The sequence below is a fragment of the Mustelus asterias genome, chromosome 15, assembly GCF_964213995.1.
Source record: "Mustelus asterias chromosome 15, sMusAst1.hap1.1, whole genome shotgun sequence".
NCBI classification, from domain to species: domain Eukaryota; kingdom Metazoa; phylum Chordata; class Chondrichthyes; order Carcharhiniformes; family Triakidae; genus Mustelus; species Mustelus asterias.
Window position 1 is genome coordinate 23,725,431 of NC_135815.1, and position 121,896 is coordinate 23,847,326.

General features: G+C 41.2%; 2 protein-coding genes across 4 annotated transcripts in view; both read right to left on the bottom strand.

The window, feature by feature from the left end:
- The window catches only part of LOC144504904 (stonin-1-like), an 83,952-nt gene extending 56,185 nt beyond the window's left edge, over positions 1 to 27,767 (bottom strand). The window contains exons 1-4 of the mRNA XM_078230653.1: positions 27,363 to 27,767; positions 26,926 to 27,000; positions 13,850 to 15,662; positions 11,861 to 12,063 (exon numbers count right to left, since the gene is read on the bottom strand). Of these exons, the coding sequence (XP_078086779.1) occupies positions 11,861 to 12,063; positions 13,850 to 15,587 (1,941 nt within the window). The 5' untranslated portion in view covers positions 15,588 to 15,662; positions 26,926 to 27,000; positions 27,363 to 27,767. The remainder of the gene's footprint in view (positions 1 to 11,860; positions 12,064 to 13,849; positions 15,663 to 26,925; positions 27,001 to 27,362) is intronic.
- A 17,759-nt stretch (positions 27,768 to 45,526) lies between these two features.
- Positions 45,527 to 121,463, bottom strand: ppp1r21 (protein phosphatase 1, regulatory subunit 21). Of its 3 annotated transcripts, none has more exons than XM_078229650.1 (22): positions 120,809 to 121,463; positions 116,705 to 116,773; positions 113,947 to 114,093; positions 104,434 to 104,538; positions 94,115 to 94,279; positions 90,693 to 90,751; positions 90,501 to 90,595; positions 87,833 to 87,885; positions 81,983 to 82,132; positions 77,224 to 77,325; positions 77,038 to 77,126; positions 74,603 to 74,739; positions 73,224 to 73,316; positions 67,706 to 67,833; positions 66,105 to 66,257; positions 64,892 to 64,984; positions 59,453 to 59,707; positions 58,553 to 58,588; positions 58,116 to 58,232; positions 56,328 to 56,426; positions 48,523 to 48,651; positions 45,527 to 46,334 (listed from the first exon to the last, which is right to left on the bottom strand). In XM_078229650.1, the coding sequence occupies exons 1-22, from the start codon at positions 120,860 to 120,862 to the stop codon at positions 46,305 to 46,307; spliced, it is 2,358 nt and encodes a 785-aa protein (XP_078085776.1). In that variant the 5' UTR covers positions 120,863 to 121,463; the 3' UTR covers positions 45,527 to 46,304. The 3 variants fall into 3 exon arrangements, with proteins under 3 accessions (XP_078085776.1, XP_078085777.1, XP_078085778.1); XM_078229651.1 differs by having other exon boundaries at positions 45,529 to 46,334; positions 104,434 to 104,535; XM_078229652.1 differs by lacking the exons at positions 113,947 to 114,093; positions 116,705 to 116,773; positions 120,809 to 121,463 and adding an exon at positions 95,724 to 95,779 and having other exon boundaries at positions 45,529 to 46,334; positions 104,434 to 104,464.
- Between the last annotated feature and the right edge of the window lie 433 nt (positions 121,464 to 121,896).

Below are 121,896 nucleotides of genomic sequence, written 5' to 3' on the forward strand. Positions count from 1 at the left end.
TGGATTCCTCCATTGACAAACTGGTGACTGTCTCAGCAGATTATAGAAGCAATCATGGGTACACATTCCATTGCCCTGTCACTATGCTCAGGGGCCCAGAGCCCAGGCAATGGGGAGACATGGAGCTTGGAGTCACATCCAGCTCCTGGTCCCTTACAGGAGGGCCAAACAAATCGCATGGTGGAGAATGGGCAGCAGCTGATGCCACTTGGGGTAACCACGGGCTCTCCAGATGGGGCAGCCTTTTCTCCACCCCTCTGGCATTGGCACAGATACCTTTGAGTGCCACAGCGACTGACGGGCTTCCTGTCATAGTGCAGGAGACTCCCACCACACAGGAGCCCTCACAGTCTCAGGTGACCAGAGGACAGCGATCAGTCATTGCAAAGGTGCTTGAGAGCGAGCTTTATTCTTCCACTTTGTTGACAATAACACACATCAAAACCCCTCTGGATATGAGTGAATTCAGTCCAAACTCATGATTTCATCGTGTCATGTCCCAGAGGTCAGCTATGGAAGTGGGAAACAAACACTTTTGAGAAAGGTCATTTAGAAATGGCAATTTAATGCATATCATAATGCATGTGAAGCAGCAAAAATATTTTACTTGGTGTTGAAATTTAATTCAAAAAAGCGAAGCATGCATTTCCAAAGCTCACCCAAATCTGCCAAGGGGAATATATAATTATTTCACGTTATTTTGTCAAATAGGAGAGTTAGGTATAAGTTTACTTTTATACATTTTAAACTTTTAAAAAATCAAATCATAAATGATTCAGTCATATCGCATTATGAATACCGAGGACTTAGAATAATGAATAAACAGCATTATTCTATGGTTGTATTAGACTATGTCATATTCACTTTTGTGGTATACTGTACTGTATATACATGTAACAATTGTGCAACAATCTACACAGCACTACTCAATGTAAACCGATCCCCTTGAAAAGCAGGAGAAATTCGACACCTTAATGCAACTATACATATCTATGTGTATTCTGCAAGGGCATGAATCAATTTTATTTCTTCCTTCCTCTGTTTTTCCCAGCACCTAATTATCTGTACATTTACCACTGGCTGGAGGCCAGCTATGTTCGACAAGATCCCGCCCAGCATGTTTCCAGTGCGGGGGGAGGGGATACATAAGTAGGACAGGTGCCCACCACACCATCTTCCCATCCGCCCCCATAACACATTGGCTGCTCTTTGTGTACACCCCCACTCCCAAAATCAAAATTGTTGCTTCTTCCTAACCCCCTTCCTAGCCAGGACCGCAGACTGGCCAACTTTATCACAGAACCCCCACAGTGCACAAGGAGGCCATTCAATCCATCAAGCCTGCACTGACAACAATTCCACCCACACCCTATCCCTGTAACCCCACGTATTTACCCTGCACACTAAGGGGAAATTTAACATGGCCAATCAACCTAACCTGCACATCTTTGGAGTGTGGGAGAAAACCGGAGCACCCAGAGAAACCCCACGCAAACATGGGGAAGGGGGTGGCAACGTATGAACTCCACACACACACACAGTCACCCAAGGCCGGAATCAAACCTGGGTCCCTGGCACTGTGAGGCAGCGGTGTTAACCACTGTGCCGCCTTTTTAGTGAGCCCTGGGCATTTTCCATCTTCCTTGCTGCAGTCCCAGCAGCAGCCATTGATGCCCATGGCACTGGCAGGACAGATGGAGCCACCGGCCAATTGGATTGCCAGGCAGTGCCAGAGAGCTGGACTTACTCCCCAGTGAGGGACAGAAACCTCACACTAACCTTGTTAAACCCGCCTGCAGCACATCATGGCTGCTGGGCAGGCCAGTGTGGAGCAAGCTGACTCAATATCAAGTTTATTTCCAGGGATGGCGGACATTAAATCCTCCCCCCCCCCCCCCCCCCCCACCACCACCACCACCCAGACCCCCACATAATCTACCATTCCCATGGTATCATGCACACTCTAACAGCAGCACCTCAAATTATTTGAGGAATGTTACGAGTTAAATGCGCACCACATCATGAAAGATGTTCATTGAGCTGTGTGTGTTGGTAAGCAAATAGCAAAACACAATGTCAGTCACATTGAATTACATCATTTTCATGTGATGTGCCACTTGCATCTGGATGATAGAATCTCAATCTTCTCAATCACAGAGCACAAAAGGTCTGATGAGCACGGTGGCACAGTGGTTAGCACTGCTGCCTCAGAGCACCAGGGACCTGGGTTCAATTCCCAGCTTGGGAATTGTCTGTGTGGGTTTTCTTGGGGTGCTCCGGTTTCCTCCCACAGTCCAGAGATATGCTGGTTAGGTGGATTGGCCATGATAAATTGCCCCTTTGTGTCAGGGGGAATACTAGGATGAATGCATGGGGTTGTGGGGATAGGGCGTGGGTGGAATTGCGGTCGGTGCACTCGATGGGCCAAATGGCCTCCTTCTGCACTGCAAGATTCTATGATATCTATGCAAGATCTTCTTCAAACACTAATTCCTTAAGAATGCCCTTTCTGTAAATTTAGTTAAATCCACATGGTGACATTCAAATTCAGAAAGTTTGCCTTTGCAAATCTCATAAGAAATAAAAGATTTGCATTTGGAAATAATTTTGTATTGTATCTGTACAAGGTCTCTGAATCGGTGACCTCGGGATTGACTCCACAATAGGTTTCGGATCTTTCTGGTTTTTGGAGAAAAAAAACAGAACATTCATTCAATTAATTGGAGACACATGAAATCAAATGAATAAGTTTCTTTTTATTAAAGTAAAGTTAGAAAAAGAAATACATTGTAGTGAAGAATTAATGTTTGAAAAAAATCCCCGGTCGGGTGGGGTCAAGGATTGCTTCGACTCCTTGCAGCGTGGGAAAAGACCAGCACGCAAAGCCAATAACTAGTCTTGTGCACCAATGCAGCACACCTAGCAAAATTGTCCCATTAGTTATTTTACTCATTTAGTAAAAATGTACAGTTTTTGGAAAACTCTGTTTTTTGCATAGCCGGGTTAGAGACACTGCATCTGCACTGTATTGTCTTACAATGATCCAAGGATTAAAAAAAATAAAGTTTGTCCAGGTTACTCATTTGAATTTCTATTCACCTTTTAAAACAAGTGGGGCAGGATTCTCTGGCTGCGCACACCCAAAGATCGAAAATACCCACCCGAGCTCAATGGTCCTTTAAATGGCCCATCGAATTTTCTGTCTCGCCCGCTACAATTCCCACAGTGGGCAAGATGGGAGACTTTCGGCCATGATGTTTCTTGTGTACGTCCTTGTATTAATCAAGGTGAGTCACCTTAGTGCTGGGCACCTGGGGCTGGATTTTGGCATCTGAAACTGGTAGGTTGAGTCAGGAAATATCCTAAGACCTGCCTCAGTAAGAAATACCCCAATACATGTGATTTTCGCTCTGCAAACGGCATTCAGTCAGATCCGGTGAGCCAAAAGGGGTCAGCCGCCATGGGGGCAGTGAGTGCTGAGGCAGAAATAGTTTAATTCTAAGGCAATTTATCACTTAGGATTTGGGGAAATATTCATTTTTATTAGAAGTACTACCAGTATTCAAATTGAAGACAATTAAAAGGCTCATCTCGGTTCTCTGGAACTGTCTCCCAGTTGTTTTGGAAGTTGCTAGGCCCTCTAGTCCTCACCCCCCATGGACCCTCATTCTATGTCACCTCCATAGCCGCTCACTCAGTTTCCACCATGAGTTGACCTCAGGAACCATGTGGTAATGAAAAGAATAATCTTTTCGCTATCCAATACAGTTCTCCCTCTGACAAACTTGATAGTGGAAAAAAACTTGCATTTATAGAACCTGTTTAAAGATCTTAAATCTCCTCAAGTAGTTATTCCCTTTTAAAAACAAACAAAACTCCTATTTGGACCCCACATCAAAGACAGTTAATTATTTAATAGATTGTTTAAACTATCAAAGTGTGAACTCAGAATCTAGCTCTCAGTATCAATATCAAGAACTCAGATTTGGTACAGCACAGTTACATATTCAAGCTTCCCATTATAGCACTCATTACACCTCCTGACGGGACGAAGGTGGGGGTTGGGGAGAGGTGCAAATCTATTGCTGGGTCTAGGTATATACAGTGCAAATAACAAAATCATTACCTAATAGTGTGTACTATTTGCATCATACAATGTTGCTGACTTTGTGAATATTTAAACATTTATTGAAACTATCGTTGTTTTTATTCTCCCCACAATTCTATAGTACTTGTTTTCAATTGAACAAAGGTCAGTTTTGAATATAGAGATTTGCATCATGACACAAGGCACTAGTGAAGAATGAAATTAGCTTACATTGCAATTGATTGATGATTAAGAGCAGTTATTAGTATTCTGCTCCAAAAAATAGGAATATTGATCAAATAAAGCATTTTTTGCAGTAATAGTTTAATTCTAAAGCAAATGATCACTTGGGATTTGGGAAATATTAATTTTTATTTGAAGTGCTACCAGTATTCAAACCGAACACAAATTCTTGGTGGACAGTACATCTATAGAATTGACCCATAATCTTAAATGTTATAAAGAAATATAGCTGTACACTTACTAATGTCTCTTAGCCCTTGCTTAATGCTTAAAACTGCTGGCTGGAATCAGTCTGGGAGCAAAGGTTTTAAGTAGAGCTCCATCTCCTGTAACACATTCCACGATACTAATTCACAATATCACAAAAGGGAAAGCTTGAAGCAAAGTACCTCTTCCCAGGCTCTTAACAGGACAACAAGAAGTAACTGGCAGATGCCACTAAGTGCATAGGAATCTATCTCCCTTCATGAAAGGGTACCCTTTTCTAAGGTTTAACATCATGGGCTGGATTTTACAGTGGCAATCCCGTCCACATATGATCGGCTGCCTCTCGGCAATTTAATGATGAGAACAATGTTAATTGCTTTAAGGCAAGACTTTCTCCCCTATCTCAGGAGGAAGTACCACTTTAGAGAGCTGCCGGCCATTCAGATGGCCAAAAGCTCTATGGCCCAAACAATGCCAGGCATGAGTGCCACTGCTGAGTCTTCAGGCAGTCCTTAGAAAGAGGAGCCCAGACTTAAGCCAGAGTCAGGCTAGCAGGCCCTGGCAAGGGAAGTGAGAGACATGAGGGGCCAGGTTTGAGAAGCGAGGTGGGGAGGCTAAAGAATGACAGTGTGGGAGGATGTCCCTCCTATAGGCACAGAGGACCCACTTTTAAGGAAAACGACCCCAGCTTCTCTAGTCTTCCACACAACTGAAGTCCTTCATTACTGGGACTATTCCAGTAAACCTCCTCGCCACCCTCACTAAAACCTTCATATCCACTCTAAAACGTGATACCCAGAACTGGATATAACACTCTAACTTGGGCTAACCAATGATTTATAAAGGTTTAGCGTAATTTTCTTGCTCTCGTACTCTGTCTCCATTTGTTTTTCAACAGCCATCTCAACTTGTCCTACCATCTTCAAAGTTTTGTGTATGTACGTCCATAGGTTTGTCTGTTCCTGCATCCCCATTAAAAGTGTAGATTTAGTTTATATTCTTCTTGTCAATCCTATCAAAATACATCACTTCATACTCTAGGTTAAAGTTCATCTGCCACACGTCTGCCCATTTCACCATGTCCTCCTAAAGTCTGATTCACACTATTGACTACATTTCTGGGTTGTGTGTCATCTGCAGACTTCGAAACTACACCATGTGTACCCATGTCCAAGTCACTAATATCAAAAAGAGCAGAATGCTATTTAGTAAAACAATTCCTTCATAGATTACTGAATTCTCTCACCATAGGCAATGATGGAGAAACAAGGCATGGTACTATGCACTGTACTGAGTTTCCAAGCTGAGTCACACTGCTGCAGTTGAGGACTCTGGGTCTGTACCCGATGGAGTTTAGTAGGATGAGGGGGACCTCATTGAAACTTACAGAATACTGAAAGGCCTGAATAGAGTGGATGTGGGAAAGATGTTTCCATTTGTAGGAGAGACTAAAATCCGAGGGCACAGCCACACAATAAAGGGACAACCCTTTAGAATCAAGATGAGGAGGAATTTCTTTAGGTGGTTATTGAATATATTTAAGACAGAGATAGATAGGTTCCCGATTGGTATGGGGATCAAAGGTTACGGGTAAAAAGCGGGAGGATGGGGTTGAGAAACTCATCAGCCATGATTGAATGGTGGAGCCGACTCGATGGGCTGAATGGCCTAATCCTGCTCCTATATCTTATGGCACCAGGCAGAGTAAGATAACTTCCCATTGGAGGTGGGAAACATCAAATGGAGGGTCTCCACTGGGCTACCTCTGCATGTCAGCAGTTACAAATAGCACTGATGATGGTCAGAAACATAGGCAGATACTTGAGGGCCACAAAAGGAGTAGTAGGAAAGTCTGCGGGGAGAGAGCCAGGAAAATACATAGTCATACAGAAAGTTCAAAGAATAATATCCTCAACTTTGAGTATCACTACACATTCTGTATCACTTTTCAAACAATGAGTCCATAATCTTAAAATTATAGTCAATAATTGTTACAATATAATGTTGGCGATTATGTACACTGCAAGGTTCATTGGGTCGCACAATCTCCGGGTTTGTCTGGATCTTCTCCTTCAATTCTAATCCATTTCTTTTCAATTTCGACCTGCAATAAGAAACATTCCAAAATAAGACATTTCAGAGAATCATAGAATCCCAACAGTGCAGGAGGAGGCCATTTGGCCCATCGTGCCTGCACCGACAACAATCCCACCCAGACCCCATCCCCTGTATTTAACCTGCTAATCCCCCTGACACTAAGGGGCAATTTAGCATGGCCAATCAACATAACCCGCACATCCTTGGAGTGTGGGAGCAAATCGGAGCACCCGGAAAAAAACCCACGCAGACACAGGGAGAACGTTTTGTAAATTTTGAGAATATCTTCATACACACTTTTCCCCTTTTGGAGAATAGTGGATGCATTCCCAGGCTGATCATTGTCCTTTGAACTGCGTCATGAATGCATCTTCCATGGCCAACAAGTCCTGGTGTGGGACTTGAACCCGGAGTTTCTGGTCCAGCAATAGGGATACTATCACTGTCCAGAACATCCCATTCAGGATAAGTAAGGAGAAATTGCACCTACTGTACAAGAAAAGGAGATAGAGTTAAACTAATAACTAAACAAATGTGGTTTAATTTGTTGCGTGCGAGTGGCTTTGTTCAAGGCATCAACAATTTAACCAATAATAAGCCATTCATTAACAGCTGGCATAAAACACCAACACTCCTGGCCTATTGTGTCCAAATGGCTTATCTTCATATAATCACTGAGATTTGTATCCTTATTTATTAGAGCATTTTCTAAGATATACATCAGTGATGTGTTTCATGATGGGGCATGAATTTGGATTTGCTGGATAAACACTGAGGCCTTAGCGCGGAATTATTGTTAGTGTCCAACCCATAATAAAACTGGATAAATTAAAATGTACTTTCTGTGGGTTACAGTTCCACTGAGGATGGGGGAAATTTTGTTCTGATCATTAATTTGGAATCCAAATCCTCCTCCTTCAGGGACAGGGAATGTGAAGAAGCATTGCTGGAAATCCTAGGCCCTTCCAGAAACGGAATAGAGCGTATTTATTTTACTTTTTTCATTTTAGTTTTCTTTTTCTCTCGTTAATTTGCATTGAAGATCATCAAAAACAATATAATTAGCATAAGCTTAGTACATTTGTCACACTTTTTGTGGAACTGGCGCTACACATGTTGGACTATAGATAGCAGCACGAGATTCATACAGTAGCGAATGATTTAAATTAAAATCTAAAATGATTACTAAATCAGCTTCTCTAATATTCTATGCAACTGTCTGAAACCCTCATAACTATGGGCAACAAATACTGCATGCCAGAGTTTGTATGTTGAAATTACTTTGATATTAGTAACAAACACATTAATATGTTCATCTAAAAGTTTTTATGTCCATTCATTTAATGTTTTATTGTAAATAGGTGTACACTGTTAAAATATAGATAGAAGAATTTTGAACAAAAAGTTTTATAATGGCCTGACTGCGTTAGGGGTTTCACGTGGATTCAAACTAACCACGGATTTCTTCCAGGAGGTCTGGCCTGAACAGAGCACAAACTGAAAGTAAAACTGCAGCCTGTGGCAACACCCAAATGACATCACCATCAAATCATGTGATCAGCTCTCAAAACAAACATGCAGCCTTTTAAAATACATACCAAGTTTGTTCTTGGTATCACACAATATGACATAAGCCTTTTTGAATCTTTGAATATGAATAACTAAATGGAAAATGCAGTGGGCAGATAGCCAGCTGATGTTGACGTATTTTTCCTGTTTCCTTCTGCTTTTTGTTCAGTCATCCATCATTCTCCAAGCAGGGAGAAGTGAAGATACCAAAATACCGCCACCCACTTGGGTTTTCCTTTATGCAAAATCAATTTAATGGGGTAGTGAATTTTCAACTGAAGTTTTCAGCTGAAAACCGACCAGCTAGCAGTGTGACAACCACCATGAGGTCCATGGGGAATCACTGATTGTTCTCCCAGCAGGGCTTGTTCCCCTGGCAACAGGCAGAGGCCTGCCCAGCTGGAACTGAGCCTGCTGAACTGTAGACCTAGACAGGGACTAGTGTGTGTACACCACAGTAGTGGTTTTATTTTGGCATTCTGTAAATAAACTATGTTCCTTCCCTGAATCATTGCAAGCAGAGAAAAATCTGCTGAAATTGGAGTCCTTTGACTAATGGAAAAATGGACAGAGCTTGCAGTGTCTGATAGTCCCATTTTCTCTATACCCATGGAGAGACCTAAAGGAACCCACAAAATGCCTCTCTGAAAAGGTAATCTATCTGTTTGGTGTACTTCAAATTCCTGTGGGCCATGAGGAGCTAATGTTCTCTTCCAGACCCCATAAAAATCTTTTGGCCTGCTGCCAGTCCATCCTGATTCCATCTCTCTGCCCACACCACCACTACCCACCAGAATCTGCTCCCCCACACAAAAAAATCTTAGTCACCAACTAACTGCACGCTTCAGCTAGCTAATTTTCCATCACAGGAAACAAGCTATTGCAGCAGAGCAGAGCAGAGTACCAGGGAAAATGTTGCCGACAAAAAAAGTTATTGGACTATGTGTGAGGTTCCCGACTGTTGCATTGAGTAGTTACATGTGGGCACACCACTGGTATCGTGCTTTTTGACATCTTAGTAAAAAAAAACTTCCTTCAAATGTCTGCTTCCAGGATTATTCCAATTCGCAATTTTAGAGCAGTTACCCAACATAAAGAGCTCTATTTGTGCAGTTGGTGTCTTAGTCACATTTTGTTAACCAATCTTAAATGTATTTATTAGCATCACAAGTAGGCTTACATAAACACTGCAATAAAGTGACTATGAAAACCCCTAGTCACCACACTCCGGCGCCTGTTCGGGGTACACTGAGGGAGAATTTTAGCATGGCCAATGCACCTAACCAGTACGTCTTTCAGACTGTGGGAGGAAACCGGAGCACCTGGAGGAAATCCATGCAGACATGGAGAGAACGTGTAGACTCCACACAGACAGTGACCCAAACCAGAATCGAACCCGGGTCCCTAGCGCTGTGAGGCAGCAGTGCTAACCATTGTGCCACCATGCTGTCCCCTGCAGAATTACAAAATGTAACTGAGAGATACCAGTAACCATGCAGACAAAGACTTCAATGCTATTTAGGATTGGTGGGGGGATGGTATATACATTTCCTTCAATCTTGGTATTCAGAATCCAGTTCCTAATCAGTACTAAATCCACAGTAGAAATTTTTCATAATTAGACCGGATTTGTCAGCATACAGGAGCAATAGGGTTGTCGGATGTAGGAAATCAAATGCAAGACTCCACTTTGTTTGGATCAGCAGGAGTATTTGCCGAGAACTAAGGTCAAGCCTATAAACTGAGTTTTTAAATCTCATCCATGTTATACCTAGTCCTGGGAGTAATTGGAGCTGACACTGGATAGAAAAACTTGAAAATATTTCATGTCCCAACATTTAATGTTCCTTACTTCAATAAACAAAAGATTCCCTTATAAAGAAATAAATCCTTGGAAACTGTAACCTTTTTTTACATTTCCAGTGGACCTTGTGACAACTGAAACCACATCATTCCATTTTACAGACATTAACAGGAAACATTTTCATGAGGAATAGTTATCATTCTTTCCAATGGTAGGTTACTACATTCCATAGACAATGAGGAGAAGTCTTAGCGAGCAGAAATAAATTGATTCCAAATTTATAACTTTGTGGTGTGTCAGACTGAAAGATCCTGCCAATTTGTGCTAAGGTTTCCACTGTGGATTTGGTACTGACAAGGGATTGGATTATGAATACTATGTTTTCCTTTGGTGTAGACCCAAAGTTCACTCCTCTGTACAATCAGAGCTGCAATATTACATTAGTGTGATATATATATATATATATATGATATAGATCATTCATAATATATATTATATATAAATAGTTGTTTTTTCAGTTCAGAACTTAAGTATTGTTGAAAAAAAGACATGCTGTCAAAGCTTTTCATCTTGGATTCATCAGGACAATTTGCAAGAATACCCTCTACAACAATTCCCTCTAATTGTTGTAGAGGGAACAACAATTTATATTTCATGAGAAGAGTGCTGATTGGTTGGCAAGTGGACTCAGATAGGTAGGGCCATCGCCATAGAGAATGCACCAGTCAACTGATGATTGACAGTAAATATATGTACACTGGTATGCGTCATCTCAGGTAGCTTAAGATGGATAATGGTGATACCTAAAGGGCTTTATGACTATTTAATTAATGAAATATAGTCAATCACACTAAGTAAATTTGTTGAAATATCCAAGATAAAAGCATTGTTGTGTATTGTACTTAGGAAGGCCTTTACTGCAATTTTTCATTTCAGGTTTTTGAAGAAGTGGCCCATAGACCAAAATATTTGAAAAGAGAAATCCCCAATTGATGACACCCTTCACTGCACTTTAGCCATCAAACTTCCAATGTCACTGTTTGGTCACATTTCAGAATCACACATATGGTTGTTTCGTGAATCAGCAAAAATGGCAATTGAATAGCAAAAGGAATTCATAGCAACAATCGTGAAGTTCAAAGTAGAAAGCAGTGGCACAGTGGTATTGTTGCTGGACTAGTAATCACGAGACCTGGGGGAATGATCTGAGGACCCAGGTTTGAATCTCAACAAAGCAGATGGTGAAATTTGAATTCAATAAAAATATGGGATTAAAAGTCAAATGATGACCATGAAACCATTGTTGATTATCATAAAAACCCATCTGGTTCACTAATGTCCTCTAGGGAAGGAAATATGCCACCCTTACTTACCTGGTTTGGCCTACATGACTACAGACCAGGGCAATGTGGTTGACTCTTAAATGCCCTCTGAAATGGTATTCAGCACTCAGTTGAAGGGCAATTAGGGATAGGCAGTAAATGCTGGCCCAGTCAGCGGTGCCCACATCCCCTGAACGAATAAATAACAAAGAAAGACTTGCATTTATTTAGCACCTTTCACAACTACCACACATCTCAAAAGGAAAAAGGCTGGAATATTGAGAACTCTTCAGGACCCACTGGTGGGTTTTCAGATTGAACAGCCAAGCTGCTAATAGCATCACAAATTGAGTTAACAGAAAATTCTGGGCTGACTGAAAATCTGCAAATCCTTTCAGGCTACAGTGGAACAGAGTTTAAAAGGTTAGCAGGTTCAAAATACACTTTTCAATCCCTTTTTTATTGGAAAGGCCTAAATGTTCACTGCAAATCAGAATCTTTTGCAAGCAAGACGAGTGTAGAAAAAGTAACCTGGTAATGGTATCGAGCCTTCAGGTGAATGCGCTTCTCTGGTTGGATATCTCTCTCTGTCCCAAATGATTTCACTCTCACTTTGGAAGCTGATGTGTCGGGAACCTCAAACTCCACAGCGATGAATGGTTTCCATTCCGAGGGTATTTCTTGATCTGAACCCAGCTCAAGTTTGCACGAAAAACAGTGTGGATGGTCAGAAGCTACAAAGTAAAAGGAGGAGTAGTATTTCACAGAGGCATGAGGAGCAATAAGTTGAGTGCAACTAAATCTGCTTGGCAATTTCTCTCAAGCAAGGACTAAAATGATTGATATTCATTATGGATAACAAATAACAAAAATGTTATGCGCTAACAGTACTGGAATATGAAGAAGATCCAATATTAAAATAATAGATAACTGCCACTGTGAAGTATTACTTTTTGCTGCTATTTCAATTTTCAAAGGGTAGATTTATTAACAATGTTTTATTAATCTCTGCATGTTTGGTGGATTCAGTTTTCAACAATACCAGTGGTGGATTTTCATTTCTTTGTTTTTCTTCCTCTGAGAAATCATAGAGTTTTACAGCACAAGAATAGGCCCTTCAGCCCATCATGTCTGTGCCAGCCATCAAGCACCTATCTATTTTAATCCCATTTTCCAGTACTTGGTCCATAGCCTTATATGCTATGGCGTTTCAAGCACTCATCTAAACGCTTCTTAAATGTTGCGAGGGTTCCCGCCTCTACCACTCATTCAGGTAGTGAGTCCCAGATTTCACCACCCTCTGGGTGAAAACGTTTTCCTCAAATCCCCTGTCCCTTACTTTAAATCTATGCCTTCTGGTTATTGACCTCGCTGACTTTCACTATTTCCATCTAAATGAGAAGGCGGGTAAATGTGCTCCCAGATTTCTGAATGAAGGGAATACATATGAGTTGAAGCCAAAGTGAAATGTGTTTCAATTATTTTTCTGTCTGTTAGGTAAAGTGACTTGCCCTGGCTCAGCCCAGTAACTGATCAGATGAGAACCCGAAAGTAATATTATATCTATTCATTTACACCCTGGCAGCATCCTTACTGGCTCAGGGAAGGGTCTGCACTCCTGATCAGGCAGCAAGAACAGCCCCACTCAAACACCCTGCCACCGCCAAATACCACCCCCCCCCCCCCTTCCCCCACCTCCACCCCAACTCTTCACTGGACATTGGAGCTTAAGTGCTACCAGCTAGTCCCACAAACCAGCCTCCCATCCATTGACTCGTCAACACTTCCCGCTGCCTCGGCAAAGCAGCCAGCAAAATTAAGGACCCCACACACCCCGGACATTCTCTCTTCCACCTTCTTCCATCGGGAAAAAGATACAAAAGTCTGAGGTCACGTAACAACCAACTCAAGAACAGCTTCTTCTCTGCTGCTGTCAGACTTTTGAATGGACTTACCTTGCATTAAGTTGATCTTTCTCTACACCCTAGCTATGACTGTAACACTACATTCTGCACTCTCTTTCCTTCCCTATGAACGGTATGCTTTGTCTGCATGGCGCGGAAGAAACAATACTTTTCACTGTATGTTAATACATGTGACAATAATGAATCAAACCAAACCAAACCAAACCAAAAACTCTTCTTAATCTTTGGCCCTCCTCCATGATGGCTGACCTGGCCTGCTGCAGTCCCAGCAGTGGCCACAACTCCTGGTGGCTCTGCAGGGACTGAAGATTTACCAGCTCTCTGATTGGCTAGCAGTTCTTGAATGGGGAGGGAACATCCTCCCTTAAACAGATGGAAACCCGACTACAGGCAATTAATTGCCTTAGGATGCAACCAGAGTTGCCATGACCAGTTGACGTGGCTTGCCCCTGATTTTTCAGGTGGTGGACATAAAGCCCCGGCCCTTATTTTATGACTGGATATCAGTCCCTATGTGTACATCATTAGCTTAATGTTCACCAGATGACCAAATTTCTATATTCTGACTCTTCCGCAGTTATATGATGGAATATACCTGCATTCTTGTCAGGTAGACTATCAATCCTCCAGACAATTGCCCTGAAAGCGTGCTCGTACTTAGCTGTGCCGATGGTGACTTGCATTACTGGTTCACCGCCTGCCGTGCTAACAGAGCCAAGTCGAGCGTTCCGATTCATTTTAGCCTTCAAGGATTTCTGTCTGAAGAGATTTACAGTGCGAAATATTTTGAACCAAGCCGTGGGAAGAGGAAACCGGATCATCACATTTTCACAATGCTTGGATGGCAGCACGTTTTGGAGATTGGAGTAGGCAGAGGACATGATTAGAAATGCCTGTAATTCTGTGTAGGCTCCATGAACGGTGACCAAACCCTTTAACAAGAAGGGAAGTTCAGGATTGTCACAGACGGTTTTGAAGCGCATCAGTTCTAATCTGCAGGCATCAGGAGGTGTGAATTTAATGACTCTAGATTTCTCAAACTCATTTTCTTTCACACACTTATGAACACGGTAATCACAGATTTGAATCCACGTGCCATCGATATCATTTTTCAAGTAGCTGTGGTCTCTTCTTTGAAGCTGTAGATCATTAAGAGTCAGGAAACATTCAACGTTGCCATTAATGAAGCACAAACAATAAATGTGGGTCACCACTGAAGCTTCAAACAATTTTCCTTCTCTTGTAAATTTTCCCCAGAAGTGATCAGTTATTTCAAGGACCATTTCTTGTTCTTCATAGGTCTTTCTGCGTTGTGTAGGGAGAGGTAGTTTCATAAACTCCTCTTCGATCGCAGAAAGGAAGTCTGTGAAATCCCTGTAGTCGGTTGTTCCAAACTTTAAGACCTGCTCAATTTCCGCTTCATGCAAGACTTCGGTTTTTGGGTGATACTTGCGTTTTTCTGTGTATGACACGTGTTCGATCTTCACGGTGTGGATCTTTCCTGATTCCTTGTAGTTCTCCAGCTTGGGTTCCGAGAGCCTGCAATAAGGTTGCAGCTGAAATTCTTTAAATGGTTTCTCCAGGCCCCGCTCATAATATAACTGTAAGATTCCACCAGCCAGGAGATTCAGATAGATTGGACCCCATTGACGAGAAGACATCATGTTCTTCTTCTCAGGGATCCTCATCATTAAAGGCCAGCCATTTTTGCATTCGATTCTGAAGAGATTCCTAATGGATGAAGACATTTGAGCATTAAGCTGTTTGCTTTCTGAAGATGTCAGTGGCGGTTGGAAGTCCTCTGTTTGTACCTTTTCAAGTTTTTGACAAAGAACAATTAGAGGGGAATTCCTCTCACTTTTATGGTGTCCTTTCATTTGCTTGGGAGGGTGGTTACTGTGAAAAAATATGTTTGTGGCATTTGTGGTGTCAGTGGCTTGGTCACTGTCCTGTTCGTGGTGAGAAACACCAATCCTTGAAATACATCTCTGACCCCAAAATGGGTTAGTGTATCCATTCTCATTATTGTGCGGCCTAAACTGATCGGTTTGTGACACATCCTCTATCTTAAAGAAGTAGTTATCCCGAGATGGACTCGGTGTAATCGGGGTCTGAAGTCCAGGTGTTGAGGTGCAAGAAAAGCTTGGGAATGGTGAAGAAAGCGGTGTGCTACTTCCAGAGGCAGATCTCCTGGATGTGTCCTGTTGAGAAGAAAGATTCAGCACCAAGCCATTGGACTTGCGCCCATTATCTGAGGAGAAGGACGGTTTTGGTGACTGGAAGCCATAATCATCGTCAAAAGTGACCCAGTTTGGATAACTGACCGAAGACATGCTTAATTTGATGGATTTAATTCATAAATAACTCCTCCTTTGACTGTTGGAGATGATTGGTGGCAACATACCCTGCTGAAAGAACAAAATAATAAATAAATAGGTATTTTTCTTACTTTAACTTGATTATCTATTGGTATTAAGGAACAAAACTTTTTTTTGTTAAACAGTAGTGGCCTGAAAGTTTCATCATATCGGCAAAATAATACATGATGCCCTGTGTAGTATTTTGCTGCTGTCCTTGTATATAGGACGGTGTGCCACGAGTAACAGCAGAGGAGATTCATTTGCACAGAAGACGTTTTGCAGCAGACCACACATATCAGAGTGTTATATTTATAAGAAGATACAAAAAAACCTTTATGAAAAAGAACACAAAATCCAACAATCTCAGTAACTTTCCCAGCAGTTTACAGTCAGTTCCAATTACCCTGAGTTGTCTATTTTTAGCTTAAAGAGTCAGGCTGCTTTAACAGCTGAACTTCATGATGCTTTTGATGCTAGACTATTATCCCCTCAGGCAATGTCGTGAGAGGTCTGCTAGTATAGATATATATACATTTCAAATTAACAGACAGAATATTGTGGATTGTGCACACATGTGCAACTCCTCATATAAACCCAATATAGGAGGATCTGTATTGGACACGCAAGCAGAAATTTTATCCACTATTTTTGTGCTTGGAATAATTCCAATACTTCTACTAAAATTATCTCATTTGATAAATTATTTCAAATAATTACCTGTTGTTGGGTAAAAATGTGTTTTTGATACCTATCTTCATTTACCTTGAATCAATTTGCACATGTGGTGAGGAACTTAATGCCCTCCCCCGATACAAGTTTAGTGCTGGGAGGGGGCATTTAATCAAGAGGAAGGATGACCGGTGGAGGAGACTCCACCGCCTTCCCATCTCCACCTCGCTTATGTCCGTGGCAGGAGGGTACTTGGACGTCTTTGGGCGTCATGGTGGCACAGTGGTTAGCACCACTGCCTCACTGCGCCAGGGTCCCAGGTTCAATTCCGGCCTCGAGTCACTGTCTGTGTGAAATGGGTTTTCTCCAGGTGCTCCGGTTTTCTCCCACGGTCCAAACATGTGCAGGTTAGGTTGATTGGCCATGTTAAATTGACCCTAGTGTCAGGGGATTAGCAGGGTAAATACACAGGGTTATGGGAATAGGGTCTGGGTGGGATTGTGGTTGGGTACAGACCCGATGGGCCGAATGGCCTCCTTCTGTACTGTATGGATTCTATGATTCTTGCCCCACTGCCAAATGAGCCCCTTAAGGGGCAATTAATGCCCACTCCCTCAGATCTGCTGGGACTGCCCTTCCCCTTGGGCTGTGCTGGACCCAATCCCCAGACGTGGCCTTGAGTGCCATCCCTGCCAGCCTGGACCCTCAATGATTTCCCTCTCACTCACCAGACTCCACTCCTCACTCCAGCGGCTGGACAACAGCCCCCCTCTCCCCCAATCACCCAGATCACCCAACCCCAAACATCATTTATTGATGCTCGACAGATCTCAGTGGGGAGAGTGCCAGGCCGGTGCTCCCTCTACTCCTTTGTGGCTATGCGGGCTTGTATCTGAGCACGCGCACTCTGCTGAGGAATCTGCTTGCGCAGCAGCACTGACGTACATGTTCAGACACCAAAGGTGATTAGGCAACAGCAAGCAGAGACTCTGAGCAGTCTCCTCAGTAGCAGGAGGAATCTGGAACAAGGCACATCCCAGAGAGGCCACACATGAGACACGGGACAAAATTCTGGGTCAATCCCAGAAAATCCACGATGGTTGGTCATCGTGTGTGTCTCCCACCCATCCCCTCCCTCTATCAGTCAGCTGCTGCGGACTGGGTTATAACAGCTTAGGTGGCTGTTGTGTCCTACTGGCAGTGCCCACCCTGGTGATGCTGCTGCTCAATAGAGCTGCCAATTTCTGATTAGCCGGCAACTCTCGGTGGGTGAGACTCCCACCCCATATCCCTGCTCCCAGGTCCTTGGTCGCAAGGAAGGCCCACTGCTGTCCAATTACATCCTTGAGTGGCACTTAACTTGGAGGCCTTCCCCACAGGAGGCTGGCAGACAATACCCCCATCACTTCCATTAAATCAGCCTTTGTCCTACCTTTTGGCTGCATTTTAAAGAAACAATCTGATTTTATCCTGACAATATTTAATGTGACAGATACTCCAAATAATTTGCCATTCAATTGTATTCTCTCTCCAGTCTGTTCACCTTAGCTGATGCCCAGCCCTCCAAAGTCATTTCTCATTCATATCTTGTTACCATCTCAGCCTTAAATCAGTGCAAGTCCTCTAATTTTATTGGAATTACCATCTGTCAGAAATAATTAATATGCTGGGCATTAGAAGAGAGTCATTTACAGATGATGGCACAAATAATAGGTAATTAGGGATGTAATATATGCTACAAACAGAGAATGCAGGAAAAATTCAGCAAGTCTGGCAACATCTGTAAGGGGAGAAGAGAATTAAGGCTTTAAGTCCATTTGGCTGTTTATCAGAACTGAGAGGGAATATTCGTTAGGTACTACACTGTAGCTGGAAGAGATTGCAACCAAAGTATAGCAAACTTAAGAACAAGAGATAAATGACCATGTGTGTGGTAGGGGGGAGGGGGGGTTGCAGGGAAGGAGTGTTTTTGCATTGAGACAAAATCGTATGGGATATAAAGATGGAGAAGGGTCACAATCTAAGCTCATTAAGTCTCGAGGGCTGTAACATGCCTCATCAGAAGAACTCCTCTCTAACTTCTGATGAAGAGCCAAATGGACTTGAAGCACAAACTCTGTTCTCTCTCCTTACAGCTGAGTTCTTCCAGAATGCTGTTTGTTTCACATTCCGGCATCCACAGTATTTTGCTTATTGTAATATATGCTGGTAGTTGTTTCCAGGTATAATTGGTGCGTGAAGCTAGGTTGAAAGGTTAATGATTCTGAAGTAAAGACTGCAGGTTTATTAAGGGATAACCAACATTTAGAAGCAAGGAAGTAACAGTAATACCGTTCTGTAATATCGAGTAATATTCCTACGGTTCTGAAAACTGTATATCGTCTTAAGCCGTCTGGCACTGGCAGTGGCATGATATAAAGTCACTCAGTCTCTTTCATGTTTTCAAGAATGGTGCTTGACAGGGGAGTAGGGAAAAGAAATAAAGAGGGGGAAATAGGAAGGGCTGTCGGGAGCAATCAACTGGGACTCGTAGTTAAATATTGTCATTGCATTATAAGGGATAGTGTCAATGGTATAGTCACTCCGCTGAAGAATAATTCCAGCTCCAAAATTATATTTCTGTAAAAATCCATGATGTGATACCTTAATCTTAGCTCTCTTGCTGAAAAACATAGGATTTGTTTTTGCCACAATTCAAGTTGTCTTATCCTTTTTTAAACAGTCTGAATTCTGTCTAACTTGGAGTGTTTCTAATTTCTGCCGTTGCTCTTGGTGCAGTTATTGTTTTTAGCCTGATCATCGACCAACTTCACCTGATTCCACCCCAACCTCAGCTCATCTTCTGCGGAAAGCCTCATACCAAGCCTTTGTTACCTCGAGATTTATTATACCAAAGCTCCTTCTGGCTGGCATTCTATCTTCCATTAAGTTGAAATCATCCAAATGTTCTTTCTTGCACCAAGTCCTCGTCACTCATCACCCTGTGTTCACTGACCTACACTGACTCCTGATCAAGCAACCCCTCCATTATAAAATTCATAGAATCATAACAGTGCAGGAGGCCATTCAGCCCATTGAGTCTATACTAACTTTTCGACAGAGAATCTTAGTCAGGCCCTATCCCCATGACCCCACGTGCTTACCCTGCTAATTCCCCTAACCTTTACATTTTGGGACACTAAGGAACACTTTAGCATGGCCAATCCACCTAACTTGCACATTTTTGGATTGTGGGAGGAAACTGGAGTACCCCAGAGGAAGCCCATGCAGATACAGGGGTAATGTGCAAATTCCACACAGTCACCCAAGGTTGGAATTGAACCTGGTGCTGTGAGGCAGCCACGCTAACCACTGTGCTGCCCATTCATTCTCATCCTTGGTTTCAAAGTCATCCTTGCCTTGTCCCCTCCCTATCTCTGCACCCCTATCTAGTCCTATAGTCCTCAGATATTTCTGCACTCCATTCATTCCAGCCTTCCCCCATTCAATTTCTCCACAATTGATGTCTGTGCTTTCAGCTACCAAGACTCCGAGCTCTGGAATTTCCGTGCTGAACCTCGCTGTCTCCCTACATCAATTTCCTCCTTTGGTAGGCTCCCTAAAACTTATTCCTTTGGCCAAGCATTTATCACTTTGTGATTTAGTGTCAAATATTGCTTTAGAACACTTCCATAAAGTGCCTCAGGTTGTGTTATTAGGTTAAAGGCACTGCATAAGAACAATTGTTGTTGATTATGACCCACTTCTTCATCATTTTCCACCCTTAGTCTTAATTAGGAAAAGCTTTCAGTTTGATCTTATGCAGAATATATAGCATTCCACTGTAACATTGTAAACATAAATATACTTATTATTTAAAATGCATCAAAAATATTAAAAATCGCATCTAGCTGGTTCAGTACAGTGTCTTTTTACACCTTTGGGATCTAAATTCAAAATCAGTCCAGATGGATGGGATGGCTAATTCCTCTCTTGATAAATGAGCTTGGATAGTTTTAATCAAGTAGCTGGGGCCCGAGGGTGAGCAAATGCAAATCTGGGACAGCTGACGTGAGTAGAGGCAACATCACTCTGATACAGTAACGGCTATTCAGGTTAGGCAAACTGCTGGGAGAGAGTATCAGGAATTTTTAGGGTCAATTTATTTATGCACACTGAAGGCAGGAAACCTCGCCTGTCAGCCTCGTGTTTAAGGAATTTACTGTAGTACTGCCCACAATTTGGCATCACCCATTTGTAAATTTCACCCCTTTACTCTTACCTGCTCCATGCCATACTTGATCTTGGAGTATTCAATGTAGATACTGGATGAACAAAAAAATTTCATAGAATCCCTACAGTACAGAAGGAGGCCATTCAGCCCATTGAACCTGCACCAACAACAATTTCACCCAGCCCCTATCCCCTTAACCCCACGTATTTATCCTGCTAATTCCCCTGACACTAAGGGGCAATTTAGCATGGCCAATCCAACTAACCTGCACATCTTTCCCAACATTGATCCTTCTAAATTCAGTAAGTGCCACAGCAAAGACAGAATAGGAGCACCTGCGCATTACCCAAAGCAAACATTTATCAAGTTACCTTTTACCTTAAAATGTGGAAGGTATAGTTTTAAGTTTGTTGCTTAAAAAAACACAGTAAACTGTCTGTTCTAGTCTTTAAAGTAACACTTCAGTGAACAGGACAGCTGAACAGCTCATTATCTTATTCTAAAGCAAGTGTAGTCTAGCCAGTTTGGAAGCATGTTCTGCTTCCGAACCCTCAATCTGCCTTATTTGTGTTTAAGTACAAAGAACATTTGTGTGAAACTGAGCCACAAAAAGACGTAGTCCTTTTGAAGGATTTTTGAGACTTTTACAGGAAATTAAAAAGATGAGACTATAAACTCTGGATTAATCAAAGAGCAGAATTTAGTTAGAATATTAACAACAAAAGGATAAAAACATATTGTTAGTGTCTGAAAAGTACACTGGGAAGATTGACCAAGTTCAAAATTTATTTTAAATTGTTTAGGAGGCTAACAGGGACAATATGCTTCTGCGGAAATATGAGGAAAGTTTAAAGATAAGACAGCTGTTATGTGTGAAAATTTGCCAAAACATAGGAACACAAGAATATTAGGAATAAATCAAATGGAATGCATTTTAAGTAGTGTTACAAAATATACCCTTATCCGCATTATTTGGCAATTGTTCCAAATGGTGCTAAAGCCATACAGAATGTACATTAACCAAAAGTACAGAACACAATTATATGAGGGGATTTAAAAAATGGACCCTAATTTTGCAGTAATAATGGCAAAACTGTGAGCAGTTGCTATAAATACTCCTCTGAAATTCACAGCAACGTCTGGAGTCTGTGGTGGTAGGCTATTGAATACAGAGTAGCCTATTCAATATGGGGTAACGGGATGTAGTAGAAGTTTTTTTTCTATGTATGCATTAATGTATGGGTGGCATGGTGGCACAGTGATTAGCACTGCTGCCTCACAGCACCAGGGACCTGGGTTCGATTCCCAGCGTGGGTCACTGTCTGTGCAGAGTCTGCACGTTCTCCCCATGTCTGCGTGGATTTCCTCCGGGTGCTCCGGTTTCCTCCCACAGTTCACAATGCTGATTAGGTACATTGGCCACGCTAAATTCTCCCTCAGTGTACCCAAACAGGCGCCAGATTATGGGAACTAGGGGATTTTCACAGTAACTTCATTGCAGTGTTAATGTAAGCCCACTCGTGACACTAATAAATAACTGTAAACTTACACTTAGGAGTAGGGATAGACCATTCAGCTGCTCGAACCTGCTCTACATTCAACTAGATGACAGTCGACCTGCTACCTCAAAGCTACCTTTGTGCCCTATGCCTGAATCCCTTCACGTCACTGTAGCCAGAAAGCTGTTGTCCTCTGCTTTGAAAATACTCAATGACTGAGCCTCCCCAACCCTCTCGGACAACAAATTCCAAAAATTCACCACCCTCTGACTGAGGAAATTCCTCCTCATCTCAATCCTAAAAGGCATACCTCTTATTCTGAGACTGTGATCCCTGGTTCTGGACTACCCACCCCAACCAGGAGAAATATCCTTCCTGCATCTACCCTGTCGAGTTCTGTAAGAATTTTGTACACTTTAATGAGGTCACCTCTCATTCGTCTAAACACTAGAGAATACAGGCCCAGCCTACTCAATCATAGAGAAATCCCACCATCCCAGGGATTAGTCTGGTGAACTTTTGTTGCACTCCCTCTATGGTCAGTGTATCTTTCCTTAGATAAGGAGATAAAAGATATACCCAATACTCCAGGTATGGTCCCACCAAGGCTCTATACAACTGCAACAACACTTCTTTACTCTTATACTCAAATTCCCTTGCAATGAAGGCTAACAATTTGCCTTCCTAATTTTATGTTGCACCTGCATGTTAGCTTCAGTAACTTGTGAACAAAAACACACTTTGGGCATCAACACTTCCCAATCTCTCACCATTTTTGTCTACTGTCTTATTTCTCCACATCATCAGGGCGATTTTCTGCCCATATTCGACACCAGCAAGAATGGCGATGATTTTCTGATTTTACATGCCCTTCACCAGTGATGTAATGAGACTGACGTCCAGAAAGGGTGGGAACCCCATTTAAATATATTTTAATAAATTTTAAGATTACTTACCAAGCGCCCTCCCCCCACCACTCCCCCACGCCTCACTGAATATTCACGTCGGCAAGGTTTACAGCAACCTTTTAAAAATAAGATTTAGTCAGGGGAGAGGGACATGCCCAGGCAATGCCCTGGCACTGCCCCTTGGCACAGGTTGCAGGGGCAGCCGCATGTGGGAGCTGCATTGGGTGGGGGGCGGGGGGGGGTGTCCAATTATGTGTCGCTAGGGAAAATTTCACAGTAACTTCCTTGCAGTGTTAGCGTAAACCTTACTTGTGACTAATAAATACATTTTAACTTTACTTTTGACAGCAGGGGGGGAAACAAGCAGTATGGGGGAACTTGCAGGCACTGGGGAGAGCAGACAGTGAGGGGGAACTTGCAGGCATTGGGGAGAGCAGGCAGTGATGGGGGAGGGATGGATGCTGGTGATACTTTCACAGTGCCTGTAGGGGGAAAGCCACCAATGATTGTTCTGAGATACCTCTGTGGTGATGGGGGGGGAAAGTGTGTTGATCTTGGAGCGCCCTTAAAGATGGTGTCCTGGTCTCTATGGAGCCGGCCAATCAGGCCCCACCCCACCAGATTGATGGTGTAAACCCCACCTACTTTTTTAGTAAGAAAGACTCAAGATCTGGTGTGAAAACTGGGCCGTGCAACTGAAGAGCCGGTTTCAGTCAGCCTAACACTTCAAAAAATATGGTTACATTCCATCTCATATTTCATCTGCCATCATCTTGCCCAATCACTTAGCCTATCTAAATCCCCTGAAGCCTCTTTGCATCCTCCTCATAACTCACATTCCCACCTTTTCCTTTTTGACTATCCTTCCTAATTACCAAATACCCTCAAACTTCCAGTTCCCAACCTTGGTCACGCTGCAGCCACGTCTCTGCAATGGCAATCAGGTCATTTCTATTGATTTCTATTTGTGCCATCGGTTCATCCATCTTCTTGCAAATGTTGTGTGCATTCAGATAGAGTGGCTTTAATTCTGCCTTATTATTATCGCAATCTTTAGTCTTAACTGCTGGGGCACCGCTCTGTCCCTTCCTATCACACTTTGATAACCATTTCTCTTATTGCTAATCTGCTCTCTTACCTTCTCCTCCCTCTTTAGTTTATCACATCCTCCCTCACTCCCATTATTTCATTTAAAGCTCTCACAACTGCCCCAGTTATACAACTCACCAGAACACTGGTCCCAGCATTGTCTCTCGAAACAGAATACTTTAACCATCCTCAACTTGAAGTTGTACTTCTAAAGATATAAGCATCTCTATCTCCAATTACCCTAAAGAGTAAAGAGAGTTTTTTAAAAAGCCCTACACTGGATTTATATACTGATCTGTGCTGAGATGCAGTTCTCAGCCAGGGAGGCAATGGCACCAGTCCAATTGACTTTAGTGCGTCTGTTTAATAAGCTGTTTTTATTTTTATTTCAGATTTCCAGCATCCACAATTTTCTGCTTTTCGAGCTGTTAATAGCTGCCTGAGTCACTACAGTGGGTATACTAAAACCAATTTTATGTCAAAGCTGTCTCCAAATAATTGTTGCTATTATTTTAGTCTTAAATGAACATGAAGTTTGAAGTCTACCATTCCCCACTTTTGAAGCGTTGTTGCAAATTGTCTTCCAGTATCTTTCATTGATTGGACATTCTTTGAGACTGAGGAATCCCCATATTATTTGTGCTATGGAAGGCATCACAACTTAACTGAAAAAAAAAACAGAAATTGCTGGAAATGATCAGCAGGAGAGAGAGAAAGAATTAACGTTTCAGAATTCAGTGAAGGACCATTGACTGGAAACAATGGTCCATAAGTTCTGGTGGAGGGGCAATTGAGTCAGTGCGCCACTCCACAGAGGGGGTGGGAGTTAGTGAACAAAGAACAGTCCACTACAGGAACAGGCCCTTCGGCCCACCAAGCCTGTGCTTACACATGATGCCTTTCCAAACTAAAGACCTTTTGCCGCTATGCCCTGCCTATTCATGTATCTGTCAAGCTGTCTCTTACATATTGCTATTGCATCTGCTTCTACCACCTCCTCTGGCAGCGCATTCCAGGCACTCACTACTTGCTCGGAAGGTACAATTGACGCCTTGGGCGGGATTTTACGGCCTCGCTCGGGCATTGTTGGACCCTCGCCCGCTCCGATTCAGTGGTAGGTAAAGTGGTAGAGTTCTGGCCTATGTCTCTCTCTCCACAGATGCTGCCTGACCTGCTGAGTTATTTCCAGCATTCTCTGGTTTTATTTCAGCTTTCCAGCAGCTGCAGTATTTGCCGCTTTTGAATGATTAAAACTGACCTCGTTTCTCCTCCAAAATCCACACAACATACGTTTTCCAGCAGGGATTACTTACGCTGTGCACAGTGATGTGGAGCCTGGTTGCTTTCCCTCTCCCTAAACCAGGGGGCTCTGAAGCAAATTGCAATGTACTAATCTCTGTTTTGGCTAAAATCAGCTGTCACAGATGAGGGATGGTTTAAGAGTTCAGCGTCAGCAATCTTACCTACTTCAAACTTATAATTAGAACTTTTGTCTACTATAACTCTCTGATGCAGCAGCATTACAAGACAGTTATGTTTAAGGTAATTATAGTTTGAAACCCAGACATAACACTTAAATTAGAGCCATCCTTGACTTCAGCTCCATTATCACATCAACAAGAATGTTTTTTTTATGCTTCCATCTATCAGAACACTGTTTCATTACTTCTCTCCAACCCCGGTCGCTGTTAGCATCAAGCAGATCAGCACAGTGAAACCTTGTTACTTAATTACAGTCATGTGTAATATCAGGTTCAAAGATGAGACAGGAAATACCAATTTTTGTCCAACAGCAACAAGTCCGTTTACATATTTACTACAATCCCTGTTTCCACATCCTCCCCTCAAACTCCTGACTAAAAGTTAATTTCGGTGCAGAAAGCGAGGCCAAAATGTATCCTCCAGAGAACAGAAGTTTGCAAATTAAGTATTATTGCAGCAAAATAAACTGCTCAATAGAAACAAGTTTCCGACTGTTGACTCGCGTTACGCTATTAAAGACTTACTTAGCCATGGAATAACAAACATTTTCTCGGGGAGACACGAAATGTACTGGGGCTGCTTTTTAAAAAAAGGATGATCAGACGAAGGCTAAGGTTAATGTGCCGTGACCGAAAAGCAGAATACCATTTCTTATAATAAAATTCAAACAAAACTAGATAAACGTTCCCGGCGACTCATCGGGTTAAAAACAGAATATAACGAGCTAATTGAGGGGAAGTTCACAGTAACTTCATTGCAGTATTAATGTAAGCCTTACTTGTAACTAATAAATAAACTTTACTTTTCACACCAGCAAGTCCCGGGTTCGATCCCTGGTCTGTATTGAACTGAATCGGGGGGGGGGGGGGGGGGGGGAGGAAAACAATTGTGTTCCATGGTCCTGATCTAGGCAGGTTACAACTTCCTAATGTTTAGCCCCAATTCCATTTGGAAAGTATGTAAATTAGGGCAAGATTGAGCTAGGCAGCGACGCCTCCCACAGTCGAATAGCCCGCTAACGTCCACCGTCTATTCCCACATAAGATGATGAGGTGGACACTCTGGGACTGCCATGAGAACCAGACCCTGGGTAAGAATCCTCGCCTTGGCGAAAGGGGAGAGAATATTGCTTTAATAAAAGCTGGAATTGGGATGAAGGATTCCAGTTGAAATGCTCCTCTGCGATTCTCAACAATCTTCAGATTTTCAACATTTCTGACTTGTCTTCTTATCTGTACTCACCCCCCTCATATAACACCCTTACGGAATGTACCCTTAACACATAACGTGGCTCCTGAAACATTAAGCAAGTTCCTAAACTCTGAGCAGACTTTTATAAAGAGTAAACAGTCAGGAAAGTATATGGCACATATCAGCGGTGCTTACAATCAGACGGCAGTACCCAATGTTACGCGCAGGAGTCTCCCACACCCCCCAGCTTTGAAGCTTACCTTTATATAGTTTAAATCATCCAAAAGCTTCCAGGGTGCTGCAACCCACTCCGGTTCCTATCCCTCGGTGAAAAGCTGTGAATCGCACAGAGAAAATAAAGCCTGGGGTTTCTCAAAATGGCACAGAACAGCTGCATACTCCAGTGTGGAGCTGAACAGCAGAGAAGGTCATTCCCCCTGCTCCAGGCTGCGCAGACTGAGAAAATCTAACAGTGCCTTCCCAACCTTTGCAGCGAGTCTGGCGTGTTTACAGAGGTCTGCGGAGAATATATATTTTAACATATTTAATGATCCCCCCCCGTGGGCAGAATTCAAAACATTTTAATTAACTCGAGTCTGTTCTCTCTTGCCCACCCCGGTCTGGAATATTTTTGGTAACTAACACGCAGCATAAATATAGACACACACTTTCTCTGCTTACAATCGAAATATCTTACTGTTATACTTTAGATGACTTCTTCATGATCATCTCCCGTAATTATCCGAATCTGCCTGCAGTCCATAGGCTACAATCTCTGATACAAACTTATCTCTCAGGCAGAAAAGGGGGAGTTTTGGAAAACAAAACTGCGCTGAAAAGGTTTGCTTCTATCAGAAATCCGAGATATCTCCTGCTTTTTCTTCCAGGAGACACAAACACAGAGATGGATTGTGGGAAGCATACAGCGAAGGAAGTGTGCAGACTCCAAAAAAAAGTCAAGTCACGTTAAGCCTCCAGAGACTCGAGTCCAGAGCACGAACAGCAAGGGTAGCTGGATGTGGCGGCGTGGACTGGAGTCAGTGCAGTTCATGTGCAGTAGGATGAACATCAGGGGTCTTCCCCTTGGCTGACAGGTTCACTGAGGCAGACAGGCAGAGACTAATGAGCGGTGGGTATTTCAAAGTGATCTGTCTCCTCCCCCTCCAAACTATCCAGTTTAAGCATGACCACCAATAAAATGAATATTCTTCAAAATAATTCTCAAAGGCATTAATTGATAGAACGATTAATAGAATCAGACTTGTATTCCTCCAAGTATCTAACAGGTGTGGCACGGTGGCTAGCACTGCTGCCTCACAGCGCCAGGGACCCGGGTTCGATTCCCGGCTTGGGTTGCTGTCGGTGTGGAGTTTGCATGTTCTCCCTGTGTCTGCACTGGGTTTCCTCCAGGTGCTCCGGTTTCCTCCCACAGTCTGAAAGACGTGCTGGTTAGGTGCATTGGCCATGCTAAATTCTCCCTCAGTGTTCCCGAACAGGCGCTGGAGTGTGACGACTAGGGGATTTTTCACAGTAACTTCATTGCAGTGTTAATATAAGAATTCTTGTGACTAATAAATTAACTTTAATTTTAAAATCCACAAATGATGTGATTACTTTACTACTCCCTAACTTACCTTTATTCTCTCTTTTCAGCCCATGTAGCCTTCAACCAGGCCTCAGTACATAGAAAATAATTCACTTGGAAACTGTCCTCCGAACCAACACTTCAAAGAATACAGCAGCAAAATAAAAACAAAGTGAAGGTTTCTTTAATGATTCTTCTCTTATATCAAATACTGTAAAATTGTGGGCACTGTGTTTAATTGAAAGAATAACCAATTAGTCCCCCCTCCCCCAGAGTTCTGCAGATTATATCCATTTTCCGCTTGAAAGTTATTATTTAAATACATTATTTAAATAGAGAGAGACTACAGAATGCTGTAGTACAGAGGAATCTGGGTGTCCTTGTAAATGAATCCCAAAAATTAAGTTAGCATACAGGAACATCAAGTAGTCAGGAAGGCAGATGAATGTTGGCCTTTATTGCAAGGGACATGTAGTATAAAAATAGGGAAGTCTTGTTCCAACTGTACACGGTATTGGTGAGGCTGCACCCAGAGTACTGTGTACAGTTCTGGTCACCTTACCTAAGGAGGGATATACTTGCATTAGAAGCAGTTCAGAGAGGGTTCACTAAGCTGATTCCTGGGATGAGAGAAAGTTGAGCAGGTTTTGTCTAGACTCACTGGAATTTAAAGATGATCTTATTGAAAGATACGATTCTATTGGAAGATAAGGAATCTTGAACTAAGGGGCACCATTTCAAAATTAGTGGTCTCCCATTTAAGAGGAAATGAAGAGGGATTTCTCCTCTCAGAGGGTTGCTGATGTTTGGAATTCTCTTCCCCAAAGAGCAGCAGAGTCCCTTCTCATACTCTGTCTTTGCTTCTCTCTGAACCTTCGATAGTTGTATTATCACCTGAACACTATCATAGCACACTTTTTCTTCTTCATCTTAATCTCTATCTCTATCTCTATATCTGAAGCACTGCTGCTTCACAGCTCCAGGGACCTGAGTTCGATTCCCAGCTTGGGTCACTGTCTGTGTGGAGTTTGCACATTCTCCTCGTGTCTGCGTGGGTTTCCTCCGGGTGCTCTGGCTTCCTCCCACAGTCCAAAGATGTGCGGGTTAGGTTGATTGGCCATGCTAATAATTGCCCTTAGTGTCCTGAGATGCGTAGGTTAGAGGGATTAGTGGGTAAATATGTAGGGATATGGGGATAGGGCCTGGGTGGGATTGTGGTCGGTGCAGACTCGATGGGCCGAATGGCCTCTTTCTGTACTGTAGGGTTTCTATGATTTATTTGTCATCCAGGGAGCTCTCATACCCTGTTCAATCATTGTTACTATTAGTTGGACCTCAATATTGGCAGGCGAGTTTCGGCTGCCTTGGCCTTAAACTCTAGAAACCCTTACCTAAATGTTTACAACTCAGTACCTCGCTTTCCTTCTTCAAGATGCTCCTTAAACTCAACCTCTTGTCATCTATCATGGCTTAGTGTTAAATCTTATTTGATAACATTTCAATGAAGTGCCTTGGGATTTTGCTATGCTAAAAGTGCCACATAAATGCAATTTTTTGTTGTTGAAATCACTGTTTAACCAAGTGAGGGGCATAGATACGGTAGGCAGTCAACATCTTTTCCAAAAGGTAGGGGAGTCTAAAACTAGAGGGCATAGGTTTAAGATGAGAGGGGAGAGATACAAAACTGTCCAGAGGTGCAATTTTTTCACTCAGAGGGTGGTGAGTGTCTGGAACGAGCTGCCAGAGGCAGTAGTAGAGGTGGGTACAATTCTGTCTTTTAAAAAGCATTTAGACAGCTACATGGGTAAGATGGGTATAGAGGGATATGGGCCAAATGTGGGCAATTGGGACTGGCAGTGGTAAAAACTGGGCAGCATGGACAAGTTGGGCTGAAGGGCCTGTTTTCATGCTGTTAACCTCTATGACTCTATGACCTTATGACTCTAATTCCTTTTCCTCTGAATAAACAATGATGGGCTCCTCCTCTGTTGCTATGTGAAATTATTTCTCATTGGACCACAGTCCTTCACTGTTGTCTTTTCAAGAGAACTTTGGCTGGGCCATAAATGCAACTCTGCTAACAACACGCACACATTGAGAACCACTAATTTCTTTAAAAAGTCTCTTTAACTTTATGAAGCCTGTTGCATATTGAGCTGATAGCCTTCTAATAGTTAAATGCAGCAAACCCTATTTCCACCTCCCTCACATTGCCTGACAATGCCCCCATCTCAGCTAATCTGCTGCTGAACCCCTCATTCGTGTCTTCGCTACTTCTAAACGTGCACTCCTGGCTGCTCTCCCACATTTGACCCTCCATAAATTTGAGGTCTCCCAAAACCCCACTCTTCGTGAACTTAACTCGCACCAAGTCTCATTCAGCTATCAACCCTGTGCTCACTCACCTACGTTGGCTCCCCCGTCAAGCAATATTGGGATTTTAAAATTCTCACCATGGCCACGGTTCTCCCTATGTCTGTAATCCCCTCCAGCCCTGCAACCCTTCAAAGTACCTGTGCTCCTCCAACTCCGACCTCTTGAGCATTCCTGATCTTAATCACTCGATCATTGGTGGCCCTGTCATCAGCTACATTGGCCTAAAATCTTGAATTGTCTCCATACACCTCTCCACCTCTCTATCCCACTTTCCCCTTTTAAGGCACTCCATAAATCCATCATCTTCATCATCTGACCAAATATCTGCTGATGTGGCTCAGTGTCATATTTTATTAGGCTCCTTTGGCGTGCCTTGAGATGCTTTATTAGATTCAAGGCGCCATATAAGTATAGGTTGTTGTTGTATAAGGTTCTTTGTTGGTCATTTTTTATCCTTAATTTAGTTGAAGTGTATTCATTATAACTCTATAGCTAGGATCGTATCCTAGATCACCATGTGTCTCCCACCAGTGAAGGCAGTCGGCCATTTAAATTCTCATTTACTTCATCAGGACGATAATATCCCGCTGGATAGGAGGGAGCATAAAATCCTGGCCTATGTTTCTGGTCTAACTCTTCTTTCACTCTGCAATAAAAACAACAGCAGCAACTTGTATTATGGAGCACCTTTAAGATAAAACAGTGTTTCAAAGCAGGAGTCTAAACAAATTTTGTCTTCTATTCACATGAGGGGATATTAAAGCAGATGAACTAAAGCTTGATCAAAGAGATAGATTTTAAAGGACGTCTTAAGAAGGGAAGAAAGGTAAAGAGGTGGAGGGGTTTAGGGAGGGGATTGCAGATCTTAAGGTCTCAGCAGCTGAAGGCATGGCTGCCCATGGTGGAATGGATAAAATCAGGGAGAAAGAAGAGGCCAGAATTGGATGAGTGCAGATGTCTGGAAGGGTTGTAGGGTTGGATGGGATTACAGAGTCAGGGAGAGATGAGGCCATGGAAGGATTTGAAGACAAGGCTGAGAATTTTAAAGTCAAGGATTGCTTAACTGAGATCCAAGCTAGGTCAGCAAGCACAGGCGATGGGAAAAGAACTTGGTGTGAATAAGAACATGGACGACAGATTTTTGGATGGCTTCAAGTTTACAGAGCATAGAACATGGGAGGTCGGCTTAGAGAGCATTTGAATAGTCAAGCCAGATGTAACCAGGGCAACGATGAGAGTTTCAGCAGCAGTTGAGCTGAGGCAGATGTGGACTCAGATGATGTTACAGAGCTAGAAATAGGTGTTCTTAGTAATGACCCGGATAAGTGTTTGGGAACTCATATTGGGGTCAAATCTGGTTCAGGCTCAAATAGTTGCCAGACTCAGGACCAACCTCCCACTTCAGCCTAGTAACTAAACTCTCCCATTACTCACAGCCCTGGCCCAGCACTCCAGTGGCTGCCAGATCAGATCCCGGTTTCCCATCCAGCCCCAACAGGAAGCTTCAGCTGCCAAGTGTCAGCCCAGTCACACAGCATGGTCTGAAAAAACCCTCCGCTGCCACCTGACAGATAGGGTGGGGGCAAGAATTGCTCATTTCCAAACTGGCAGTTTTACTGTAACAAAAGCCCATGACTGACTGAGGCGGGAGAACGGGTATGACAGGGGAATGGCAGCGATGCACCAGGACTGCTCTTCTGAAGCTGTGACTGGCAAGTTGCTGGACAATTGCTGAGAGAATTTTTCTCTGTGTCTTACTTGTATTTTGCCTGTCCTGCCTTCCCAGTGTTTTGTCACTAAAACCTAATAGTCACGAGGGCCCTGGATATTTTCCTTAATGTTTCCTTCGAAACCCATCCGGCATCAAGACCTCTTTCGAACGCATGCTGAGTTGCTGGCGTTTGCCTTCGTGCTGTTTCCTGGCTCATTTCTCTGGTTCTTTTCAAACATGTGGCTCTTGGCTCTTGATTCTAATTTAAAAGTAATCTTGTACATTTGTTGGGCCTAACAATGTAATTGCCTCAATAACAGCAGTTAAAAGTATCTGATCCTGGACTGTTAACAAAAAAACATGAAACTCGGAAAAAAAACATTAAATAATAAAAATATTTCAGGAATTTTGTTTTCAGTGGCCTGACCATTTCCTGTCGGCTCCACACGATCTGTTAAATTGCTGGTTTCAGCTGTTTTCAATGGAAAATTCTGGTAAATTGACTCAGTTCTTTTTGCCTCTAATTTTATCTTCATCTCTCTTCATGTCATCTTCTCAAGCTGAGCTTTGGTTTTAAACTCACCTGTTGCTCCCTGGTAACTCACTAAAATGGAAACTCATGATGCGTTAGACAGAAAATATTTACCAGTAGATCATTTGACCATGGGGGCTAATGTAGCTGGATCTCCACTCAAAGCCCACAGCTTCTGAGCAGGAATGACCTGCTAGTGACCAAGAATGTTTTCATTTCCTTCTCCCATAACCAGACAGCACTGACACCAATCATAATGCTCTCATTGTCGTTCAGTTCAGGTCAACAAGCTTAGCATTAACTTGGAATTAAATGCAGGACCTACCTGTTCCGTACAGCTCAGAATCCTACTATGTGGTGGATAGGGGGGAGCAAGGATACATTTCTGTTATGGAGTCAACCTCCAGTTTATGTAACCCTGAGAGGTGCAAACATGGTGATGTTATGGAAACTGTAGAAAAATTGATTAGAAGAGGGACAATGTTTCAGGATGTATATGTGTCTTATTTGGAGCTAGAAAAAGCTACCACTCAATGAATGTGCAGTTCCTCTCTGATCACAGAAACAGGAAAATCTAAGTTTATACAAGGTTCCGAAACAGTCTTATGATTTTGCGATATTCTGCTGGGGAGGCAATGGCCTAATGGTATTATCGCTAGGCTATTAATCCAGAAGCTCAGCTAATGTTCTGGGGACACGGGTTTGAAACCCGCCATGGCAGATGGTGGAATTTGAATTCAATGAAAAATAATTCTAGAATTAAGAATGTGCTGATGACCATGAAAGCATTGTCGATGTCGGAAAAACCCACCTGGTTCACTAATGTCCTTTAGGGAAGGAAATCTGCCATCCTGACCTGGTCTGGCCTACATGTGGTTGCAAACCACAGCAATGTGGTTGACTCTCAACTGCCCTCCAAGGGAAATTAGGGATAGGCAATAAATGCTAGCCAACCAGCGACATCCATGTCCCACGAATGAATACATATAAAGAGAAGCTAGCCACCCCCTCCAATATTTGACCCTTCTGGGAATGTGACAGGATGGCTGCTTGAGAGACGACTAGTCTCAATGCTAGGTATAAGATTTTGATGGGTATAGATAGAGTGAATGCAAGCAGGCTTTTTCCGTTGAGGTTAGGGGAGAAAAAAACCAGAGGGCATGGGTTAAGGGTGAAAGGAGAAAAGTTTAAAGGGAATATTAGGGGGGGCTTCTTCACGCAGAGAGTGGTGGGAGTGTGGAATGAGCTGCCGGATAAAGTGGTAAATGCGGGGTCACTTTTAACATTTAAGAAAAACTTGGACGGGCTCATGGATGAGACAGGTGTGGAGGGATATGGTCCAAGTGCAGGTCAGTGGGACTAGGCAAAAAATGGTTCGGCACAGACAAGGAGGGCCAAAAGGCCTGTTTCTGAGCTGTAATTTTCTATGGTTCTATGGTTCGAGGAACGTACCACGTAGCCTTTTAAATTTCACTTACAGAATAAAAAAAGTGACGTCTGCGAACTAATACTTGAATCTAAATCATGGCTTCCTTGTGCTATGAAATGATTGACTCCAGTGTTCGCTGTAAAGTGATTTGGACAATTTAAACAAAAGTTGAGCTTCAACTGTATTTATGGCCATCAGTGATAATGAGAACCTTGTCTAATTTTTCCATTTCTGACTGATTGCTGGTGTCCCAGTGGAAAGGCAGCAGCTCAGCATAGTCAAGCATGCTTTACATAGCCTATGCCACATGAAGTGCCACATTTACTGTATATTTATGAACATATTACTATAAATAGTACAAAAAATACCTAAACTTATGAAAATCATAGCTTGGGTAATGACAATCCTGCAGTTGTGCAGTTGATATAAAGCAGCTGGCGTCAGCTACTGCCCTGGCAAGAGTAAGCAAGAGTCTCATCTAGTTTAGCAATGCACGCTGGGGGTCATGCTGATTTTGTTTTTCATGAAACAAAATAATGAAACTCGTGTTGTTTACATAAATAGACATCTTTAAACAATGTTTGGGATTAAGAAAATAAAAACATCCTTTCCATGTCAATAACTTGCGTTCATATAAGTGTCTTTAATATGGAAAACAATTCCAAGGCACTTCACAGAGACATAATCTGAAATAAATAAGCCTAAAGGAGTCATAAGAGGCCTATGAGCCAAAAACTTAGTTGTTAAGGAGTTTTCAAGGAGGGGGGAGCTGGAGACATGGGACCTAAGGGACGAATGGTGAGGCAAAAATCAGCGTGGGAGAGTTGCTTGCACAAAACTAGGTTTAGGGAGATGAGGTTTTAAGGACTGGAGGAGTAACAGAGGTAGGGAAGGGTAAGGCCATGAATTAATCTAAATATTTTAAATTGGGGAGCAGGAATCGATATAGGACAGAGGTGATGGGTGCACAGGATAGAACACAAGCAGCAGTTTTGGATGAACTATTTGGGACATGGTTGATGGTAGGCAACCAGGAGAGCATTGGGCTAGTCCAGCCTGGAGGTAATGAAAACCCGGGGTTGAGGTTTATGGCAACATAAAGGCTGAGGTTTGCATGAAGGCAGCTTATGTTACAAAGGTAAAAATAGGTGGCCTTTTTGATGGAGGTGGTTGTAGGGTCATAACCTCGGCATGGAATTCATCAGAACATTGAGATTGTGACGTGACAGTGACAAGAGAGAGGTTGGAATTGAAGTTTATGGTGGGGCCTGAAGACAATAGTTTCAATCTTGCCAATGTTTAACTGAAGGGAATCACCAAACTGAATTCCTCATCCCTGGAAACGTTCACATAAATATTTTCTGCACATTCTCTAAAACCCTCACATCCTTCTTGAAGTGTGATGCCCAGAATTGGACACAAGATTCCAGCTGAGGCTGAACCAGTGTTTTATAAAGGGTCACCATAACTTCCTTGTCTTTGTACTCCATGAGCAGGATTTTCCGGCCACACGCTCCGTAAAGCCAGAAAATCCCACCTGAGGTTAATGGACCTTTGCCTGTTACGTGTCCCGTCCGCTACGATTCCCATGGTGGGCGGGACAGGAAAATTCTGCCATATGACTCTATTTTTAAAATCCAGGGTCCTGTATATAAAAGCGAAATATTTTGGATACTGTAAATCTGAAATAAAAACAGAACATGCCAGAAATACTCAGTTAGGCAGCATCGGCACCTTTCACCACGATGACCTTTCACCAAAACTGGGGAAAAGTTAGAAATGTGATAGGTTTTAAGCAGGTGAAACAAGGGAAATGGGTTACGGGTGGTACAAAAAGAACAAAAGGGAAAGTTTGTGACAGGGTGGAAGACAGGAAACATGACAAAAGAGTTGATGGTGCAGAGCTAGGGTGAGTGGTAATGGGACAAGTAAAGAAACAAAATATGTGTTTAGGTGAGACGTGAATAGAGCAACCAAATAAAATGTATTGCAGCCTTAATGAAAATAAGCGCATATTGGAGGCAGAGACAAAACACAAGGAGAGGAAGCTTTGAACTAACAACTCATCCAAAACTCAACTGTCTGGTGTAGCCTGTCTCATTTGCAGCAGAACCTTCTGGGCACGGATTGACATTAGCAGTCACCTATGTATCTGCCAGAAGCCTACCAAACACCGTGATGAACATGGTTATCTTCACCTCAAAAGAGAAATAAAAATGGCAGAACAATGAACAGTTGCCGTCTGAAAACAGAAACAAGGGAAAAGTGAGACTAAAACCTGCAATGAGAAGGAAATGAAAAGGAACCGAAATGGGAGCAGAAACTACCGTCTCAAACTGCAAACTGGGGACGGCACGGTGGCATAGTAGTTAGTGCTGCTGTCTCACAGCGCCAGGGACCCAGGTTCAATTCCAGCCTCGGGTCAATGTCTGTGTGGAGTTTGCACTTTCTCCCCGTGTCTGTGTGGGTTTCCTTCAGGTGCTCCGGTTTCCTCCCACAGTCCAAAGATGTGAGGGTTAGGTTGATTGGCCATGATAAATTGACCCTAGTGTCAGGGGGATTAGCAGGGTAAATGAGGGTTGCGGGAATGGGGCCTGGGTGGGATTGTGGTTGGTGCAGGCTCGGTGGGCTGAATGGCCTCCTTTGGTACTGTGGTGAAAACCCAATGTTGATTCCAAAAAGCTGTAGAGTGCCTTATCAAAAGGTGCTGTTTCTCGAGCTTATGTCGAGCTTCATCGGAACACTGCAATGAAAGAAGTACATTGCTACTTGACCAGGTGAGTTTCTTTTGCTTTATTATACTGTATTCACCGCTCAGCATTGGAGAGACCAAACACAGCTTGGGTGATCGCTTTGTGTAGCACTGCTGCTCAGTCAATAAGCGTGACCCTGACCTTCCAATTGCTGTCATTTTAATTCTGCAATGTGCTCTCACACTGACAGCACTGTCCTCAGGGCACTGCAGTGTTCCAATGGCATTCACCATTAAAAGATTTAAAGTGCACTATGGCTTCTACATTCTTCAGTTTTAAAATATTACAAAGACAGAAAGTTTAGAAATTAGAACCCGGTCAGATTGCAGTCGTTAGCAGTAACTAACTGTGTAAGTAGAATAAGTTTCTTTCTCTCTTCCAGCCTTTGAATCATAGAATCTTAGACTCATACGGTGCAGAAGAGGGCCCTTCAGCTCACTGAGTCTGCACTGACACACGAGAAATAGCTAGGGGGGTCGATCTTACCAAAAATATTCTAAGTCCAGGACAGGCGGGAAATTGAGAGAGTTTCTCACTCATTTTTGGGTGAGTTAAAATCCAGAATTTTATGCACTTGGTGCATGAAAAAATGGCCTAAACCATTCCTCAAAGTGGTAGAATTGCCCCGACCTCCCCGCTAATCCCATTTACTAGCACTTGGCCCATAGCCCAGAATGTTATGATGTGCCAAGTGCTCATCCAGGTACTTTTTAAAGGATGTGAGACAACTCACCTCCACCACCCTCCCAGGCAGCACATTCCAGACCGTCACCGCCCTCTGGGTAAAAAGGTTTTTCCTCATATCCCCCTTAAACCTCCTGCCCCTCACCTTGAACCTATGTCCTCTCGTGACTGACCCTTCAACTAAGTGGAACAGCTGCTCCCTATCCACTCTGTCCATGTCCTTTATAATCTTGTACACCTCGATCAGGTCACCCCTCAGTCTTCTCTGCTCCAACGAAAAGAATCCAAGCCTACACAACCTTTCTTCATAATTTAAATGTTCCATCCTGGGCAGCATCCTGGTGAATCTCCTCTGCACCCCCTCCAGTGCAATCACATCTTCCAATAATGTGGTGACCAGAACTGCACACAGTGCTCTAGCTGTGGCCTCATCAAAGTTCTATACAACTCTAACATGACCTCCCTGCTTTTGTAACCTATGCCTCGATTGATAAAGGCAAGTGTCCCATATGCCTTTTTCACCACCCTACTAACATTCCCTTCTGTCTTCAGGGATCTATGGACAAACAGTTCAAGGTCCCTTTGTTCCAGTGTCATGCTGTTCATTGAATACTTCCTTGTCAAATTACTCCTCCAAAGTGTATCATCTCACACTTTTCGGGGTTAACACTTTGGAGGATAAACACACACGGCCGAGAGTGTGTAGTTAACTAACTAACTGGCTGAATCTGATTTCTCTCGTTCCAGCTTAGTTTACTATAGATTCTGTGTTCTTTAGTGCAGCCTTGGCAAACAAGTGTAGCTGTGGAACTGAGTGCATATTTGTGCGGTTAGTGAGTGGATGAGGAGTGGACGGAGGTATTCATTGCATTTTGCTTTTTCTACCTTTCTCACCCTGTGCGAATTGCTTCTTAGTCTATGACAGGAAAAGGAGCTAACTGTTTGGTGAGTATCTGATAAGTGGTTAGAGTCTATTCCAGTCCTAATAGGACACAAACTGGTGGTAAAGTTAATAAAATATATACAAAAGGAAAATAACTGAGTAATGTCAATAAGTAATGAATTAAAACACGTTAAAATGGCAGGACAGATGGTGCCAAGTTTGCAGCATGTGGGAGCCCCTGGATGCCAGTGTGATCCAGGCAAACATGTCTGCAGTGTTTGTGACTCGAGTAGCTTTGACTTAGTCATTGAGCTGGAGGCTGAGCTGCAGATACTGCAACACAATGGCGAGGGAAAAGTTACCTTAATGCTTTGAACCAGGAGGCAGTCACGCCACTTAGGATAGGGACTTCTGATTGTCAGTGGTCAGGAGGGTGTAACTGAGAGTGAGGTTGATATGAGGACCCAGAGGGCAGGAGCTTCAGCCTTTGCAATTGTCCAATAGGTCTGAGGTTCTCCCAGTTTATTTGGATGAGAGTGGGGTCTGCAGGGTGGATGAGCAAACTGTCCTTGAATAAAAGCAAATTACTGCGGATGCTGGAATCTGAAACCAAAAGAGAAAATGCAGGAAAATCTCAGCAGGTCTGGCAGCATCTGTAAGGAGAGAAAAGAGCTAATGTTTCGAGTCCAGATGACACTTTGCCGAAACTGTCCATGGAACCTGGTACAGGAAACCATTCAAGGGTGGTGGAACAAAAAGGAATGTCGTCGTAGTAGAAACATTTGGCCCTTCGAGCCTGCTGCACCATTCATTTAGATGATGGCTGATCATCAAATCCAGTATCCTGACACTGCCCTCCTCGCATATCACTTGAGTCCCAAGAACTATATCTAATTTCTTCTTGAAATCACACAATGTTTTGGCCCCCACTACTTTCTGTGGCAATGAATTCCATACATTCACCACTCTCTTGGGTTAACACTGTTTTTCACAGCAAGGAGCGAGATTCCAGGTGGCTGTGTTGCCTGTCTATTATCCTGGTTCAGGGCATCTGCTCAGAGCTGAGGAGGAACTTGCAATGGGAGGGGTAGAGTCCAATTGTTGTGATGCATGTTGGTACTAATGACATAGGTACACCTGCATAGCAAGTGAGAGGAGCTAGGCACTAAATTAAAAACAGAGGAGATGAATATGTGGCATAAAGACTCATGTTGGAGGAGTGAGTTTCATTACATAGGGCACTGGCACAAGTACTAGGGAAAATGGAGGCTGTACCTGAGAGAGTCTGCATCTAAACCATGCTGGCATCAGTGTTCCAGTGAGCCATATAATTGGAGAAGCAGAGAGGCTTTCAAACTATATAGTGGAAGCAAGGGGTCAAATTTGGGAAGATGTGGGAAATCAAAGAGTAAAGGCAAGAGAGAAAGATAATAACGTGGGAAATGTGACAGGAAGGGACATAGAGTACAAATCTCAGAGCAAGTCAGCAGGTAAGGCTAGACATTACAACAATAATAAAAGGACAAAACTAAAGGCTCCGTATCTAAATGCATCTAGCATTTGAAACAAAACAAATTAACTGCAATAAAAACAAAAAACCGTGAACGCTAGAAATCTGAAATAAAAATAGAAAGTGCCAGAAAAATTCAGGAGGTCTGGTAACCATGGAGAGAGAAAACAAATGAACCGATAGCACAAATGGAAGTAAATAGGTATGATCTGATTGTCATTACAGGAGACATAACTGCAGGTTGACATAGAAAATTAAGATGTGGAGATGCCGGCGTTGGACTGGGGTAAACACAGTAAGAAGTTTAACAACACCAGGTTAAAGTCCAACAGATTTATTTGGTAGCAAATGCCACTAGCTTTCAGAGCGCTGCCCCTTCGTCAGGTGGAGTGGAGAAATGCTCACAAACAGGGCATACAGAGACACAAACTCAATTTACAGAATAATGGTTGGAATGCACTCTTTACAGATAATCAAGTCTTAAAGGTCCAAACAATGTGAGTGGAGAGAGCATTAAGCACAGGTTAAAGAGATGTGTATTGTCTCCAGACAGGACAGCCTGTCTGGCTGTCCTGTCTGGAGACAATACACATCTCTTCAACCTGTGCTTAATGCTCTCTCCACTCACATTGTTTGTACCTTTAAGACTTGATTATCTATAAAGACTGCATTCCAATCATTATTCTGTAAATTGAGTTTGTGTCTCTGTATGCCCTGTTTGTGAGCATTTCTCCACTCCACCTGACGAAGGGGCAGCGCTCTGAAAGCTAGTGGCATTTGCTACCAAATAAACCTGTTGGACTTTAACCTGGTGTTGTTAAACTTCTTACATAGAAAATTAAAGCAGGAAATGGAAGGGAGGAGGAACTCAGAAAAATTACAATTACCAGGAAGTGGGACTGAGCAAATGATTGGAGCTGCAGACTGATTCCTGGTCCCTGATGGATTTCATCTTGGGGCGAAGAAGTGGCTACAAAGATAGTTGATGTATTGGCTTTAATTTTGCAAATTTCACTGGATTTGGGAAAGCTCCATTAGATTGGAAAATACAAACTGTAACTCCATTATTCAAAAAGGGAAGGAGACAGAAAACAGAAGCTATGGCCAGTTAGCTTAACAGCTGTCAAAAGGGAAAATCTTTGAAGCTATTATTAAAGACATTATCATGGAGCACTTAAGAAAAAGAAATCAGGGTAATCAAGTAGGGTCAACATGGTTTTGTGAAAGGGACATCACATTTAACCAATTTATTGGAGTATTTTGAAGAATTAACATGTGCTGTGGATAAAGGGGAACTGATGGATGCACTGTATTTACATTTCCAGAAGGCATTTGATAATTTGCCACAACAAAGCTTATTGCAAGTGTAGGGGTAACATATTGGCATGGATAGAAAATTGGTTGACTTACAAAAAAAAACAGAAGGTAGGCATAAGTAGATCTTTCGCTAGTTGGTGAGATAGGAGTGGTGTGCCACAGGGATTGGTGTTGGCACCCCAACTTTTAAAATTTATATAAATGACTTGGATGAAGGGACCAAAGTTATAGTTGCTAAATTTGCTGATGACAAAGATAGGTAGGATTGTAAGATGTGAAGAGTACATAAGGAGCCTACAAAGGGACATAGATAGGTTACGTGAGTGGGCAAAGACGTGGCAAATGGAGTATAACATGGGAAAGGTACAATTGTCCATTTTGGCAGGAAAAATGAGAAAGAAGCATATTAACTAAATGATGAGATATTGCAGAGGTCTGAGATGCAGAAGGATCTGGGTGTCCTAGAATCATGAATCACAGTTACAGCAAATAATTAGGAAAGTTAATTGAATGTTATCATTTATTTCAATGGGAATTGAATATAAAAATAGGTTATGTTTCAGTACTATAAGGTACTGGGGAGACCATGTTTGGAATACTTTGTCCAGTATTGGTCTCCTTATTTAAGGAAGGATGCAAGAGTATTGGAAGCAGTTCAGAGGTTTACTAAACTATTATCTGGATTGGGTTTTTGAGGAAAGATTGGACAGGCTAAGTTTGTATCTGCTGGAGATTGGAAGAGTAAGAGGTGACTTGATTAAACCGTCTAAGATTATGAGGGGACTTGACAGGAGGTAGATGGATTCTTGTCAGCAAAAGGATGAAAGGCTTTCAGGAGTAGGAGGGAATGCAGAATTAAGGTTACAATCAGATAAGTCATGACCTTATGAAATGGAGGAGCAGGCTTGAAGGGCTGAGTAATCTACCCTTGCTCCTAGTTTGTATGTTTGTGTTTTATATGAAGTAAAATGCTTGTATTTTCCTCTATAATTAAACCTTCTGGTATTAATCAATTCCAAACAGTTAAAGAGTTGTATAGTATTGACTCTATTCCAAATAGTTTCTATCTGCTAAAACTATTTACTTGGGATTAAGCCCATTTTAAAATTGCCCTGAAAGCAATTATAACGTGGGAGATACTATACTGAGGAATTGGTAGCAATCGTTTTTTGACTGTTGGTTGATGTTACAACATAGCTCGAAACCAAATCTCAAAAAGGGAATTTGCATCACTCCCTGAAATCAAATTTCAGTCCTCAGTGCAGTTAAAGCAATGACTCAGATTTAACTGTTTGAAGGAGTTACTTATTTCATGAATTACACTACAATAGAGTTAATGCATTTATTACATTCACAAAGCACAGCCAATGAATGGTCCATGTCTGGTTTACTCTGACAGATAAATTTGAATTTAATTTTTAAAATGCAAAGGAATAAGCCTCAGGCTGCTTCCTTCTCGATAATTTTAAAATAGTTCCTCCCTTTTCCCAGTTGGTAATTCCAAACTTAACACACCAGGTCTTATTTGGCAGCATCCAGAGGACCAGATGGTTTGCTCCAGATCTCTGCCATTGGACTTTACAAGAAGCTGCTGGGAGTTGCTACACTACAGCCCAAAATCACATTCACTTCCTTTGAGGAGTCCACTTGGTTTTCATTCTGCATTTTCTCCTTCCAGCATGTCATGATGCAGAAAAAAATAAATCTGCTGCTTAAATGCCACATTCTTTCTTTACTAAGAACAGTTTACGGCATTAAGCCCAGTGCAGTCACTAAAGTTTAAAGTTTAGTTATTAGTGTCACAAGTAGGCTTACATTAGCACTGCAATGAAGTTACTGTGAAAATCCCTTAGTTGCCACACTTGGCGCCTGTACGGGTAAACTCAGAATTTAGCATGGTCAATGCACCTAACTGCATGCCTTTTGGACAGTGGGAGGAAACCAGAGCACCCTGAGGAAACCCACGTAGACACAGGGAGAACATGCAGATCACCAGGAATCGAACATTCAAATATAACCTGAATCAGAAATTCCCAAACCACATCATGTTCAACAATTATTGCTTTCCGAGAACTGGGGATTCTCAACTCAGTTCCAAACAAAGACAAATTCACTGTATAAAATGGTGCTGGCAGAATTTGTGTGGTGGGGGTCATAGAAACTAGAAGCAGGAGTAGGCCGTTCGGCTCTTCCCGCCTGCTCCACCATTCATTTCGATCATGGAATTCAATATCCTGATCCCCCCTTCCCCCATATTCCTTGGGGAATTTCACAGTAACTTAATTGCGGGGTTAATGTAAACCTTACTTGTGACTAATAAACAAACTTAACTTTGACCCCTTTAGTTCCAAGAGCTATATCTAATTTCTTCTTGAAATCAGAATGTTTTGGCCTCAACTACTTTCTGTGGTAGTGAATTCCACCCTCTGGGAGAAGAAATTTCTCCTCAGTTCTAAAAGGTTTACCTCAAACTATGACCCCTAGTTCTGGACTCCCCCACCATTGGGAACATTCTTTCTGAATCTACCTTGTCTAACACTGTTAGAATTTTAAGTTCCTGTGAGATCCCCTCTCACTCTTCTAAACTCCAGTGAATATAATCCTAACTGACTTAGTCTCTCCTCATATGACAGACCTGCCACCCCAGGAATCAACTGGTAAACCTTCACTGTACTCCCTCTATAGCAAAGACATCCATTCTCAGACATTAAAACGGCACACAATACTCCGGATGTGGCTTCACCAACACCCTGTACAATTGCAAAACATCCTTATCCCTATACTCAAATCTAAGGCCAACATACCATTTGGTTGATGAGCACTGCAGTCTAACCTCCACTGCATCTATAAAGTACATTTTAAAACAATTAATGAATGGGATTTGGGCATCGCTGGCTACACCAGCATTTATTGCCCATCCTTAGTTGCCCTTGTGGTGGTGGTTATAAGCTGCCTTCTTGAACTGCCGCAGTCTGAGGTGTAGGTATACCTACAGTGCTGTTAGGAAGGGAATTCCAGGATTTTAACCCAGTGACAGTGAAAGAACAGCAATATATTTCCAAGTTAGGATGGCGAGTGACTTGAAGGGGAACCTCCAGCTGGTGGTATTCCCAGGTATATGCTGCCCTTGACCTTATAGATAGCAATGGTCAGGGGTTTGAAAGGTGCTGCCTAAGGAACCTTGCTGAATTCCTGCAGCAAATCTTGTAGATGATGCACATGCCTGCCACTGTATGTCAATGGTGGAGGAATTGAACATTTGTGGAAGATTTGACAATCAAGCAGGCGTTGAATTCCTCGAGTGTTGTTGAGCTGCACTCGTCCGAGCAAATGGAGAGTATTCCATCACACTCCTGATTTGCACCTTGTAGATGGTAGACAGGCTTTGGGGACACACCACACAATTCCTAGCCTATGACCTGCTCCTGTAGCTACAGTATTTATATGTCTAGTCCAGTTTCTGGTCCATAGTAATCCCTGGGACGTTGATAGTCGGGAATTTAGCAATAGTACTGTCATTGAATGCCATGGGGAGTTGGTTCGATCCTCCCTTCTTGGAGATGGTCATTGCCTGGCCCTTGTGTGGCACGAATGTTACTTGCTACTTGTCAGCCCAAGTCTTGCTGCATTTGGACATGGACTGCTTCAGTATTTGAGTTGTCGTGAATGGTGCTGAACATTGTGCAATCAGCAGGCATCCCCACTTCCAACTGTATGATGGAAAGGAGGTCATTGATAAAGCAGCTGAAGCTGGTTGGGCCCCTAGGGACTCTTGCATTGATGTCCTGGAGCCAAGATGATTGAACTCGAACCACTGTTATTCTAAGCCACAGTGCCAGAAGTGGAAAAGTGTTCCATTACCCACCACTGAAGCAGCCAACCTTGAGAAATTAAAAGTATTTTTGGATAAGAAAATTGTTTCAAAAACCTTAATCAACATGAACTTTTCAGTCAGTGGGAGCTAATTAAAGAAAGGATAATTCTGATAATCTCTAAATAACAGTTAGGAGAGAAATGCTAAACAGGCTGGTATTTCAGTTGAAAATACTGAATACATTAATAAAGGAGACAACACAATTTTCATGATGTTCTAATGCATCTATTTCTAATGAACAGAATATTCAATTACTAAACACATTATGGTGTAGCTGACAGTGTAGGTGCAGCATCTAGAAAGTAACATGCTTGGCTACTAGATAAATATGTTTTCTCTAAGAAAGCACTCAAAGCGTCCATTACCATGTACCTTTTTTATTGATGAGTTTTTTCATTAACATTTTATGCACCAAATAGATTTTCACATTCAGTATGGGGGAGGGAAGGAGCAGAAGGATGGTGTGGGGTGATGAGGAGGGGTGTGGTGCAGTATTAGCAGGACCAATAGCAGGAGTAAACTAGATAAATTAGAATTGTGCTTCACATTTTAAGAAATCAAAACACTTCATGTGCACAACATGTTGGATCTTTCATTTCAGAAAATAGATACACAATTAACATACACATTGTCACATAATTCAATGTACAAAACCTTCATTATGAATTCACATAATGAAATAAAATATTAAAAAGCTATTGTTACAAGTTATCTATTGAGTGGGAATTTCACAGGGTACATTATTTTTGGAATATGTTTCAAGTGCCAGAATATTTTCCCATCATCTTCCTAAAACTTTAGGGGAGGATATCCTTCAAGTCCAATTTTTTGATTCCTAGGCTCTTTAACAGCACAATTGTTGCACACCTTTACTCCCAGAAGGAACTGTGATACAAATATTCATTTGGCATCCTAAACTTCCCTGTAGATAACTGCAGTTGCATCTTCAACGTTCAGGTCTCCAACTGAATGGCGCCCTCAGACCTTATCGACCTCTGTTTTTCTTTGCATTACCCTTCAATGATAGAATGAGATAAGTGTTGTGATTTTCAGTGAACAGGCAAAAAGTAAAATAATCTAGTGACCTGGTAACAGCTACATACACAAATAGCATACCTCTTTAGGTGCATTTTGAGTGCACCAAAACAAAAGACATACTGAAAATTTGAGATTTATGAAAAGCTGTACACATTTTTTCTGTATTTTCTCTACTTCCTTTCCAGATTACTGTGCTATCCACTATCCTTCCAAGTTACACAGTCCTCCGGGAGAGGAGTAGCCTAGAAGGTACCACACAGGCCTTGTTCAGTGTTAAATACCACGTCTGTGCAAAAACATTTAAAATACTGTGCACTGAAAGAACTGGTCATGCACAGCAAAATTTTAGAAGTAACACTGCCACCCACCATTTCCTGACTTGAATGGCAATACCAATGCCTGGTTATTAGGTGCTGACTCACTCTTGGATCTCTTGCCTTCTGGAGGAAGACTGAAGGTACGAGCAAGCAACACCGTCTAAATATTCTGTTATGCTTGACCTATTTATTTTAAAGTACAATACCTTTATATTTGATTTGCACAGCTGCATCTGTGTGATATCTTAAAGACAATAGTGAGCAGCTGGTATGGTATCTCCGGGTTGCTCACCTTTGTGCGCACAGATTACTGGGAACAGTGTCAGTTATGCTTCATGCTTATGCACCTTGACCAATGTTTTACTTCTTGCAGTGGATTTGGATAAGGGGACTTTGTATCCTTTTAGTAATGGTCACAATGCCAGGCAACAATTTACACAAACCCACTCTGAGGGAACTCAAAATGTTTATTTTTAAACAAGTGAGCCATACATGATTTCTTGAAAAAGAAACTACCAACTAAAATCCAAAAGTAGAAAATCACAAGATCATATCCAGGTACAGTACACCAAGTTTAGTTGCAAGCTATAATTTGGTTATAGATCCAACACTGAAAATTTGTTAGTCTTCTTCCATGTAACTTTTTCACCAATGTGGCAAAGAATAGGCGAGAACCCGACTCCACAACTTTGTCACTTAATGCCTTTTCCAAAGTTTCTCAGGATGCTCAATTGGGATGAAAGGTTGAAAAGTGTAGAAATGAAAGGGAGACCTACAACTGAGATACAACTTAATGGAATGACATCTTCAGCTACCCTTTTACATGAAGTACCCAGAAACCAAGTCAAAAAATGCAAACATCACACTTGCCTCACAAAAAATTATTACAAATACAAGTTCCAAAAAAAACCTACTACTATTCCTCTTTTTTCAGGACTCTTTTAGCTCATGTACTTGGTGCAATCAGTACATTTGCCCTCCCAGATGCACACACTTTTTTGTATCGTGTTAGAAACCATTCTTACTGGCTGCCAGCCTAGAATTCCCTCCAAAGTTTGTGTGCGCACTTTTCAAGTTTGAGCATCAACTTGCCCTCTTCAAAGAATGTTGGCCAGATTATAAACAGGAAAGATAGGAACAACTTAGGACAGTGGTTCCCAAGCTTTTTTCACTGGGCCGCACTTTCGGAATAAAAATTTGCTCGCGCCACACCAAATTTTTTATTGATAAGAAATACATTCAAAAACAAAAAAAACAACTCCTAGCAGTGCTTGATTCATATCAGAACACAACTACTTTATAATATGATCATGGGACATCCAGAAAGTATAAAACAATGCTTGTTTAAACCATGTTTAAATGTTTCTTTGATTGTCCTTGAATCTTCCCGCCACGCTTGCCATCCTCTCTCGCCGCACCCTTTGGGAACCACTGATTTAGGAGGATAAAAGATAATTGGCATCAACTTTAGGGTCAGGAAGCGCACAGTTGGATTGATGGTGTCACAAAGGTTTCCATGAGTCACAATTGGGCCGCAATTACGAAACGAGTATTCTTGATTTAGTCAAGTGGTATTGTAAATGGTTTGATGTTAAAGGTGGTTTGCTACTGTACATTTATAAGATGTAAATAATACTTACAAATGCAACGCAAGTCTATAGAAATTGCAAATTTTAAGTGCTGACTCACTCTCGAATTTCTTACCCTCTGGAGAAAGACAGAAGGTACTAGCAAGCAATGCCCTATTTTGCATCTGCAGTTTCCCCATTGGCCTTCAATAGGATCAAGCAATGAACAAACCAGAGGTGAAAAATAAGAGATCCAGGCAGAAATGTGCACTGTCGTTACCTTACTGCCCATACGAAGAGAGTCAATTTCTTCCCTTTGTTTCGACAAAGTCTCATTCATGCTACAAAGATGATCACTCATCATACTCAGCTGATCTTCATAGCTCCTCTTTGTTGTAGTCAGCTCATCCTATATTAAAATATAGACAATGGTATATTAAAACAGAGAAGTGTCAACAGGGAACCTATGGAATACATTTAATACACTAGCAGGGAAATTCTGGTCTCCTGTGCTGTAAACATTCTGTGAACTTAGACAAGGACTCATCACTTGGGGAAAGATGGCAGAGTAGTGCAAATCACTGGACTAGTAATCCAAAGGCCCAGGTTAATGCTCTTGTGGCATGGGTTCAAATCCCACCACAGTAAATTTAATTTATAAAAAACCTTAAGTTGAAAACTAATCTCAGTAACTGTGACCACAAAATCATCATTGATTGTCAGAAAGACTCATGTCTTCGCTCATGTCCTTTAGGGAAGGAAACCTGCCATCTTTACCTGGTCTGGTGCACATGACTCCAGACTACCTGGTCTGGCATGTGTGTGACTCCAGACCCACAGCAATGTGGTTGACTCTTAATTGCCCTCTAGCAAGGGCAATTAGCAACAGAAAACAAATACTGGCTTTGCCAATAGCACCCAAACCTATGAAGGAATACATTAAAAAATCTTGAGCAATCTATTAGATTCAATTTGCATTACAAGGGATGGAGGATTATTTGGGTTGGTGCATAAACAGCACTTTAAAATATCAGTTTGAGCTAAGACATGAAATTCCTTCCTGCTTAGCTTTGAAAATATCTTAAATTCAGACACACCCTTTCAAATGATTTAATACAAAAGCTGCGTTATGAATTTGGGCTCAGTGACACCAGGTACTCCAATAATTTGTTCTTATTTCACTTGCATGCCAGAGTTCAATCTTGCTACCCTAGAATCATTTATATTATCGTGTAATCCAGGAGTGTAACAATAATAAATGGTTATGATTCATGCCTTTGCCACATGACCACATTTGTCACTTTGATCTTTTCAAAAGGTGGTCCGAGAAACCGCAGGGAAAGATAAAGTTGTACTCAAATCATTCAACTGCTTCATTCCACAGCATAGTAATAATTTAATCAAGCATTGAATTTCTGCTACTATTAACACTGTCACATTTATTGTGGGACAAACTTGTCATCAGCTACCAATTTCCTACAACTCTTCCAAGAAAGCTTTTATACACTAGCTGTTGCCCCATATCTTACCATATTAAAGTAGGAAATAATCCTAAATTTTTGGCTTGAGTTTATGTAACAAATAATGGAGTGAATGGTATTAACTGCTGGGAGGGGGATTTTAAAAAATTATTTCTGTTATGGGATGTGATTGTTGCTAGCAAGTTCAGCATCTGTTGTCCATCCCCAATTGCCCTTGAATTGAGTGGTTTGTAGGCCATTTCAGAGTCAACTTCATTACTGTGGATCTGGGGGCACATGCAGGAAGGCAGATTTCCTTCCCTGAAGGACATAAAAGAACCAGCTGAGTTCTTACAACAATCTGATAGTTTCATGGTCACCGTTACTGAGATTAGCTTGAAATTCCACAGTTTACTAATTGAATTTAAGTTTTACCAGCTGCCTGGAGGGATTTGAACCAATGTTCCAGAGTCTGGGCCACTAAATTACTAGTTAAGTGAAATTACCATCGAGTGCCATTGCCCCATTGCAAACAGATTTCTAGAGAGACTTTTTGAATCGTGGAAGTCACATGTACCCGTTCTATTTTGCCCTTCATGCAATTGTATTGCTAGATATTTATTTATGCAGGGACCCAGAACCAAGTGTCACAGAAACAGTAGCCCTTGGAATAAAAACAAACCACTGCGGATGGAGATCTGAAATAAAAACAAAATGCTAGGAAAACTCAGCAGTCTGGCAGCATCTGCAGAGAGAGAAACAGAGTTGATGTTTCAAGTCCAATATGACTTCTTCGGAACTTAAGAGCCTAGGAATAGTCAGTGCAGCTGCAGTCATTTTTTGGCAACAAGTGGGTCCAGAAGAAATATTTCTCCTGCCCCACTCCAAAAAAGGAGCTATTCGAAACTAATTTGAAGAATACTCTGATGCTTATCCAATGCAAAATGCACACCATGTGAATTCACTGAATTGGACTTTTGTACAGTTAATTTATCAACAGAAATAATGTTAATGTGCCCTCTCAAACTCTAATATTTTAAACTGGGTGGAGTGACCTATTCCATGTTTAGTTAATGTCAACTCAAAAATAGTAAGCACTTAGCCTGGCTAATGATCTGAAATGATCAATCATTCTAGTGTGCTACACTGATAAAACTTTTGTTTTTGTGAAGGAGTACTGCTTTTAGTTCATTTTAGACCGAGTTTATTAATTTTGCACTATTTTCAAAGCTGCTCATCATCACAGCCTTTTCCAATAATTAATTCACACATTCTCCCACTAAGTATCCAAAGAAATCCTACAGTGCAGAAGGAGGCCATTCAGCCATCGAGTCTGCACCGACAACAATCCCACCCAGGCCCTATCCCCGTCACCCCACATATTTAACTGCTAAACCCTCCAACCTTCGCATCCTGGTTCACTAAGGGGCAGTTTAACATGGCCCATCAACCTAACCCGCACATCTTTGGAGTGTGGGAGGAAATCGGAGCACCCGGAGGAAACCCATGCAGACACAGGGAGAACATGCAAACTCCGCACATAGTGACCCAAGCCAGGAATCGAACTCAGATCCCTGGAACTGTGAGGCAGCAGTACTAATCACTGTGCCACCGCGCCGTACTGGAACCAATCCACTTCTACAGTGAATGTTATTCCAAAATGCTGGAATTCCTTTACCCATCAGTAGTCCAATTCAAATACAATTCCCCCATATTTGCACAGCAAGATCATTTAGAAGTTCAATCATTTTACACAAATTCTGTTGCCTGCACCCACAGCACCAATTTTCTATTGGATAGTGAACTTAAATAATGCAATGTTTTCAATGCCTGCCGTCATTTTATAAAATTTATAACATGTGGCAGATAGAAAAAGTTAGTTTAAGTGAAATAATTAACAGCATATGCATACACTCCTTGCAATTCATTTAACATTTTCATCTGCCTTTTATAATGAGGGATTTAGTTACACAGAAAGTAGGAAAGAACTCAAACGAGGAATTAGAAGGGCAAAAAGGGGTCACGAAATGTCCTTGGCAGACAAGATTAAGGAGAATCCCAAGGCATTTTATTCATACGTTAGGAACAAAAGGGTTGTCAGGGAAAAAATTGGACCTCTCAGGGACAAAAGTGGGGAATTATGCTTAGAGCCCAAAGTAGTAGGGGAGATCCTAAATGAATACTTTGCGTTGGTATTCACAAAGGAGAGGGATGTGTTGACTGAGAGTGGCTTGGAGGGGAGTGTTGACCCGTTAGCGAAAATCTCCATTACAAGGAAGTGTTAGGTTTTTTAGGGAATATAAAGACTGACAAATCCCCAGGGCCTGATGGAATCTATCCAAGGCTGCTCAGGGAGACGAGAGATGAAATCGCTGTGCCTCTGACGACGCAAATCTTTGTCTCGTCACTGGACACAGGTGAGGTCCCAGAGGATTGGAGGATAGCTAATGTGGTCCTGTTATTTAAAAAGGGTAGGAAGGATAACCCGGGAAATTATAGGCCGGTGAGCTTGACGTCCATGGTAGGGAAGTTGTTGGAGAGGATTCTTAGAGATAGGATGTATGCGCATTTAGAAAGGAATAAACTCATTAACGATAGTCAGCATGGTTTTGTGAGAGGGAGGTCATGCCTCACTAACCTGGTGGAGTTTTTTGAAGAAGTGACTAGAATGATTGAGGAGGGAAGGGCCGTGGATGTCGTCTATATGGACTTTAGTAAAGCGTTTGACAAAGTACCTCATGGTAGGTTGGTGCAAAAGGTTGGATCTCATGGGATAAAGGGGGAGGTGGCTAGATGGGTGGAGAACTGGCTTGGTCACAGAAGACAGAGGGTGGTAGTGGAAGGGTCTTTTTCCGGCTGGATGCCTGTGACTAGTGTTCCGCAGGGCTCTGTATTGGGACCTCTGCTGTTTGTGATTTCTATAAACGATCTGGAAGGAGGTGTAACTGGGGTGATCAGTAAGTTTGCGGACGACACGAAAATGGCAGGACTTGCAGATAGTGAGGAGCATTGTCAGAAGCTACAGAAGGATATAGATAGGCTGGAAATTTGGGCAAAGAAATGGCAGATGGAGTTCAATCCAGATAAATGCAAAGTGATGCATTTTGGTAGAACTAACGTCGGGGGAGCTATACAATAAATGGCAGAACCATAAAGGGTGTAGATACGCAGAGGAACCTGGGTGTGCAAGTCCACAGATCCTTGAAGGTGACGTCACAGGTGGAGAAGGTGGTGAATAAGGCATATGGCATGCTTGCCTTTATAGGACGGGGCATAGAGTATAAAAGTTGGGGTCTGATGTTGCAGTTGTATAGAACGTTGGTTTGGCCGCATTTGGAATACTGCGCCCAGTTCTGGTCGCCACACTACCAGAAGGACGTGGAGGCTTTAGAGAGAGTGCAGAGGAGGTTTACCAGGATGTTGCCTGGCATGGAGGGGCTTAGTTATGAGGAGAGATTGGGTAAACTGGGGTTGTTCTCCCTGGAAAGACGGAGAATGAGGGGTGACCTAATAGAGGTGTATAAAATTATGAAAGGCATAGATAGGGTGAACGGTGGGAAGTTTTTTCCCAGGTCGGTGGTGACGTTCACGAGGGGTCATAGGTTCAAGGTTGGGGGGGGGGGGGGGGGGGGGAGGTTTAACACAGATATCAGAAGGACGTATTTTACACAGAGGGTGGTGGGGGCCTGAAATGTGCTGCCGGGCAAGGTGGTGGAGGCGGACACACTGGGAACGTTTAAGACTTATCTAGATAGCCACATGAACGGAGTGGGAATGGAGGGATACAAAAGAATGGTCTAATTTGGACCAGGGAGCGGCGCGGGCTTGGAGGGCCGAAGGGCCTGTCCCTGTGCTGAATTGTTCTTTGCTCTTTGTTTGTTCTAACCCAAAATCAGATGTTTTATCATGCACTATAATAGGGAGAAAAATCAAAAAATCACAAACATAGCACTTCTAATTCTATTTTAAGTTGCAGTAGACATATGTGATGAAGGTATGCTTTATACTAAATTATGGTTTGGGAAAGTAACAATCTCAAACTTAATGACCTTCACAGGATGAGTAAGCAAATGTGAAACAAGCAGCACAGACTTCACCCTTCAGTTAGATAAAGGGGGCAGCTGTCGCCTATATAATTCTGCCTGCTAGGATTTTATAGTGCAAGTGTCATGACCAAAAGATATAAATATGGAGTGCAGTTTTTGTATCAGGCAAACACCCTGTAGGGGAAGGATATGTCCCTCAAGCATGCTTGTAAATAAAAGTCTCTCTTACTGCGACCTACAGACTTGAGTGACTTCAATAATTTACCGCAACACACTGAAACCTGGCTAAGTTAGCTTCCAGACATGAACAGCTAATCAAATACATGAACAATGTCTTTTGTTTGAATCCCACTGGTAGTTGGAGAAGGAAGTTCACATGACAACACAACCCTTGAAAATATACTTAAAATAGAGGACGAGCAGCTTGGGGAGAAGACCAAGTGGGATCCTTCTTGCCGCCACCTTCCTCCAACCTGCCTGGTAAGGTTCTATCCCCATTTGCTGACTGTGATCATCTAGGTTGCCCTGCTGCATACAGATTTCTTAAATGAATCCAACCATGCGCTATCATTCCTAAAGAATAATCAACCCAGTCATCGATATCTTTAAAAAGCATCGAAATCATCAAATTCAGCCTGAAGCCAGCTGCCAGGACTGCATAATTTCACTATATTTCTGACTCTAATTTGGACAACCTACCCTTCCCCACTCTGCAGTCTGTATTGTGTATAAACTTCAAATGTGTGAGAAAGTTGATGCATATATTATTTCTTAGATTTGTTCAATTAAAATAAAACTAACCTCTTTCTTTGTTAAACTTAAAACCTGTCCTATTTGTTCTTTTATGATCCCAGTGTGTAAACAGTAAAGTATAAGTATATCCTTTCAAACAAAAATCCTGTTGCAGTCAAACAAGGGGAGGACAAAGAGGGGTGCCATTTGATCCCTCGTTACTTGGTTCTACACAATTTACTTTGAAATCCAAAAATCCTTTACCGATGGGCTATATATTCAAATTGAGTCCATATGAAGGGCAGGACAGTGAGATGGAACAGACATTGGGAAAGAGTACCATTTATCATAAATAAAAAAATGGTAGTTTCTGATTGATGTCCAGCACTAGTGGGGTGGCTCATAGTTCAGTGCTCGATCTTGTTTGTCTATGTTTATTGATCATAGAAAGTAGCTACAAATATTAAATTGCCTGCTACAGCTAGGACCTCAGGAGGAGGAGGAGGAAATAGGTTATCATGGGATTTGCCTACATTTTGAATTTGGTCCAAGCCTGATAGGGTCTTTCAACGTAGAAAATTAAGCAATCTTTCCCTTGGGTGCACAGAATATAGATGACGAAAATCGAGTAAGTGGACATGAGTTAATGGCGACAGTGGGAGACCAGGAAATGATTTGTGACTTTTGGAAAAAAAAAGCAGCATCAAGAGGTTTCTGTCTCTGGACGGAGTCTTGAGCTGTATTACCTGGACAGCTCAATACAAAACCAGGGCCATGATGGTTAATTTTTGTGTTCAATTGCAATCAGGTGGTGAGCCTTAACTTGTGCTCCCAGAGCCAAGAACAGACTAAAACTGTGGTTTTGGGTTTGTAGGTGCACATTTGTATATAGTCACATATAAAGATTTAATCCAGTCCTATCTTTGTGCTTTCTGGCATAGCACATTGATAACTGGATTATACTAGGTTTTTTTGGTCAGACCACATCTGGGAATGGTGTACACCATGTTGGTTCTTCCAGGTTAAGGATATCATGGCTCTAGACATGGTATTGAGAAGGCAAGGAGAATGAAGAATGTACGTCTTGGGTTTGAAATTTCTAGAAAGACACAAACTTGGAAGGGGGTCAGATTTAAGAGTATTAAAATCCATCAGTAACATACAAGCAGAGAAATGGCTGAGTTGACAGGGCTGAGTGGTATAAGAAACTACCAATTTAAAACTGAGAATGCTTGGAACAAGTCTGGATGTTGATTTTTTTTTCTTAGAATGATTGACCTGTGGAGCATGCTTCTGGTCTTAACTGACTCCTGAAGTTTAAGCTGGTGCCAGGTACACTTTTGAAAACTAGATCAGGCAAAAGACAAGAATCTAGGTAATAATAAATGGATTTCTGGCCATCTGGTAGGGATGATGTGAAGATGCCGGCGTTAGACCGGGGTAAACGCAGTAAGAGTCTCTCAACACCAGGTTAAAGTCCAACAGGTTTATTTGGTAACACAAGCCACAAGCTTTCAGAGCACTGTCCCTTCATCAGGTGAGTGGGCAGTGCTCCGAAAGCTTGTGGTTTGTGTTACCAAATAAACCTGTTGGACTTTAACCTGGTGTGAGACTTCTTACATCTGGTAGGAGGCAGGGGGTTGGTGAAAGGAAGAGGGAGAATAAAATAAAATAGGCAAAGTACATCTAGCCTGGATATCACCTTTACTGTTATGTCTGGAAGCAAATCCCACTAGAAACATGTGATTATTTAATAAACAGACGAATAACAGCAATAAGAGACAATGCTGCTGTTTGGATATAATTTAGCCAAGAAAATGCATAAAAGGATTTACATTTCTCCCTACCTGCAATCGTACGATGTTCTGATTGGCAACTTTTATTTCTTCTGAGAGGGTTTCTCTGGACTTCTCTGCCAGTGCTAAGCGTTTAACAAGGGCGCGGCACTATGCATTTAAAGAAAAAAGCATTCTGTATAAAACGTTTCAAATTCATACAATAATTCAGCTTGAAACTGTGTGAACCTGTAACCCAAGAGACTTCTAATAAGCATACTGTACTTGCTGTACTCAGTGCAGTCGCCTCTAAATAAGAGGAGGCGGCCATAGAGCTCCTCAAGTCTGTCCTGACATCTGGCTGATCTTAATGGAGTATTTATGATACTATGGAGACCATGCGCATCTTAAATGACTGTCTTCGTGGTTTCCTTAATCAATTCCCTTAAGTTCAAAAATGTGATCCCAATTTCTGACTTGCCATTTTAAAATCCCTTCCATTTTGGCTTATGGTACTCTTCCGAGCAAGTTCAACAGAAGCAGCATCTCATTTTTCTCCTCGCCATTCGGCAACCACCTGGTCCAAACAAACATTGATTTGATTAACTCCTTAATGCTCCCAATTCCCTTTCACCGAGGATGTTCGGAGATATGGAGTAGGATTGTTTATTCAGATGGAAAGTGGTTTCTTTGTGGATTCTTTGACAGGACACAGCTTACTCAAGTAGGTAGGGTAAAGTTGATTGGGAAATCGTCAAAATAAAAATTTCTGGGCTCAAAACCATTTTACCCATAGCATTGTGAAGTTTTTGTACTTTGTAACTGTGCACTTTCCTTACGACTCCAAACATAATAAAAAAGGACAGAATTGCTCTTTAATAAAGTGAAAATTACCCTTGGCTATATCTCTGAAGAATTACTAATTGGAAATATGCTGAAAGTGAGTGCTTCATTGCCAGAAGCAAGAATCAAGAGGTGATTCCATGATAGTTATTCACTTATCCAATCCATTAGTGTACCATAGAAGGGATCTGTGAGCAGTTGGTGGACTGACCCCTCAGGTCAGTGAACTAAGATTGGAACAAATAAATCTTTATCCTGTATACAGCTGCCCTCTGAAAATAAATTCAGTTAGGAAACTGTCAAAGACTTGAGCACATAATCTAGACTGACATTCCTGTACACTACTGAGGGAGTCATACCATAATTCAGAAGAGACATTAAAAGAGGGCCCCTTTACCCTCTCAAACAGACATAAAAAGCCCCAAGGCTATATGAATAAGAGAAGCTGAGTTCCAGTCTCCTGGGAATTTATCCCTCAACCAACATAAGTAAAATTGGGTTTATTGATTATTTATCTGTCATTTGGGGAATCTTGGTATGCAAAAATTGCCTCCAATGTTTCTCTACATTACATTACAAGAACCACATTTCAAAAGCTCTAATTGGCTCTGAAGTGCTCTGGGACACAGTAATGTTCCAAGGCATGCTACATAAATGCAAATAATTAATATTTGTTAAAATGTCAAAACTTAAAGAAACGGGATTAATTTCCAGTGACTTACAGAATTCCAATGCAGCAATAAGACATAATATAGTTTTTCAAATAGAAGCAACATACAGGAAATCTGAAATGAAAATAGAAAGTGTTGGAAATACTCAGCAGATCATCTATGGAGAAAGAAACAGAGTTAGTGACACATCAATGCTGTTTCTCTCTCCCGAGATGTTGCCAGACCTGCTGAGTATTTCCAACACTTGGTTTTGACATACAGTTGTAGGCTGGTTTACAAGCATCATCTTTCAAAAAAGTCATCAAAACTTCAACACTAAAAGCCTGTTATAAGTCATCAGTATTACCTCTGCATAAAAATGCACCGACTTGCTGTCTGCTATCTGAAGTTGAGAGGTTAGCTCCGCCACCCTCATCATGTAGTGATTTTTAATTAACTGTTCGCGTGACTCCGCATCTGGAATCTAAAAGTAAGCACATGGGATACATCTTCAGCTATGACGGGTTTTGAAATATCACCCTAAAGAACATGCACCAGTTGAACTCCATTTAACCATATATTTAAAATTAACCCAGCCAGTGCAGACTACTTTAAAATTTACATTCTACATTTGTTTCTGAATAAGCTGTAACTAACTTACACCATAATTAAAAATTAAGAACAAAATTCTTTTAGGTTTTAACAAACACAAAGGTTTGGTCGCTTCAAAAATAAGAATTGCGATCATTGTAGTACACTTAATTCATTTCATTTCCAACAAGAACATGAAGGATTGCACAATACCTCATTGTTGGTGGTGGAAGTGGTCAGCATTCCAATCTAACAAAAAAAACTACAGTTAGCTTAAGTCTCAGACTATTGAAAACATTAAAATGCATACTGAAAGCAGAAGGTGGTGATTTACTTGACTACGAGACAGTAGTTTAGGGAGGATGAATTTTAAGACATCCTTTTCGGTGGACAGAAAATTCAATCACATTTAATATACCTTAAAGCTTAGGTTATCTCAAGACTGTGGCACTTCACAACTTGCTACACTTTGCACACTCAGAATGCATTTCCCCACTGGCTGTTAACAAATCACTCTCACTCCTATAAGTGCAAGATGGTTCAAGATCCACTATTATCGGCCAGGGTGACAGAGCTACAAATTATTCTGCACGTTAGGCATGGTAGGGAGGCGGGGGTGGCAAAAAACGTGGTAAAATTCAGATCTGACTAAAGGCTGTCAACTCAAATGTTAAGTTTGTTCTCTCTCTACAGGTGCTGTGAGATCAGCAGTTTCTGTTTTCACTTCAAATTTCCAGGAAACCACAGTATTTTGCTTTTGTGGCAAAAGCCAACTAGGTTTCCCTCTCCAAAGTAGTACTGGGCTTGGGCCTGATGCTGTATTGGGGAAAACAGTCTGCTGAAACTCGGGCCAGAATTTTCCTGCCCTTCACACTGATGGGATCTTCTGGTCCTGCCGACATGAACAAATTTCAATGGCTCGCTGGTTCCGCTGCAGTGAAGGGGGTTGGAAAATCCCAACCTTCCTCTTAGTGCACGTATGGAAAATGGGCACTTGGGAAGAGTAGTTGGTTCCCATGGAACTGCATGCAAGTACTTTTAGGAAAGAAAGAGAAAATAAACAAAACCAGCTTCATACTCAGTTCCATTGAATTTAAATTTTATACCATTTACCAGACTAGTACTTTTAACTGGTTCTTTGGAGTCCCTTTCAACAAGCTGTAATTCTTCAATTTTGGGAATGGCACCATTCTCCTGGATAAAACCAACAGCAGGCATTGGTCCAGTGAGTGTAGTTTTAAATTGACTTTCCAGGTCAATTAGCCGCTGATTTTCCTTCTCCAATTTTATTTTGGCTAGCTGAGCCTCCAGCATCCAGTGTTCTTTCTCCTGCTCCAGTTTTGCTATCTTCTCTTGGCTTTGTTGCACCTGCAAAGAAGAAGCAGCCTACATGGTTACACATCTCTTCTTTGTGTTTGTAGTATCCTCCATACCATAGCTAATAGGGCAGGTGGCTGACCTCCTCCCAGGTTTCCCCATATTCTGATCTGCAATGCAGGAGGTATGCAAATATGATCAGTATTTTTCTGATTTCTCCTTTTACTCCCATCGCCCAGAACAACCACAAATTGCCAAATACAATGTGTCCGTGCAAGCCACAGAGCGTCACTTCAACCACAACATTTTCATGCAATTACTTCTGACTTAATGTGAGCTCCTACAAAGCTTATCTTTCTATTTTTAAAACATGGGCAAAATCTTAATCCATCTTGAAAAAGATCAAGATCTGAAACCACATCAAGTCTGAGCAAATGGCCTCAGTCTCTTCACAAATAATTTAATGGCTGGTTACAAAAAGTCATGGGGTTTTGATCATGAGTTTGCAATATTTAACTAGTGAGGGGGAACTGGTGAAGGAGGGAAATTTTAATACCCAACATTTCACTTCCCCTTTTCATGCTGCGTCACTTCTGTTGTGTTCTTCCATTCTATTCTCGTAACAAAGCCTGCCAACAAAAAAAAATACACCCTTCCCAAGAATTTCAACTACAAAACATAGCATGAATAGTTTACTTCTCTTCCAGTATAACTTATGCTACTTGTACACTGTCTCCATTGTAACACTGCCATCTGTACAACAAATCCAAAAATGTGCATACAGGATATGCAATGACAAAAAAAAAATCACTGATTTGGACTAAAACTAACCAGCGCGGGTGTCTACTTAAAACTAAATTCAATCTGTAGGTAAACCATCCCTTTCTGGGGTCACGTTGGGATTAACATGCACCTCAGGGTACAATTGAGATAAGTAATTGCAGTGTGTGTTAGCCAAGCCGAACCCCATCAACATTGCGTGCCTGTGATGGTGGGATTTGAGTCCTGTTTAGGCCTGGTTACATGTATGCACAATAGCTGTTTCCTCAAAATATAGAAATGTAAGTACCGAGGGAGTACAGCAAGAAAACGTTAATTCTCTTTAAAAAAAACTGAATGAAGGCCAGGTTGTTTTGTTTTATATCAAAGATCCATTGGACCCAAAGCATTTTACAAATCAGATTTGACACTAAATGGAACATAATCCCGGAGGAAGAAGTTCAGCTCATGAGGTCTTGTGTTGCTTTGCTCAGAATCAAACTAGACAAACATTTGAGGGAGAAGGGAATAGATGACTCTGATGGCAAAGTTAGAAGGATACAAGGAGAGAGGAAGCCTGAGTGGAGCATAAACACTGGCATGGACTGGTTGGGTCAAATGTCTGTTTCAGTACTGCTACCCACCCTTACTTGAGCATCGTGGTTGTCAGAGCATGCAGACATCTTTCTTTCTCAACGGCTATTCTGAATGCCCATAACTGAAAAAAAATCTAGTAGTTATAGATGTCTGGTTTGTTCATCGGGTATTAAAGTGAATGTTATTTACCATAAAACCCAGACAAGTTTGCGTATCTGTCAAAAGTAGTTTGTAATTCATAGTGACTTTTCACCACAAGTCCTTTAACCATCATTATGGTGCCAGTCATTTAACCTTTTGATCTTTGCTTTACAATGATGCATGGTGATTTCTTCCTTATAAATGCAAGTATGTTGACCTTGACTTCAGGGTTGGCTGCACAGTCAGCTCCTTGTTTTAATTAAACTTGTGTAGGGTGTGCCTTTTTTCTATTTTATAAATTGACCTGAACTCCAAGGCTGTGTTCCACAAAATTAATTTTTAAGCTGTACTTTTGCACATGTTGCTAAATTGCTTCCATAATCTCTGCTACAATATGTTCTCGTATATCAAGTTGGGACCTTTATTGTAAAGATTTGAAGAGGCTGGTGCACAATTACAATAAGAAAAGCAATGGCAGGAAAATTGAACATTTGTGAAAGAGCCATATAAAAGTTAAAGTATTTCAAAGGTTGTCATACTGGGTACAGAAATGTTGTTATTTTACCGGACTAGTAATCCAACTGATAATTTAAATTCAGATTAAAAATATCTGGAAATAAATAGCGCAGTTAGTAAAAGTTATGACCAATCAGCTGGAAAAATCCAGCTGGTTTACTAATGTCCCTTGGGAAAGGAAACGTGCAATGCTCCAAAAGGCCTGGCCAATATTGGACTGAGGCCTACACCAATGTGCCTTATTCTTAACAAGCCACTTAGTGAGGTCAACTAGGGACAAGCAATAAATGTTAGCCTTGTCAGCAGCACCCCTCTCATAGATGAACACGAACATACAATGCATTATGTGGCCAGAGTTGATTTAAAGACTGCTGCAAAGGATTTCAAGATCTGAGTAGAAGGTTAATGAATTCAACATCTGGGAGAAAACATTCTCACAAGCATTCTACAACTGTCTCTTAATCCATTTAAAAATTAAGTTAATCCATTGTTCTGCCTTGCAAGTATGTGAAGGTTCATCAGAACTTAATGTTTCCAGTATTCTGGAGGCCGAAATCTGACTATTTTTTAGGACAATGTGCAGTTGATGTTGTCTACATGGACTTTAGCAAGGCCTTTGACAATGTACCGCATAGTAGGTTGTTGCATAAAGTTAAATCTCACGGGATCCAGGGTGAGGTATCTAAATGGATACAAAATTGGCTTCTTGACAGAATAAGAAGTTTAACAACACCAGGTTAAAGTCCAACAGGTTTATTTGGTGACCTGGTGTTGTTAAACTTCTTACTGTGTTTACCCCAGTCCAACGCCGGCATCTCCACTTCTTGACAGAAGCCAGAGGGTGGTTATAGAGAGTTGTTTTTTCAATTGGAGGCCTGTGACCAGCGGTGTGCCTCAGGGATCAGTGCTGGGCCCACTGTTATTTATCACTTATATTAATGATTTGGATGAGAATATAGGAGGCATGGTTAGTAATTTTACAGATGGCACCAAGATTGGTGGCATAGTGGACAATGAAGAAAGTTATCTCCAACTGCAACAGGATCTTGATCAATTGGGCCAGTGGGCTGACGAATGGCAGATGAGTTTAATTTAGACAAATGCGAGGTGATGCATTTTGGTAGATTGAACCAGGGCAGGACTTACTCAGTAGGTAGGGCATTGGGGAGAGTTACAGAACAAAGAGATCTAGGGGTACGTGTTCATAGCTCTTTGAAAGTGGAGTCACAGGTGGACAGAGTGGTGAAGGCGGCATTCGGCATGCTTGGTTTCATTGGTCAGAACATTGAATACAGGAGTTGGGACGTCTTGTTGAAGTTGTACAAGACATTGGTAAGGCCACACTTGGAATACTGTGCAATTCTGGTCACCCTATTATAGAAAGGATATTATTAAACTAGAAAGAGTGCAGAAAAGATTTACTAGGATGCTACCGGGACTTGATGGATTGAGTTATAAGGAGAGGCTGAATAGACTGGGACTTTTTTCTCTGGAGCGTAGGAGGCTGGGGGGTGATCTTAATGATGAGGGGCACAGATCAGCTAGATAGTCAATATCTTTTCCCAAAGGTAGGGGAGTCTAAAACTAGAGGGCATAGGTTTAAGATGAGAGGGGAGAGATACAAAAGTGTCCAGAGGGGCAATGTTTTCACACAGAGGGTGGTGAGTGTCTGGAACAAGCTGCCAGAGGTAGTAGTAGAGGCGAGTACAATTTTATCTTTTAAAAAGCATCTAGTTACATGGGTACGATGGGTATAGAGGACAAATGCGGGCAATTGGGATTAGCTTAGGGGTTTTAAAAAAAAGGGCTGCATGGTCAAGTTGGGCCGAAGGGCCTGTTTCCATGCTGTAAACCTCTATGACTCTAATGTCCTAGAAGCGGTGAACTTCTACTGGTGCAATGCTTTTGTACAAGGATATATACTCAATCAGAAGTATCAAGGTTGCCTTTGAAACTGGAGTTTCGTATCAGCAGTACAGCATGTAGATTGAAGTTGAATTCTGAAAGCACCAACTGCTTTTTCCAACACCCTCGCCAGCCATCACTCACCAGCTTTAGTCCTGAATTCAGGCTACTTGGTTGTTGGACTGTATTGAGCCTCATTTCACGGTAGGCTTGGAGAATTTATTCTCTCCTTTTCCTCTTCTACTTAAATATACCTTTGGAAACTGACTTCAAAAGAGTTCATATAACAGATTGAAATTCAGGTCAATATAACATGGAGCACACCATACATAAACTAAAGTAAAAGAATGGATGAAGCCATATTTAATATTAAGGCCTTTTAATATCTGGCCTAGTTTGATATTAAGGCCTGATATTTTGAGAACTTGTGCAAAGATAATGGCATAAGTCCCACATTATGCCAATTGTGTTTTCACAGAACAAAATTAGAATGCAACTCTTACCTGTATGTTCATAAAATTCCCAAGTTTATTCAACTGTTATCAAATTTAAGTAAATCCCTGGTGCTCCCAACCCTCAACCATGCAAGACAATGAAAAACACAAGGTTTCTTGCAATTATTCAACTCCTGAATGGCTGCAAGCCAATGCTCAAAATTTTAGGTACAGCAGGACCCTTACAATAATCTTTTTAAAAACTATCAGTTCTATATATTACTTTGAATAGATTTTACAGCAGAAAGAGCTACATTAGCTAGCTTTCCATAATTACATTTCCTTTAACTGACTGAGGCCAAATGCATAAATGATGTTGCTTTAAACTTCAATTTTGATGCACAAAAAACAGAATCAAAGAAATAAGACATGCCAACCAAGCGTTCCTAGAGCTTCAATTTCTGCCTGGTTTTTTTTTAAATATTCCAGCACTAAAGTTGGTGACCAGATTGATGTAAAACCACTCACTTCAAAGGTAACTTACTGTGTATGCTATTTGCCAAAATTCCAGACCTTGGTGTTTTCTTATCCTTTACATAATCCAAATTTTATGCCCCTCACTCAAAAGGGAGCAACTGAGCTGTTTATAGTGGTGGGCTGCACCTCGGTTCTTAGCAAACAGGTATCCAAAACAGCACATACATGGTGCTGAGCAGAGCACATCAAATATTTATAAAGTATAAAGCGTCAAGGTTTCTCTTTAACTGCTTAATTTTATCAAAATTCCGTGTCTTCAAACAGGACTTGGTCATTTTGAGAGTTCCGTAGCCACTTCAACTTTTCTATCAAATATCCTGAGGTAACATAGAAGATGCATCATTACCTGTTGCAAGAGACCTTCGCGGCTTTCAGTTGAACTTAGAATAGTCCTGCGATTTGCCAAAGCCTCTTCATAAGGTACTGATCCTGGACAAGACTGTAACATGATTATTCCATTATATATCCTTGAACACTAAAAGGCTCTATACAGCAAAATAAGTTATGCACTGTATTACTAAACTCTAAAGTACAATTTATCAACTGTTTTATCCTGTATGAGGCTCATTGGCCATTCTTTCCTGTCCCTACAGCTTTCTAAATATGCTTTGAAACATAATTTCTGTATCTGACCTTGACCACTGTCATTACTACTATTATACGAATGTATGTTGCATATATTAGTTTTAGTTGGTCCCCTTCCACATTCTCTCACTCTTTTGCACCGATTAATGGACTTATTGTAAACACCAAGTCATGGGCCTATTGAACTGCCACACAAAACCTAGCCATCTTGATATAATAAAATTACAACCAACATATTTGGTGATTTATCAGTTATGTGATAAAATTGACAAATTTACTGGTTACTCATGTGGGCAGCACGGTGGCACAGTGGTAAGCACAGCTGCCTCACAGCATCAGAGACCCGGGTTCGATTCCAGCCTTGGGTGACTGTCCGAATGGAGTTTGCATTCTCCGTGTTTGTGTGGGTTTCCTCAGGGTGCTCCGGTTTCCTCCCATACTCCATAGTTAGGTGGATTGACCATGCTAAATTGCCCTTTAGTGTCACAGGATATATAGGTTAGGTGGATTAGCAGGGTAAATAATCCAGGGTTATGGGGATAGGGCCCCAAGTAAGATGCCTCGAGTTGATACAGACTCAAATGGGTCAAATGGGCTCCTTCTGCGCTGTAGGGATTCTATGATTTTATTGAAAACAGGCACATGATAACCGAAGAGGCCAGCTTGACAGTGAGAGTGAAAATAAAGAAGGTAATGGCAGACAAGGCAGATCATGACCCAAATGATCACTTCTTCAGTATCAGATTAAGGTTAAACATTCTGTAGAGTAGAATTGGCAAACAGCTCAGAACAGTGCAGAAATGACTGACCCTACACCTGAATAGAATATCTATTACAGCACAACAGAAGATACTAGCCAAACAAATTAAGATTCTGGTTTTAATCCCCATCCGATTTTCTTTCCCATCCTGGCATCAGACGTAGCATGGAATTCAACGTTGTATCTGTTCAATATTAGCATCTTTTACACAAACCTTCTTCAGAGACTTGATATAAGCAGCTGCTTTTTTCTTGTTCTCTAGCATACATTCTGCTGCGAGAGGGTCTATTACACCCATTCCTACCCTGAATCCATACACTGAAGGAGCCGTAAAGAAGTCCAGGTTATTGCTGAAGAATGTACCAATCTAGAGACAAAAAATGGATTTTAACTATGTATGTTTATAAAGCTGCAGCAAGTTTATTTGTTTTGCAGAGAGAAATAATTGTTTCAAAGCCTAAACTTCTGAGCACTGTGCTCAGTTATAACAATGATTAACTCAAGCATTTTGTAAATTACTTTTAAAACAGAAGTGGTCATTCGCCCATTGTGCCATTGCCAAGTCTTTGAATGAGCTATTCAGTTAGTTTTACTTTCTTACCTTTTCCGCATACCACTGCAATATTTTCCTCATCCAATACCTTTTGAAAAGTAGTGAAACTGTTTCCACCACCCTTTCAGGCAGTGCAGTCCAGATTATAACTCAGTGTTAAAGGTCTGGCTTCAGTTCGTTTGTCAATTGCCTTAAATCTGTATCCTCGTCACCAACCTTCCAACCACTGAAAAGTTCCCATGTATTTGATCAAAACCTTTCCCGATTTTGACTATCTCTTAAACCATCCCGTAACCCTCTGTTTTAAGGAAACCAACCTCAACCTTTCTAATCTCTCCAGGTAACTGAAGTCTCCAGTCTTGGTTACCATTCTAACGAATCTCCTCTATACCCTCTCCCAAGGTTCGACATCCTCCCAAAAATGTGTCCAGAACTGAACACAATACTCCACTTACCAGTGTTTTACAGAATTTTAGCATTACACCTCCACCTTTGTACTTTATTCCTCTATTTGTAAAGCTAAATATCCCTTGTATGTCAACAGCCATCTCAACTCGCCTTGTCACCTTCAAAGATTTGCTATGTATACCATTAGATCTTTGTTCTTACATATCCTTTAAAATTGCACCATTTGTTTTATATTGCCTCTCCTCATTCTTCCTAGAAAGGTGCAGGCCTTCATATTTCTCTATTAAATTTCATTTGCCACACACCTACACTTCTCTTACTGAAGTCTGTCATTATGCTCTTCATTGTTTACACTTCAGAATTTTGTGCCATTGACAAATTTCCCATTGCAATTTTACACAAGTAGCCAGACAACCATCCAATTAAATGAAACAACAATTCAGCACTTCTGTTATTTTGTGAAGAACTAATCCAACAAATAATGACCATTCTGGAAAAGTACAAGTCAACCAATGCATGAAAAGGAGAGATTAATATTTTAAGTGGGACATTTCCTGTTTTATTTCAAGTTCTGAACTTCTAAAGCGGATGAGGAAACATTGTTGCACGAAAATGGGATTAGACAGCTCCTGCTGAAAAGCTCACAATGGCACATACATAATAAAGCAAATAGCCACCTTCTGTACTGCACTTAATCTCAGAGGTTTGTTTAGCAGGTTATCAATTTATAGAAGGTATTACAAATTATCTAGGACTTAAATATGAAGTAACTTCTCTTATTAGTTTCAAGCAAATGTGACAACCATTTAAAAAACAGCTATGTTTCCTCATTTGTAGCTTTTATGAACAGTTACCTTTCCTGTAACATTTGACAATGCTACTACAGAAGAAAGAATACAGTCGTTGGTATTTTTAAGTTTCTGTGTAACGGTGGGTAGCTCTTGCTCTAATGAAATCTTCTGACTGTAGTGTTTGGAAATGTCTAAATATAGAAAAACAAAACATTCATTAGCTCTGTGGCCACACTGATTTCTCAAAGATAGAAAGTTTTAAACCACACTTTTCCAAGAATGTGGATTTTGCATAAATATTATGGTTATTTTGATAGATTGAGTAACATGCATACAATCCTACTGGGGACTGATGTGGTTACATCAGACAAGCGTTGATAGGCGAAAGACATTAATGTGCATGACACAACTAAGTAAAGATGGCAACTTTTCTTCCCTTTAAGAAGGAGCAGAAAATGTTGAAGCCAGTAAATCATCTTTCATCCGTTTACCAGAGATTGAGCCACTGGAGGGAGTAAATGATCTGTTCCAAGTATGCTTGGAATGCCAACATTAAGCTATCTACCAGCACATTTATCAATGCGAACTTATATACAAATGAACTAGGAATAGACCACTTGTCCCTTCAAGCCTGCTCTGCCATTCAACAAGATCATGGTTGATCTTATTAACCTTTCACTTATCCCTCCCCCCTTCTATCACTACTTTGAATATATCCAAAGACTGCTTCCACTGAAACATAGAAACTAGAAGCAGGAGTTGGCCATTCGGCCCTTTGAGTTGTGCATCCATTCATTTTGATTATTAAATTCAATATCCTGATCCCCCTTCCCCTCTGTACCCTTGATCTCTTTAGCCCCAAGAGCTATATCCAATTTCTTCTTGAAATCAGACAACGTTTTGGCCACAACTACATTCTGTGGTAATGAATTCCTCTTGGTGAACAAAACAAATTTCTCTGAATGGTTTACCCCCTTATCTTCAAACTATGACCCCCTAGTTCTGGACTCCCCCACCCTTGGGAACATTCTTTCTGAATCTACCCTATTAGAGTTTTATAAGTTTATGAGATCCCCTCTCATTCTTCTAAACTCCAGTGAAAATAATCCTAAATGACTTAGTCACTCCTCATACGAGGAAGAGAGTTCCAAAGACTCACTACCCTCAGAAAAAAACTCTCTTCATCTCTATAGTAAATGGGCAACCCCTTATTTTTAAAGAGTGACCTCTGGTTTTAGATTCTCCAACAAGAGGAAAGATCCTCTCTACATTGACCATGTCAAGACTCCTCAGGATCTTATAGGTTTCAATGAAGTTGCCTCTTAAATTCCAGCAGATACAAGCCTAGCCTGTCCAAGCTTTCCTCAAGACAATTCACCCATTCTAGGTATTCATTTAGTAAACCTTCTTTGAACTACTTCCAATGCATTTACATCCTTTGTGACCAATACTGAACATAGTACTCCAGATGTGGTCACACCAGTGCAAAACACAAGATGAAGACCCTAATTATTCTTAGCCAGAACTCACGGGCTGAAATCAACACCATGGTAGAACCACTTCCAACCGAGCTAGCCAATTCCTGAAGGACCTGTCTGTCCAATCTTTCCTCACAAGACAATCCACCCATTCGTTGGGAAGTAGAACACTTGCCATCCCAAAGGGCTGTTAGAAAATGGTGGTGAGTCACCCGTCTAGTGCATGAATTGCAAAAGTTCAAAATGCAGGTACAGCAAATAAGTAGGTCAGCTAATCGAATGTTATCATTTATTGCGAGAGACATTGAATACCACAGTGCTTCAGATGTGGTAGGTGATGGGAAAACCAAGAGAGAAAAACCTACTTGACCTCATCCTTACCAATCTACTTGTTGCATAGGCATTTGTCCATGACAGTACTGATAGGACTAATCACCATCGCACAATCCTTGCAGACAGAGAGCTTTCTACTTATGAAGGGCAGCTCTATTGTGTTGTAACTACCACTGTATGAAATGGGATAGACCAGGAATAGATCTAACAGCTCAAAACTGCGCATACATTGTGGTTCATCAGCAGCTGCAGAGTCACATTCAGCCACAATCTATAACATTATGACCCAGCATATCCCATTACCATCAAGACGCAGATCAACCCTGGTTCAATAAACAACACAAGACATATGTAAAAATGAGATGCATTGAATCCCTACAGTGCAGGAGGCCATTCAGCCATCCTATCCAGGCCTATCCTCATAGCACCATATATTTGCTAATGCCCCTGACATTAAGGGACAATTTAGCATGGCCAATCAACCTAACTCTCACATCTATGCTCTGTGGGAGGAAATCGGAGCACCCGGAGGAAACCCACACAGACACAGGGAGAACGTGCAAACTCCACAAAGTCACCTGAGGTCAAAATTCAATCCAGGTCCTTGATGCTGAGAGGCACAATGCCACCATACTGTCCACGGCATGCCAACCTGGTGAAGTTAAAACACAGGACTATGTGCATGTTAAAAAGAGAGAACAGCATGCCATAGACAGAGCTGAGCAATTCCACAACCAACAAATCAAATCAAGCACTGCAGTCCTGCCACATCCAGTCGTGAATGCTGGTGGACAATTAAGCAATGAATGACACGAGGGAGCTTCACAAACATTGCTATATTCAATGATGGCACAAGTAGATTGAGTGACACATCTCAGCTCCCTTCAGAGGTCCCCTCAGCTAATTTGGTTCATTCCACATGATATTAATAAGCAAAGGCTACAAACTCTGACAATATCCTGGCTGTATTGCTGTAGGCTTGTGCTCCAGAACTAACTGTGCCCTTGGTCAACTTGGTCAGAAGTGGGGATGTTTGCTAATGTTTAACATTCTTCATTACCATTTCAGACTCCTCTGATACTGAAACTTGTGTCAGTAGCCACATGCAGAAAGACCTGGACGTTCAGGTTTGGGCAGAAAGTGGCAAGTAACTTCGGTACCATGCAAATGCCAGGTAATGATCATTCACAATGAAAGAGAATCTTACCCCCCCCCTCCCCCGCTGCCATTTGACAACATTAACATCGCTGAATCACTCACCAACAATATTCGGAGGGGTTACCATTGACCAGAAACTTGACTGGATCAGCCATACAAATACTGTGGCTACAAAAGCAAGTTAGAGGTTGGGAATTCTGTGGCGAGTATCTCACCTCCTAGCCACCATCTACAAGGTACAAATCTGGATCGTAATAGAATAATCTCCACTTGCCTGGATGAGTGCAGTGCCAACAATGCAAGCAGCTTGACACTAACCAGAACAAAGCAGCTTGCGTGACTCCATCCACGTTAAACATTTACGCTCTCCACCACTGGCACGCAGTGGCTGCAACATACACAACCTACAAGCTGCACCGCAGCAACTTGATAAGGCTCCTTTGGCAACTACTTACAAACCAGTGTGATCTTGACAATCTAACTAAACAAGGACAGAAGATGCATAGGGACATCACCAGCTTCAAGCTCCCCTCCAAATTAAGCACCATCCTGATTCCAACTGCATAGTCATTCCTTCACTTGTCACTGGCTCATAATCCTGGATTATCCTAATAGCAGTGGGTATATCTTCACCACTTGGATTGCAGCGGTTCAAGGCTCACCACCGCCTTATCAAACAGCAATGAGGGTTGGGCATTACGCTCTAGTCTTGTCAGTGACACCCACGTCCCGTGAAAGGACAAAAAAAACTAGCCTCCTGCTGACACCCACCTTGAGCAAGGTGACAAATTGCAATCAACATAAATACAAGAATGCAGGGTTCCTTCCTCAAAGCTGAACTCTCAAAGACCAAACATTATATTTCATCAAAGAGTCATATAGACTTGAAATATCAACTCTTTCTTTCTCCACAGATGCTACCAGACCTGCTGAGTTTTTCCTCATTTTCTGTTTTTATCTCAGATTCCTGCATCTGCAGTATTTTGCCTTTATCACTATATTTAATTCCCTTGATTTACATTTTCCCAATGTATGCACAATTATGCCAAGAAATTAGAAGACAGGATTACATTCTGCATGTGAACACAGTATAAATCAAAACGCCATCAAATACACAAATATACTCTTTCTTAGAATGCATTAGCATACAGTGACTTGAAGCTGGCTGTGATTACATACTCAAATGGCTTCACAAAACAATTTTGAGAATTCGATTGAAACCAAAGGCGTTAAGTATGCAGCTTGTTTTGGACAAAATTGGCTCACTGTGGAAGGGAATGGCTTGATTCACAATGGATCAATTAGAAGCAGCTGCAGCACACTGGGATCTGCTAGTGGTGATATCATTTAGTGCCAAGACAGACTGCAATGTAAAAACAAATCTAGAAACAAAGAAGTGAACTGCAACCTAAAATTACTTGAATGAATCCATAAGTGCAAATGTTCTCACAATAATTCCAAAAGGACCTTAACACAGGACATCCCATGTTTAGGTCAGTAGGTGGATAAATTATTAAAACTTTAACTCAGGGCAAATTAGACGACCTACAAAGAAAAATCAGAAGTTTTGTAAAGGAAAGGAGTTACAAGAAATATAGCACATATTTAACCAAATGAACAAAATGATTATGTGCAACAGCTTTTTACTTCCAGATTCAACAACTCCAAAGGCCTTTCCAAACTCCATAAATCTGAGCTCACAACAAAATTCCACCATTCATAGTACTCCACACCAACTCGTGCTTATCCATCACACCAGCTCTCAATTACTTGTATTGGCTCTTGGTCCAGCATATTATAAAAATAAATTTCTTCCATGGCCTTAGACATCCCAATTTCTGTAATTTCCTCCAGTCCTACAACCCTCCAAGAAATCCATCTTCCCCCAACTCTGATCTCCTATACTTGCTTCACCCTACCATTAGGCAGCTATGCCTTCCATAGTCTAAGACCCCAAGCTCTATAATTCCCTTTTTTAAGGCTTCCCCGAAACCTACTTTGACCAAGATTTGATATTGCAGTACAACCTTATCTGACCTGGTGCCAATTACTGTTTGGTTGCAGTTCTGTGAAGCAACTGGAGATGCTTTCTTACCTTAAATGTGCTATATAAATGTAATGTGCTGCTTATAAATCCTATCGTACGATATACAAGTCAGTCTATAATATAGATAACAAAGACCTTGGTCTTCATTTCCCTGACACTGAATGAGTGAATCAAAGCATGCTGATCAGGGTCATTTTATATGATGAAAAGGAAAACGGAGTAGACAAGTAGCTGGGTCTTGTGCTGGTACATGATAGTGCCGTTGCTATTTACACACATTAGTTAAATGAAATAGGAATGACAGTATACACATCCTTAGAGTCGTGGCTACTGGTCAGGCATTCATTTAGTACACTGGACATTGCAAGCTCCAATGGGAATAGAAGCTTAAGAATTAGAAATCAGGTCATAAAATGAAGAATATGCTGATCATTGCTACATTTCTTTTTGGCCATTTCTAAACTCTGTCTTTCAAAACAGTTATAAAAGCACAGTTAAACACAATGGTGCAGCAAAATCCTTACATCTCACTTCAAAGAGCAGTTTGGCCTTTTCAAAGACTTGCCTTTCATGATATCATGCAATGAATGAAGACAAGCAGCAAGCTGTGTGAAAACTACATTATAGTTTGCCTGAAGGAGCATCTCAGGTTTTGTACCTAAAATAAAAAGATGCAGAGTTTTAAAAAAAATATACAATAAATTTTCCATGCGTCTCTGAACAAGCAAAATAGGTCAACAGTTTTCTTCAAATCTCTTCTCACTGCTAGCTGCATAAAAGAAGCCCACTTCCCAGTCTCATTGCTCACCTTAAAAGTATTCAAGCAAGTTTCAGAAAAGAAATTCCTGCAGCGTCAAATAAAAAACCAAGGTATATTACATGTTTCCCGAAAGTCAATATATAAAAAAATATGCAGAATTATATTCCATGCTTCCAAATGTCTAATTTTTCACACAATTTAATAATGGGCAAAAAGCTAACAAAAAGTGAAAGCCCACAGATTTTCAAACTAGTTAATAAAAGCAATTAAAGTAAAAGCACATGTGACTTATCAAATTTGGTCACCCAAAATTTATGTAGGGAGACTGCATCTTCAACTCCATTTTGAGATAATCTCAGTACATCCAATTGTCAAGGGAAAATTGCAACATTGACTTGACTCAATAAACTAGCCATTAGACTTGAGCAAGGAGACAGGCCATGAGCTATCTTTACTTCCTTTACAAATATGGACCAGCTACTCAAGAAGTTCATTAAACTGATTTAGATTAAAGCAGCCTTGCTTTCTACCACCCTGCACATTCCCCCCCCCCCTCCCCCAAAACAGCCTTGCTTCCTACCACACCTCCCCCGCCAAATCTTGTCCATGTACCAAATACTCACTCTTCAAGTTTTCTATTTCGGAAGAGAGCTGTTTCTTCAATGTTGATCCTAACACTCTCCATGGCTTTCTATCCATTCATTTTTTTTGTGTAAATAAATATCCCTGATCACTTCCTGAAACTATACTTTATGTTGCTGTACAGTGTATTTCAAAGATTGTCCCAAATTTACTTTTGCTGTCTTAGTAAATGTCTTGTATACCTCTAAATTTTTCCTGCAATGCCACAGAGACTTAGATTAGTCGTTTAAGATAATTAATTCTTTCCACAATGCAAAGAGCATCATTACTTTCCTGTACACCACCTGGAGTCATGATGGGGAGATGCTGGCATTGGACTGGGGTAAGCACAGTAAGAAGTCTCACAACACCGGGTTAAAGTCCAACCTGTAAAGTCCACCTGTAGGTCATCCCAGTTATCATAGCTTGCAGCACTCAAAACTGAGATGCATCTTCTAACTAGCTATAGAATTATTCTGGAGACAGATCCTTTCAGACACATACGTGGTGGCTTTTGTGGCAATTTAAGTGAATTAAACAACAAAGTAATTCTGTGAACTTACTTGGTAAGGCAAGGAGACTAATGTAAACCTGTAGCTTTTCAAATATAGCAGTCATCTTTTGCATGTCACTCTGCAGGTCCACATTTCTTGCTCGCAAATTAGCTGTGCACAGTGAGTATTCACATTCTTCTTCCAAACTAGAAGCAGTTCAACAAGGCAAAATGATTATAAGAAATTACTAAGCATCCAAGCCACTCATTCTTCAATGCATTGCTGAACAGATCAGTCATAATTGAAACAATTTTATATAAACTAAATGAACAAATTCACTCTTAGGGGGAATAGCTTCAATTACACCATTGAGGAGCGTGCATATGCACCTACACTGAAACACTATATACTGTTAATGAGCAGGGCTATGGAGAGAGAAACAGAGTTAACGTTTGAGATCCTTGACCTTTTGTCAAGGGATTGAAACATTAATGCTGTTTCTCTCTCGACAGATGCTGCCACACCTGAGTGTCTCCAGTATTTTCTGTTTTTATTTTAGAATTCCAGCATCTGCAGTGTTTTGCTTTTGCATGAGTGTTTATGTTACCCGCCTAGCTTGGTTTAAAACAAAAAAAAATGTGAATAGCAACTCGATCAGGGTAATATTCATAGTTATACTGTTAGTTGATCTCAAATTCTGCTAAGCAAGAGTCACCCATCAAGTTCATTATTGTGCGAGCAAATGTTCAATTAAGAACAAAACAAAGAACAGTACAGCACAGGAACAGGCCCTTCGGCCCTCCAAGCCTGCACCGGTCACGTTGTCCTATCTAGACCAACTACCTGTATCTCTCTATTCCCCGTCTGTTCATATGCCTATCCAGATAAGTCCTAAATGTCGCTAAAGTGTCTGCCTCAACCACCTCACTTGGCAGTGCATTCCAGGCCCCCACCACTCTTAAAAAAACCTCCCCCACACATCTCCACTGAACCTTTATCTTGAACTTGTGCCCCCTTGTAATTGTCATTTCTGCCCTGGGAAAAAGCTTCCAACTATTCACTCTACCTATACCCCTCATAATTTTATAAACTTCTATCAGGAGTCCCTATTCACAAATGAACTAATGTCTGACTTACTTATTCACTAACTTTAGATGGAAAAAAACTCAGAAGAAATGCCTATAAACGACAAAAATAAATGCATGCTTTTGACATAAAGAAGAAATGAGAACTTTTATTTTCAAAAGCAAATGATTAAAACCAAGTTGGAAAGGAAAAAAACGAAGTGAGATGGTGCCTTCTTAATTTTTAGTGCATTTGTGAAGCGTTGTATGATTCCATTGGATCACACAAGATGAATGGACGATGGCTGCATCTCAAACGGCAAGCTTGCCATCGGGATGAGACCAACATACAGGTCGCCCACATCTGCAATACTTCAACTTGACTGGGGTCGGAGTTGGTGCACGAGAAGTCCTCATTGCTGACCAGAGTGCTTGGAGACAAGCGGTCAGGGTGTGGAAATACAGTGCGTAAAATAAATAACCAGAAGAAAATCATCGGTTGATCTTGTGCCAACACTTTTGTGCCAACTGCAGAAGGGACTGTCACTCACGAATTAGTCTCTTCAGCCATAAGAGAGGATGTTCAGTACAGAAGTGACATACACTGGGGGTGCAGTCCATCATCTCCTGGGACAGATGGATGCTTAGCTAATTAACTATATCAGCCTTTACTTAATTCCTACATTAATATCACAATTGAGTGTTATTATATGTGTGCATGGGCATGCACATGTATTGGGGAAGGTATGGGGAAGAGAGAGAAACATAAGGTTTGGAGTTTAATGGTTTTACAGTAGTCTAAATTCAGCTATACTATTCATCCCATTTATTAGAACTATGAACATTATCACAATTGCACCAATAATGGAAGATTGCACAGTTAGGGCCAATATGTCCATTTCAAAGTTGGCTTACACTTGATCATCAAGTGTTACCTTTCACTATGGGAGTAAAGAAAGTGGAATGCATTTTCTTTCCATCTTTAATCATAACTAAGAGCATGAAACTTTCAGTAACTTCTTACTCACATCCCTCTTTGCAAGGTATGTTTCAGCAATCACCAATTTCCACCACCACATTTTTAAATGCTTACCTTGCAGAACTAATCTTTCATATTCACGGACATTTTGGTCTTAAATTGCTGGTTAGACATCTGATAGTGTTCCATTGCGTTTCAGTAGCAATGAGATGATAGAATGTCACAACTCACAAAAGCATGTTTTGTGTTTTAAAGGTAATCACAAAGATTATCTCTAATGCTAGCAATCTGACTCCCCAGCAAGTGTGTACATGGATAATGGAAGAAAACGTCAGTACTTCATTGGAAAGTCTGGAGTATAAAGCTTCAAACAAATCTCTATAGTAGAACTTCTGCATTAGCAGTGCACAAAAAGCATTTCACCGTGCTATATACAAGTTACAAGGATCAAAAGAATTTACCTTTTTAATTGGTATGGTAGAATTTTCCTTAGGAAGCAAGTGTAAGAAGTAAAGACATCTGAAAATGGTTTAAGTTTCACAGTAGTTTCCTAGAAAAAGGAGGGAAAGAGATTCTCACTGATATGTATGTCCACATTAATTCTGAAACAAAGAAAACTAAATTTAAGACAACTTTAGTAAACTTACTAGTGTAGTAACAGTTTCTTCAGTAATGCTCTCAAATAGATGCAACATTCCTTCCTCTAGGGGACGGACATAAGAGGCATTTTCATGCAGATATTCAGAAAACTGAAATAAAAGAGAAAATGTGATTTGGCGTGTACATGCAATAAAATTTACATACAGGACAATTTCAAAATTTGCAGACGACACAAAACTTGGAATTATTGCGAGCTGTGAAGAGAATAGTGTTACACTTCAAAAGATACAGACAGGTGGGGGAGTTGGTGGACAGTTGGCAGACAGAATTGAATGCAGGAAAGTGCGAAGTGAATCATTTTGGTGGAAAGGCTATGGAGAGACAATATAAAGAGTGCAATTCTAAATGGGGTACAAGAGCAGGCGTGTGCATGCATGCACGATCATTGAAGGTGGCAGGACAGGTTGAGACAGCAGTTAACAAAGTGTATAGAATCTTGGGTTTTATAAATAAAGGCAGAGTATAAAAGCAAGGAAGTTATGCAGAACCATTATGGGGCACAGGTTCAGCCTCAGCTGGAAAATTCTAGGCATCGTACTACAGGGAAAATGTGGAGGCATTACAGAGGATGCAGAAAATATTCCCAAAAATGATTCCAGGAATGAGGAGCTTCAGAGAATCTAGGACTGCTCTCAGGGAAGAGAGGCCGAGAGGAAATTTGATGTCGAGATATTCAAAATCATGAGGGAACTGTACAGAGTAGAGAGCAAGAAGGCGGTGACAGATTTAAGGTAATTAAGAAAAAACCTTTTTACGCAGGTAATGGTTAGAATCTGGAATGTACTGCCCGAGAATGTGGTGGAGGCAAATTCAATCATAGTTTTTAAAAGAGAATTGGATTCTTTTCTGAAAAAGTAAAATTTGCAGGACTACTGGGAATTGGTGGGGAAGTGCAATAGGCGGGTTACTCTTGCAGACAGCCAGCATCGACAAAATAGGCAAATGGCCTCCTTTTGTAACCATTCTATGGATTCTATATCATTTTACTTACATCACGTTAGCAAAACATTCTGGTGCTTCACAGAAAACACAAAATAATTGGAGCCTTTAAAATCATATCAACAAATCAAAAGAATGGAAATTTCAACACAAAGACTATTTGGTCACATCAGTACTTTACTATCATAACTATCTCCATTTTCAAACATCCACGGATACAGTGCACATGAATAAATTGAAACACAAGAGATGGCAAGTGTAATATGCTCGGGAGGTGACTTTGAATCTATGGTTTCCAAAATTATCCACGATTTGGGTTTCCCTTGTTCCATGGCTGGGTCTGGTGTAGACTAATTGGTAGAGATTAATTGCCAAAGATGAGTCAACAACTCCACTGTCATTGCATCACCAGAATGGTAGAAGGTGGATGTGATCAGGCTATGCAGGCCATTTTAACTGGGGGACAGCTAAAGACTGTACATTCTCCAATGCACGAGTGAAAGCAGGCAGCCACATCTTTAATACAGGAGGCTGAGAGAAATTTATTCATTTTTATTTTTGAAGTTTGCTGATAGGTTAAGCTGGCAGGCAGGCAAGATCAGCCCATCATTCCTCAACCCAGAGGCACAAGCACATAAAGTAGCACTCCATCCAATTTTGCTGCCTGGCAGAGAAATACTTTTGACCATCAACTTCTTGCTAATTGAGAATTTTCCATGAGGGGAAAATGGCACATACAAGCTCACATACATCCTAATACTGAACAGGACTGCGTAACTAGAAAATATAGAAACATTTCAGATGCATTTTGTTGCCGATATAAAATAATCTTTGAACATTACAAATATTTTCCCTGATCAATCAGAAACTCAATTCTGATTGAATGGAATCAGTATTTAACAATTAGAATTTGTGGCCTTAAGTGGCCATAGTATCTCAGTGCTCTGAATGTTATAAACACTTGCCCGAGAAAAACAGTTTGTCATTTGACACAGCAAGCATTGCTATAGGAGATCTGTTAATATCAAATACAAGTGAGCATAGATATCCCCATGGTTCCAAATGTTACTTTTGGCAAAAATCTATTGCAAGAACTGTAATTAAATTCTCAAGACAGGATATTCAGCTTTCATGTGTGACATTCGTCGGTTTGACCAGAGTTTCTCCCTGGTGTTTTGGGAAGCTGTTCTGACTTCAAACTGGATGCATCCAGAGGGCTGCAGGAAGGTACAAGGCTGAGATGTCAGCAGTTCAATTCTCCAACCAAAGGACTCAGTTCCAATATCACGTGAGCATTAGTCTTTGCTGTGTTAAATCTGTGGAAAGGGTTTTTGTCTATGGGAAGTTTTTACTTGATTGGAACATTTTAGATATATTTATATATAGAATATAGAACATTACAGCGCAGTACAGGCCCTTCGGCCCTCAATGTTGCGCCGATCTGTGAAACCAATCTAAAGCCCATCTAACCTACCCTATTCCAATATCATCCATATGTTTATCCAATGACCATTTAAATGCCCTTAATGTTGGCGAGTCCACTACTGCTGCAGGCAGGGCATTCCACGCCCTTACTACTCTCTGAGTAAAGAACTTACCTCTAACATCTGTCCTATATCTCTCACCCCTCAATTTAAAGCTATGTCCCCTCATGCTAGCCATCACCATCCGAGGAAAAAGGCTCTCACTGTCCACTCTATCTAATCCTCTGATTATCTTATATGCCTCTATTAAGTCACCTCTTAACCTTCTTCTCTCTAATGAAAACAGCCTCAAGTCCCTCAGCCTTTCCTCAAAGACCTTCCCACCATACCAGGCAACATCCTAGTAAATCTCCTCTGCACCCTTTCCAATGCTTCCACATCTTTCCTATAATGTGGCGACCAGAACTGTACACAATACTTCAAGTGCGGCCGCACCAGAGTTTTCTACAACTGCAACATGACCTCATGGCTCCGAAACTCAATCCCTCTACCAATAAAAGCTAACACACCGTACGCCTTCTTAACAACCCTACCAACCTGGGTGCCAACTTTCAGGGATCTATGCACATGGACACCGAGATCTCTCTGCTCATCCACACTACCAAGTATCTTACCATTAGCCCAGTACTCTGTATTCCTGTTACTCCTTCCAAAGTGAATCACCTCACACTTTTCCGCATTAAACTCCATTTGCCACCTCTCAACCCAGCTCTGCAGCTTATCTATGTCCGTCTGTAACCTGCAACATCCTTCTGCACTGTCCACAACTCCACCGACTTTAGTGTCATCCGCAAATTTACTAACCCATCCTTCTACGCCCTCATCCAGGTCATTTATAAAAATGACAAACAGCAGTGGCCCCAAAACAGATCCTTGCAGTACACCACTAGTAACTGAACTCCAGGATGAACATTTCCCATCAACCACCACCCTCTGTCTTCTTACAACTAGCCAATTCCTGATCCAAACTGCTAAATCACCCTCAATCCCATGCCTCTGTATCTTCTGCAATAGCTTACCGTGGGGAACCTTAAGGGTTATACATTATCGTGCCCTGTTTTTGCTTGTAATTGATAAAAGTTGTTAATTTTCTTTGCATACATGTTAACTATACTCTTAAATAAACTTTGTTTGATAAAAGTTCCCTAGTGGGTCATTTGAATCATACCCGAGGTGAAACATTATGCTTATCCTAGCCAAATTCAAAGTGCAAAACTTATGATTCAGGCGGGCTTCATAAAACACTCATAATTCAGGTCTGAAACTCCAATGTCAGAGTGCAATGATATTGGAGGAAATCGATCAAGATTCGGTAGGGAAAACTTGAAAAGATCAAGACAAGATATCCATATCAGATAGCATTCATAGTGCTGCTTGAATTTTGTATTATTCAACATCTAAATACAACACAACTAAACGTTGTGCGTGTATGAGAGAAAAAGAGAAAGATTAATGATTAACATGGCAGCAATTGTGTATCAAAGATTGACTAGGTTTATTTAGGAAGAGCTTGGGGCTAAAACTTGATGCCCTGGCAATAGAATGTTCCAGACTGTGATTGTTACAACAACAGTTGTGATCACGTCATGGCTGCTGATGCACATCAAATAGACAAGATACTAAGTTAGGCTAGAAATCACAAGACAATGTGCTGTTAAGAACCAAATGTACAAGGAAACATTTCCAGTTTGCCAAGTAGAAAAGAGGCATTTCCTTCTTTTAGGACAGTACAATAAGAATGCATGCTGACTTTCAATGTGCCCTGTCAATAATATTCTGCTTGTAAACTGCTTTTATGTTGAAGAATAAAGTGATTGTAATCAGAACCATCAACTGACTTTGTTTGTACTTAATTAACGCACCTTAACCCCTTTGCAATAACAGTTTCTGAAATGACACATGCAAAACATCAATTTATCTTTTGCAACAAAACTTATTCACCTATTGTGCATTTCAAGAATGGTCTATTTTTCTTTAAGATTAACAGCATTTGCTGTTTTACTTTCACAGAACATTTAAAGCCTTTGACTGTGTGTAAAAGGAAATTTTCCTCTCTTTAAACGCACCCCATCTCTCTCAATAATGACTGTTAATACAATAGACATGTATTGATAAATTCTAATACTGTAATCTTGTATAACTCTCTTGCGACAAGAAATTTAGTTAGGTCTTAGTAAACCATAAGACAAGGATACAATATGGGCAAAAACATTTCTGGAACTTAAATGATTGTGCTACAGCTGAAGTATTTACTGGCAGCATAAAGGGCAAATGTCATTAAAGTCGCTATTAGGAACAGCAAATTTCTAAGAACTAAACATACCTTTTGGTTCAAAGGAGATATGGTGTCTGTTGCAGAATCAATGGGGTAGATCTGAATTCTTTGCTCAGTATAGGTATGAAGATTTAGCAATGCTCCCACCAAATCTCGAACAAAAGCCAGTGCCTGTCCATTAAGATCGCGAGCTTTCAGCTGAAATGTAACATAGTTCTTTATGTGGAATGTAACATGGTAATTAGTTTGATAGAAGCTTTCTTCCCTCCCTCGTGGCCATCATCCATATTTGAGTCTCAACAGCGAATGCTGATGGTTATCAGACCACTCAGGTTATAGAGCTGAACCTGCTCCTTAACTATACACACATACATGTGTATACTTAGTAGAAGTGACTACAAGATGATCAGCAGTGATAACTATTCGACATCAACCAACTCATCGTGGGCCAGGAATTGAGCCTATGGACTCACCTGATCTGTGCGACTGAAAAAGGAATGAACCTCCAATGAATGAGATAGATGATGTTCTATTAATTACCAGCAGATAACTATAAAAAACTTTGATTTGGATTAAATGCTAAAACAAATACAGGACTGGGTATCACTGGCAAGACCAGCATTCATCACCCATCAAAAGTTGCCCTCAAGGTGGTGGTAATGAGGTGCCTTCTTGAATACAACTGAGTGGCTTGCTGGGCCATTAACCACATTGCTGTCTGGCTGGAATCATATATAGACCAGACGGGCAAGGACAGATTTTCTTTCATAAAAGGATAGTAGTGAATCAGATTTTGTTTTAAAGCAATACAGTAGTTTGTGGTATTCTTATTTATACGAGCTTTAAACTTCCCAGCTACCATGGTGAGATTTGAACTCATGTCTCAAGGTCATTACTCTAGGTCTCGGGATTATTAATTGAGTAACACAACCACAATGCTATTGTATCTCATAAAAATGCACATTAAGAGTTTTACAATCTCTTTCTCACAAATCGCTCAGGCTTACAACTGCAGAGAATCAAGTAGCTTTGGCACAAATCTTTTGAAAGAATCTCTGAGCAACTTCAATTTGGAACTAACCATTAAACTTACCATAAAACAAAACAATTGTACATACATACATCTATCAACTATTATAACAAATTGATTCATAAAACATTTGAGGTCCCAAGAAACATCTCAAAATGTTTTCAGATAGCTTCAAGGGAAAACAGATGCCAAATCAGAGAATAGGAATGATAGAAACGTAGAACATAGGAGAAATGGGCCATTCGGCCCTCCAAGCCTGCTGCATCATTCAATATGATCACGGCTGATCCTTTATTTCAACACCATTATCCCATGATGACCAAAAGCTGTCAGAAATGTTTTGAAAAGGTGGGAGGGAAAAATGGAAGCGAAATTGATGGGATGAGTCAGATAAAGGCCGAGACAACTGAAGAGTTGCACATGACACTGTTCTTCCCTTACCTCCTCTGAAGCTCACCCAAGTCTGTACAGACTGAGAATAAGGAAGGATTGTACATTAATTACCTGCTGATTTGTTGTTCAGATTCTTCTTAAACCAATCACCAACAGTAGATGTACAAGGGATGTCTTCTCCTCCTCCTCCTCCTCCCCCCCCTCCCCCCCCTTCAAATCTTTGGTATTTTATTTCTCTTCAGCTATTCATTCTGTATTTTTTATTTACCAAAATAAACAATTTGTACATACAAATTGCATTGTGGGACTGGTGCAAAGAATTGCTAGCCACAATTTGGTTGATATTCCCAAATAAAATAGCCCTGATGGGTACTGAATTTTCGGAGGTTTTGACTACATCTGATCTTGGGATACTTGATGCTAACACTGGACAGCACGAATGGAGAAATATTTTGCAAGGATGCTTAACCTTACAGATATTCTTCACCTTCACTTTTTAAGGATATGTAAATATGAAAACATTGATGCTGCATTTGAAGCCACCAAAAATGTGTGGAGCACAAGTGGTCAGTGCTTCGGCCTTTGTTCAGAGTGCTTAAATCAGGAATTTGGTGCAAGTGGGAACTCTGCTGCTTTTAATTTTTTTTTAAACCTCAAGTAATTGTTTTTGCCAAAGAAACTCCTATTTGCTACTATGTTACTTCAATAAATTCAGAAATTAAACTAGATAAACCAAAATAAACTAATTCAATTAAAAATAACCAACCAATCAAATAAAATTTGATAGACATGGCAGATGGTGTGCATAACTGCAGCATGTGGGGGTTTGTGGTGAACACTGCAATCCCAGAAAACCCTATCTGCGGAAAGCACCTACAGCTTGGCAAACTTTGGCTCAGAGTTGTTGAGCAGCAGCAGATATTGCAAAAGAGGGAGGGGGAAAAAGGTTAACAGTCACACTCTTTACTTAAGTAGAAATCTAGAGTTGGTCAATGTGGGGATCCAGGATGAAGTGATCAAAATCAATCCTGTTTACATGTTGCAGTAAAAGCCCTTGGACCTTGACCAACAGGTATAAGGTAATTGCTACTTGTGTGGATGAGATCCAGGATTGCAGGGCGGATGGACAAACTGATCAGAGTACCATGGTGTAGGAGGCCATCCAACTGGGGAGAGTGAAAAGGAATGCAGTAGGGATATGGATCAATATAGTCTGGAAGTTAGATACTGCTTCTTTGCAGCCACAACCAGGAGCTCCAAAGGTTATATAGCCTGCGCAGTGTTTTGTAATGTAGAAACAAGGTAGCTAATTTATGCACAGCCAGGGCCCATGAACAGCAATATGACAATAAACAGTTTTTTTTAAATGATGGGGGATAAATGTTAGCCTGGACAACAGGGATAACTTCTCTGGCTTTCTAAATAGTTAAAAGGTATTTTATGCCCACCCAAGAAAGCAGATGGAGGCTCAGTTTAATTTTCCTCTGAAAGACACCTCTGACCATGCAGTACTTTCAGTACTGCACTAGTATTTCAGCCCAGATCTTGCAAGCAAATATCTGGACCAGGACTTGAATCCACAACCTTCTAGCAGGGGTGAGAGTTCATAGAATCATAGAAACCCTACAGTGCAGAAGGAGGCCATTCAGCCCATCGAGTCTGCACTGACCACAATCCCACCCAGGCCCTACCCCTACATATTTTACCCGCTAATCCCACTAACCTACGCATCTCAGGACTCTAAGGGGCAATTTTTAACCTGGCCAATCAACCTAACCCGCACATCTTTGGACTGTGGGAGGAAACCGGAGCACCCGGAGGAAACCCACGCAGACACGAGGAGAATGTGCAAACTCCACACAGACAGTGACCCGAGCCGGGAATCGAACCCAGGACCCTGGAGCTGTGAAGCAGCAGTGCTAACCACTGTGCTACCGTTCAGCCAGCAATGACACAAAAAATAAAGTTTGATTACAAATGTTACTCAAAAATTGTTTTAGAAAATACTATTCTACACGGGCACTCTTCCATCTCCATGATGGTTTCCTACATATACATCATCTACATTAACAATGTGGATGCAATATCTTTAGCTGCCAAGCACTGTTGCTGCACAAGTGGGTTGGGAAATCCTCCTGAATCCAATGCATCTCCCCAATTTCACAGTAACTTCATTGCAGTGTTAATGTAAGCCTTACTTGTGACTAATAAATAAATTTTAACTTTAACAATGTTTACACATGCATTCTGTCCAGCAGTTAAAAAAGGCACCTCTTCCTTACTGAGGATTCTTGAGAAATGTGGATAGCTTCAATCAATAGCCCAAATAATGTGATCCCAGTAGTTGCAAATGCCAAGATGTTACCAGAACTACAACTTCCAGATAGCCCACTTGCGTTTGAATCCATGAGCTGTGGGTCGTGAGAAAGAGCTCTGCGGGAACTCATGATGTTGGTCCTGCTGGGACCTATCAGTGTTAAAGCTTGGGCGATTGCCCTGGACTGGGACTGATTAACTTAAGGCTGCTCTTAGCAGGCAGAGAGCCTGCTCAGGAGCTCAGTCCTTACATCAACATAACTGTCAAAACATTTCCACACCCCAAGCACTACTCAACCCTTGCCTATACAACTCTCCATTGCACTGTATCCCCCCAGCCCCACCCACCAACTATGCTCCCATCACATACCCATCCTCGCATTGCCCCCAACTCTGCTCCCAAACTCCCCAACCCAGTCAATTAAAAGTCGAAGTGACTGCTGATGTTGGAGAAGAGTGCTGAGTTGGCAGGGAAGGAGGTAGACACGGGTGGCTGCTGGTGGTGATGACAGTTGGAGAGTGAAGTATATTAAAGAAAACATTTGGAAGGATTGAGCTGGAGGCAGGCCTCATGGGGTTTCTCTTCAGGCTGTGAAGTCAAAGGGAGCATGGCTTCACTTGAAACGCACTCACCACTAGGCCTCCCCACTCACTACAGAGATTTTTGCTGCAGTCTGCAAATAGGGCTAGAAGGTATTTTTAAAAGCAGTCAATGGGATGCTCCTCCACTTCATCGCTTATGGAGTGATCTGGTCATGAATTTGGCATTGCATCATATGGAAAGTGTTCCATCCTTCAGATGATCTAAGTTATGACAGTACATGCATGGGTCAGAACTTTAGGAACACGGATGCCATGCTGGCTCTTGAAGAATAACTCAACTACTATGGGCTGCCTTCTCAAATTTCCGTTTCATGTCATTTATGCAATTTGTGCAATTATTTCTCCTCAAGCTATGAACACAACACTGTCATGCTAGGTCTTATCTTTCAGTGCCTGCCTGCTATATTGTTTATCTGACTCCAATAAAGCATTTTCTTTTGTTGGCTAAGCTACAGAGGAAACAGATGTTGAAAGCCACATTGATTGGGTGTTGAGGAACTGGTTCTAGTCCACTGCACTGCTATGTCAGCTACAAGTTATCAGCATACATTTACAGTAACATTTCTCACGGAATAAAAAGGAACTTGTTGGAGCATGACAGACATTCATAATTAACTGATTCTGTTAGAGTTGAAAACAAGTTCCAGAATTCAGTTTGCAAATAGGGAGGCATGATTTTGTAGGGATTTTTAGTGGGAACATTTTATTAAGGAAGATGATTTCTGATTAGGATGCAAACGGATGAAGCACAGCTCCAACCTGGATCCCCAGAGTAAAAATTATCCAATATCAGAGGCAATGGTGGCACAGTAGTTAGCACAGCTGCATCACAGCGCCAGGGACCCGGGTTCAATTCCGGCCTCAGGTCACTGTGTGGAGTTTGCACGTTCTCCCAGTGTCTGCGTGAGTTTTCTTCGGGTGCTCCGGTTTCCTCCCACAGTCCAAAGATGTGCAAGTTAGGTGGATTGGCCATGCTTAATTGACTTTAGTGTCGGGGGACTAACAGGGTAAATATGTGGAGTTATGGGGATAGGGCCCGGGTGGGATTTTCGTCGGTGCAGACTCGATCGGCCAAACAGCCTCCTTCTGCACTGTGGGGTTTTTTGATTCTATGAACTAAACGTTAATTGCATCAAATCCTGAACTGAATTTTGGATAACCAGAGATGAGAAGCAGCAGCAAATACAATCAATTGTTTCAGAAGAATTAAAACTCACATTAAAAATAGTAAGCTTCTTGGTTAAGGTTGTTGGCAAAATGGGATAATTTCACAATTTTTCAACCCCACCAAAATTATTCCGTCTGAATTCATAATTGTATCAAATATAGAATTTAATCTACTGTAGACTAAGTTGTTTAGAGCACTGCACAATTTAAAAGAAAACTTTCCAAACACAAGATTCCCCAAAAAAGCCTACAAATAATTTTTTTTTTTTAAAAACAGAAATTTGAAATTCCCTAATGTGTATTTAAAATTTGAGGTGGATAAGCTCCAACAGCCTTCATAAGGTTATCACTACTATAGATTTTCAACCATCCATTTCCAGGCTACTCACCTGATGCCTCCTGTCATGTACAGGTACATCCAATGTATTGTATTCTGCAAACCCTATATAGAAATTGGATATTTTAAGTATTCAAATACACATTGAAAACAGAAGACATGCTCAATTTCCATCTACATTCGTGGTTGTTCAAGAGATAAACTTCAAAAATCATAACTAGCAACAGGTCGATGCACTACGTGAGACACAAAACAGGAAATGAAGCATCAGCAAAATCTAGTTAATTCTCATTTATGTTTTGTTTGAGCTTCACAATTACTTCAGGTATCACCAGCATTGGACATTTGTACACCAGCGTAAATATAATTGTACGTCTTAAGAAAACACAAATTGAGTACTTAGTCACACCAAACTGGTGCTATTAAATGTAATATGGAATCTGAATGTTTACCAAACATTAGGCCTTTCATCTCTTATTACAGGCAGCATATACCGAAAATTTAAATTGTGATTTTATGTTGCACAAAGTACAGAAAAAAATGTGGTCATTCAACTCATCCAGAAAATTGCATAAAATTAATGAATGGGCCTCCCTCCAATCATTTTCACCTCCTGCACGAGAAGCCATGACAGTGAATTGGGAAGGAAAATAGAATATGTGGAAAAGTAACAGGTCAGCAATTGGTACATGCTTCTGATTGAAGTTCCAACACAAAACGCTGACCCGGAACTTGGTTTCAGATGCTGTACATTTCCTGTTTTATTTCTAAAATTCTTCTGAACTAAAGTGGCTAGAAATTTTGCTGCGTTTCTTTTCCCCCATTTTATAATCCTAGTCTGAAATATTCTCAGCTATTCAACAAACATAAGATGCTAGATTCCAATCAAAACAAAAGGGCGCGCTCTTCTTCGCAACACCTCATCACAAATTTTCTCTCAGTCCAAACATTTAGGTGAGGTTTTCACTTTGATCAGTAAACTATGTTCAGTATGCAAAATCAATTAATAACCTTGCAAGGCTGGTAATCATGTAATAACCAGAAATTACATCCAACATGACAAGTTGGGGCAGCACAGTGATTAGCACTGCTGCCTCACAGCGCCAAGGACCCAGGTTCGATTCCCGGCTTGGGTCACTGTGTGGAGTTTGCACCTTCTCCCCGTGTCTGCGTGGGTTCCCAGATGCTCCGATTTCCTCCCACAGTCCAAAGATGTGCAGGTTAGGTGAAATGGCCATGCTAAATTCTCCCTCAGTGTTCCTGAACAGGCGCCAGAGTGTGGCGACTAAGGGATTTTCACAGTAACTTCATTGCAGTGTGAATGTAAGCCTACTTGTGACTAATAAATAAAGATTAAAAAAAGAACTCTGCAGTATTTTACATTTTGGAATTGCACGAAGAGGGCGATTGCCAACTCAAGACAAAGCAAAATTCTTACTTAGCTATCATCCATTCAGCTAATGAACATGTTGGAACATTTTATTTAAAAAACATCTGGATTTGATAATTGTGTCGAGTATTTGGCTGCATAAATCTATAATCGGCCACAATCGTCCCAAGGCTTGATTCCTTTGTCTGTACTAAATTATCTCATTTCAATTTCAGCACAGGAAAAGACACAATTGGTGCAGTAACTTTAGTTAGGGAGAATAAAAAATCATCCAAGTTCCTGTGCTTAATCCCGATCTCGTAACCCCCTACTAAAAATACACATGTGAATGTCAGGTTAGAATAGGGCCAGGGTCACTTTGATCCCTGATGTGTAAATATATGGACATCAGGCAAGGACATGACTCGGTCCAGCTATGAAAGTAATGCAGATGAATAGTTCACAACTTAGGTGGTCCCCGAAGTGATTTGCCAGAGTGCCACACCCATGGAACTATATTACTCATGAGTCACTAGCTTCTGAAAAGGAGGAAAATGCAAGAGGGAAGGGAAGCAACATGCAATATTATTGTTACATAATTCAAAAAGTTTGATTCAACTGTTGTACAGGATGCTAACTGTGGAGGGAAAAGTCGTCCAAAAGTTTAAGATTTACAATCTCAGGCATCAAATAAAGATACTGAATGTATTTTTTTTACAGTCTCAGTTATTGCACAGTGCTAGGACCATTTTCCTAAAATACTGAGTTCTTGTGCATCCATATTTACTCATGGATCTATAAACCATATTGCGATTTAGCTACTTGGAAATGTTTTCTGGTTCAAAACTTTGGGGTGGTTCTTGGAATGAGGGTTCATAATCATTAGCTTGTGTTATACAAGACGGACTACTCTCAGGAATGCTGGCCTGGGAAATTTCTTCTCGATGCTTCAATGAAGTCCATCTTTAGAGTGTTTGCAAGAGAATCAGTTTGATAGGGCAGTAATGGAACAGTCAGTTGTAAAAGCACTTTATTTTAAAAAAATTATATGTCCATTATCCGTGGTTCACTTTTTGGAAAAGAAATATTTCCCTTATATTCATCTGTCTTTAAGAAATGTTTCAAAGAACTTAACATTCAAAAACAGGCGATTGAGAAAAGGATTTTCCCATAGGACATCTGATGGCCTCATTAACACCACTTATATAATCTGAGTAGAATTCACAACCACTTGCTTGTTAAAGCAAACTACATGATTTAAGGCTCCAAATTCATAGGCTTTGTAAAATACATCATGTTTATTTGAGAATTGTAATTAAGACTGTTAAATTGCACAGAAAGTCATACTCACTTGTATCATTGAAAGGTACTTTTTCTTGAATAATACTGGTTGACTGGTCTAATCGGCTACTCAAGTCTGTATGGATATTCCTTAGCTGCTGCTGGCTGCATTGAAAGAGATTAATTTGAAATGTTTCACAGTGTAATATTGCAAAGAAATTGCACAAAAACAAGTAAAGCAGTAGTTGCAACTCTGTTTTACCATTCTTCTGTCCGAAGCCTGCATTCCTTTGCTTCTCTTTCCAACGAGTGTGATTTCACCTGTGGAAAATATTCCACATTTTCAGTCAGTTTATGAATCCTTTCCAAAGCCAAGCTTGTAAAAAAAAACAATTTCTCCTGTACATGTAGATCATCATCCAACTTGCTTGCTGCCTTTCTAAACAATCCAGTGCGTCTTGGGTAGTACCTAACAATTGCAAAGTGAGCCTAGAGTCCTCTGGCCTTGTGAACTTCTGTCCTATCTTCAAACCCATTTTCCCCTCCCAAAAATGCCATCTTTCCAGCAACTCCAAGATTGAATCTCTCCAACCAGGACTCCACCTGCCATGCTAATGAACTATTGCAAATGCCAGCTTCTCTTTTCATTCATGGTCCTTCAAGCTTTGACAAACCATACCAACCTCATTAAAGCTTGCCCTTTATTGAAGTTACTGGACTGCCCTGGCTTGTTTCCAGTCTTATATATCTCCTCATAACTAAAGAGTTCCTAAGAATTATGTCTCTTCCTTTGCTTAAACTTTAGGGAAAGCAGTGGTGTCATGCTAATGTCACCAGATTGGTAATCCAGAGATCCGGGATAATGCTCTGGGGACACAGGTTAAAATCACATCATGTCAGCTGGTGGAATTTAAATTCAATTAATAAATCTAGAATTTAAAAAAGCTAATCTTGTTAATAGTGACTATGAAACCATTGTTGTAAAAACCAATCTGGTTCACTAGTGCCATTTGGGGAACAAAATCAGCCACCCTTACCTGGTCTGGCCTACATGTGACTCCAGACCCACAACAACGTGGCTGACTTTTAACTGCCCTCTGAAATGGCTCAACAAGCGACTCAGTTTTATGAAACTGCTACAAAGTCAAAAAATAATGAAACCGGATGGATGACCCACAACGGCAAATCCAGCCCTGGCAACTCTGCAAGCTCCTCTTTACTAACATCTGGAACCTCGTGCCAAAATTGGGAGAGCTGTCCCACAGACTCATCAAGCAATGGCCTTGCATTGTCTACAAGTGAAGATTCCGTGACTGACTGTCTCAGACATCAGCATCCTTACCCCACTGGCAAGACAGACTCTGTAGAGGTGGCAGCACAGCTGCATACAGTTGTGAAGGGGTTGCCTTAGGAGTTTTAAACATGACTCTGGACCCCATGCAGTTTCATGGCATCAGATCAAACATGAGCAAAGAAACCTGCTGGTGACCACCTGCCATGCCCCCTCCCCATAGCTGATGAATCAATACTCCATGTTAAACAATAATTGGAAGCACCACCAACGGAACATACTCTGGGTGGGGGACTTCAATGTCCATCGTCTAGGGCTGGATTTTATGGCCCTGTCGCAGTGGGGCACGGCCGTGAAGCGCAGTGAGCCATTTTAAGAGTCAATCGCCTTTGGTGCGAGTGAAAAACCCTGCCAGTAGGACGAGGCCGTAAAATTCCACCTCAAGAGTGGCTTGGTAACACCACTACTGAGCCCTAAAGGAAATAGCTACTAGACTGGGTGTTCAACAGGTGGTGAGGGAAGCAAGAGGGGAAATCTGACCACCACCTCATCAATGTAACTATCACAGATGCATCTGTCCATGCATTTAGCTGCCTTACTCCCACACTCTGGGTATCACTATTGAACCTCCTCGGCTTCTCCAAGAATAATACTTCCCCTAAAACCCACTTCTTTGACCAAGCTTTTTTAACACCTACTTTTGTTGGCATCAATTTTTGTCTGATTACACCTCTGTGAAGCATCTTTGAATATCTGCTAACACTAAAAAGAGCCAAGTACAAATTGTTATTGATGAATATTATAAGTCACCCAATACTTGAAGTACAGGGCAAATCATTAATATTTATTAAAATAGGTGAAATTGAAGTCAGGTCAATGTTTAAACAGGCTGATACTTTTTCTGCTTCGAGAACGGACATCAAGCTTTTTTTGCAAATAAATTTCTTGTTTGCAGTTGGTTTAAAAAAGCCTTCCAGAACATCAGATCTTTTATTTCTATAACACACCTAGGTTACACAAGTCATCAAATTTGAGCATCGTGTAAAGGGCAAAAAGCTGGATACAATGAAAGAATTCAAACTTCTGGAGAAGGTGCAGAGAGAGCCAACCAGAACGATGTGTAGTTTTATAAGTCTTGTCGGCAGATGGATCCAAATGTTTGGGATTTTTATAGAATCATAGAATTAATCCCACCCAGGCTCTATCGCCATAATTTCACATATTGACCCTGCTAATGCCCCTGACACTAAGGGGCAATTTAGCATGGCTAATCAACCTCACCCGCACATTTTTGAAAACATTTACACTTAAGAGGATATAATGGAGGTTTATAAAACACTAGGGCAATTGAATCGGTTATCAGATGGATGTTAGTAGGATTTGAGGTTATACACATAAAAAAAACATACACAAGGAGAGGCTGGATGCCAAAATCCTTCACAGTCACTTTCTTGAGAACAACTATCAAGGCTTCCAAGTAGCTATACAGTTTTTAAAATGTGCCTGAGTAAAGAGTATAAATCCAATTATAGAATGCAAGCTGGAGTTAGCAGTTGATGTGTAAGGAGTTGATGGCTACCATGGAGCCTTGCCCAATTGCTGAGAGAAGGAAGGGTATTTCCTGATTTGGTTACAAGAGTTTCATCTCTCCCAAGAGGTCACCTGCTCAACAGGTAGCTCATTAACATTCACGGTGAGCCATATTCTTTACTTGTTTTGAAAATAGGTCTGTAGTTATGCAAACATTTTAAAAGAAGCAATTTATATATACATAATAAACTTTCAGCTATCGAGGGTTAACTTTGAGAATATTCATGGACTAAATAAAACTTCATTTAAAAACTTTGCAATGGAAAATATCGCACCCTGGAGGGAAACTGAATGCTGTAATTTCACAGGATGTATTTGACTTTTTTAAGCAGCTTATGATTTTACTTAGTTAGGATATTTAAAATCTCCATTAAGTCAATAAACAATACTCAGGATAAAAGCTTAATATTGACTTGCTTTGAATTTTTAAAATATATATATTTTAATATACAAATATCTAATTGTTTAGTTCCATCATATTCTGTAAATATAGATGCTATAGCAACTATGGTTGCTAAGAAACTACAGTGCAACATTGAGAACAAAGTTCATTAAACTGTAAAATGCTACAAGCCACTGTGAAATTCAGGCCTTAAGATACTATCGAGGCAACACTGAAAGAGGGCTTGCTCAAGTACTTTTCTTCATTATGAAAAAAAACAGCCTCAGGGCTGCTGCTCTGCACTTCTGCACAGTAATTCCTTGTCGGAGTTAGCAGATACCAAAGAGAGAGCTAAACAGAGTATGAAAGAGCAAGGATACCAGAGATGAAATTTCACCCTCAAAAAGCGACAGAGTCTAACCTCTAAATTTGCTTTATCATTTTGAAGTTTTTCTATGGTGTCCATGTACTTCTGCTTCAAGCCATCAACCACAGCATGATGTTGCATGGTATCTCGCTCCAGCACCACTAATCGCTCCCTGAGCTCAGTTTCAATTTGTCTGTGTTTCTCCTGAGCTTCCTGCACCTGTAGAAAGAAACACAAGAGACTCAAACATTTATTGGATTGGTTTAATTTTGATGCTCCTCATTATTGACACAGAAACACAGTTGTGCTGAACACCTTTCTTGCCTTGTTTTAAATGTTTGTGCCCCATTGCATTAGTGAGCTATGCAGTAAACCCAACTCAAATGTGGGTGGCATGGTGGCAGTGGTTAGCACTGCTGCCTCAGCGCAGGTTCAATTCCGTCCTTGGGTCACTGCCTGTGTGGAGTTGGCACGTTCTCCTAGTGTCTGCATGGGTTTCCTCTGGGTGCTCTGGTTTCCTCCCAGAGTCCAAAGATGTGCGGGTTAGGTTGATTGGCCATGCTAAATTGCCCCTAGCGTCATGGGGATTAGCATGATAAATACATGGGGTTGCCAGAATAGGGCCTGGGTGGGATTGTGGTCAGTACAGATTCGAAGGACCGAATGGCCTCATTCTGTACTGTTGGGATTCTATGTATTTGTTATTTATGCTCCTAGAGTTTGTGCCAATGCTTTATACTTTAAAAACTCAACTGCAGGAACCTGTATGAATTTTATTCATCAGGTTCAAAGAGAAATTCAAAAGGCTCTCAAAAATCAATATCATGAACCTTAATCTAGCAGCTATTACATTAATATGCAGATGCAGCTCAGAATTGTATATTTCAACTTCTCAAAACCTCCAAAAAGCTATACTGCAATTCTGAAATCTTTGCACCAAGTCCAAATGTGAAAATGAGCAAGGCAGGCCTCAGGATAATGTCCAAGAGAACAGCTGATCCAACTGAGTAATAATGTACATCTGCCTCGATCAATTCCTTCCTCTTTCTCGACAGAGTTGCACCTTGGCTATCTCTGGTAGCCTGCCTGGTCTTGGTGTAATCCTAAACTGTACCCATCAGAAGGATTTGTGACTGTATAGTACATTGCAGCTAAGCCCCATAGGTCCTTATAAAAGGTACAAGTTTCCAGCAGCCACTTAATAGGAATCTTGGGAAAACCTAGGTGCTTTTTTCCTCCAAGATGAAGGTCACCCAGGCCAAGTGAAGCATCTTGCGAGCAAAAGCCTTGCATTTACATAGGGATCATGTTAAAGGTCTTTTGAAAGAATTGGCACAGCAGATAACCAATGTAGGAAAAGGAAGAGGAATAAATAAAGACCCAAACTAAGGGTGAAAAGAGCAGAAGATGATGACTTTTGAAAGCAGAAAAAAAGGAAGCATGGGAAATGGTTTCAGAAGTGGACATACCATCAGCTAGTGACTGAACACAGAAAATTATCTACGCATTTTAGTGCTATAACAAATGGCACCTTTGCCCACGAGGATATTGCAGGAACTGGTAACACAAGTGTCAAATGTGCAAGACCAAACAGTATTAGCAAAAGACAACCAACATCCACCCTACCTCAAAAAAAGGAAGTTACCTTGGCATACAAACTTACCAATCGCCATCGGAGTTGAGTTGAAGGCTTTTAGGAAAGCCTCAGCTGAGTGGCCTCTGTTCTGTCAAGTAAGTTGAGCCACAAGGGGAAGACACAGGGTTATCACTGGTGGCTGTACAAGCCAAATATAAGGATGTTCAAGAAAATAAAATGACTACTTTCATGAACCAAAGTGCAAACAAGATGGAATTTAAATTGGGCAAAAAGCCAACTAACACCAACTGAAGGACTCAACAATAAAAGTAACTTGCATTCCAAAATTTGAGGGTGGGTGGAAGGGAGAGAAATTACATCTGAAACTGACTCAAAATTTTTTTTTTAAAAGTACGAATGAAAGTCCATCCATCTGCCCTCTCCATAAGGTTATTTCACAAAACTAGGATTATTCAAAGCAGTTAATGAATTACTTGATAGTATAGCAGTCAATCTGCAAACACCCACAAATATTGTAAGAATGTCCTGTGAGCTCCTCCATTTGTGCAGAAAGATTAAAAGAAGAATGGGAAGAATATTTCCAGTTACCACCCAACTTAGATGAACACTTGAAACACCATGGCAAACAAAGCTACGGGCCAAGTACTGGAAATAGTACTGGAAAATAGGGTTAGAATAAATAGGTGCTTGATGGACGGTGCAAACACGATGGGTCGAAGGGCCTCTTCCTGTGCTGGAAAAGTCTATGACTCTATGAACTCTGTGCATGACCCGAACTATTTTTGATATCAATAAATACAATGTCTAGAATGTACAGTTATTTGGGCCAAATGGTATATGCCAGTTGGACAAAGGAGTATAACAAGAAATTAAAGTTTAAAAATTAAAGGAAATGAAACTAAAGTGAAAAATAGTAAGGGGGACAACAGCAGCTCAAGATAGTATGGGTCTTTCTTGCTTCATTGTTATTTAAATACAATATATGAAAGACAGCTTGCAGAGCATGCATCAACTTCTCACATTTAACCAACAAAAAACATTGCTGCCAAATCAAAACAGAAACAACTCTCTCTGCACAGTTTCAAACTAATTCTCAAGTGAACGACAAACGTTTGGGATACATAGCTAGAAAAATCTGGTTTTAATCTTTAATCGTATTTGCTGAAAACTGCATGTACCTGGCAATCAGGGAATGTACGACGCCACAGTTAGAGAAAATTCTGGTTTAGATCATAATCTTACCATTCACATGAGACTGTTACATTTATTACATAATGTATTGCCTGTTACTCAATTTCAGACAGATCACATTTGGATTTTTGGCCCCCAATATGTTCCTAAATCATCAAACTACAAAAAAGTGATCCCTAGAGTTGGTACAGAATGATGCTGGCAAGTCTTTAAAAAGCAGGATGATCACCCATGTTCTTGGTCTAAAAGGTGGGAGCCAAAATAATTAATATAAATTATGGAACTTTTTTTCCCCCCAAGAATAAATCATCAGTTTTATTACTTCAGAGTGGGATGATGGATGCCCTGGCAGAGAAAAAACAAAGTTAGATGACCCCAAAAACAATATTAAAAGAAATTGAAATGCGTGCACACAGAATGGTTGTTAAATGCTATTCCAGATGGCATTTGAAATAGAACCAAAATTAAATCAGTGCTCTAGGGCAGACGCCAGATTTCCCAAAAATACTTTTTCCTCAAACACGTGAGCAGGCCCAACATAGAAGAAACTTCATTTCCCCAAAATTAATAATCTCAGACTTTAATAAAACGGTTTCCATACTTTCTGTAATGTTCAACCATTTGATGTTAATTATCTAGTAAATTCACATTTTTAAGCTGAACCTCCACATTCCTATCCAATAATATAAATCAATCCAAGTTTTTTGACAAAAAACAGGCATTGAATTATCAAGACTGGACTGTATATGTAGAGTTTCTTCTGATTAATTTATAATAGGACTGACAAAGTAATTAAAGTTGCATGCAGGAAACATTTGTCGACAATTTTCTAAATGCAAGTGTGTTCTGGACAGCAGACTTCCTCAAAAAAATACAATTATTTCATATCATAGGATATAATTCAGACTCAAAGTTACTTCGAAGGAAACCATTCACAATGTAAAATATCAGTTGTAAAGGAGCAGTCTGCTTTAATTACCATAAAGCAGTATTAATTGTACTGCAAATTATGATTCTTGAAAATTAAATTGGAAATAAAAGCTACTAGTATTAAATTACACTGTTAAAGAGTGATATTTCAAACAGAATAGAGCCAAGCAGTCTGCCTGTACATTCTTGTTAACCCAAGTTCAAGAAAAATTCAAATGATGCCTTTAAATCAAGGGAGGATAGAGTGGCAGATGGGAGAGAAATCAGAAAAAAGAGCAGAGGCATAACTAAAGAGAATGGAGAGGTGAGGAAAGGGAGAAAGAAGCAGGAGCAAAAGGATGGTGGAGACGACACGATTTTTAAATTTAGTGCCATTGTCTCCTGTGGGGTGACTATGTTATACTTCATAAAAAAATACATTATAGTTGGGTTTCACACTTGGCATAAACCTAGATTTTTCCAGATTACCAACAGTGCTTCATCTCCATGGGCAATTCGTTCATTAAATTTAGAAATCATAACATAAAATGTTAATCAGTCACCTGGAGCTCCTGAACCAACATTCAAAATGACACTAATAGCCAAGACAAAAAGCCATAAAAACCAAAAAATATCTTAAGTACAGTACCTCAAATCTAGAATACATTTAGATTGTCAATCCACTTATTTAACTTCGACTTTAAAAACTGATTTAGGATTAATGCTCAATTCTATCCTTAATATAAAAATCAATGACATTTTTAATCTTAGTGAATAAATTTACATCAGATTTTTAAAAAGGTCCGTTTGTTTGAAAAACAAAAACATTTCTACACCTCAACAATGTACGAGGAAACTAATGTTTGGTGCACTAACTCAACTCTTCTGGAAGTCTGATCAATGTTCATTGCAGGAATGCTGTGAACATGGATAAATGTAGGTTTGAATTCCGATCCAGTCAGCTATCAATCTGGCTATGGAGGTGCCCAGTACAGGTGGAGGCATTTCCCAACTTTGGGGAAGAGAGAGAAGAAAATTAAATGGGTAGAGACACTAGTGCTTAGCAGCCAGCTACAGGAAAAGCATCTGGGAGCTGAACACCAAGAGTTTCACCACAGAGCAAAATGAAGCCAAGCATCTACAGTGAAAGGAGCACGTGGCAACCTCGGCACCCCACCTACCTGTGCTTGCAACCACCATCTGCCCCACCTGTGATAGAGACAATAGGTCACATGTGAGAACTCATTTTAGCATGGAAACAAGTCACCCTTGACTGATGGATTGCCTGAGAACCACCTGCTTAGCTGCAGGGATCAAAGCCAAAAATCAGAAAAAAAAGACAAATCTACAAAAAAAGAATATGTTCTGTGATGGCTTAGTCAGTGAAACTATAGCAAAGCAAGCCAGAATATTGCAGATTTACATCTAATTTTATGACTCAGTTGATCTACCATGAGTAATTGTAAAGGGAGTTACGACCAATCTCTAACTCTGGGCTGTGGAATGGAGTGCATGAAACATGGAAATTAAAGTGGATTCCTTCACCTGAACAGGTTACTGCTGTTTGAAAAAACACAGGTGAACAGGATCCTGTCATTACCTCATGCACTTTTCAAGCAACAGTAAGTGTGACACTCAGGCTTGGTTAGAATTCCTTTATACCCCACCACCCTAAAACCAAGCCAAATTCTCCTGATACTCACATGGAAAATAACCATTTGGACAACAAACACCTGGGGAGCCATAACCAGCAGGAGTTAAAGCTTTCAGAAGAGGAGCAAGAAAAGTGGTGAAAATGAGCAAATATATAAAATACACTAAAAGGCAGCTATATAGTCAATGATTATTCTTTTAAAGATTAATTTTAATATGTGTTCAACTGGAAAAAATGACTTGCAGCATATCCTCCTGCATATAATTTTGGCCAAATCCAAAATTCTGGTTGAGAACTCTCACACTTCATCCTGCAAATCCTAATACAATAACACAGGTAAACTTAAGGGTTTTTTTTCTTCTAATTGCATTCCTTTTAGAATCCAAGAAAGGCGAGTCAGAATATTTTATTAATGGTGAGAGATTAGGCACTGTGAAGAGTAAAAGATTCAGGTGTCCATATAAAGAAATCACAGAGCTAGTACACAGCTACAAAATGCAAACAAAGAGGCTCAAACATGAACATTATCTTCCTACCAACCAAACAGACAGAAAGTTGGCAGTTGGAATTCAAAATTAAGGAATCGATAGTTCAGTTCTAATGCCTTGGTCAGACTCCATCAAGACAACAGCATTTCAGGCATCGAAACACAGGAATGATGTATTGGCCTTGGAAATGGTGTGGTGTGGATTCACCAGAATGATAAATGCTTTAAGGCTTAAAACTTTGCAGGAGGCTGGCTTCTATTCTCCTGAGTTTAGAAGGCTGAAGGGTGATCTAATAAGGCTATTAAAATTAAGAGGAATTAGATGGAGTAGTTACAGAGAAACAATTTATTTTGGTGACAGAATCCAAAAGAGATTTGAGCCATGTCAGTTAGAAGTGAAATCAGAGGTATTTTTCCTCCCGCAAAAAGTAGACGAGTGGGAATCTGGAACACACTACTCTAAAGGACTGCAGAAGCTGGGACAAGTTAAATTTTCAAGATTGAAATCAATAGATTCATGTTAACTAGCATCAAGTTACATGAACAAAGGGAGATAAATGCAGTCGAGGGACAGATCAGCAATGATTTAGTTGAGTGGGAATATGATTGAGGCACTGAATGGCCTATTTCTGCACACCCCCCCCCCCACCTTCCTACCAAACCAAAATGACAGAAAGAACATTTTTAAAAATGGTTGAAATTAAACATCTCCGTGAGCCAGCAGAGAAAAAAACCTGTTCACCATTCCTGACATTCTGCCAACAGCGGATATTAGCAAAACACAACACCGCAGCCAAACAAAATCACATGCAACCCATTTAAGTGAAAAGAAATGCACAAAGTTGTAGGAAAATTTTAAGAGTACTAATAGGAAAGGGTACATTTTAGCTCATACTTTAAGAAAAAGGTAATGAGTCGGGTGGTTGGTTGGTAAGGGTGGATGCAGTCAAAGAGAAGGAATGATAGACAAGGTATTCTATATTCTATGTAAGAGGAGTGGAGGGCAGGGCATGAGTGAGAGGGGTCAATATTAAGGAACAGAAGATTAAAGGGAAGGCAAAGAGAAGTGGGGATTGATAAGAGTATGGACTGAGACTATTGGCATAAAGATGAAGAGATGAAGAGATAATAATACATAAAACATAACTGATTCACCAATGGTCTTCAGGCAAGTGAGCCTATTGCTCTTAAATGATCTGGTCTATATGTGACACCATATGCAGTTGACTTGAGATTCTGAGGGTAACTGGGAATGGACAATGAATCCCACAGCCTAAGACCCAAATTTTTTTTAAAGACTTACCATGAACACCATCACAGGAGATTTACTTAATATATAATACAAATACAGAACGTGCACCCACACTTCCAAAGATGTTTCAACAGCAATGAACATAAAGATATTGTAGGCACTGAATAAATTGCGTAAATTCAGTAATGGTAAACATATTGCTTTTATAGTATATATGTACACTAGTTTTAGTGTAGCCCAATCAGCGTCAGTACAAGGGAAAAATCTGCATTTAGAATGGATGGCTAAGGAAGAGGTCGGTTATCAAAACAAATGGAACAATCATAAGCGTCCAACTTTTATAACAGATCCACTGATCAGAACTTAACCCAACTGATGCGGGTTCAACACACGTCACTTCCAAGGAGGAAGCTTGAATTGTCAGGCACTCAACTAGCCAGCATCAAGCCTTCTGCATGCAATCCCTCAGCCATCACCAAATTCCAGTGGATTCGGGGATAATTGGTGTCAGCTGGTTCAATAATAAGCCTAGCTGACAACACACCACGAGCAGGCAAGGTTCCCTGGAGGACTCCCTCCTTCAGCTTAAATCGCCAGAGGTTTTCCAACTGCCGAGACAGATGTGCAACCTCTCCTGTAATTACTGTACATACTCAACTAATTGTCCACCTCATTTAAAAGTCAACCTCTAGCCTTAAGCCTAAAAATCCTTACTTTTCATATAACTCATGTTAATAGTCGACACCTGATTTTCCAAGAACTCTCAACACCAACTCGGCTCATTGTGTTGCTCTGAATTCAGAGTAAGACTGCAGAGACAGGATTTGAGGCAGGAGTTTTCTGATCTTACTGCATCGATGCTAGATCAGAGTGCAATTTGCCCACAGATATCGGGAAACTGAATTCTCATTAAAATGACAGAGATAAGGCTGGAACTGCAGAGTCAGTGTGCACAGCGTATGTGAGCATATTAAACTTTTCCAGACGTGGAACTAAGCTGTCATGAACAGTGCTATGGTTCTATAGGAAAAGAAAATATCTTCTTTTTCGGTTTCGTTCTTGCTGCAATCTAATTCAGTATGGTTTCTGCTAGCTGTGAGCCGCAGGCGTTGGTAATTGAAAGTAAACCCCTCAAAAATATTACCTGTGTAAAAGTCAACCTAAAGAAAGGGTTGCAGAAATTCAACTTTTGCACGAGTACAAATGGTAGGTGGACCCAGCCACCGTGGCCGGAATTCTCCAGCTGTCATCTTTGGCAGAACCTTCCAGTCCTGCCAACAGCGAATGCCCACTGCAGATTTCCAGGCAGCAGGAGGGTGAATTCGATGAGAAATCCCATTGACAGCGATGGGACCAGAAGATCCTGCCACTGGCCAACAGCTGCCTCCCACCACCGCAAAATACATTGCATGGCGTGTGGAGAATTCCTCCTCTGCCCATATTTCTCGCCACGATGGGCTGCATTAAATCTATTGTTTCTGGGAACGACAGAAACAAGGGCACCAGTGAGTGATAAAACAAAACCAGTCATCCTTGCATTACAATTTCGTATTAGGGAAAAAAATTAAATCACTTAATTCATTCTTGGGTATTATAGCTCACAGGGCACAACATTTTTGCTTGCCTCCTTTCTCCTACAACTTCAAATCTTCTAAGTTCTATACTTTCCCTCAAGAATAAGATTTCCCTCAAGATTATGGCTTCCTTCGAATGCCTCCTCCTCTTCACTCCACTATTGACTGCAGAGTCAGGTATTTCAACTTCACACTCAAATAATCCCAAAACCTTTCCAATTTGCTACTTTTTTCTTCTTGAAAAATATGACAGGAAGTAGATTGAGGTTTTTTTTAAAAAAATCACGAACCCCATTTCTTTCTTCCAACAAATTTCAGAGAGCTTATTTTCTGCCTTTAAAGAACTCTTTGAATGTTTTATTTAAAAAGATACATAAATGAAGTTGCTACTATTTAACAAAAGCTCACGTCCACTAGATCTCTGAAGTCTGAGGTTTTGACGTCTGGAGTTTTCAGAATTTCAGCTCAACAACTGAACTGGATGGCACATTTAACAATGTAAAACATCCCAAAGCACTTCAAAAGAAGTGATTAACCAAATTTGACAGATCCACGCAAGAGCACAAAAGATCAAAAGCTTAACCAAAGTAGTATGTCCAATAGAGTGTCTTGAAGAGGGAAAGAGGAGGTAGAGAAATTTAGCGAAGGAACTCCATGTGCCTAGAATTCTACGCTATATTAATTTAATAATTCATAATTTCATATTTAATTGCATAAGATTTTATATACTTCAATGAAATCCCACAGAACCACAAAATCCCTACAGTACATTCGGCCCATCAAGTCTGTACCAAGTCTACAAAAGAGCATCTTACCCAGGCCTATCCCTCACCCTATCCCCCTAACCCCGTGCATTCACCATGGTTAATCCATCTAACCTACACATGTTGGGGCTGTGGGAGGAAACCGAAGCACCCGGAGGAAACCCACGCAGACACGGGGAGAACGTGCAAACTCCACACACAGTGACCTAAGACTGGAATCGAACCTAGGTCCCTGGCACTGAGGTAGCAGTGCTAACCAGAAGTATATCCCCTTCAGTGTTTGCCAAAAGCAGCCACTACATTTAAAGAAATGCATTATGAAATACTTACAAGATGTTTTAGCATGATGTGTGTTATGTAGAAATATAACTTTCCCATTAAAATTGTTTAAATTCATTGTAATTCTTTTTATATTTAAATATGAGTCATTCAGTAACTAATAAAAGAATGCGGACTGCACATAAAATCCACACCTATTTCTGATCTGTTAGGTATATTCTTCTGGACTTGGCCAGTACTGTGCAACTGCAATGTAATCAAATATAAAGCAGAAATGCAGCTGCCCTAAATGTACAAAGTGCATCTATCCAATTGGTGCATTTTTAAAAACGTTTTATTTTATTGAATGATTTAGTTATATGTTTTCCTCGTGTCCAGAAAAATATGACCTGTTGGATTGCTTTTATCAATCACCTGCAGCTTGAGGAATTAATGATTTTCCTAAACAAAATTCAGTCAACAAATGACCTGATGTGACTAAACTATGAAAACCAGAAGGTTCCAATTTTGCTTCCTGGCTTGTGACCAGTTAACTGATCAGAGTTTTGGAGTCAGACAGTATTCAAAAATCTGAGGATCTTTGAACCTGTAACGCACTATCAAATTTGCCAATGGTTTGGATTTCTCACACTTGCTGTTACAAAATCTACCGTGCAATTAACTTACTTGCTTGTGAAGACGCTCATTTTCCTCTATTTTATTCTGCAGATCTTCATCAAACACACTCTGTCGCTGCTGGTTCATTTGAGATGGGGGATCAGCATTCTTCTGCTGTACAAAACCATTCAACATTTAGTTAGAAACTCCTCCAGTCTGCATTATGCAAATATATAAAAGGTGCTGTAGCACTGCATATGGCATTGCAATGCAACATGTGTGTGAAGAACTGAGTTCATGGGGGTATTATTTAAGTGACTGTCAACAAATGGTAATCTGTTTGTTTGAACTTGCATTTCAATTCCTAACACTCACCACTGGGTGATGCTGCGCCAATGCAATTGTTGTACAGAGCAGACATTTTGATATAGGCAAAGTCAAATGTTTACTTTGACCCAGTCATGCCATACATCGCACCCACTGACCCCAATTCAATCTATTCTATCCATGAGGAACATAAACACTGCCCAACTTCTCCCTTATCCCACATGAGCTTTGCCAAACTAGCTCATGGTAGACTTCTCCCAATGCCTCTGGATTTCACAAACTGTGCACTGAACTCAACAAAAGCCCTGCTGCAATTCTGCTGTTTGCAGTTATCCCACCATATGTGACCAACACCCCAAAAGAACATCAGCCCACTGCTCTCGTGAACTACTGCTGCTATCTCCATCACAATGTAGTATGCCAGCCTGCCTAAACAGCCCCAAGACTTTTCTTATCAAATTAGGATCTTCTGCAATCAGAACTAAACATTGTGATTTTAACTCCTTCCAAACGGAGTAGCTGTTTTGGGGTTTCAGGCCTCTTCTGCCCCTAATGATCTAAGCATCACTTTTCACATTTGGTCTAACCCTTCTCCTAATATCCCACCTTTCCTCCATAAATTGACAACAGCTTATTGCACACCTGCTCTGTCTTTCCTCTCCCATTCTTCATCACCACCTTTTCCTTCCTTCGTCAACCTCATTCTTGCTCTCTCCTTTCCACCCCACCACAACCCTTGTATATCCCTCTTTTTGAATCAGTTACTCCCCCAAAGTTGATTTAAATATTATATTTGACATCAACTCCCTATGTGAAATGCCACTAGATATCAACAAATAGAATTCATAGACAAACTGCTCACACTATTTTAATTGATAAAAGAATCCTGAGCTGAGACAAAGAGAATTTCTTTTTAAAAAAACAGCACATGATAATCTTCATTGCCTGAAAAGGTGGTGGAAACAGAGTCAACAATAACTTTCAAAAGGGAATTTGATAAATACTTGAAGGAGGAGAGCTATGTTTGCCGATGATACAAAGATAGGTGGAGGGGCAGGTAGTATTGAGGAGGTGGGGAGGCTGCAGAAAGATTTAGACAGTTTAGGAGAGTGGTCCAAGAAGTGGCTGATGAAATTCAACGTGGGCAAGTGCGAGGTCGTACACTTTGGAAAAAAGAATAGAGGCATGGACTATTTTCTAAACGGTGACAAAATTCATAATGCTAAAGTGCAAAGGGACTTGGGAGTCCTAGTCCAGGATTCTCTAAAGGTAAACTTGCAGGTTGAGTCCGTAATTAAGAAAGCAAATGTAATGTTGTCATTTATCTCAAGAGGCTTGGAATACAAAAGCAGGGATGTACTTCTGAGGCTTTATAAAGCACTGGTTAGGCCCCATTTGGAGTACTGTGAGCAATTTTGGGCCCCACACCTCAGGAAGGACATACTGGCACTGGAGCGGGTCCAGCGGAGATTCACACGGATGATCCCAGGAATGGTAGGCCTGACATACGATGAACGTCTGAGGATCGTGGGATTATATTCATTGGAGTTTAGGAGGTTGAGGGGAGATCTGATAGAAACTTACAAGATAATGAACGGCTTAGATAGGATGGACGTAGGGAAGTTGTTTCCATTAACAGGGGAGACTAGGACGCGGGGGCACAGCCTTAGAATAAAAGGGAGTCACTTTAGAACAGAGATGAGGAGAAATTTCTTCAGCCAGAGAGTGGTGGGTCTGTGGAATTCATTGCCACAGAGGGCTGTGGAGGCCGAGACGTTGAGCGTCTTCAAGACAGAAATTGATAAATTCTTGATTTCTCGAGGAATTAAGGGCTATGGGGAGAGAGCGGGTAAATGGAGTTGAAATCAACCATGATTGAATGGTGGAGTGGACTCGATGGGCCGAATGGCCTTACTTCCGCTCCTATGTCTTATGGTCTTATGGTCTTATGTAGAAAGAGGAGTGGGACTAATTTCAAAGAGCTAGTATATCCACTACAATGGGCAAAATGGCCTCCTGCGCTTCATCACTAAGATTTGTTGATTGTTCTCTGGACAATAATTGATGGGTGAAATAAATTTAGTTTAGAGGCGATTATTATAAATCTGAACATTACCAAAAACTAGAGGGGCCAGGATTGTATTTGAGATTAGTGCTTTCACCTTATGTCCTTGGATTCAAAACTACATGAAATATTTATAACAATTTTAGCTTTGAAGTGTTATCCCAGAGCTGAAACACATCAGGAAGATGCGCAAATTTAATCACAGGTTCAGACAGTAAATAAAACATTGCATCCTAGAATTCGTCCAACATCACTCCTATTTCTCCTCTTTCTTCATAAATGAAGGAATGATTTAAACTTCCTCTTGGCATCCCTTGATACTAAAATCAGAAATTATAAATGTAGAATCACACACAATCTACTACATATGGTCACAATGACTGTTTATCATTTGATAAACTGAACCAAAACAAGCAGGACAGTTCAGAGTGGCATTTTTAATTTCAGCTGCTACCTGCCCCAAGTGGACTGTAACAAAAATACCCATCAAGGTACTTTGTTCCTGTATAGCAAATACTGCTGTGAGGCATTGGAAGATTAAACAGATACACTATGTTACCAGGCATACTTCAATACATGATAGTGAAATACTGTACATTAAATACTAAAAAAGTCAAAGCAAAAAAATTACTATGAAGACTAAAACAACATTTTAGAAGTCTAGCATAATATGGTATTCCATATCATCAGCCCAGGACACATGGAGTTGGATTCACCATCAAGTAGGAACTCATCAACTGACCTGGAGTTCCCAACTGGCATCGATGAGCACCTCATGACCCTCCGTCCACAACTTGCCAAGAACCAGCAGGCAATGGTCATGAGCTCCTACCCCCCCCCCCAACCTGAACTGCCAATGATGAGACCAAAGGCAGCTTCTACTCCACCTTGGACGCTATACTCTAATATTCCCAAGTTAAGAAAATAAAATCCTCCTTGGGGATTCAACGCCAGGAATGAAAAGGACTCCCAACTTTAGAAAGGAAGGAGTTGGAAATTGCAATTCAAACAGGGTTTTCCTCTCAGCAAATGCCCAGAATACCAGTTTGTCATTAACATACTGTTCCACAAAAAAGACAAGCTCAAGGTTTCCTGGAGACATCCATGATCAAAGCACTGGCACATGATTGACTTAGTCATTGTCTGATCCCGAGACCAAAAGAATATCCTCTTCACCAAAGTGATGACCAGTGCAGATGACTGCTGGACAAACCATTGGCTCATCCGCTCCTCCATGTCCAAAGTCCACCAGGAGGAGTGGAAGGGGAAGAAACAGCTCAGATCAACATTAAGCCACTTCAAGAGCCAAGCATGCTAGTGAATTTTCAACAATGTCTGCTCCAAAATCTCCGAAGTGTTCATTCTAATCAACTGGAGGACAATTGGAAGAGCTGAAGACAGCCATAATCTCAAACTGGGAAGAAACCATCAGCTATTAGACCAGGAAATGCCAAGACTGGTTAGACGAGAATGAAATAAAGGAAAGATAGATTATGAAAGTAAACTAGCACAAAATATAAAAAGATAGTAAAAGTTTTTACAAATGTATAAAATGGAAAAGAGTGGCTAAAGTAAATGTTGGTCCCTTCGAAGGTGAGAAGGGGGATTTAATAATAGGAAACGAGGAAATGGCCGAAGCCTTAAACAGGTTGTGTGTGTCAGTCTTCACAGTGGAGGACACAAATAGCATACCAATAATTGATGGTCATGGGACTGTAGGGGGTGAGGACCTTAAAATGATCACTATTATTAAAGAGGTAGTGCTGGGTAGGCTAATGGGACTAAAGGTAGACAAGTCCTCTGGTCCAGATGGAATGCATCCCAGGGTACTAAAAGAAACGGTAGAAGTAATAGCAAATGCATTAGTTGTAATTTATCAAAATTCACTGGACTATGGGAGGTGCCAGCTGATTGGAAAACAGCTAATGTAATGCCACTGTTTAAAAAAGGTAGACAAAAGGCAGGTAACTACAGGCCGGTTAGCTTAACATCCATAGTTGGGAAAATGCTGGAATCTATCATTAAGGAAGAAATAGCAGGACACCTGGAAAATAATGGTTCAATCAAGCAGACGCAGCATGGATTCATGAAGGGAAAGTAATGTTTGACTAATTTACTGGAATTGTTTGAGGATATAACGAGTGCGGTTGACAGAGGGGAACCGGTGGATGTGGTGTATTTAGATTTCCAGAAGGCATTCGATAAGGTGCCTCACAAAAGGTTGCTGCATAAGATAAATGTACACGGAGTTGGGGGTAAAGCGTTAACGTGGATTGAGGATTGGCTATCTAACAGAAAGCAGAGAGTCGGAATAAGTGGGTGCTTTTCCGGTTGGCAATCAGTGACTAGAGGCGTGCCGCAGGGATCGGTGCTGGGGCCTCAACTATTTACCATATACATAGACGATCTGGAGGAGGGGACCAAGTTTAGGGTAACAAAGTTTGCGGATGACACAAAGATGAGTAGAAAAGCAAATTGCGTGGAGGACACAGAGTCTGCAGAGAGATTTGGATAGGCTAAGTGAGTGGGCAAGGATCTGGCAGATGGAGTATAACGTTGGTAAGTGTGAGGTTATCCACTTTGGAAGGAATAATAGTAAAATGGACTATTATTTAAACGGTGAAAAATTACAACATGCTACTGTGCAAAGGTCCTGGGGGTCCTTGTGCATGAATCACAAAAACTCAGTTTGCAGGTGCAGCAGGTAATCAAGACAGCAAATGGAATGTTGGCCTTTATCACGAGAGGGATGGAGTATAAAAGCAGGGAGGTCATGCTGCAACTGTACAGGGTACTGGTGAGGCCGCACCTAGAGTACTGTGTACAATTTTGGTCCCCTTATTTAAGAAAGGATATATTAGCTTTGGAGGGGGTACAGAGAAGGTTCACCAGGTTGATTCCAGAGATGAGGGGGTTAGCTTATGAAGAGAGATCGAGTAGACTGGGCCTGTACTCTTTGGAGTTTAGAAGGTTGAGGGGAGATCTTATAGAGACATACAAGATAATGAAGGGACTAGACAGGGTAGAAGCAGCGAGGTTATTTCCACTTACAATGGAAACAAGAACTAGGGGGCATAGCCTCAAAATACGGGGGAGTCAATTTAGAACAGAGTTGAGGAGGAACTTCTCCCAGAGGGTAGTGAATCTTTGGAATTCTCTGCCCAATGAAGCAGTAGAGGCTACCTCGTTAAATGTGTTTAAGTCACAGATAGATAGATTTCTAACCATTAAGGGAATTAAGGGTTATGGGGAACAGGCGGGCAAGTGGAACTGAACCCACTATCAGATCAGCCATGATCTTATTGAATGGCAGAGCAGGCTCAAGGGGCTAGATGGCCTACCCCTGCTCCTATTTCTTATGTTCTTATGTTCTTGTGATCACACCATCCAAGACCTCATCAACAAGATGAAAGCTCTCCACGCCTGGCCAAGCAACATTACCAGCAAGAGAAAGAGTAGAGCTCAACAATTAGCAAAGACGGAGGCACAAAGAAGAACTAGGGAAATCAAGAATGAATGGTGGACTGAGAAAGCTAAGGAGCTACAACTTTTCACTGACAAGCATGACACCCGGGATTTCTTCAGTGCCACCAAGACAATATATGGACCCAACACCCTTGGCCTCAAACTGATGCAGAGTAAGGATCAAACCCTATTGAGAGACAGAAAACATCAGCCTTCGATGGCGGGAACACTTCAAAGATCTAAACTATGGTACAATCATAGGTGAGGACACGTTTGAGGAAATTCCCCCAACTTCCCATCAATGATGATCTTGCATTCCCACCAAGCATGGATGAAATTGAAGCTGCCATTAAACGTGTGAAGAATGGAAAAACCGTGCAAGTGGATGGGATTCCAGTAGATATTTTCAAACTTGGAGAAGAGATCACCCACCATCTCCATCAGCTGTTCTTAAAAATCTGGGACAGAAGAAATTCCTGTCGACCTCAGGGATGCAGTCATCACCACCATCTTCAAGAAATGAGACAAAGCGGACTGTGGGAACTGAGGAATCTCCATACTCTCCATCACCGGGAAGATCATTGCCCGAATCCTTGCTAGCTGCCTTCTCCTAGTCTCTGAAGTTACCCTTCTGGAAAGCCAGTGTGGCTTCCGACCAAACCGTAGAACAGCAGACATGGTTTTCACTGCTCAACAACTTCAAGAGAAATGCCAGGAAGAATATCAACTACTCTACATGGCTTTCATCGATCTGACCATGGCTCTTGACTTAGTCAATCAGGAAGTGCTTTGGATGACCTTGTCAAAGGCTAGCTTTCCAGAGAAAGTCATCCATCCTCCGAACAAGATGTCGGCGACAGCTCTCAACGAAAATAAGACAGAAACCTTTGAGGCCATGACTGCAATCAAGTCGGGATGTGTCATCGCCTCCATCCTTCACCTTGTCAAGAACAAACTTCCCAGCGGAGTGGACATTGTCTTCAGGATGGATGGAAAACTTTTCAACCTCAACCAATTGAAATCCAAGAAGAAAACAAAAACGATATCGCTCAGTGGACGTTCAATATGCAGATGACATCACCATCTCCGCTCTCTCAGAACAGAATCTCCATGCCATGCATGACAACTTTGTGGAAGCATACTGAAGAATCGGTCTCAGCCTCAATCTCAAGAAGACCTTTACCAACCCGCTCCAGGGAAAAATTCGGTCTCTCCTGCCATCAAGATCAACGGAAAACCCTCCCAAATGTGGAACATTTCCCCTACTTGGAGAGCCACCTGGCACCCAAAGTTGCGATCAATCCACAAATCTAACATTGTATCCAATCTGTGAGCACTGTCCTCGGACACCCAAGGATGAGTGTCTTCGACAACTGCGATAGTTGTCTCGACACCAAAATCCTTGTGTACAAGGCAGTCATCCTCCCAACTCTTCCATACGGCTCAGAAACTATATATAGACGCCACCTCAGGTCCTAGAGAAGTGCCATCAATGCTGTCTGAGACAGAGTCTCCCCATTAGCTGGGAAGGCAGATGTACTAACATCAGCATCCTTGAAGGAGCCAAGAGCACCAGCACTGAGGCTATTATCATCTGAAACTAACTCCACTGGGCCAAACATGTGCTTAGGATGTCAGAGTCCCTCCCGACTGCCAAAACAAATCATCTTTGCCCAGCTCAAGGAAGGCTCCCGAACAAAAGGACAATAAAAAAAAGCACTTCAAAGGTACCCTGAAGGCTTACCTCAAGAAATGCAACACAGATGCCAATGCCTTGTAGACCCTTGCTCAGAAGAGACCTACTTGGAGGAACCTCCTGATTGAAAGGACAATTCGAGGACACCCGATAGATGAGGCCCAGAAAAGGAGCCCGAGAAAGGAATACCAGCCATCTAAAGTCCAAGGACTGAACGCACCTCCTGGAAACACCTTCCTGCGGTCCAAGATGTGGCTCTATGATCAGATTCATCAGCCACGCAAAGACCCACAGGATCCATGGCCAGTAACAGAGTTTCTTAGATGGACCATCATACTCATTAGTGAGTGCTCACCAAAGAAGAATATGGTATTAACTTCTGACGCATCTTATCAAAACTGTAAATATCACCCTGGTAATATATTTCTGAATCTACGATCTTACATTTCTTGTTGCTTCCTTCCTGACCTGTGCTGGGAAGAGGAAGCGTAAGAGATCCACAACATGCTGACCACCTTGACATGCAAAACGTTTTTGAAGCCGCCAAGACCATGTATAGACGAAGGTCATGTGGACAGAATTCCTTTCCTTCGCAAGACAGTGCTTCTCTTCTTAAGGGTGACAATATCATCAATCATCTCACTGAATGGTGGAGCAAGTTCAAAGGACCAAATGACCCCTCCTAGTTCATACTGCAGGTTAGGTGAACTGATGCACAGATGTAACTTGAATGTGGATGACGTGAGCGTATGCTAAAAAGATAGACACTGGAGGTTTTGAATAAAAGACATTGAAATCAAGAACTTTCAATTTGATTCAACAGGATCATGACATGTTTGGGAAACTATTGTTCAAGATACTGGAATTATTTCCATTGGAGCTCGAGAAGCCAAGGGTAGAGTAATGAAGAGATTTGACAGGTCAATTGGCAAGGACAATTTCCTCTGGTCGGAATGCCAGTAACATGGGGTCATCAATTTAAAATCATTCATAAATTGAGGGGGATAGGAGAAACATCTTTTACACGAGGGGGCTGTTGGAGCATGGAATCCTTTGCTGCAAGGAGTGGTTGACCAGGACAATTGTTTCTCCCAAGGGAAAATTGAATAAATATTTTTAACACGAAGCTACATGGCTTTGAGATGACAGAGTGGGCAAGAGGGCTAGTGAACAGCTAGCAAATACGTTGGACTGAATGGCCTCCTTTGCTGTGGTGTAAAATGTAATGGTTTCGACAGTCCTTCAAGCATCTCCTATTTTAGATGGAAATGATTTCAACCCAACATTTAGTTTAAATTTTCTCGAAGTCCTATTCTATGAAATTTAAGGTATATAAATATTCCAGTATTGCAAAAGCATTTTGGAGCAAAATTAGACTGAGTTACACAAGGAGATATGAGAGCAGAGCGCCAAAGCCTAAATGGAGTAGGCAGAGAGGAGGGAATTCCAGAGCTTGGGGCTGAAACAGTGAAATGCACAGCCGCCAGTAGTGAAGCTATTAAAATCATGGATGTTCAAGAGCCTAGAATGTAAAGATTACAGATATCATCTACTGTTGTGCAGCTGGAGGAGATTGCAGAGATGGGAGGGACAAACCCATGGAAGGATTTGAGGACACTAATGGTGTTGCTTAGCAGAGAACTAATATAGGTCAGCAAGCATAGAAGTGATGGATGAATGGAACTGAACACATGCAAGAACACGAACAGCTGAATTGTGGATGACCTTAGGGAGGGTAGAATGTCGGGGTGGGGGATTGACCAGGAGTGCATTAAAATACTCAGATCTAAAGTAACAAAGGCTGTTAACTACGACCAAGTTCTGCTGCTTGATTAAAGAGCATTTTGAACAGAGACTTGGGAGTTTTTATTCAGTGGGATAATAAATATAGCTAATACATGTGAATATCTATTTGCAAAGGAAAGAGTACGGGTATGAAACATATTAATACTATGCCATCAACTATTCAGTTTCATCAAAAATTCAAGAACCTTGGGCCTCAGGAACCTTGCTTCATTCCAGACTCTACCTTGTTCTTCTTGCCCTTGGCCTCAGTAGTTACTAATTCCTCTTGAAGTAGCTCCACACGCTTTGCCAGTTGCTGGTTTCGGAAAGTGAGGCTGTCCATTTCCTGCTGCAACTTCCTAACACTTTGGTCCTTCATCTTCAGCTCCTCCTGTCACAGAGAAACCCTGTGTTAAATCAATCTATACACAAAAACACTGTCAATACAGGACTAGAAAAGACCACAGCACTGCCTGACTACTCCCAAAGCAAGTACAGGATGATGGATGAATGGAACTTGGTGCAAGTAATGATACCGGTAGCAGAGTTGAGGTTTAAACCGAGTTTATGGAGGGTGAAAGATGGGAGGCCAACCAAGAGTGCAAAGTAGTCCAGTCCACATGTAACAAAAAGGCACAATAATGGTTTTGGCATCTTAGCTGAAGCAAGAACAGAACGTCAGAGGTGGGACTAGGCAGTCTTAGTGACAGTGTGAATGTGGTTGAAAGTTCAGCTTGGAGTCAAATATCATGCCAAGCTTGATATTTGGTCTGGTTTAGCCTCAGACAGTTGCCAGGGAGCAGGATGCAGTCAGTGACTAGAGATCAGAGTATGGTATGAAAGCTGAAGACAACGTCCTCAGTCTTCCCATATTCAGTTGGAGGAAATCGCTACTCATCCAGCATTGGATGCCAGACAATGAGTCGATTAATTAAGCCACAATGGAGGGGTTGAGTAAGGTGGTGGTGGTGAGGTAGAGCTGTACGTGTGTGAACTGATGCCTTGTTTTCAGATGATGTCACCAAGGGATGGCATGTAGGTGAGAAATAGGAGGGGACAGGAGCAAATCCTTGGAGGATAGAGCAACAACCGGGGAGCAGGGAGAGAAGTGACTGCAGATGATTTTCAGATTAACTGGACAAATAAGAAAGGATCAGACAATTGTTTTCCTACCTAGCTGGATGACAGCAGAAAGGCATTGGAGGAATATGGTGTTGTCAACGGCTGCAGACAGGTCAAGAAGGGATATTCACCATGTTCATAGCCACAGAAAATCTCATTTGTGACTTTGCTTTTGTACTGTGGCAGGATGGAAACCCAATTGGAAGAATTCCAGGAGAGAGCAATCAGAAAGATCGACAGATTTTAAATAGCATTCTCAAGGACTGGAGTAAAAAGGTCAGAGATAAGGTATCAGTTTGCAAGCACTGAGGAGTCCAAGGGTTTGCTTGGACTAGCTAACATGGGGACCAGGAATAGAAGATGAATAGTTAGCAGGAAGGGGCCAGAACAGGTGATGGATCTTATTGACAAGATGAACTTGGAGAGGACATGAGGGAGATAGAGAAGCTACAGGAAGATGAAAATTCAGGGCAGGGAGAACCTGACAGAAAATTTGGTCAGGGAAAGGAAGGAAAGTGACAGAAGCAGCTGAGCAAGGTCTCAATCTTTGTGATAAAGAAGTTTGAGCTTGTTGCATTTGTTACTGGAGGCAGCAGAGGAAAGGGGTTTAAGATGGCTTGCAGTTGAGAACAAAAAAAGCTGATGTTACTTTTGAATTTCAGAATGATCATGACTGAGTAATTTTGAAAGATGATAGCAGGAACCAACAGTACTTTATGTGGTCTAGCCAGTTCTCTCCCAGTGTTTCTCATGCCTGCAAGGTTACTCTCACTCCACCAAGTGAAATTAACTTGGCTGCTAATAGGAAAAGTCTGTAATACAAAGATGCTTATATATGGAAGTTCTTCCCAATTGCATTGGTTAACATAGGGCAGAAGAAAATACCCTCAATGTTGCGTTAGAACAAATGGAGTAAAATGCAACATGTATTTATAATAGCACATTTGTGCCTTTATCAAGGTGCGACACAGCAGTGCTATGAAGCAAAATTACGGACTGAACCACATCAGGTGACATTAGGACAAATGGTTAAAAGTTCAGTCAAAGAAGTAGGCTTTAAGAGAAGTGCAAAACAAAAATGGGGAGGTAGAGAATTGAAGAGTTAAGGGAAGGAATTTCAGAGCTTGGAAGTCAGGCAGCTGAAGGCACAGATACCAATGGTGGAGCAATTAAAATTGGGGATGCTCAATAGGCCAGAAGTCTTGCTTGGCCAGGAACCAATATAGCTCAGTGAGCACAGGGGCGATGAGAGCAATGACACGGACAGCAAAACTTTGGATAACCTCAAGTTATCTACTGTGCAAGTTTATTTAATTTTATGAATTTTCAGACTCAATGGTATAGGAAACATGGTTACAAAAATTGTGATGACACTAAAATCATTTTTAAAAACTATTTATATAGTACCTTTCACAACAAGATTTCACAAACAACAATCAGGCAAGCAGATAATTTGCATTAATCTTTTGTATTGAGCTCTTCCTACCTCCCACATTGCCGCAAACATTCAGGAATGTATTTCTCAGACAATTATATAATTTACATCAGATCAACCTGGACTTATTTAAGATCAATTTACTGTTGTTGAATCCTAAATTGTTGTATTTGCCATTTTCTCATTCACACCACTTGGATCATTTTCTATAAAATCAGGGTCAGGAAGGCTCAACTGGATATTGCAAAAAATTTAATGATACTGTTGTATATGCACAGCTTTAAATTGAATAATTTAACCACTGGAAATCTGCAACAAAACAATACCTCTGCTTAAACAGCAAGATTCAAATGAAGGTGCATCACTTAGATCCACAAGAGTATCATTTGGTCTGGAAGACGTATCAAATCTTGTAACATTACTGTACTTGCATCTCAGACCATACCTTTAAAGATGTGCCTTGGCCTTGTTCATCCACAACAGCCTTCTTCAGTACTTGGTTCTGAGCCCGAAGCTGAAACATTAAGTGGTAAATATTTTATCACGGGAATTCTCAACATTTTAGTAAACATTAATTTAGCGAGCTATAAATCTATTTTTAGAAACATTTTAGCACATCACGAGAATGCTGTAATAAAGTAATGGATTTAATTTCTCATGTGAAATGTTCAAATTATTAAAGATAAAAATTAATACATGCTATAAATAGTAGTGTTCACAAATAATTTTTTTAATTAGTAAAAATGCAAAGAATGTAATAGTTTCTGGTAGAAAAGTTACATCAATCTTTAATTAAACATATTACTTGACTTCATGTCTTCTCTCTTGTATCATTACTCAAACTGTACAGAAAGCAGACAACCTATTTAAATGTTTTTTAATGCTATTTTAGAGCTGGCAAGTCGGAACTGCATGACCACTACACAAGAGTGGAAATATAGTTATCCCAATCCATTTTCCATTCTTCTACAATGGGCAGGAAACAACAATTGACCTCTTTCCAGTATTTCCAACCAATAGTGGAGCTAAAATCAAGAATTCACCTATGAGACTAACCAATGAACCCGAAACCCACCACAGCATATAACATGCACTATGCCAAGTGCATTTAAACCAGCTGCACAATGGATCAAGAGTATTTGAAGATTTAATAATTTCAGTACAAATTTATTCTGCAACATGTTTTAAGAATGCAAACCACAACATCCTGCAGCTAAATCACCCAGGTATCCCTTTGAAGAATCTGCACAATTCACATAATCCTTAACTCCCAGTTAAGTGCAATGGGTATTAAAGAAACTAACTCCTCCTCACACACTATGAAGCAATGTTTAGTGTATTTATACTAATAGACAATGCATAATATAACAATTAAATCAGTAGCATTACACAACACAGTTTGCAGAATGCTTCTTGTTGAAGATCTCAAATTGCTTCCATTACGACCCAGCACTGGGATCTGTAACTTGGTGTAACATAGCATCTGAAGTTGAAGTAGTCCATATACAAATGCAGCAAGATTGGGACAATATCTAGTTTGGGCTGACAATTGGTATTTAACATTCACACCACACAAATGCCAGGAAATTACAATCTCCAACAAGAGAATCTAACCATCGCCCCATGACATCCAATGGCATTACCATCTTAGAACCCCACTCCCACTATAAACATCCTGAGGGACCAGAAACAGAACTGGACCAGCCATATAAATACTGTGGCTATAGGAACAGGTCAGAGGTTAGGAATCCTGCAGCAAACAACTCCCCAAAGCCTGTCCACCATCTACAAGGCACAAGTCAGGAGTGTGATGAAATGCTCTATACTTGCTTGGATGAGTGTGGTTCCAACAATACTCAAGAAACTTCGCACAATCTGGGAAAAAGTAGCCCACCTCATTGGCACCCCCATTCACAAACATTCACTCCCTCTACTACCGACACAGTGGGAGCAGTGTGGACCATCTACAAGCTGCACTGTAGGAACTTAGCAAGGCTCCTCAGACAGCACAACCTCTATCATCTAGAAGGTTAAAGGTAGCAGACACATGGGAACACTAATCTAAAAGTTCCCCACCAAGCCACACATCACACTGATTGGAATTGCAACGTTCCTGGATCAAAATCCCAGAACTCCCTTCCTAACAGCACTCTGGGTGCACCTGCACCACAGGGACTGCAGCAGTTCATCACTTTCTAAATACATGTTAACCTAGACAGGGATGTCCATATCCTATGAATGGATAAAAAATATAGCTGAAAACACACGTTTCAAAAGGTGCTTTGACAGTTCAAATATCCACACTAGAATATCATACTATTACACGAACGAAAGGTTACACGCTCCAAACGTTAGCAACCTGTTCATTTCTCTTTCAAGATATTGTGAATTTTCAGCATTTAAACTGTTATTCCTACATAATCCTCAGTAAGAACATAAGAACTAGCAGCAGGAGTAGGCCATCTAGCCCCTCGAGCCTGCTCCGCCATTCAATAAGATCATGGCTGATCTTTTTGTGGACTCAGCTCCACTTACCCGCCCACTCACCATAACCCTTAATTCCTTTATTGTTCAATAATTTCTCTAGCCTTGCCTTATAAACATTCAATGAGGTAGCCTCAACTGCTTCACTGGGCAGGGAATTCCACAGATTCACAACCCTTTGTGTGAAGAAGTTCCTCCTCAACTCAGTCCTAAATCTGCTCCCCCTTATTTTGAGGCCATGCCCCCTAGTTCTAGTTTCATCCGCCAGTGACAACAAGTTCCCTGCTTCTATCTTATCTATTCCCTCAATCTTATATGTTTCTATAAGATCTCCCCTCATTCTTCTGAATTCCAATGAGTATAGCCCCAGTCTACTCAGTCTCTCCTCATAAGCCAACCCTCTCAACTCCGGAATCAACCGAGTGAATCTCCTCTGCACCCCCTCCAATGCCAGTATATCCTTTCTCAAGTGAGACGACCAAAACTGTACATAGTGCTCCAGGGGTGGCCTCACCAGCACCCTATACAGCTGCAACATAATCTCGCTGTTTTTAAACTCCATCCCTCTTGCAATTAAGGACAAAATTCCATTTGCCTTCTTAATTACCTGCTACACCTGCAAACCAACTCCTTGTGATTCATGCACAAGGACACCCAGGTCCCTTTGCACAGCAGCATGCTGCAATTTTTTATCATTTAAATAACAGTCCATTTTGCTGTTAGTCATACCAAAATGGATGATCTCACATTGACCAACATTGTACTCCATCTGCCAGACCCTCGCCCACTCAGACTGTCTATATAACCTTTGCAGACTTTCAGCATCCTCTGCACACTTTGCTCTGTCACTCATTTTAGTGTCATCTGCGAATTTTGACACACTACACTTGGTCCCCAACTCCAAATCATCTATGTAAATCGTAAACAATTGCAGTCCCAACCCTGATCCCTGAGGCACACCACTAGTCATTGATCGCCAACCAGAAAAACACCCATTTACCCCCACTCTTTACTTTCTGTTAGTTAACCAATCCTCTATCCATGCTAATACATTACTCGTAACACCGTGCACCTTTATCTTATGCAGCAGTCTTTGATGCGGCACCTTGTCAAATGCCTTCTGGAAATCCAGACACACCACATCCACACGTTCTCCATTGTCCGCTGCACATGTAATGTTCTCAAAGAATTCCACCAAATTAGTCAAACATGACCTGCCCTTCATGAACCCATGCTGTGTCTTACCAATGGGACAATTTATATCCCGATATCTCACTATTTCTTCCTTGATGATAGATTCAAGCATTTTCCCTACTACAGAAGTTAAGCTAACCGGCCTATAGTTACCCATCTTTTGTCTACCTCCTTTTTTAAAACAGTAGCGTCACATTTGCTGTTTTCCAATCTGCAGGAACCACCCCAGAGTCTAGCGAATTTTGATAAATTACTACTAGTGCATTTGCTATTTCTCCCACCATCTCTTTTAGTACCCTGGGATGCATTCCATCAGGACCAGGAGACCTGTCTACCTTTAGCCCCATTAGTAGCCCAACACTATTAGTGTCGTGATAATGATAGTTTTTAGGTCCTCACCTGCCATAGCCTTCCTGTCATCAATTTTTGGCATGTTATTTGTGTCTTCCACTGTGAAGACCAACACAAAATACCTGTTCAATGCCTCAGCCATTTTCTCATTTCCAGTTATTACATCCCCCTTCTCATCCTCTAAAGGACCAATGTTTACTTTAGCCACTCTTTTTCGTTTTATATATTTGTAGTGCAAGAAAAGCTCAGAAGTAGCAAACATACTTTAGCAGTGACTTATTACGAACTGCACGATTTGCGATTGCCAGTTTTTAAAAATACTGCATGTATATGTTAATGGCAATTAACAAAACCAAATCAGATTCCCCAAACCACACACGTTATGTATTCCATAGTTCAAAGATGGGCAGTGCTGGAGAATTGCTTGTTCCAAGATTCACAACACTTCCACAAAAAAAAAGGAAATAATGATGGTAAACAACATAGCAATCAGAGGAGCAGCCAAACCCAGCAACCACACCTTGGAGTATTCCTGTGCAAGTTTCTGATACTTGGCTTGCAGATCTGCGGCCATGGTCGGCAAGTGGCTGAAGAAGGGTCAACGGGTGCTTGCAAAAAGGGTCGGGCAGGGCCTGGCTCATCACTCGGCGGCTCTGAGACGGGAGGAGGTGGAAGCAGGGGCACCGTCTCTCACAGGGACAACGACATCAAAACAATGCTGGAAGAGGGTGAAGGGGGTGTGTGGGTAGCCAGCCACCGCCGCTGGGTGAGAGAGAGAGACAAGTGACAGGTTGATTGTTTCTCCGACCTCTCCACTCTGTCTGCCGACCAGCAACTAACTGACTGACTGACCCTTCGGCCCGTCCAACCCGCGAGTTGCCCTCCCTCAGGCTAATTATCCGGACATAGCTATACAGAAGGGGCAATTCACTCGCTTCTGAACATTTTCCCCCTCCTCCTGGGGCACTGAAGGGTTTTTGCCTCAGTTGGCGCCCGGAATGACGCGCGTTGAAGGGTTTAATCTCCTCTCGTCGACCGTTGAAGAGGATGCAGCCGCGCGAGGCGGACAGACATCAAATCAAGCCACCCAAGGCCCACTTCAACCTCTCCTCCTCCGGCGGTGCGCGCACCACTTCCGGTCGACGCGCGCAGGCCGTGCCGACGTCGCCGCCGCCGACGTCAGCGCGTCCCGACGGCCGTCGCCACGGCAACGGGATCACGCGGGACGCGCGGCCCACTCTTTCTCCTCCTCGCTCCTCCCTCCCACCACCCACGTGACGGCGAGCGGGGCTAACCGAGTCGTCATGGCAACAAGCTTTGAGGCGAGACTCCCGATCAACCTGGAAGATCCAGGCGAGAAATAAAGCCTGGAAAGTTCTGGAAAGAAAGGTCATCGATGCAGCCAAGTGGAAGCAAGGAAACTGCTGGAAATATCCACCAGGTAAGTCCACCTGTGGAAAAAAAGTTAAATAATTCAAATATTTTGGAGTTACTAAACGGTTGCTGTGTGTACTATTGGGACAGATGTCACCGTTTTGGGAAAATATTTATTGTGTGGTCCGACTTTCAATATATTAGTGCAAAAACATCAAAATTACTTTATTCCTT

What these genes read in the sequence shown, in the direction of transcription:
- ppp1r21 (XM_078229650.1), bottom strand. Translation starts at nt 120,862, where the DNA reads ATGGCCGCAGATCTGCAAGCCAAGTATCAGAAACTTGCACAGGAATAC. An exon ending in CCAAGGGCAAGAAGAACAAG is followed by an intron (nt 104,539 to 113,946) that starts GTAGAGTCTGGA and finishes GGTTTTGTACAG; the next exon opens with CAGAAGAATGCTGATCCCCC. An exon ending in TACATGACAGGAGGCATCAG is followed by an intron (nt 82,133 to 87,832) that starts GTGAGTAGCCTG and finishes GTTACATTTCAG; the next exon opens with CTGAAAGCTCGCGATCTTAA.